This window comes from Thermobia domestica, chromosome 6, assembly GCF_964235325.1.
Source record: "Thermobia domestica chromosome 6, izTheDome1.hap1.1, whole genome shotgun sequence".
Classification (NCBI taxonomy): Eukaryota; Metazoa; Arthropoda; class Insecta; order Zygentoma; family Lepismatidae; genus Thermobia; species Thermobia domestica.
In genome coordinates, this window is record NC_137459.1 from 116,900,510 (window position 1) to 117,044,688 (window position 144,179).

General features: G+C 35.8%; 1 protein-coding gene across 2 annotated transcripts; it reads left to right on the top strand.

Annotated features, from left to right (window-relative positions):
- Positions 1-7,631: 7,631 nt before the first annotated feature.
- On the top strand, positions 7,632-75,660 carry wap (DDB1 and CUL4 associated factor wap). Of its 2 annotated transcripts, XM_081761993.1 has the most exons (10): positions 7,632-7,865; positions 24,567-24,676; positions 37,238-37,367; positions 39,191-39,332; positions 46,916-47,014; positions 52,666-52,788; positions 59,949-60,072; positions 61,303-61,454; positions 63,780-63,897; positions 70,265-75,660. In XM_081761993.1, exons 2-10 carry the CDS (start codon positions 24,673-24,675, stop codon positions 70,438-70,440), a joined length of 1,068 nt encoding a protein of 355 aa, XP_081618119.1. In that variant the 5' UTR covers positions 7,632-7,865; positions 24,567-24,672; the 3' UTR covers positions 70,441-75,660. The 2 variants fall into 2 exon arrangements, with proteins under 2 accessions (XP_081618119.1, XP_081618120.1); XM_081761994.1 differs by lacking the exon at positions 24,567-24,676.
- Positions 75,661-144,179: the final 68,519 nt, after the last annotated feature.

Consider the following 144,179-nt stretch of genomic DNA (forward strand, 5'->3'; position numbering starts at 1 on the left):
GTTCACCTCTGGTGCTTGGGGACCCTGGTTCGATCCCAGCTCACACCAAGTGAACTTTGTGGTGGACAAACACCGTGTGCGTGGGTTTCCTCGGGGTTCTTCCGTTCCTCCCACTTTCTTCATTCCACGATTTCACTGATTTCTCATCATCACCCCTCTCCTTTAGCCTAACCGCCATAACCATGGGACGTAAAACTCAAAGATTTCACTTCATTTTTTCCCTCGAAAGCGATATCTTTCAAAATTATTTATTGTTAGATATTGTAAATTTACGGTATCTATTTTAGTGGACGGGAAATTTTGCGTCTAATCGGATAATTTCATGGCTTCTAACAGGAATTCGCAGTTACGAAATTTGCATCACTGTCTTTTGAAAGGATGCCTAGAAAAAATACTACTAGAAAATAACTGAAAACACAAAATGGATTTGATAGCCAAATTCACGTAATCTTGGTGCGTCATCATTTTTCTTTAAATATTTGTATTTAGTATTAGATTAGAGTTTAGTGTCCCTTTCAGCATCAAATCTATATGAGACGTGAACTTACAAATTAACGTGGGTTCAGAACCACAGGAGTTCCCATCTTAAATCGAACCTAGGTCTCCCGCACCAAAGACGCGTACGCTAATCATATGGACAAGGGTGTTCGATATTTAGTAATGTGTACATAAAGTTGTGAAATTGCGCTTGTATAATGGAATGCAATTCCTTCTACTGACATAAACCTTCACAATACTTAGCTGGACAAAGTATCTTTAAAAAGAAAATGTCACTCTTTATGTTTCAGTTCCTGGTTCGACTAAAGGATGGAACAAATTGCAATGAGCGTTTTAGGATCCTACTTTGTGTAGTTGATTCATCATAAACTTGGTATTTGATACGGATATGAACTATTACACTTATTTGGTGTTTATTTCTAAATAATAAGTCCTAATACAATTTCATAAAGTTGTAATTCTTCTTTAGTTTGTATCACTTTACACAATGACAAATCCAAAAGGTGTGTTGTATCGGTGCAGTACCAGTTTTTCACGTTTTTCAAAATGTTCCAAAACCCAAAGAATAATCTTTAATTTCTGATATTTTAGTCGTCACAAATTACAATTTTATAATGTAGTCAGTGTTTATAATTACTGGGCAGTTGGGTGTTTAAACTAATGACATCATAATAAAGTCAAAACCATAATTTTGAGTTGAATTGATTCTGAGTTTAACGTCCCGTTCAGCAGCGAGGCTATGTGTGACGTGGACCTACTGATTAACGTAGAATTCGAACCACATGAACTCCCACCGGGAATCAAGCCCAGGTTTCCCACGCCAAAGGCAAGTATGCTAACCGTTAGCCACGAAGGAGCTCCACCATAATTTTAGTGGGCGATAAGAAATATCTCGCCAGTGCTTTTACAATAAATAAAATTTTATAAGTATTAAAGAATAGTGGTAAGAGATTTTATAATAGCTCTTTTATTTATGAGATATGAGTATTTTGAAAAAAAAAAAACTAAAGAATAGGTTGGCGGAACCACAAAAGACTCGTAAAATAAACTTTCTTATAAATACATACGCACCTTACTCACCTTTTATAATTGCTATGCTTACGTTCTCCATAAAAACAGAAATTCCCTTTTAGTGATACTTTACACAAGATCATGAAGTGGGTTCAAATTTAATTACAGGCAAAATACAATACAATAATCCACAAATATTGCCTCAAGTGAGTTTAAAGATTTCTAAACACTAGTGCGAAAAAGGGCTCTGCCGTTGCGATCGATTTACAGGTCTTGAGACGAAAGTAAGAAGGGACTTACGCACACAGTAAGTAAAAACAATTAATATGCCTGTAACTTTCCCCCAAATGGGTGTATCTTAAAACTAACCTCGCCATTATTTTTCTAATTAAATTCTAGCCCGAAATTATGTATCATATTACCCTATTCCCATTTTGAAAACTTGACCCTAATTCAAAAAGGCGGATTTCAAGATGGCTGCCATCAAGGTCATATCTACCATACGACTTCCCCCCAGGACTTATATGTATCCACATGGTTTTTCTTCACTTTTCTTCATTAACGCTCCGTTTACAAAGGGTAGTAAGGGACTTCTGTAGTAATCTCTAATAACCACATCACAACTCTTAAAAGTAATTAAAAAAAAAAAATAGAAAACGCACCATGGCAAAAATTTGTCATCACAAGTAATGATGCATACATGCCTTCTATCAGCAAAAAAAGTTTCATTGAAATTGGAGCCGGACATTTGAGTGATGTCCCTTGTGGGATGTGATTGAACGTGACGTCAGAACACATCGCCCCCCTTCCCGGAATTTACGGGAATTAGGTGACCTGAGTGAGCACATGTGGTGCCAGCTCTCTCCAGCGACCTATTAAGGATCATTGCGTGTATGCCAAGACGTGTCGCCGTTTTTATCCATGCCAAAAGTCGACATACTGACAATTAGGTAGGTAGTCATGATGGTCTGGCTGATGTGTGCGTATATTTTAACTCGTACATTTTGTCTCGACTCGAATTTCGAGACGTCTCGACTCGAATTCGAGTCGAGTCGAGACAGAGACTGTCGAGTCGAGACACGAGTCGAGACAGAAACATATTTTCGAGTCGAGACACGAGTCGAGACAACATTTTCTCGAGACGAGTCGAGACAGGCTTAAATCTCGACTCGACTCGACTCGAATGCATCCCTAACTCCCGGATAAACTGTCAGGTAAAGATACGTCAAAATAGGCGTGAATGGATAAGTTTCCCACATGGTAACCATAATTAGCTGTACCATGCCGAGATCTCAAACAGAGACGAAATGGTGGACACCTCATATTCGCTATGTGTGGCTGCATAAGGGTCTTCACCACAGCGAAAATTAAACTACCGCTAATTTTATAGTTTTTCTGTAATATGTTCAAAATAAATACAAATATTGGGAAAGCAGAAGCATAGTGCGCTAGATATTATGATTCTGCATGTGATACCGTCATCACAACTCACTTATCTGCTTTCCATTTGCAACTGCCGAAAGATTTAGCATTTTTTGCGGGTTGTGTAAATAGCGGCAATCCCAAAGAAGGTAGGTGAGTTGTGATAACGGTATCACATGCAGAATATTATCTAGTGCACTATGTTTTTGTTTTTCCAATAATGTTATTTGTTTTCAAGATATTATAAAAAAAAAACTTTAAAATTAGCGGTAGTTTCATTTCGCTGTGGTGAAGATCCATAACCACCAGGTACTGATGGTAACCAACAATGTAGTGGTATTAATTATTCCTGCCAGGGATACTATGTTATTTTCATGATATAAGCCGGGGATAAGCTTTTTACCTGAGGGTGATTTCCCCTGCACCCCTCGTTTATTCGAACACTGCTGACAGCAAAACATTGACTATTTTCGGGAACATTGCACGGTCACAAACAGAGGGCCATAGCTACCATACGGCTAAACCACACTACATACGTACTTCGTTGATTTGCCTCGAGAGGACTCCCAAGTTGCCAGCCCAGTTCATTCCGATGCACAAGGAATTAGCACCGAAGAAACACTGAGTGCACAACCAACAAACAATACATCACCATTGAGCAGACCTACCTTGTCTGTCAAAGCCATCCGTGAAGTTGAAGTGGGCAACTACTACGTTGTGTGTTGTGAATCACGTTCATAGTGTAGTGTGTTGTGACAATGGTCCATTACACCAATCAGGAACAGGCCGAGATGATTTTTGTGTACGGAGAAGCACATGGAAATGGTAAACAGGCAGCCCGATTATACAACGATCGATATCCCAATAGACGCCAACCGCATCATACAACATTTGCAACGCTGTTTCGTCGTTGTTGTGAGACCGGAACCTTTCACCCTGCCATGTATGACACGGGAAGACCACGTGAGGAACGCACTGTGCATACCGAAGAACGTATTTTACGACATGTGCTCGATAAGTTCCAGGGAGCTTGCCCGTCAGCATAATGTCAGTCATGAGAGGGTGTTGTCAATCCTTCATGCCAACAATTTTTACCCCTATCATTTTTAACGGGTACAGGGTCTATCGACAGGGGATTTTCCTCCCAGGCTGGACTTTTGTAATCAGGTTCTCCATTTGGTGGCAACAACTGTCGGTTTTCCCTCCTCCATTTTGTTCATAGATCAAGCCTAATTTGGAAGGGATGGTATCCAGAATTTTCATAATAGTCATCTGTAGTCTGTGGATAATCCACATGGAATGGTACAAGCCCGCCACCAGCACCAGTTTCGTATCAACGTTTGGGCAGGGATTCTGGGTTACCATCTCATTGGACCAGTTGTTCTTCCACAACGACTCACTGGGCCTATCTATTTGAACTTCTTGCGCGAGATACTTCCCACACTTCTGGAGGATATACCGTTGGTCTTACGAGTATGTAGTATATGCACGATGGTGCCCCGGCGCATTTCTGACGCCCCGTGGGTGATTATTTGAACACTGTTTTCCCGGGCAAGTGGATCGGCCGTGGCGGTCCTATGTCATGTCCTGCCAGGTCGCCGGATTTAACCCTCTGGATTTCTATTTATGGGGACATCTCAAAACTGTTGTTTATACTACTCCGGTACCTGATATCCAAACGTTGGAACAACGCGTCCGAGCCGTTTGTTACACTTTGCGGGAAGAACCAGACACGTTTCGACGTGTGCGCCGGTCTGTGCGACGACGTCTGAATGTCTATGTTCAGAGTGGTGGACGTCATTTTGAGCATCTTCTTTAGTGTTGCCACAGGTAAGACTGTTGTAAGACTTCTGAAACCTTTAGTGTCATTCTTTGTGATACTTATTCATCTCGGACACCAGTACGAGCTGCAGTGAATCATTCTTGAAAATACAGTCCATATTTGCCTGTACGCATGCCTACTTTTGTCCATGTCTTCCATGCCTCAGTTTCCTACTCGGTAAGGCCTACGGCGATTCACGGTCCTGCAATGTCTGCGTACTCTGCTTGTTGCGGAACCGTGCACCAACACCCATGTCCAGCGGTGTTCCCTTGAATTAGTCCCCGACGCTGCAATGGGGAATCCCCACTTCTCCAGCTCTCACCCCACAGTTCGTACGTAAGCCATACGTACCACGTCATAGTACATACGTCTGTTTCACTTTTCACTGCTCCTACCATGTCTGCTTTGCGGAATCCCCTTCTTCCTGTATGAACTCCCATTGCGCAGTTCCATCTGCTCCATTCAGTTTGCACCATCAGTTCCCTTAAGTATGATTTTCTTTCTCACTATCTCAATTCGTTCGGGAGATATTCTACTTTACCCGCGGTGTGTGGGCGATCTTTTGCTCGGTTCCTGCTGCAACACGCCGCCTCTTTCGACTTCTGTTCATGACTTGTTTCCTTGTTTCCAGTTGTGGAGTCACCTCCCGAAGTGTATTCACCCACAACTTAATTGTTGGTCACCATCAGTACCTGGTGGTTATGCAACCACACATACCTAATATGACGCGTCCATCAATTCGTCTCTGTTTGAGATCTCGGCATGGTTCAACTAATTATGGTTACCAGGTGGGAAACCTATCCATTCACGCCTATTTTGACGTATCTTTACCTGACAGTTTATCCGGGAGTCCCTACGCTCCTTTGGGGAATCCCTTGTGCACTGATTTCACGATTGCGACATACCATATTTAAATAGAGCAGGTTTCGTTCCTTTGAGGTGACCATGCCGCCTTGCCTCTATCATTCGAAATAGAGAAGATATAGCGCTCTAAAGTGTATTTTGCCCCGTTTTCGGCATCATGTAGCTCCGAAACTATGTGTCCTGAGAAAAGTGCAAAAGGACTTTCTTTTTCTTGTTTTGGTGTCGGGAATCACCTCCCGAATTTTGTCGGTGGAGTTTCCTAGCATCCTATAGGCCTATATATATATATATATATATATATATATATATATATATATATATATATATATACAGTGGCGTATTTACGATTTTGTTTCGGGGGCTTTGCCTGAAAATGTGAAAATTCTGCAAGATATTTCACATACTTTACTGTAGTAAGATTTCGGGGGGGGGGGGGTCTTAAGCCCGGAAACCCCGCCTAAATACGCCACTGTATGACCCAAAGTAGGATGTCAGCTCATTGCATTTTATATCATTTCTTATTGTTATCCATCAGGTAGACTTAGTTTCTTTATTTTTTGTTCTTAATACGTTTTTACTTACTTCTTAAGCTCGGGGGCCGCGGTGGCTCAGTGGTAGAGCGTTCACCTCTGGTGCATGGGGCTCCGGGTTTGATCCCAGCTCCCGCCAAGTGAACTTTGTGGTGGACAAACACCGCGTGCGTGGGTTTTCTCGGGGTTCTCCCGTTTCCTCCCACTTTCTTCATTCCACCATTTCATTCATTACTCATCATCACCGTCTCCTTTAGCCTAACCGGCATAACCGTGGGACGTTAAACTTAAAGATTTCATTTTACTTCTTAAGCTTGGAAGAGCCGAAGGAAATAAACCCATAAACTAGAATGGGTTTACATTGATGATGCCCAGTTTGCAGCAATAGTTTCAAACAACGAATTTTTACCGGAAAAGAAACCAAATTGACAACGTTTTCCACTTAACCTCCAAAAATAAAAGTTGGTCGTACGATGAATTCAACAAAACTAGCAGCCATAAATTGTGGTTAAATTAAGAGTGAAAATTCGTTAGTTGAAAACAACAGTTTTCACTGCCATAAAAGCCCCGTGTTCCTAAGTTGTTTTACGACGAAAGGTCAATTCAATCACACAGCGGTGTTGTGAAGACCATTTTGGTTACTTGGAAATACATTGCTTAAGGAGTGTTTGAACCCGAAATCTCACTTCGGTATTCCACTGGATTTAAATATTCATATTTCCAGTTTTTTTTTTCCCTTGAACTATTATGTGTGAAGTACCGGTACTTAAAGAAGTTGGTACTGAAACGAAAACGAAATAAAATCTCCAGTTTTACGTTGTTTCCCAAGCTTATGCCTTTAATCTAAAGGAAACGGATAATTATTGAAAGTGAATGATTACATGAAAGAATTGATGGAACGATCATGCGGGAGGAAGCGAGAGCCCAGAGGAAACTCAAGGAATCGATGTTACCCACTACAAAGTCCCTTGGCCTAGCATCGAACCAGGGACACTTCGCAACAGAGGTATGCGCTTTAAGGAGAGTCACCCTGGCCCCGAACTGTGGGCTGTTGTATGAAGTGATTACATGAAAATAACTTATTAATTAAATGGTCTATATGGAAATAATTTCATTGTTCTTTAGAATACCTTCTCTAGAAACAAAGATAAGATATTTCTAGATTATTTGTATGTTTCTATTCATCATTTATGTTCAATTCTTGCATATCATTGAATCTTTTAAGATCATGCTTTCGTGTTAGGTTTTAGCGCCTATTTTACAGCCTATTTCTTGAATTATAAGTGCCTATTTGCCTGACTATTGGGAGCTCATGTGGTTCGGATTCCACGTTAATCAGTAGTTCCACGCCTCATATAGCCTTGCTGCTGAACGGAACGTTAATTCAACATTTGCCTGACTATTTTCCATGTTTCTATATAGTAACTAACACGAGCAGAGGTTTGTCCTCAAGCCATCTAAATAGCAGGAGTGCCGTCTAGATGGCAGCTCTATGCAGAGGGCAGTTTTATACATGAAAAGTGATGGAGGCGGAACACTACAGGAGCTCGTATCTTATATAAAAAAATAGCGTGTGTCCTGTTTCGAAATATATTGTTTCTGGTAGCTCGTTTGTATCAACATGACAGCATGTAAGCAAAAGAGTATTATGAGATATTTGGTTGAACTTTTTCTATAAAGGTACAAATAGAAAACTCGGATTATCAATCGCTAAGAAGGTAAGCAGTTTAGTTGTTTGTTTATTTGTGTATAGTGCGGTTTCGTATATATGTGTTGTAGATTAATATTGCAACTATGACAAATTACTTTTTGTGTGGCATAAACTGTGTATTTTGTTTGCTTTTCAAACCTACATTGTGACCTTCGTAATCTGGAGAATTTCACGGAACTTAACAAACCATAAACCATGCCGGTTTTATATGGTTATGACGCACTAATGTGACAGTGGTGTTCCTTGAAAAATTTTATTTCATCTGCAAAATTTCTTCGCGCAAGGTACGAATGAAACTTTTAGTATCTTTAACTGCTAAGGTGGACAGTTTATCTTGATACGCCCTTGTAACTTTTAAACTTATAAATACAAAACGCTGAAATTTTGTACCATGTAAATATGGACAGGGGGACATTGTTCAGCATATTCCTCGATACCACCAGATTAATAGTGTTGCAAACTGAAGACGCTACAGTACTACAAACATTGAAAAACAACCAAAAATATAATACTGTCTTTAGGCAGTATTATAGTTAAACAAAAGTTAAAATTGAAGATTCAGTTATACTGTTTGAGTTAAATCATTAAATATACTGTGTATTGTCGCCGTGCTATTGTCATAATGTAAAGCTCAATAAGAGTATGCTTCAGTGTTAATTCCATCTTAATAGATGGCGTGATTACATTACAGCATCAATTTTTAGGTTTATAGAAATTTTTTTCTCGAAAACTGCGCATCGGAATTTACACCTATGTTAGTTTGTTTAGCTCGATAAGGTCTATTAATTGATATATGTCTCATCTTCGGACATTTTTGTTAAACACTAATAATTTTGTACGTAGAACTCCTTGAAGATACGAAAACTCAATGTTTCTCTATTATATAATTGAAGTTTCCGTTCTTATTTTCTAATCTCAGCTTCAATCCTCAGCCCATGGTTTTCTAGCCAACATTTTTAACACTCAGTCTTGGGAAATTGAAGGAAATCAACGTTATCTTCTTACAGCAGATGTTTACCAACAGCTTCTTCTGCTCTTTGTATCTTTTTTGTATAACTGAATATATCTCCTTGACAAGGGTTAGGTGGTAGAGCATTAATATGCTGAACCTCGCCCGCTTGAATAAAGCCTTTTTCATTTCAGTTCAATATTTCATAAATGGCTTCTTATTTAATTTAATTTCATAAATACTAAAATTTAAATAGAGGCTAAAGGAATCGCAACATTTAAAAAATCTTTAAAGAAAACTGTTGCTACTGTGTACCACCAGAAAATAGCACTGAGATAATACAGATGATGATTTACCATTAATGTTGCAATTAAGAATAGGAAAACTGTACCGGTAATTGTGGTAATGTAATACTAATTTTGAAGGTACGTACTACGAAGATGATTGTGGTAAAATGTTGATAGATGCAGATCTACAATTATCGGGCAGAAACTTCGTAGTTTCATTGTTCAAGATACGTAAATTTAAATTAAGAAACTAACACTATGGTCAATGGAACCCGGAGGTTCAATGTTGCGTTCACAAAAACTCTCCATTGACTTCTGTCCTTAGCCAACTGAACCCAGTTTCTACTTTGCATTCCTATTTCTGCGAGATTCATCTTAATATTTTCCTCCCATCTGCTGACATATTTTAAATAAAAAAGGTATACATAAATATTTGTATCTGCGATCACCTTCCCGCCACCTTCGTACTAATTTGTTTCATGTCACTTTAAGAATAATAAATATAAGTGTCTAATATAAATAATAAAAATATAAAAACAGTCGTATAAAGTTCAAACTGTACTAACCAACAGAACACTGTAAACATTTTAATAAACATTTCTTAGTTGAACAAAAAATTGGCTACTTATCAATCAATCCTCCCTTGGAAAGCCTAAACACTTTTTAGACGTTTCGCAACTCTCAGCTGGTTCCCCAGTGGCAAGGTGAAATGAATTCAAACGGAAAGGAGATAAAAGGTGTAAAACAAGGAATACATGCCACTAAATAAATTATAATTTCTTAGTTTAGTTTAGCGTGAGATTAAGTTTACACTTACATGTTAAATGAAAAAAAAAAAAAAAAAAAAATGACGTGAGAATAGAGAATTGTACTACGCATTTATCTTGATATGTCCGTGTAACTTTTAAACTAACATAAAAAAGAATGAAATTTTGTAACATGTAAATATCGAAACGGGGACATTCTTTTTACACTTGGCAGTACCACAAGATCAACAATATTGCCAACTCACATAAGATTATATTTTTAAAATGGCACTACTTCAGGTTATCGCATGTTTCAAATCTATATGTTAAACATGGAAAATTTGCAATACCACATTTATTATTCAGTGTTACAAACTAAGGACACTACAGTATTACAAACATCTTTAAACATCCAAATTTTGGAAGCCTCTGCGAAAGATTGTTCCAAGATAAGATGAAACAAATTAGTCGTGGTGTTATCGTGAGTCAAATGCTCATACGGCTGAGGCACTTCGACTGCGTATGAGGCGAGACCTGGTTAATGATCAGTAAGAGGAGAGTGCGATCGGTACAGATATGGCTGTGCAGCTCATGGATTACTGGGAGATCTACATGTGCGGACTTTCCAAGGCACACGTGAACCTGTTAGCGATACTTAAACATTGCAAGGAGCTTGGTTTGAATCTGAGTAGAGCCACAGTACGACGTGTGATCATAGATGTGTTGCACTACCGCCAGAAGAACGGAGCTGACCCCAGAAACAAGACGCGAAACCGACCAACTGGCACAGTACATGCCATTCGCTGTGAGTTAATAAAGAAGAACCCCTCAGTATAACGGAGTTTGGCCAGGCAACACAACGACTCCATCGGTACTGTCCACAACATCATTCACCGTAATCTGGGATTGAAGGTGCGACATAAACCATTCAGGCATGCTCTGACAGATCGACATATCTAGGAAAGGTTCACCAACGCCAGGAAACTGTATGAACGTCATCTCACAAGTGACATTTGGCAGTGAGTCCGTCACCTTGGATGAAAGGTGGCTATATCTGGACAACACCAAGTTCCGGGCCATTGTCTACCGAACCAAGGTTAGTGGGACCACATCATGGTGGATCCGTCAATGCAAGAAGGACTTTAGACACGGTTTCATGATGGTGGGCAGGTATAGGTAGTATAGTCCGGGTGCACTTCCTTTTGTACGGGTGCCATCCAATGTAAATGTCAGTGTGCCTTTCTTCATCGAGCACTTGATAGATAGCCCTCTATGCGACCGATATCTCTCCACTGTACGATCAGGAGAGCAGGAACGTCTCCATCCGTGTTGATAAGACTTCCAAATACACTATCCTGTCTCCACTGGCCTGTTACACACAGAAAGAGCCCGAGTTGTGTTTGAAGGTGATTCCATTTTCGTGTATTCCTGTAAAGTCCTCGTATGCATCGCCCATGGATTTCTGTGACTTTAGGCTCATGCAACAGGGCCTCGTTGTACGCCGTCCACGTACCATTGAAGACATTTGGAAAATCTCCAACGCAGGCTGTTCCTTTCTATGTCCTCAGACTCAGCCTCCTCTAGTAGAAACTCGAGCCTGTGGATGTCACATCGTGCACGGTCTGTGGTGGAGAAAGGGCATCTGCTAACCAGGTATTTATTTTACATCGTTTCATCTTATCTTGAACAACCTTCTCTACAACGGTAGCAACGCAAGAGAGAAGGGCGTGTCATCGCACGTTAGTAATATCAAAGTGTCAAATACTTTTGTCTTATATGACGTATTTCTAACAAGTAGGGACAAAGTTACAAGGGCGTGAAAATTTATCTCTACAAAAAGTTTTATGTCGAAAAGATACTTAGACAAGTATCACCTTCAACTATATAAGTGTTTTTCAATAAACGGAAAGTTCATAATACTGTTTACAGCAATTTAATATCTCAATCCGTTCAAGGGATACCAAAAATATCGGTAGAGATTAGTATACTGCTCAAAATAGTAGTTGAGGAAATTGTAAAGAATCCTTCTTTCATGTGCTTCTATAGTATTTTAGCAATAGCTTTTGGCAGTTGTGGTTACAACACATTCTTAAAATTTCATGATTTTAAGCATTGTTGCTTAGTTTAACAATGTACATCGTATATCCGGAATGGTTTAAGATATCAAATTGGTGTGAACAGCATAGTGATCTTCACGTTTATTGAAACCTTCTATGTGAATGGACGTGATATTTATCTAAGGACTTTTTCAAAATAATACGTTTTGAAGAGAGTTAAATTTTTAATTCTTTGTAAGTTTGTTTTTGCTTGTTAGAAATACGTAATATAATGGTCATAGTATTTGACATTATGGAACTTCCAATGATACGTTCTTTCCACATCAAAAACCTTCAAAATTTAGATGTTTATGGAAGTTTGTAATACTGTAGCGTTCTTGGTTTGTAACACTGAATAATAAATGTGGTATTGTAAGTCTTCGTTTAATATGTAGATTTAGAGCGGGAGAGCCATTCCAGGTCAAATCAACACAATTTGAGAACAAAATTTACCTTACCATCTCAGATTGTCACGAAATTTTGCACAAAGTTACTATTCTTACAGAAAAATACCAAATTTCAACTTTATATATCGACCGGTATTGAAGATAGGGCTATGTAAAATTTGGAAAAAATGCCCAAAATAGCATGGTCAATGTATTTTGAAATTGGAATTGTAGCTCTCCTATTTGAGCTAGCGAGCTGGTTAAGGTGTCATTTTACAGCATTTTTCATCCCTTTTCTTGTGATGTACAACATCATATAGGCTAATCCAAATTTTTATTTTCAAAATCAAAATCAAAATTTTTCAAAAAAGTACTTACTTTAAAAGTTTGAGATTAATTCCATGAATAGATAGTATTGTTGTAAAGCACCTGGCAAAATATGAATTTGGGATGATAATGGGTTCATTGTTAAAAAAAAAAAAATGAAACTAACACTAGTTTTTATTAATACCCTGTACCTAGTTTAAAAAAAATACACGAATGCATTTATTTTTTTTTAACTTGTGGGAATAAATCTGAACACTAACATGAAGAGTACAGTAATGGGTCTAAAACATATCATACCGACATGTAATCTGCTGGCTATACTTATTACCTCATACTTTAAAAACTAACTTAAAGCAAGCTAAAGTACTGATACTACTTTTGAACTTTAAAATAATATTAATACAAATTCACAATTAAAAATGTTACTGTAAATAAACGTGGTTTGTAAAAAGTATACATATAGCACCGGTACAACAGCAGGGTTGGCTGGTTTAAAACAGGTGTTTTTTTATAGAAAAAACAGTTGGTGTAAAAAAAACAATGCAAAAATGCCACAAATCGTAATCACAAATACCACGTGAATTTCATAGTGACGTTTTCACATACGTCGAATCATCTGCGTTAGTTGAATCTAATTTTTGCCTTGTAATTAAGGAGCCCGATGAACCCACAAAATTTCTCCCAGGTGGAAACCGAGTACTGGTTCAGATGCCGCTTCAAGTAATATGTCCAATCCTTCATAACCTCGCTGTTACATAAGGATGTTAAGCGTAAATAAACCAGACGAATTGAAGCAACTTTAGCGTATAGGCATGAGTTCATTGCCAAACAAAAGGGAGCCTTCCTTAACTACACAAAAGAAAATCTCAAAGAATCAGAATTTGCTGTTATCTGTGATTTTTCTGAAAATTATAGCACAGCGCTACAAGATAAAGCATAGAGCTACCACTGGACATTGGTATTTTTCTTAGTCTATCTAGAGGGCATCTATGTACAAATTTCATTCAAATCTGAGATGGTGAGGTTAAATCACTGTGTTCAATTGATATGGAATGACCCGGGAGGAGGTGTATAGAGAATTTCTCTTCAAAACTTGTTTGCTAACTGTCTAACAATACATTTAAGCTTGGGTACGCGTTCGTGGTATGGGGAGGTTTCTCCCAATATGGCAGACCACCAAAAGTACAACGTTGGTGGGAAATAACCTATACCTCCGAAACTATTGCTTTTAGCACAAAATTTAAAAGAATCAAAATTGATCAGCACATTGTATTTTATTAGATACGCCATTTTTTGTATCAATTACCTAACGTTTTATATTGACAATGAATATAATTTTTCTGACACCACTAATTAAGCGTGGTAAAAACACTTTAAATACGTGAGATTAATTATTTGATTTGTTTTATATTTTAGACTTTTAGAAAACTGCATCTGTGAATAAGTAAAGATCATGAAAGGAGTGCAACGTACTCCAGCATCAAAGCGGCAGAAGAAAACCAGTAGTTTTGAAATATGTGTTATATGTAAAGAGGAAAATAGCGAGGAGAAACACATGAAACTGTAAATGGTAGAGAGAAATTAATTGAAGCTTCTAACTACTGTAACGATACCGAATTGAGAAAAAAAACATTAGAAGATGGAGAAGTGTATTATTATCTAGGCTGCTACAAAAAATATTGTCTATTGCGCAAAGGATGAACACAAACAAAAACTCTGAAAATTCCACTTCCATGAATGACAGCAAAGATACTGAGTAAATGCACAAACCACATTTCAGTAGGCAGGAACGTGATGAAGATGAAATACGTATCATATGTACAAACAAAAAAATATAAAGGTTATTTTAAACTATATCGGATCTGTGAGAAGAAAAGAGCAGAAAATTTTTGTTAGATACACAATACTTTCAAGATTAAGTTTTTTCAAGGACAAGTATACTGGATTATGTTAATACTGTATACGCATCCCATGTTATGTACAACTCTTCCTGTATGAGCAGTTACTTATTAAAATACACAAGAAGTGCTGAGCAATTTGAAACTCTATCTAACAGCAACTTAGTTACAGAATGGATTCAAAAATTTTTGATAATCTAGACTTCTCCCAAAACGGATATGAACTATCTGGAATTACTTCTATAAATTCAGAATGTCAGCTGGAATAGACAAATAGCCGAATGAATACACTTCTCGTTAGGCATTTTGGTGAAGATGTAATATTTCCATATTTCTACTAGCAGTTTAAATGATGCTTCAGATCAATTAACAAATGAACTCAAACACTGTGACTTTGCTCTCGATAATAAATTCTGTGGTGTGGGAGACAACCTTTCACTCTTTGAAAATAACAGGTCTACGCTTTGGGGTAACTCGTTTAAATACAAGATGGGATTATCACCAAACCAAGCTGACAATACAGTGAGAGAAAGTGTGATACACTGTTCTGGATACTGTACTTCACATTCCACAACGACCAAATGAAAATCTCGTTTGACTTCTCTACTGCACAAGCAATTCATGAAACATGCAAATCTAAAACTTTAATAACATAATCAAACCACGTTGGTTTATGCAGTACTATGACATTGTTCAAAGAATGAATCATTGTTCAGAGCCTTGTCTTTCGTGAAATCAATTATGCAAGACTTAGTCTACTATGAAGATCGTTTGAAACTTCATGATATAGTAATCTTTAAAAAGAGGCGAATTTGTTATTCAGCCTGGAGAAAGGAAGGGCAGTGTAGGTATGTATCTGGGCTTGGAGATGTGCTACAAAAACCAGCTAAAAGGCAGGGGGCTATTTTAGGATTGACCCGAAGGAAAGAGGCTGTAGCATTACAAGGCATAATGAAGCAGGTTATACCATCGAATGAAAACTTTAGACTTCACAAAGCTTCCACTTGCATCATCTAGTACAGCACTACATATCAAGAGGACATATTTACAAGCTAACCGGTGATACAGTCTGTTAGAAAATCTATGTAATCTTAGTGAATATGGGTAAGTAGAACTTGAAACAGGGTGTATTTCTCAAATTATCGCGGAATAATTTTCTTCTGACTTCTCTTACATTAGTACTTGTCAGACTTGTGCACGGCTAATACTTGTATATGTAGGAAGAATGTAATAGTCTGCTCCAGATTCTGTGCTTGAGAACTTTCAAAGTGGTACAATGATTGGAATTAGCCTCTATTATATTATACCTAGGTATATAGAGATTAGTCCTCACAAATCATCATTTACTGCTTTTACTGTTCGATAATTATAATCACTCCTACGTTTAAGATTGTGTAAGTTATCAAAACGTAAGTATTTTATTTTAGTAATGTTGCTAAGAATGCAGTATTTTCATTAATAAAGCTTTGTCATAACCTTTAAAACTATGTTTTTCTTTTAAAACTGTTTGAACATTATGCAAAATATGTACTGATCAATTTTAATTCTTTGAAAGTTTCAGCTAAAAGCAATAGCCGGAGATATAGACTAATTTTCACCAACGTTAAACATTGGCTAGCGGCCATATTGGGAAAAACCTCCCCATACCAGAAACGCGTACCCAAGTTAAAAACTATCCTTAGACATGTAGGAAACAAGTTCTGAAGAGAAATTCTCTATACACCTCCGTGCAACAGTCGTCAGTAATATGGCTCCTACACTAATTTGAAATGTGTAATAACCTGACGTGGAGCCATTTAAACAATACAACTTTCGTTGCTTTTTATCTATCAGTTTAAAAGTTACGCGAGCGTATGAAGGTAAATGACCCGCCTGTATATAAAATTAAGAACTAAGCTTACTCGAAAAATAGCTTCAAAAAAGCACCTAACCAAATCTTAAAGAGATCAGAGACAAGCTAACATAAGGTTAGCAGACTTCTTCCTAATGTAAGTTACAGTGTCAGCGAATACTCACTTGAAATCAATCTTGCTCCTATACTGCCAAATCGGTTACAAAACAGGAGCTTCGAAACGATTAGAAGTTTATTCATTTATTTATTTTTTATCACATAAGACTTAATTGGAAATGTGATTCCCGGCGGGAGCTCATGTGGTTCGGATTCCACGTTAATCAGTAGGTCCACGTCTCATATAGCCTCGCTGCTGAACGGGACGTAAAACTCAAAATCACCTCACCTTAATTGGAAATGTGTCGTGTTGAACGAAGTTCCAAAGAATTTCAACGGCAACCTTTCTTTTTCTTCAATGGATAAAAGCTTATTGCTAAAGCCTTACATCCCAAATTTGTGTATTAACATATATTTCTAAAATATGGGCATTATGCTACATTAAATTATTTCACCTTACAAAACATTTTATGATTAAGTGAATGGATTCGCTATGAGTAACCCACTTTCACAATTCGTAGCCAATATAGTAATGGATCATTTCGAAAACGTAAGATCAATATAAATAGGTCAGGTACTATCGTGTTATAGATTATTCTTTTTACACTTACACCTCTGGTGCATGGGGTTCCTGGTTCGATCCCAGCTCGCGCCAAGTGATCTTTGTGGTGGACAAACACCCTGTGCGTGGGTTTCCTCTGGGTTCTCCCGTTTCCTTCCACTTTCTTCATTCCACTATTTCATTAATTTCTCATCATCACGTCTCCTTTAGCTTAGCCGGCATAACCGTAGTACGTAAAACTCGAAGATTCCATTTCATTTAATTTCTTTTTACACTTACAAGAATAACGAGCATTTAGCTCTCAAGTTAAGTAATATACATCCGAACATCAAAGTTGCCTCGTTCCTGGAGAACATTCGCATAAATTTTCTGCATCTCTAAGCACAGTAAGAATTCTCCACAAAATCATAAAGAAAATGAAACGCCTGTGATTACTTTTATTCACCAGAAATTCTCATTCTAATAAGATATATTCGAATGTTAGAGTATTGTTTCTCTAGAGGGCCTACAGGGTAGCTTTTCAACAACATGACCGTGAAGCCCAATCAAAATGATTTTCGACCTAGAAATAAATAACCTGTTACAATGCTGATAACTTGAAGAAATGGAAAAAAATTAAAAAAATCAGTGGTTTTAAGAATAAAAGTAACATCGCTAATAGCAACAACGGAACTAAAAAAAGGCTAAAATAAAAATAAAATCTGGCCGAATCACACTTTTTATTACTAATTTGTTTCACAGTTTTAGCAGTGTATTATTTATTGCCTTCATCAGACACATTATGAAATTACAATCTGGAGGCTCATCGTATGTATTTCAGAAAATAATATGGAACCACCCAGTAAGATTTTTCCTTTCATTTCTACAATTCTAAAATTTTAATTGGGTACAGATCTCTCTAATTAATATTACCAATCAAATACGGAAGAAAAATCGAAAACGCTCTCACGGACAAAGTAGTTTTTTTTTTAGCATAAACCGATTCGTACCCAATTCTTAATCCATTTCCTTGACTGAAATGTACTAACTCTGTTTCCCAATCTGTGGTACGTGGTCCTACGAGATACACGTGACATTTTATTTTCATTAAAACTTTATCTTACCGTGTTGCTCAGATCTGGGACATGTGTTATGTATCATAAGCATTTTCGGGTAAAACTTTTTATTTGATTTTGCTTCGTGTATCCCGCAGTGACCAAGCTCTTACAGAGGACTCCTCCTCGAAACATATTTGAGCCCTCTACCCAATGATGATATTGAATTTTCGTAACTCGAACTTTCGAGGTATATTTGTTATTTTGTTTTTTGTGTAAGACAAGGTAGGAGCAACAATCAAGAACTTCAAATGTTGGTGCAACCGTGAGAAAGGAAAATATGAACTCTCTCAAACAGGGTGATTTCGTTGGTTTTAATGAATAACCACTTTCTAGTGATGTCACTGAAAGTATATGGTAATTGGCGTTTCATCTACATCTGCATTACGATTTGTCCTGGGAATAACAGTCATTCGATGAAAACTTCCTTTGTAGACTCGAAATATGAACTTCCTTCTGTCGAAGAGGAATAACTTCCCGAGTTGTGGTTCGACGTTCAGAATACTGTTTTCCTTCGTTACCATTACTGGAGTTACGTTTTCAGTCCAAGGTTACTTATCCTAAAATGTCCAAAAGGGCTGTAAGACATCTATTTCTATTTGCTACTAGATATCTTTGCGAAATATTTCTTATCTTTTCCCTACAGGGGGTGCGCAATATCAGAATGATAGGGAAACGCTATATTAACTTATTACTTTCTTCACTCGCTCTAGATAAAATCGAAAAGAAAAGAATCAATGACATTGTAACTTATTTTTCGGAAGGCAGACAGCATTTCTTCATTATTGCTTGTCCAGAATTTTGGTATACTTGATATGAATTGCATTTCCTATTTGTTAATAAAAATAAGTTTCTTGGTGCTATTGGTCGCAGAAATATTTCTCTCTACAAAAGACCGAGAAAGTTTCGTATCACGTATCACGAAAATGTGGTACAATTGAAACTTTTTTCTTTCTTGGAGGGAAATTGATATTTTATTCCATCAGGTAGCTGGTAACTTTTGTATTGAGATGGGAGAACGTCATATCGTACCAAAACAGAGGATTCATATATTCAGGCTTTCTTTATGAAGGGAATGACCATTTTCAAGGTATTATCCGAAGTTTAGGGGTTCGAAACGAAACTGTTTTGCGACATAACTTTGTTAGATATTTCGTTCGAACGTGGATTATATGATGATTTTTTTGCTAATATTTCTACACTCCTAACTACGCCTCTGCGTTTCCAATTAAGTTTTCTTCCTAGAACTCGTTCAGGCTTACAACGAACGTATATCCCGTCAGCAGTGAGCAACCTTCTTTTTAGTTTATGATAGCGGTCTTTACATTTTTTGAGAGCCTTCCACGTGGCTTGAGGGGCGCGGTGGCTCAGTGGTAGAGCGTTCACCTCCGGTTCTTGGGATCCCTGGTTCGATACCAGCTCGCGCCGTATGGACTTTGTGGTAGACAAACACCGTGCTCGTGGGTTTTCTCGGGGTTCTCCCGTTTCCTCCTACGTTCTTCATTCCACCATTTCATTCATTTCTCATAATTACCGTTTCCTTTATCCTTGCCGGCATTACCGTGGGACGTAAAACTCAAAGATTTCATTTCATTTCCTTCCACGTGGCTTGTCTCTCTTAGCCAAAAGAGCATGAGACGTTAAACTGAAAGATTTCATTTCATTTTCCTTCTACCTGGTGTAGTCCTTAACTTGTCAAATTCTTTCTATGTTGCACAGTTGATGGAGCTAATTTTCAGGATTTATGCTGCATCTTAGACTGAGGGTGTGGGTTTCTTCTGGAAAATGTTCTCAGTATTGCTGAGGCTGTTTGTCATCTGCTCATAACTTGTTCGTCCATTTATATTTATGTAATTTAATTTTATTTATGCAGTTCTGTTTCATTCATACATTTTGATAATGTGAAAATGATCTACTTAGCTTTTCCCTCTTTTTTTAAAAAAATGTCACATATTTTTGAGTGCAACCTGATAGAAGGAGTACAGAGTATATGTTGTGAAGGCCTACTTTTTCTGGTTCCTATTTTGTCCCTCTTTGTTCTAACTCCTTTCTCAGTTAACAGTTGCACAGTAGCGTTGTTTAGAAGACTCAGTTACAATGTACCTTATCTCAGGTTTGTTACGACTTTGGGAGTCCAGTTGGCCATGGCACATCTTTAAATGCTTCATATTCTAATGTGTCCTCTTTAGTTTCCAGATTGGTGTATCGTAGTCCGTTCTAGCTCTTCGAAAACATTTCTGCCTTCTTAAATGCATCCTGTTTGTAAGGCGTACAGATGTACAAATTCATGAATTTAACAATCACTTTCCGTAAGTATTCTGCATTTAGTTCGGTCCTCTGTACACTATAGGGGCTAAATTCGTATCTTTTTTTTCCGTAACAATCAACATGTTACACAAATATTAATGGTCAAATATAATTATGCTTATAAACAGCAAAACGCGTTCACATTTAGTACCATCCCTACCCATTTTGAATAATTAAATTGAAACAGTACAATATTTTAGTTGCAATTATATCGTCACAATAATTTCAAAACATCAAATTGTTTGCACACTGTTGACATCTGCTGGCGTCAAACAAGCAATCAGCGATACCTATGAGCGTGACGCACTGACATGTCTTTTATAAATAGGTTTGTCAAGGTTCTGTAATAGATTGATGGCGTACGTCCGTAGCGTTGTTCACTGTGATAGAATTTTTATTGAAGACGAACAGAAGATACTGAGTAATCAGTGATGTTCTCCTTCATTGTCTACCATCGTTGGGTTAGTTTCTCGATTCTGTATCTCAAAAAATAATCTGATTCAAAATTAAAGAAGCCAGTTAATCCAGGTTCGAAGAATAATTTTGTTATTAATTTTGTTATTCCTTAACTGTTATTCGATAGAGAATTGAAGAGTGGAAATCCGAGGGCGCAAGATCGGAAAAGAAAGACAGATGTGGCATTACTTCCCAGTAGCCACATAGTAGCTTCTTGATAGTAGGTTTTGTCATGATGATGCAGTATGGGCATGCATTACTTGCAGCGTTTCAGCATTACTTTATGCAGATTTCATAGTCATTTCTCGAATTATAAGCCGCAATGCGTCGTTTGAATTGTCGGCGAAAAATGTAAGTTCCGATGGTATCCTGGGAAGCAGTGAACAGTACCCGGTACTTTCTTTGTCTCAGCAGACCCATAACATTATTTCTAAGAATGGACCCTACCCTTTATAAGAAAAGTTTTTGTGTTTATTTGTTAGGACCCTGTTTTTTTTCTCACTCTTTCCTGTAACAATAATGGACAGCAATATACTAACTCATAAGCTCATCAACTACGAGGAAGCAGTGAAGCATACATTGCCATACGCTGGTTTGTGTTGTTCCTATTTACACCCGATTTTTGAACCTTGACTATGGGATGCTAATGTCACCTCATTTTTGAATGGTTACATTGATCACATTTATCCATTCGTAGGTTGACTGAAGTGGATCAATGTGGGTTAAAACTAGGGATGGCCAAAATTTTTCGGAATCGGAAATTTCACATTCCGGATTTCGGAAAATATCCGGAATTTTCCGAATTCCGGCTTTTTTTTAGGAAATTGGATTTTTTCCGATCCGGAAAGTAAAAATTCCGGAATTGGACATCCCTAGTTAAGACATTTAAACGGTTATCATGAAAGCTTAATGGTCTTTCTGAGATCATGCAAGTCAGAGTTGCACTCTTTGGAATGACAAAACCATGGTTGTGGCCTGCTTTTCCTCTATGCTCACTTTGTTAAATAGTAAAATATGTTGTAAGTGTTCGGGCCACGGTGGCTCAGTGCTAGACCGTTCACCTCTGGTGAATGGGGTCATCCTTCGTTCGATCCCAGCTTGCGTCAAGTGAGCTTTGTCATGGACAAACACCGCGTGCGTGGGGTTTCTCGGGGTTCTTCCCCCGTGCTCGTGGGTTTTCTCGGGGCACTCCCGTTTCCTCCCACTTTCTTCATTCCACCATTTCACTCATCTCTCATCATCACCGTCTCCTTTAGCCTAACCGGCATAACCGTGGGACGTAAAACTCAAAGATTTCATTTCATTTCATTTCGGGGTTCTCCCGTTTCCTTTCACTTTCTTCATTTCACTCATTTCTCATCATCACTGTCTCCTTTAGCCTAGCCGGCGTAAGCGTGGGACGTAAAACTTAAAAATTTCATTTCATTTTTTCAAGTTGTAAGTATTCGATTTTTCACCACTGAACACTACCAATTACCATTTGTTGTTCGTTTGCTTACAACTAGCACAGACTTCCGTCAAAAGTACAAAATGCAAACCGTGTTCACAGTCACATCACTACTCCAAATTAGTGCTGTTAAAATTCGAATATTCGTTATTCGAATGTTCGAACAATATTCGTTATTCGACTTACTGTTTGGATAATTATTCAGATGGGCCGCGGTGGCTCAGTGGTAGAACGTTCACCTCTGATGCATGAGGTCCTTGGTTCGATCCCCAGCACACGCGAAGTGAGCTTTGTGGTGGAAAAACACTGCGTGCGTGGAGTTTCACGTGGTTCTCCCGTTTCCTCCTTGTTTCTTTCATTCCACCATTTCATTCATTTCTCATCATCACTGTCTCCTTTAGCTTAGCCGGCATAATCGTGTAACGTAAAGCTCGATTTCATTTCATTTTAATTATTCAGATAACAAATAGTTAGTCGAATAATTGTTCGAATATTGAAAACAGACATTCGGATATTCGATAAATAAAAATTGTTCGGATGACGAATATTAGAGTAATTTTAACAGCAGTACTACAGATTACAAACATTAAATAATAAACAACCCCTTAACACTATAGTGTTGCCATACCAAGAACAAAGGGTTCGAAATTGTATATATGACTCCATCTGCACATCATTTTAAGTGAAAATAGGAAGAGAAGCTGGTGGGGACATTGGCTAAGAAGAAACTGTATCATGAGGGACGTGCTGGAGGGTATGGTGGCAGGAAAGAGAGGGAGGGGGCGAAGGAAGCTACAATTGTTGGATGGTATGAAAACAGAAAAATCGTACAGGAACACAAAGAAGTTAGGTGAAATTGTGGAGCATAGAAGTTTCTCAGCTGTGGCAAGTGACCTGCCAGTAATGGCAGAATACGTATGATGATTATTATTTCTTCCACATTTACACTTTTATTATTTCCGCTTCAGTGTCTCCTAGTTTCAGTTTTGCTTTGTCCTTCCATTTCGTTTTACAAGGACCATACGTTTGTTCTTCCATGACATGTTTCAGTTCTTTTATTTTGTGTATAAAAATATAAGATGTTCAGTGTACCTAATCTTAGTTTCATTTCCATGTGTAGTACTTTTCTGAATTCTATAACCTAAGTTCATGTAGGTTTGAAAGCAGTTTTACGATTTCTTTACCAGCTTGTTAAACAGGAAAACCTGTGCACTGTTAGTTCCTGTATGGGAATTGTCTGTGTGACACTACGAGGAAGTGGTAGTTTTCTTTGTAGGTTGTGCCATAATCCCATAACGTCGTACTATCCATCTTGTTTAATCCATTACAAGCTTTATAGTTCTGACAATTTTGTAGCGAAATCTGATTTCCCTTGTATATTGGCAGGATACGCTATCGATTCTTCCGATTGAAAGACTATTATATAATATGTCAACTATCAGTAAATGCAGACTGTGGTGTTTAAAATTAGACATATCGGCTATTTTGAAAGGTATTGAGAAGAAGATAAATTGTGTTTATTATTAGTTGTTCGGCTTATATAGAATACAGATAACTAGCAAATAAGAATGCTGACAGTGCAGTTTAGCATTAGGTACTATAATAATTTGTTTTGCATGTGTTAAATGAGTATTAAAGTCATCAGATTTGAAGGCTTGAGTATTAAGACATTCAATTATTTCATATTACTGAGACGGTCATGTTACGTACTATTTTGGGAACAATGAATTTTGAGAATTTGAATTACTATTTTGGGAACAATGAATTTTGAGAATTTGAATATTTGTTGTTTGAGAATTAATCAAAACTTCTGTTCGATTCCTATTCTGAACTCCTCAGGTAAACTTATTGTGACAGAAGTGTCATTAGTGTTATGATAAGCTTTATATGTATTCATATTTATATTAATATATGTTCGTTGAAGAGACGTTAAAACATTCATGTGGGCAACTTTGAAATTAATGAAATTTGTTTAAATTACACAATTTATATCAATCCATCATGCTTCAGACTAGACTAAATTTGGTGCAAAAGGTAAGTTCTGAGAAGTCTCCTGAAGTTTGTTCAGGTAAAGCTACCTACATACACGTACACGTTAAATCTGTTCAATAGCTCACTGAACATGTTATCTAGTTAGTTTTAACTATGTTTTCAGTAATTTGTATACTTATGTTTTTGTTACTTGTACTTTATCATTTTTCGTAGGGGTCGCCTCATGACAGGTTATTCCGAGCAGTGTCAACCGTAAACGTTCCAAGCACACACAAAAAAAATATTAACCTTTGTTAACACGTAGCTGTGATCAGCTAGAATGGGTTAGTATTAATTCAGGTTTAATGTCGGAATGTAAGTAACCAGAAACAAAGCCATGCAAGTCTTGCTGCAATCTTTTTCTGCTACCAAAATCAAATTATGCTGGGGATAAGTTTCGCTCACACTTTTCTTTTTATCCTCTAGAAGGACATGCTTATATTGGATGCAAGTAGTAACTTTCGGAAATAAAGACATGCTGGTTGTGGTGGTGGGTTATACTAAAGGTGGTGGCTTATTTTCAATAGAATTTGATCTTTCTTATATTCTTAACTGGTAAGATCACAGTGGCGGGTGATATTCTCTATGAGGAGATGAATCTTGAGTTTAAACATTGTTTGAACTAACAAATGGCTTTGTTTGTATTAAGCTGATAGTGATGTCACATGTTTCAACCAAGATTTGTGCATTTTTATGGTCGATTGGAAAAATGATTGTGGAAATTTTCAGTCTTCTGACAAGTCCACCGGGATACTTCTTCAGATTTTCTTACAAGTTAGGGTTGACATAGCTACAAAATAATTTCTATATGTTTTTCCTGCTACTAAGTATTGAATCATTCAAAGTTGATCGAAACCACATTAACAAAACAAGAAACAAGACGGACATCTGTAACTGCTTGTATTTTAATCTTTTGTTATTATTTCATATGAAACAATAACCGTGCCATTCTTCCTATAACCCAGTCCAGTCTAATTCCATAATTTCAGAAGTTTAATTCCATTTGTGACATTATGTATAAAGCCAGCAAGTTCCAAAAGAAATTCATATCGCCTGGAGGTCGTTCAATGAATTTAGTACAACGGTAACAAAGAATGTAATTTATAAACATAATTTACCCCCTTCTGTAATAACGTGGCTGTGAAAGATGAGATGTGTAATAGAGTCAGGATCCGAAACACTACTCGAGTTTGTAGCTGAATTGGAATCCTATCAGGGATAACAGAGAATGTTAGGTATGATTCGAACATAATTAAACTACAATAGTGGAAGTGCATTTAAGAACACTCTATGGATCTCCCGATTCACCATAGATTGAGAAGGTTCCAGCTTAGTGACCACCGTAAAGAGCAGGCTGATCGTAATGTCCATAAAGGGCATGTTTCTAGTCGTTGAAAGATCTTTTAACAATATGGTGAGTTCAGTTAGGTGTGCGAATCCATTGATCGTGGATTCTGTGTGTGCTGTACCAGAACGACACTAGCGAACGTCTGTTGTGCAGTTAAGCGACTTTGAGGGTGGGTACTGCAAGAGGTTGTTGGTCATTTCACAGAATTGCCACTGGCGTGTTTTATGATGTTTCATTTTTTTTTTTCTGTGGTGTACCTTATGAAAGGTAGTTTGTGCAGCAGGTGTAACCCCCATTGCCCCGTGACGCACCACAGAGCACTTGGACAGAAAGATCATTTGGGCACTCTAACTGACGGGATGGTAACTGCCAGTGGAATCACAACCACAATGGGCCCCCATGTGATGCACGAACACGAAACGTCAATTGCTGAAAAAGGTTTATGTTTACTCACACGATTACCCCTGACACCTTATCGCCGAGAACGTCTTATTATTGGGAGAGACCAGCGCAAAGGCAAAAAGGGGAAAGGGGAACGGTTATATTCAGTGATGATAGTTGTTTCTGTCTTGGGCACAATAACGGCCATGTAAGTGTCTGTAAACGTGTTAATGAGCGAGAAAATCCAAATTATGCTCGCACTCGCTATACAGTATCCACTCCTGGCATTTTGATACGGGAACAATAAGTTGTATATCCCGATCACTTCTGTTTTTCATTTATGTCAGTATGAGTACACTTATGACATCATCGATGCTATCCTTCGACTGTATGTAGATACTTTGTGTAACTTCAGCAGAATAACGCAGACTATCTTTCAGCAGAAATTCGCGCGTCATACCGTCAGGCAACCCAGAGTGCACAGCTTGATGTACGTTCTATCTTCACCCGGTAAATGCCCCGTGTAGCGTAGTCGCTAACGCTCTCGCCTTTGGTGCGAGCGGTCCCGGGTTCGTTTCCCGGAGGGGACACTCGGTCGAAAAAGTGTAATATCTATTTCAGGTCAACCATCCTCAGTGAGGTTTCCCTCCTTCACACCAGAGAAATGCCGGGATTTTACCTAACACAATGGTTTCAGGCCTCTTCCTTCCTTCCCCATTCCTTTTCTACTCCCTGATTTTCGGGACAGTGTGTTCGCCGAGGGATGTCATCCCTCACACGTGTCTGGCTAACATGGTCATAGATGCCGAAAGCCCAGAAATCTATTTCCTAAACCTGGTAGCTGCCGTGACAGCTAGCCAGACTGGCAACGCCTACTGCCAAGCTGTGCTATTATCTATAGCGAGCGTAAAATATCGTATCCAAGATAGCCACTGAACATCTATATGATAGGCTACCACCCCGACAGGCTAATGTGGCCCATCTAGATGGTACACTTGCTATTAGGTGAGAACCATGATTTTTGAGAACCCTGATAATACATTCGGAAATTCCCCTGGGCGCCGTGTTAGGATCACTACCTCCTGCCATCACATTATTGTTGGACAGAACCATGAATTCATACTGGATGTTAAATACATTTCGACTAGTGTATTTAGTAATAAGAAAAGACATAAGTGAATCATGAATTGTGTTGAAGGTAGCCGTTAGAAAAACAAATTAGACATAACGCGCTTTGCAAATGGTTTTAATCATGCTTCGGATGCGGAAACTAGTAAATTGTAATATTCATAGAGAAAATAGGCAGAGAAAATTATTATTGTAGAAGTCTTTTAATATTGGATGTTAGTAATGCTATATCGGTATTAGTTATCAAAACTGAATTATATTTTATGGTCGTGTGTGTGTACATTTTACTTGTAGGTTTATAGTATGCATTAATTTGACATATAGTGATCTTAAAATTATACACTTGTGGACTAAGTTGATGACACTGATCATTTGGTATTGGCGCGAAGTTAGCAGCACACTTTCTCTTGGTATTTATTAAATACACAGTACCGTTACGTTTTTGTTATAAAGGGTTTATGCATGAGATAAACAGGATGAGGCTGATGTTTTGTACCATTCTTGTAACTCAGCTCATATTGAACAAAGCGTCTTAAAACAAAGCACAACATATAAAATTACTAGTGCTAAATTTAATTGTTGTATTTTGAAATTCCTAAACCAAACTTAAGTGGTCTGTCTAGATCGAATTCCTTAGATTGGAAGTGACAGTTTTTGATCCAGATTTGAAAGATATATAAAGCAAAATAAGCTTTCATTCTAAAGTTTTTTTTTTTTTTTCTGAAGTACAATCTTTGCCCCAAGATAAGATCGAAAATGTGATGGAAAATTAGAGTGACGGAAAAGCTGAACTCTCCCAGGCTCCCTCTCAGGTGGTGGATAGGGGAACGCCTGTAGATATAACACGTACGGAGAAATTCGGGGTGGACCCAAGTCAGTACTGGTGCAGTGTAATTAGTAGAGGGATCTACGAAGGCTAAGGAAAACTTTCTGATCCTCCAGGTTGGTGTTAGATGCAGGACTAACAACTCTGTCCTGTAAAAGTTCAAATTGTTAGATTAAATTGTTCTTATGGATAGAAGATGGCAGGAGGAATAAAATGGACATAACACTGGCAACGTGGAATGTAAATACTGTATTAATATCTATATTTAAAAAAAAAAAAAAAAAAAAAAAAAAATTAGCAAGATAAGTAATAGGCACGAAATAGACATCACTGCAAGACAAGAAAATAAGATGTCTTAGGATAAGAAAATATACACGTTTTTCTACAATGGCAAGCGGACAATGCGGAAAAGGCTTTGCACGCGGACAATGCATAGTACAGAAGGAAATTAGAAATAAATATACAATTTAAACCAGTAGATGAACGAATATGCGCCCTATGAGTTAACTGGAAAGTTATAAATATACGAGTAACCACAATCAATCCATTCTTCTACAGAAAAGAACAAAGAAATATTTTATGATATGCTAGGAAAAACATGTGGAAATGTGGCCAGACATGACTGAATAATCAATAATACGAAAATAGGATATAAAGAAGCAACCAAGGTATTGGGAAATGGATTCTCCAATAAGAAAATCAAGATGTACTACTACTTAAAAAAAAAAAGAAAGAAAAAAAAAATAGAATGACGGTAAAAAAAAAAAAGCACCTGGTTCCTGCACAAGCGAATACATTTAGGAACATGGAACTCCATAAACAATAATCTAGTATATCAAACAGATCATATCATTGCAAATCAAATACACTCAACATCCATAATATATGTAAGAGCATACGGAGTTTATAAGTACGACTCTGACCACTTCTTAGTTAAAATAAAAAGAGATAGTACGTAATAAGCCTTGTACTTCAATAAATAAATAAATAAGAAGAGTGGAACACGAAAACGTACGAAATAAAGAAAATTTACGTAAACGAGAGATAAAATAATACAAAAAATGGCTTACAACAGAAGAAAGATAGGAAAGGATAGATTTACCATTAAAAACAAGTAGCGAGTATTACCAGCGACAACAAATAAAGGCCAAGAAAGTAGAAACTGGGTTAATGAATGTAAGAACATCGAACCAACTAACTATGGCCTATGGAACCCGGAGGTTCAATGCTGCGTTCACAAAAGCTCTACATTGACTTCTGCCCTTAGCCACTTGAATCTAGTTTCTACTTTGTATTGCTGTTTCTGCGAGATCTATCTTAATATTGTCCTCCCATCTGCGCCTTGGTCTTCCTAATGGTCGTTTTCCGATTGGATTTCCAGTTGGAACGTGGACAGCGTTCCTACTTCCTTCCATTCTGGCTACATGACCTGCCCACCTGAGCTTCCTAGATTTGATGACCCTAACAATGTTTGGTGAACGGTGTGAATTATGCATTTCCTCGTTATGAAGTTTCCACCATTCCCGTTCTTCTTGGGCCCGAATATTAGTCTCAGGATTTTATTCACAAATACTTTCAGTCTGCATTCTTCCCTCAGAGTAGGCGATCCTGTTTCGCAGCTCTTCGATATTTTGACGCATCCACAATTTGCAGTATTACGATCCCGGCAAACTTCCATATATTTAGTTTTCTGTGCATTTTCTTCCAAACCACGTCCCTGCAAGCGTTTAATAAGACCTTTGCATTTCTTTGTTTTATTCTCCTATCATCCCTTATCAGATTTACATCAGCAGCACACGCCATAACCTGGTAAATACCATTCAGCTCAAGACTCTGGTTGCTGACTGTGATTTTTCTTATAGCGTACTCTAGAACAAAGTTGAATAATAATGTCGCCAACGCATCTCCTTGTTTCAGGCCATTCTTGACGTGAAAGCTTGTGGACAAGAATTTTCCTACTCGGACTTTACTTTGGAATTCATTTAAACACATCTTAATTTATCTAACTAGCTTTTTCGGTATTCCAAATTCTGTAAGAATGTTGTACAATGTTTCCCGCCGTAGGCCTTTCTAAAATCAGTAAATAGTTGATGTACCGGAATATTGTATTTCCATTTCTTTTCGTTTATTTGTGTAATGGTAAATATCTGGTCGATTGTTGGTCGATTTCATCTAAATCTGCACTGATAATCTCCAAGTAATAATTTCATCGAAGTATGGGGTCAGTCTTGCTAATAGAATGTGTGTTAGGATTTTATAGGATGTTGACAGAAGAGAAATGCTTCGGTAATTTTTACAATCAGTTTTGTCACTTTTTTCTTTCTTTGTGTGTGTGAATTGAAACAATGATTGGTTCTTTCCACTCTTGTGGCAATTCCTCCTTGTTCCAGATAAGGAGAATGAGTTTGTGCATTTTGTTCCATGCTTTTTCATCTCCAGCTAAAATTAACTCAGCCGGAATTTCGTCTACATCCGGAGATCTGTGTTCCTTTAATTTCTTTATAGCGATTTCTACTTCTGTTCGGTTAGGCTCTGGAATATACGGTTCTGCTGTGTATGTACACTCATGTCCAAAATGATTGTCGCATATATATAACTTCTTCTTGTAAGAATATAATTTGATAATGATTTTGCAGGGTACTTTTGATTTTGCAGGGTAATTTTGCAGGGATATTTGTGGGAAATTTTATATGAAAATAATTATAAATACGAAAATTAGAATGAGTAAAACAAAATGTTGCTAAATGGACAAGGAAGTTTTGTTTTTGTTTTATTGTTCTTATTTACTGCTCTTTTGACATGAAATTTGCCACATACATGTCTTTGCTGATTATACACATACTAACATTATAAGAAATACCGGGGAATTCGTTATCAAATTATATTCTTACAATAACATATTTATAGATATGCGACAATAATTTTGGACATGACTGTAAATTTCACTTCCTCCACGAACATTAGTTTTTGTTTGCGTCTTAAGTAAATCGTCAAAAAAATATTTCCGTCTACTCGAAATGCTGTCTTTATCAGTGAGAATTGTTTCGTCTGCTTCCTTTAATATATAAGCGCAAAGTTTAATAACCTTCCTTAAATTCGTTGATTCCCTTATACATGTACCGAATGTTTTCTTTTTGAAGTTCATTAATTTTAGCTTTCAAAAAATCGTGTTTCTTTGCTCTAAAAGTTTTAGAGTTTTCCCACCTAATGTCAACGAAATTTCGTGTAGTTATATCGTTGGTATTTTGTGTCCATCGCAGTTTTGCCTCTTTTTCTTCTCTGCTAGTTCAGTGCATTTCTGATCGAGCCATAATTTGTCCCTATGTATTTCCGCATGCCCCATTTTTTTTTCTGCTGAAATAATCCAAGTATCCTGAAACTAATACACTCCAAACCTTCTATAATCGAAAACCTATTCGACAGTGTAATTAAGTATCACCGAAAATCTATTCGACTGTTCAATTTGGTATTACCTTCTCACCTGGCTCTCCTCTCATTTCATTAATTTTTTTAGATGTTTGAATATTTTCTTCATTCAACGATAATCTCACTTATTATCGCTGCTACCAGGAAGTGATCATTGTCACAGTCAGCTCCTGTGAATGATCGAACATCAATTATGCTAGACTGTCTTCTTCTGTCTATTAAAATGTGATCAGTTTGTGTTTTTTTTCCATCTGGTGAAGTTCAAGTATATTGATGGACGTCGCGATGTGAAAATTTTGTACTCTTCGCGATATAAGAACATCGTAATAATAAAAAAAGAACTTGGCCAAATAAAATGCTGGGGAGTAAAACCAGGAAGTAATTATCAAAAATAGAGAGAACCAAGGAAGAAGCCAACCAAACATACAGGTGAAAGAAATGGGAAAACAAACTGAAGAAATAGAAGCACTACATACAAAGATTGGCAGAATATCTTCAAACACAATGTGGCGTAGATGATAGACAGCATAACCATAGAGAGGGAAGAAATGAACAAGAAAATCATGGCAGTGAAAACGAAGACAAGCCAAAAAAGATACAGGTGTTCTAGTTCCTGAGACCTTTATCAACTGGTAAAATGTTTAGTTTCTGCAACAAACTAGAAAACTAATTTTTAAAATGGAATATAATTTTTGCTTCAGGAAAATAAAAAGCTTAAATTTTTAGCTCTTCCCACTCTTAGAAAAACTTGTCTCAAATTTTTCTCTCACACTTTCGACTTCATTTAAAGTTCAAGGGAATCTTTTTCGTAAAAGTGATTGAAACAAAACATTCTTGTTTTCTTGAATATATTCAAAATCTGAATCAGTAATTAATACATTCCATTTTAAAAATTCAACTTTCAGACTGAATAGGTTTCTTCTGTTCAGTTTCTAAATTTTAAAAGTCTCTCAGTTAAGGTAATATTCAGGACCTTCCAGTTTAGAGGGGTGAGGCATGACGTCCTATATATTAAGATTTTTCCCATTATATCTTCAACGCCTTTTTTCAGGGAACGGAGGCATTTTAGAAAGAAACGGGGAAAATAATGAACGAAAGTTTTATTTCCTTCCTCTCATTTCGAAATCTGGATTAAACTTTTCCACTTTCCACCTGAAAAAAAAAAAAAAAAATCGACTTCTGGTCTAAACAGATCACTTCCGGACAGCTTTGGAAGCTTAAACTACTGTAATAAAGTTTGGTACATACAATTTAATGCTGTGCTTTTATTTAAGACTCTTAATACAAAGCTAAAAATACGAATTAAGCTACGTGTGCAATACGAGAGCTGAGTGAATGATTTGATACGAATTAATGGCATATCCCTATATAGCAACGAAAGAGTAGTAGTAATTGCTACTGAGAGAATTGACAGTTTGACTCAAGTACAAATTTCTTTTAAGTACCAATAACTGGATCGTCTTGTGGAAAATCGCATAATCGTCTATTTTATGATTTTTATTGTGCATTTATTTATTTATTTTTTATGATAAGACAACACTTATTTTAATATACAGTCATTATGTTTCTTATTGATGGTCAAGTTATAATCAACGGAAAAAGCAGACTGAAATACCATTATTATCTTTAAATTTGATATTTTAATATTTTATGCGATTTAATATTTTGAGCGTTATTTACCTAGCAATTCACACAGTTTTAATTAGTAAAGGAATTAAAAAAGTACGTGATTTATTAGCAAATTGGTATTTTTTTTTCCTTGTTATTACATAAGGATCGAAAAATAATGGACTGAATATACAGTATAGTGGTTTCGTTTTTCTTTTGAAGTGATTAATTGGTTCAAGATTCAACAAAAATGTTATGGCATGGTTTTATTGACGAATAATGGCTCTTCACAAATGTAATACAGGTGGTGACAAATCTTTGATAGCTATTTATACTCTTCGAAGTGGAAGCGTTTATTTGAGGAAACAAAACAAATTCTACGCGATATTATTTTTGTTGCATAGGATTAAGATTTCTTCTTTCTGTAGTATGTCATTAGTGCACTTTTTGTATAATTGACTCATATTTCTCCTGTGTTCGTTAGCCCATATTCTGCATTTTAGATAATTTATACTTCATCGGTTTCTTTTAATGCGCGTTGACAGCTTTTTCCAAAATGTCTGTTTAGTAATTATAAATCCATTCCTTTTGCATCTTTAAAAAGCATTTCGAAGTTAGATGTGATTAACATTGGCTTTCCTGTCGCTAATTGATAACTCAGAGAAAAGTAACTTTGTCTTATTCGGCTACGGAGAAGAGGTGTATTGTAGAAGCCGAATTGAGCTTTTACTTAATTTCATTGAATGGGAATTCTTGAAATTATTCTCTCCCTCCAGTTAATCAAACCGCATTCCATAGTGAAATAATAATAATAATATTAAAAACTAATGTCTCAAAGTAAATTTGTTTATTTATTTTCATTTTACAGCTATATTTTCTTGTAAAACACGTGAGGTAATGTTGCTTCACGTAATAACAACACTAAGGTGTTTAGGACGAAGTGATTAAATTACCGGAGCTAGAGATTCTACAGTGAGACATCCTTACAGATCCGAGTTTGAACATTGCGCCGAAACAGTTTCGCTAAAATGGACATCAAGCTATTTAATTCTGTACCACTAATGTCAGTTGTCTCGCGTGTTCTTGCTTGTAATGTTAATAATAATCCATTATATCTCTCTCTGTGTTTTTCTTTCTTATTCTTTTGTTTGTAATAACGTTTAAACGTTATTGTAGGCTGTTCTTACTTTCGGTTTTGTGTATTGTATTTCTGCGAAATTATGGTGGCTCTTAAAATTATTCTCTGATTTTTCGTGTAGCGGTAACGTCTTCTTTCTTATAATAAGAGCATCATTTGTATTCATTCGTATTAAGGAATTTTCTTTCATAAGTCTTCTAAACAAAAATATAATTTTCCACTTGGGAAATGTTTTCCTCTAGTTTTTAGTTTCTGTTAAGGTCGTTTGTTACACATTATGAAAACTTCACGTTTCCAAAGTTGGTGTTGTTCTTCGCATGATACGTTGAAGATCATCTTTAAATTGTAAAGACATACAGTGCGTTACAGCTATTGCACTCTATTGGTTCCACTATTGCATAAAAATTCAGACATTTTCTTGCTTTTGCTATAGCAACGCTATCTTCTCTGTTTGCTCTGTATTTAAACAATATTTGTTTGAAATATTGGTTAGTACGAAAAATGACAAGCTTTTATTTTTTTTTATTTTTATTTAATTATTTTATTTCGGCAAAATAAATTTGAAATGATGTTCTCTGTTGGCTGAGAAACGTGAGATTTACAAATAATCAAAACTAGAACAGCAGCTCATCTGGTCGATTCGACTATATTTTTCAAAATTACCTGACAACTATATTTCAAGTTTACGCATCTCTACTTACATAAGGTTTTGAAAATCAAAGACTAATTTATTATTATTATTATTATTCGAGCTTTTATTCGGAACCTGCTTTTCGAAACGTACATCCAGAGTAGAGATACGTGTAAATATACAAATGGTTATCGAAATAATTGAAACAGCTGATTGGGAATTCGGCTGCAACATTGGGAATGCGTATTCAGCTCCTGGTCGTTGTTAGTGATGTGTTAGGTGATCCTCTGTAGTACGTCGGGCTGGAAAGAATGGAGGCGGGTTAAAGCGGGAGGATGGCGCTGATGCAAAATCGGGGTGAGAATTTGCTGAGTTTCAAAGACGCCAAATTCAAGGTGTGCGATTAATTGGTACAAATATAAAACGTAGCCAATGTGTTATATATGTTGCGAGTAAAAGTGCACAAGGTGGTGACGGCCCACATAACTAATGTAAAATCAACACTGGCGATGGGTATTAGTGAACTCAAGAGAAGAATCAATAAGAGGATCCCCAAGCATTGAAGATGGTTGTCACCAAGACCATACAACAAATGCGTCAAAAATGACCACGAAACTCAAAAAATTTAAAAAAAAAAATGGATTCTTTAAGTTTTACGTCCCACGTTTATGCCAGCTAGGCTAAAGGAGACGGTGATGATGAGAAATGAATGAAATGATGGAATTAAAAAGTGGTAGGAAACAGGTGAACCCCAAGAAAACCCACGCGCACGGTGTTTGTCCACCACAAAGCTCACTTGGCGCGAGCTGGGATTGAACCAAAGACTCCAGGCACCAAAGATAAACACTCTACCACTGAGCCACCGCCCTCCCTCCACCCACGAAACTCAAATAAGCACTGCAGCAGCCTATTGCGACAATTACAGTTTGAGGCGAGTTGCATCATGGTCAGGTTGCAATTTACAAACCGCTGATCACCGTCAACAACGCTTTATCGCGAAGAAAATGAAGCGGAGAACATGCAAAGTGACCCAATGATGATTGGAATTCCGTAATATGTTCTGATGAGTCCTCTCACCTTAATTCTAATAAAAGGTCGGAATGTTCAGGATCTTAAAATGATTTCATTTATAAGAAGTATTTCGTACTTGATTTATGTAAATATCACCCAGCAATGAAAATTTTCCTTTACGCTTCCATATTTTAGAGAATTATTTTTTGTAAGAACAAACAGCTGTGAAATAATAGTAACTATATTTGAACTGAGCAAAGAGAAATTTGTACGCGTTGACTTTGCGTTTGCACAGTGTTAGTAACCTAAAACTTCTCCGTTTGATGAACGTTGAAATTTGAATAGACACCTACTGGCAACCACCCAGCACATAAGTGTATTGCTGAATTGTATAACAGGGTAGTGAAAATAAAATAGTATTATTAACGTTTGTTGTGTTAAAACACTATTCACTGTGTACGTTCACCATTCAGCTCAGTATTGTATTATAAATACCATTACATAGTAATTTTGTTAATTTCTTGATATTTTAGAAGAAGAAAGCAAAAATACGTTTAAAAATTCAGTATTTTTTAGTAATAAATTCATCAGATTTATATAATGTATTTTGAATTTCTGTCGAGGACACCGAATCTGGTTTAGACATAAGCGATTTTCCAATTGATTTCTTCGTGTAAACTTGCTCTTTCTTCATTTGGTGGAACTTTCCATGATGGCATTCATTCCACGACCAGAGTTGTTCTGTAGATTAACGGTGGCCCCACTTGATACTAATCTGGTAAATTGCATTTTCTTCAGGTGTTTCCATTATTTTGATAACCATTTCTGTGTGTATATATACTAAGGGCGGCCAGTTGGTTTTCAATAAGGTTGTTCGTATCCTACTTCAGGCATTAAGTTCTAAGTTGCAACACTGTAAAGAATACTAGTGCACTTAGCACCTCAAAATTTTTGTGTTGTGTGGAAGAATGAAACATGTTGCTGTTTTTATTGTTAACCAGGTACACATTGCATGTAAATATTGCACTTAAAGCAAATTTACAAATAATATTGTTGGTTACCTCCATCATAATTGAGTTATAATTTGTGTCATTACTAAGTAAGAAAGTTACTCTCACACCACTTGATTCAATAACTGTTCAGGTTGCTTATTTGGGAAACGAAGAGTTTTGTCATTTAAAAATCCAGTAACTTCGGATATCTTTAGTTGTTTTGTTTGTTGGTGCATACATAGTCTTTTTGATAAATGGTATCTTACACTCTAGCAAGAATCCCAATGGAAAAGCCAAACAAATACCCTTTTAAGGAAAGTTTATTACATTAATGAATATATTTTATTATTTTTCAGAACCATTACCAAGGGCTCTGGCAATGGCTGTTCACGGAGCAGCGCCAAAGCGAAAGGAAATATACAAGTATGAGGCACCATGGCCTCTGTACAGTATGAATTGGTCTGTTCGACCAGATAAGAGATTCAGGTATGCGAGTTCTGTTCCTGGTTTTATTTTGCTACGTGTAATATCAATATGCAATATTGTAAATAATCTGTTACTCCTTATTTAACAGTTACGTCATTAAAAATGATAGTGAATAAAGAGTAAATAGATTTTGTCGTCCTCACAAATTTTGAATATCAACAAGAGTTTAGAGAGAAACATGTTAGGCTTAAGGAAAACTGTTCCAGTTACTGAGATGGACAGAAACTCGAGTTACTCGTGTTCATTGAGAAGCAGGTTTACAGTATGATTGATTTCGAAAAATTTTCCCGTAATTGCTATCATAATGGCTTCATAGTTTGGTAGTGTCAGTATACTCTGGATACATGCATACGGTATTTAGTTTTACTACTCGCGACTAAGAAAACTGATTGTGTAACTTTTAAATAATAAAGTCGGAGTTGAAAGTGTCCATCAAAGATCAGCTTACGAATATCGAAGTCTGCGTTTGTTGAGAAATTGCGTCGAAGGCATTGACGTTGCTTTAAAGAATACGTAATGATCCAGAAAAAAAGAAAAAAAAGTTTATGCGTGGCACAAGGTTTCAATGGATGTCCTATTGTCATGTTGAACACGACAAGGATCCTGAAAAGTATTTCGAAGAACAAATTCCTAATGATATTTTGGAAGATTCCTGCCACGTACTCATCAGCAACATGTGTTGATGTGGGCTGTATTGTACAGTTGTGTACTCCACTGCCGCCATACTCTAGGTGCTGCAATATGTCACCTAACTCAGTGTGATGGCCGCTTTTCTAACGTTCCACAATTATGCACTGAGACTATGAGAAACTATGTTGAGATGGATGATAATGGTGGGAGGAAGACTCCATAAAAACCTACGCACACGACGTTTGTCTACCACAAATCTCATTTGACTGGAGCTGGGATCGAGCGAGTGACCTCACGCACCGGAGGTAGCAGTTTATCAATGACCTGCCGTGGCCACAAAAGAAATTACATAATCAGGAATATATTATGACCGCTCGTATGGTAGCGAATGGAGCTTTCATTGTATGTTCTGTAATGTTTTAGGGAGTACCTTAATTTTTACAGCTGTGTGTGTAGGTGAGCAGGTCGTGGATTTTCATACATTGGCTTGTTTTATTCTGTGAAAGTTAAACGACACATCTTAGTATTGAAGAAAAGGAAAAGAAGGTTCCTAATAAAGACAAGTGACAATTTAACAAGATAAGCGGTCAATATTACTCTCTGTATTAGGTCAAAATGATCTTGGAAAGTCGCGTGACTATTTTCTAAGAAACTTTCATACTCACAATGAAGTACACATTATCATCCAAAGGTTTTTTCGGGAAGTTTCGGACAACGTCGAAGGATCCGTTATAGGTTGCACCAGCGGAGGATTGGCATCATTTAGATGTTGTTTTGTGGCGATGAGAAAAAGAGATTGAGCCTTTGAACTTCTGAAACTATATATCATGAAAACAGCTCTACTCGTTAGTCTTTAGGGAAAGTTCAGAAGGTAGGTAGGTAATTGCATTCTCAGCTATATGTATTATTGATTTAATCTCTTGATAGCAATTACACATTACTACGACAGCACTTTCATCTCAAAATGGTTAGGTTCTCGTGTGTATTGCGAGAGACGGAGGGAGTAGTAGTGGTTTGGATTCCTTGTTAAATTGTAGGTCCACGTATCACATAGGTTGCTGATAAGAGACTGTGAAATCCTAATTCACAAATTTAAAGTAATACACTCTTGTTTTAATTACTTTCAAGAAACTTTCTAGATGTTACATAAATGTTAAAACTTGTGTAAAGGAACTTTGTCTTTTTACTCTTAGGTTGGCCTTGGGGAGTTTTGTTGAGGAATACAATAATAAAGTACAGATTGTCTCTCTAGATGAAGACACTTCTGAATTCAGTCCGAAGAGTACATTTGACCATCCATACCCCACTACTAAAATTATGTGGATTCCGGATAACGTAAGTACAGCTTGTTAGAGACGGTTGTGTACAAGACCGTATGTATGGATCTTATTTGAATGTTATGAACAGTTTCATTTATACGTGTAACATGTAATTTTACTGTCGATTTTTAACGAAGGTAGATTTAAGAGTTCAAAATGTGGTTATAATTAAGAGTCATTAGCAAAATCCGAAAGCCTTTGTTGTGACGTAATGAAGTCATCTCCAATGAACATTAAGTGTAAGGTAAGCATGAACAGGAACGGTAAGATTCGTAGATGTTACAGAGGTGGAAATGCATTTTGTATATATATATGTGTGTGTGTGTGAGTTTATATACGTTTTAAGTATCTACTGTGTTGAAATCCTATAATAATAAGATGCGAAAGAGAAGACTGTATAATAGGGCAGAAAATGTATTTATTAGTTCTGAGCATATTTTATTTCTTTATTTACTGTGTAACTACGATGGAATCTCTCTTATCGACGTTGCCAAGTCTCGAGAGCATCAATTTAACTCAAACATATCTTTTACTTCATATAACATATTTGATATACCACAATTGACCAGTAATTGTACACTTCTCCAAATCTTAATTGCGTATGTGAATTTTTCTAGGTTCCTTAAAAACTGCACTTTGGTAACACCGCTTTGAGAGCCAAATGAAACCATAGAGTTATTCATTGCTATATGACAGAACTTTCCGAACACAGCTCCCAGTTTGCTGTTTGAAATATTCACCTCGTTCGTTACTTAATGTTCGTTACTTAATGCGATGTTATTTTCAGAAAAAAAAAATAGTTCTTAGCAAAGGCAGGAAACTTATTTGTAGTTTTAAAACAGTTACTCTTCAACCATGAAAATTAAAAACAATGCAGGCTACAGAAACATTCGTTCGCTCTAGACACAAATGAAGAGTTGTTTTATAGTTGTCTCCGTAGTCATACGCGTTTAGTTGTGTTAGTTTTTGTTGGATTTTAGTGCTTTGTACCTCGTTCGAATCCAACTAAATTATTTTTACTAAGTTCTCCACTCTTTCCCTACAGTTTATTTCTTCCCACTGGAAGAATAAGATGAAATAAATATAATACCGGCAATTTGAACATTATACAATTTGTCACTCTTTGTTTCCCTTGCAAAAAGCGGAATTTTCGAAACTTTCTGAAAGACGACCAAATTTTAGACTACGAAATCAATCGATTGCTCACATTAGTCACTTTTGAATAAAGAAAGAGAAATCTAAATGTTATAGATCAGCGTTTCCTAACCGGTGTGCCGTGAATGGGCTGCTGGTGTGCCGCGAGGAATCGAAACAAAATTATTAATTTTATAGCAGTCAAGTTGCAAAACGTAGGGAAAAATGTATATTTGTATTTCACATTACTATGAATCTACAATTTTAAGTTTCATACCAGGTTGAAAAATAAATAGTTATCATTGTTATGACCATTATTGCTTCTTTATTATTGCAGACTATTTCGTAACTTGAAAATTTAAAATAATATTCAATCCTTTCGACAAATTACCTACATTTGTGTTTTAAAAGTAAAAGAGATTTGTTTGTTCGTTCGTTATTTAATGATCTTCCTTCTTAGTAAAAAGTTGGATACAGTTTTTAAAAAGAAAGCGTATTTTTAAAAACCTGAGTCCAATATTTCATTGCAATTGTTCTCTATTTTTAAATTAGAATGAAAAATAAGCATAATGATTTACAATAATCACAGAAAAAAATACCACTGTGTTTCATATTTACAAATAATAATATCTATAAGTGTGCCGCGAGAAACCAAGTAACACCCGTAATGTGCCGCAAGTTGGAAAAAGGTTGGGAAACGCTGCTATAGATAATACCCCAACCCTCTTAGGAGCGGTATTTTCGAAAACGCAGAATCATGTGTTCTCTTTATTTTTAATGAAGAATCCATATACCGAATTTCACACCAATTTAAGCGAATCCTCGCATTGGAGAGTTTCTGAACTAAGAAAAGAAAATTTGGATATTCGATTTTCAGTTTAGCGTCCCTGTCAGCAGTAGCGTCTATATGAGACGTGGACCTACAGCTGAACGTTTAATCCGAACCACTTGAGCTCCCGCCGGGAATTGAACCCGGGTCTCCCAAACCAAAGGCGCGTACACTAACGCACTTAGTCACGAGAAAGCTCAAAATTTGGATACTTATAGAAGTATCCTCTCTTCCTACCTCAGGAGTTGAACTTTCGGAAACACGTTACCCTTATTTTAAATTAGAAATTTATATTCTGAATTTCACACCTCCAACTTAACCAAATCCTCACATTCGGCATTTTCTGAATAAAGAAAGAAAAGTTTTGGTTTTGTAAATAACTGAGTGTCGTCTCACTGTGTGGAATTGTGGTAGACGTGCTATGGTAATGCCACAGCTACTTTATCTACAGCTAGGTATGTAATGAATCCATATTTTAAAAAGTCGCTTCTCGCTATCTGTGACAGGGATGATCGGTTTTCAAACCAGGAAGCATAGATTTGCATCGCTTTCGCCTTGAATAGAGTGATAAAAGTCGAGATAGTACTTACTGTTGAAACGGTAAATCCGTACGGAAAGAGTCATTTCTCGCTATATCTTCATTTCTGCTCTTCAGTAATCAATGTTGAATCGGTTTGTGAATAAAAGATCAATGGAGGAGATGGAACATACTGTTGCGAGATAAATTTTATTAAATCATTACCCACCATTCTTCGATTTTGGGGACGATAGAATAAGTAAATTACATTCGAATTTAAATTACAAATAAAAACAAACTTTCATTATGTGTAATAAAGCTACAGTAGATACTATTTAGTGAGAGAAAGCAAGCAGAAACATAAATTTTAATTTTTGTGTCAAGTCAAGGATCTTTCTGAGCGTCAAAAAATTGCGACAGTGGTAAGTAAAACAGATTAATTCAAGACCCAATAAAATTAGGAAGACCGAAGTCGATATATAAACACGTGATTAAAAAATAAACAGACGTATGTCTCAGCTTTCTGAAAACTTCACTTTTAAAGGGGAAGGGAAAAATTTATATATTTTTTTCCTGTACAGTAAAATTAACATTGCCGGCCGTATCATTACAGGAAAACGAATGAACAGTTCGAATTAAATTTTTGATCATAGTTAGCACTTTTCTCTAGCCGTGTTTTTATTACGTCATTTTCACATACGTTTTCTGAAAATGAAAATGCGTTCAGGCAGGATATTCACGTAATGCTTGCATGAACATAAATGAAGTATGTTCATATATATGTCCAAGTCCTATGCAACAAACACTTAAGTTAGTAGGGAAAACGGGAGTAAGGAAGATGATACGAAAAATTTTCGTAGGTCTGCATTTTGTCCATTTACAAACATATGGGTCTTTTCCGTAAGGCTGTGCCAATGGGTAAAAATATGGAACCCAAAGAAAGGAGAGGGAATTTGAAATGAAGGTCATAAATAGAATATCTCAAGAGCCCCTGATGTTACGGAAATGAAACTTGGTATATAAACTCCTTATTAAATAAAGGTTGGCACATGCAACAATGTTTCCGAAAATTCCGTTTGTTAGATGCAAGGGGACGATTAGGGGAGGGGAGTAAGAGTGTAGCAACATCATGTTTAGCATGGTGATGTTTAGGACTTGTCGGAAACAAACGGGGTCAATTAACCTTCTTTGTAAGTCATCTAGTGGGATTCGAACTAGGTTGAAAAGCATTAAAATGCTACAAGAAGAAACATTTTAAGTGCGTGGCTATGGGGTCAACTATAGACTACTATTTAGATTTGGTGAAAGCAAACGAACATTTTCCAGTCTGTATTTTTTTTTTCTTTTCAATTTCCATGTTTGATAACTGTTCTAAAACTACTGACAAGTTTTCTACCTTTGTTAATGCACTGTTTTGTTCTTAAGGTAACATTACATTTAGTAATGGTTACAAAGTAGATGAATATTTCAAACAGCAAACTGAGCTGTATTACGAATGTTTCTTTGCCCCTTCTACTCAATGTGCGTGTTGGTGAAGTGCAGATTTTAAGGGATTTAGAAAAATTCATATGCGCAATTAAGATTTGGAGGAGCGTACAAATACTTACAAAATCCGCTAATATAAATAATTCGTTGTAACATTTGCATTTATTATTTTCTTATTTCGCACCTTCGACGAATTCTCCAAACAAACTAACATGTGATAACGTGTCTTTGAATAGGCTTGAATGATTTCTTCATGAAGTTAAATGTTTCGATTTTGTGTATATTACCCCATCCCGCTTCCCCGACGAATGCTTCACATTTTATCGTTCATAGTAGTTAGCTCTCATTCTCCCTTTGCACACCTTTGTTGCATCCTTGATATTGAATTCGTGGAAGTAAAGGACGCAATCGTACTCTCTGAAGCAAGAAGTTCCCACATCCCAAGGTTCAGCAACAAGTAATGGGCAATGAAGAAGAAAAAATGATAGTGTTACGTGAGGTGTGCTGGTGGAGTTTCAAACTGACTAGATCCTGTAGACCAGGAGAAACACACATTCCTGGAGTAGTCAGTGAGCTTGTAGGCGAGCGGTGCTTTGATATAGTTGTTTGTATAAAAGCGATTTTCCCTATGAATTAGAGTCGAAGACAGACGACGGTTATTATTATTATTATTATTATTATTATTATTATTATTATTATTATTATTATTATTATTATTATTAGTTGTATAGGGCTAAAGGATATTCATTCTCATGTGAGCAAATGCTATGCTAGTATGTTACCAAAATGTTTACTTGTAAAACGAACTTCAGTGCTATTTTTTTTTCTAGAAAGAGATTATAAATTGCAGTTATTTAAAAACTCTATATTTGTATATCGTATCGTTACATGTATGGTATTGGCTTCGCTAAATACTAATAAAATTGTGAATGGAATCCATATTTCTCAATAGAAAATGGAAATGAATGCGTAAAAAGATAACTAGGAATTGAAGATCACAGAGTAGCCAGGGATCCATCCAAGATAACCAAGATAATCGGAAACTGTGTGATTAGCCTACAAACGAGAAATAGTTGCTGATAGCAAAAATGTAGGAAAAGACACTATAGAATACAAAGGTACACAATGATTAGACCTTGTAACATGGGGAAATAATCGTGGTCCAAAAATATTCCTCGTGTGCAGATTAACTGATAAACAGCGGTCAGACTCCACATTGAATTAACTCTTAGGTGCCTTACTAAATAGAGATGCTTTGAGTTTGTAGACACAGTGGGCCAGGATATCATATGTCTGTTGACTTTTTGAAATAACCAGTAACACCGAAGAACTGATCGTACATTTCTTTCTTTAATTTTTTCCGAGGCAAGTAAGGTATTGTTTTTTCAGATCGTACTTATTATCCAAGTGCTAAAATGGGTAATACGCTTTTAGAAAATGAATTTTATTTAAACACTGTGTTCAAACAACGAAAACAAACGTTATAAAACATTTTTGTTCAGTTCATTTTCAAGATGGCTTTTCACGTGGAAATTAAAAAACTAGGGTATGTACTTCACGTGGCCATGCGTAGCTTTATTGCTGACTATTTTGGAACACAGAAGCATATATTGCTACTTGGAATTATGTATTAGTAAATAAATATTAACTAAAATTGATTGGTTTCTTATTTCTTTGGAAATTTGATATTTTTATACACAGGCCTGCTGTTCGGATTAATTTGTTCTGTGCTTGTCAGAATAGACTCATTATAGGTATTCGTTAAAAAGTCTTTATTGAAAGACTGATGAATTCCAATATAACAAAGTGCAAAGGCCACGGTACAGAGCAACTGCAGCGCAGAAGCATGAAATTTAAGGCAGTAGTACATAATGTATGTGCTAACAAAGTACCCGTGTCATGTGAAGTCTAATGGCGCTGTAAGTGAAACAATTGTAGAAATACTACATTGTAGCACTTTTTAATTCACATTTCAGTTGTTTCAGCATAGTTTAACAGTGCCATGAACACGGATTTGCTGTTGGACGCTTCACTGTGAATGCCATAGTGCGATATTATGCAGTATGACTACTCCCATACTGTGTATCACCGACTAAGCCACATCGAAATGGATATCACCGATGCCGACACTCGGATTTTGTGCGGAATTAAGACGTAAATGGGTTCGGAGAACCTACCGACACAGCATGCTATGGTCATCTTGTTCCATGTATTCTAACGAACTACATAGTTTGTCATTCACAAAAAGTTGCGTTGCAAGTGGTCCATAAGGCAAATGTTCACGCGCTGAAAGCCAGTCATGTTATACAACAGAAAACTAACTGCAGAATCCTATACGAGCGCCAACTTTCGGAAAATCGGTGAAAATTAAGTCACTTTATACGAAGCGTGAATACATCTGATCGATTATGAAAAGGGTCAGGCAGCTACGGTTATATATGTTGATGCAAAGGAACGAAGCAATTTCGCTTGTGATCGCACTGGAAGTTAACCATATGGTTTCATGGTTGTGGCTGGATTTTGTTAAAGGAGAAAAATTAAAGCAACGTAGCGTTGCCAGCAGTGTAAGAATCAGTGTTGTGTATTATCAAGAATATGTTTTACGAATATTTACAATGAAATTCCTACTCTGTATGGAGCGTCGCCAACCATATAGAACAGCGTTAGGGCGAACGTCCAATCGCACAGCCAATTCATCGCTGTGTTCAACAGACAGTTTGTAGATTCGGGACTCGTTCTAGCAGGAGTGGAATAAAAATACTCCTTGATCACCTGCGAAGAAGTCTCCTCCAGTGGAAAGTGCAGTGTCAGGCAATTGTCAAAAATGCAGGTGGTCGCATATAACACGACCAGTAGTGGAAGGGCGGACTGTCGTAGGTGAGTTAACACTTCAGAGTCGTCTGTGTGAAAGCTTATCAATGTCTCTATTCTGAACGTATAATTTTTTAAGGGTTGGCTATATCCGAACGATTTTTGTGTAGATAACGATTCGTAATATACATACATCCGTGTAGCAGACACCATTTCTAATTGATACGAGTAGTTGATTATGAACCAATACTACAAATATTAACCTGGTTTCAGGCTTCTTATGATTAGAGTAATGAAAGAACAGTAGATATAATAATAAGACAGTAATGCACACAACTTGCGTTCAGAATTTTCCCCGGGATATTTCCGTCATAAACTTTTCGCAAGTTTGCTTGCAGTTACACAAAATTAAATGTTGTGTGTCTTTAATGTAAAGTTTCTTCGTTTGGACATGAGCTGACAGATAATACCAATCATACAAAACAGGATATGAAAGTCAGAAGTATTCGTAAATGTTATTAATATTGGAAAATCTTGATAAAGCAAAAATACTTGCAATTAGACACTTAAACGCAATCTGTTTGAAAGGTATATCGCAGTTTTTTTTTTTTTTTTTTTTTTTTTAAACTACACTATGCAGTTCTACACAAAGCTTCGCAGTTGTCAGTTAATAATTGAAAACAACTGAAGCCTGAAACTTAAATAATTTTATGTATTATAATGTATCTAATGTATCTAGAATTATGTATTATTGTTAGTAGTAGTAGCACAAAGTAAAATTGTTTTAACGTTTTTTAAATTGCTTCTCTTACAATTCCTGCAGAAAGGAGTATATCCGGACCTTTTAGCTACAAGTGGTGACTACTTGCGTGTATGGAGAGCAGGAGAACCAGAAACTAGGCTAGAGTGTGTTCTTAACAATGTAAGTACTTATGAGAATAGAAGTCTTATAGTTAAATAAAATTACATTTTTAAGGTTTTTTTCCTGTGAGGGGCCACGGTAGAGCGTTCACTTCTGGCGCATGGAGTCCCGGGTTCAAACCCTGCTCTCGCCAAGTGAACTTTGTGGTGAACAAACACCGTGTGTGGGGGTTTCCTCGGGGTTCTCCCGTTTCCTCCCACTTTCTTTATTCCGCCATTTCATTCATTTCTCATTATTACCGTCTCCTTTTAGCCTAACCGGCATAATCGTGGGACGTAGAACTCAAAAATTTCACTTTTTGTTTTATCTGACTTTTTTACGATGGGGAGGGAGGGGGCGATGACTCCTTGGCTTCTATATTGAACGTATTAACCATGGCTTCTAGGCACATGTTCATATGAGTAACACAGTTTAAACGATTTGATAGTTTTCAAGCCATCCTGATGTATGCTGGTCCAAAACTAGGGACCATGTGAGTGGCTTGTCCTTTGTATTAGGGGGTTCGGAGTTATAGTATTTCCTAATTGTGAAGTACGTAAGAAATTCAGGTACTCGTTTCAATTATTTTTCTTTTCTTTTTTCCTGAAAATTGGTGTATCACATTGTATATTACTTGTACTTTAATCTGCGCTCTGAAAAAAATGATCTCATCTAAAGACAATTAACTATAATAACTATGTTATGTTAGTAAAACGCTTTAGAAATAAAACATCGGCTTTATTTTCTTTTTCTCAAATGAGTTAAATTATTGTAATTGATATAATAAGTGAAAAAAAATCTATAAAAGAAAAAAGGGTGATATTGACCTTTTAAAACAAGACTGCATAGTCCATCAGGTTGAGTATGTGTTTCGCGTATTTACAATTTTTGTCACATTTTGCAAAACTTATTTTGAGGAGATATTTTTATGTCCTTCCGCTTATTTATTCCAAGAATATCCACACTTCCGAAGTTTTCAAGCTTTCACTATGTCATCATCATCATCATAGGTATTCTGCCTTTATTGGCAGGTCACTTGCCGCAGCTGAGAAGCTTCCATGCTCCACGGTCCTCCGCTAAACTTTTCGTCTTCGCGTATGATCTTTCTGTTTTAATATCATCCATTAATTGTAGTCTCCTTCGCCCCCTCCCTCTCTTTCCCGCCACCATACCCTCTAGGACGTCCCTCATGATACAATCTCTTCTTAGGCAATGTCCCAACCAGTTTCTCTTCCTCTTCCTAATAATATCTAAAAGTGTTCTTTTCTCACCCACCATTTCTAACACTCTCTCATTCGTTTTCCGCTCGACCCAACTAACTCTTTCCATTCTTCTCCACACCCACATTTCGAAGGCTTCCAGTCGATTTTCGTCACCCTTACGCAATGTCCACGTTTCCGCCCCATACAGCACAACACTCCACACGAAGCATTTTATGAGTCTTTTTCTCAACTCTTTGTTCAAGGTCCCACAAAACAGACTTTTCTTTCTTTTAAAGGCTTCTTTCGCCATTCCTATCCTTGCTTTTATTTCACGTTCGCATTTCATGTCATTACTAAGAACACTACCCAGGTATCGAAAACTATTCACTTGTTCTATTTTCTCCCCTCCTACTTTTATATTTGACACAGACCCCTTTGTTCCAATCACCATGGCTTTTGTCTTTCTAACATTTATTTTCATCCCATATTCTTCAAAGCCCCTTCTCATTTTTTCTAACATTTTATTGATTTTCTTTTCAGATTCTGCAACAAGGGCCATATCGTCTGCAAATCTTATGCATCTAATCATTCTACCTCCTACCGAAATGCCATCATCATCTTCTATGTAATCGGTATATATATATATATATATATATATATATATATATATATATATATATATATATATATATATATATATATATATATATATATATATATATATATATATACAGTGGCGGATCCAGGATATGATCAAGGGAGGGGCTAAACCATAATTTGCCGTTTTATCCAGTGTAAAGCTGAATTGAAGCTCATTTTATCCAGTGTAAACGTGAGCGTCAAGGGGGGGCTATAGCCCCGTAGCCCCCCCCTTAGATCTGCCCTTGTATATATATATTCTCGGGTGGGTGTGCAAAAGATGTCACAAAATGTTACTTTTGAGAAAACTCAATTTGAAAGTTTGAAAATTCGACAACAATCAGAAACTACAATATATGATTTTTTCTATCCTTTATGTCAATTAATATTCCTTGATGCACATTATACTCAGTTTTTATTGCTTAACACCTTATACTAAAAAAAGTTCTAGATTTGTTTTTAGGACTATGTTTCAGAACTTGTGGACTTATCTGACTTTGTACTTAATACAACTTACAGCATTTGTGGACTTATCTGTTTTTGCACTGATTGTATATACTTATGCTATACTGTGCATAATGCTATAACATTATTTTAATGGAAAATATTACCAAATTGTAAATAATTAAAGGAAGTAAATAAAAGAAATAATATAAGATATTATGTTGGCGGTTATGGTTAATGTCAGAAATCATCTTCGTAAGTTTAGCAAATATAGAATTAATCTTAGTAAAACACACTCAAGTAAGCGTGTAATGTTTGACTGTAGAAGACAGAGCTAATCTGTCGAAACTGTAACAGAAGTGTAATATATTTTTACCAAAATTAATCTCTGTGTGTTTTGCTCAGATTAATTCTATAATCATTAATTTCTGATCCTGACATACTTTGGAATCTGGCTGTATAAGAGACTTCTGACTATCATCCCGAAACTTTTCCTCTCTTATTACCCTGCTTTCTACGTCCTTTTAGTATTATTATTATTATTAGTAATAATAATAATAATAATAATAATAATAGTTGTTGTAGTTGTTGTAGTTGTTGTTCATCCTCATTCTCTATGTTTGTGTATGTCAGCGTTTCCCAACCGGTATGCCGTGAATGTGCCACAAGGAATAGAAACAAAATTATTAATGTTATAGCAATCAAATTGCAAGACGTAGGAAAAAATGTATATTTGTGTTTCACATTACTGTAAAAATCTACTATGAATCTACAATTTTAAGTTTTATACCGGGTTACTATTCTGTATATTTCGAATGTTGAAAAAAGTGTTTGTTATTGTTATGACCATTATTGCTTCTTTATTGTTGCAGACTATTTCGTAATTTGAAAATTTAAAATGTCATTCAATCTTTTCAACAAATTACCTACATTTGTGTTTTAAAAGTAAAAGAGATTTGTTTGTTCGTTCGTTATTTAGTGATCTTCCTTCTTAGTAGAAGGTTGGATCCAGTTTTCAAAAAGGAAGCGTATTTTTAAAAACCTGAGTCCAATATTTCATTGCAGTTGTTTTCTATTTTTAAATTAGAATGGAAAATAAGCATAACGATTTACCACGGGGGAAAACCAGTGATCGAGCTTTCTTCTCTGTAAGAAGGAGATCAATAATCACAGAAAAATACCACTGTGTTTTATATTTACAAATAATAATATCAATAAGTGTGCCGCGAGAATTCAAGTAACACCCGTAGTGTGTCACAAGTTGAAAAAGGTTGGGAAACGCTGGTGTATGTGTTCATAGCAACATAACCAACAAGATTTTCCACTCTTTTGTAAACTCTATTGGTTGAGTGAATTCCTGATTATTTCATTTCTTTTGGGGACCGCAGTGACTTGGTAGTACAGCCAGAGCCGTTTTTAACCTCCCCGGCGCCCTATGCACTTCAAATTGTTACGCCCTCCACTATTTCCAGAGCAACCCCCTCCTTCAGTTATTACTAGGGCCCGGAAGTTGAGGAAAAATCCTCTTTTTACGAGTGCCCGAAGACGAGGCTTAACATAATATATCGTCACATGAGAACCAGAGGAACGTAACTCTAAAAACGCGGTTTTTGTTTTCTTCATGTTTGGACATAATTTTGAAAGTCCCACTTGGTGTAAATGGAATGCAACGCCATCTGTTATCCTTGTCGATCATCTGTTGTAGTGTAGCTCAATTACTATCTTATTAAAAACCCATCTTTCTAAGAAAATAATATTTTTGTACTCTCGCCTATAAACCTACGAAATTGGAGTTACCTTCCTCTGGTTCTCATGCGACGGTATGTTCATTTTGGGTCATTGTAGTCCAGAAAATGGTCGATTTTATTTGTCCTTTTTCGGCGTTTTTTGTTTGTTTATTGGTCCTTTTTAAAACTTTGTATAGGTTTTAACGTCTTTTTTTTCCACTTCATCTTTCGGCAATAAATTTACTGACCATTAACTCGAATCACCACCACCCGGTAAACATCTTTTCTTTAGTAAAGAAAATTCAAAAGATAAGACATTCTTCAACGACTGGACTGATAAGTCCAGATCTGCAACAATCACAAGTCAGATAAGGAGACAGAACAATATCGTCCAGCAAGGGGAGTGAGGGTGGGGAAGTTTTCTTATTTTAGTTTGTACTTCAGTTTGTGGAAGGATAGACCATTAACCTACAAGAAGCTTGTATTTCTTGAGTATTATATCCATTAAATATGTAATTATAATTAAATTGGGTCTTATTTTTACGTCCTTTTTTCCAGATCCTGTGTATATATATATATATATATATATATATATATATATATATATATATATTTAGGTCTTTTTATAGGTCCTTTTTAGGCAGTGTTTAGGTCTTCAACTTCCGAGCCCTAGTTATTACCTTGCCAGTTATTACCTTCAGGAGATTGAAATTTATTGGGTGTGCTTTTAATAGTAATACATTGAACTCATCAAAAGTATATTATAATTGTTGTTTTCTTTCTTTTTATTATTGTTTCATCATGTTGATGTTCAGTTTATCATATTGAGTGACAAGCTAGTAGTTTTAAATGGACGGAGGTTGCATTTATAGATTTCTCTTAAATTATTATAATTAAAAAGTGCACAAGGAATCCACAGTCTCGGCGTTTGTCTGTTAGTAGCAGAAAACACGCATTTTTCCTAACATTAGTACAATTAATAGTTTGTTTTCACCCCCAAGTTATCCTCAGACAACTGTCCTTAAGTATTCTTATTTGTCAAGTAATATAAATCTCTATTTTCAGTTAACAAAAGTAAAATTATATGTATCACATTTACATTAGCCGAGATCTAGTTTGCTGAGGTAGTTCAACCGGAACGGAAATGGCGTTTTCTACACCAGCGTATTTTTTTTTTCTTTTTTTACCCTCCAATTGTTGCGCCCTAGGCACGTGCCTAACGTGCCTAAGCGGAAAAGCGTCCCTGAGTACAGCGCTCACCTATGGTGCGTGGGGGGGGTCTCTGTTTGATTCTCACTTTCTCCAAGTGGTCTTGGAGATGAACAAACACCATATGCGTGTTTTTTCTCGTTGTTCTCCTTTTCCTTTCCATCATTTTCATTCATTCTCCTCATCATCGTCTCTCTTTGCTTAGCTGCATAATCGCAGGAGGTAAACTATCAGGAATTTTATTCATTTCATGTTTTACTTTTATTCTTTCTTTCCTTATCCTTGCAAGTATGTTACGAATCTCGCCTACGTTGCTTGGATTATGCATAAATTACTCTTTTCATTGTTCTTTCCGCAGTGTAGCCTGTTATAAGCATTAAGTATGTGTTGTCCGGTGCCAATTTTCTTTTGTATGCTAATAATTTAACTATTTTTCTCTGCATACTTACAGAACAAAAATTCTGATTTTTGTGCACCACTTACGTCGTTTGATTGGAATGAAGTGGATCCAAATCTTATCGGCACATCAAGCATAGATACTACATGTACAATATGGGGCTTAGAAACAGGCCAGGTAAGTGCCTAATTACAAACTTCTTACAATTCTTCCTCAAGTTTCATTATTACTTATTTATTTATTTACCTTTTTAGTTGAATGTTGGAAATAACAATGTGTTTAATCTTGGAAATGATAACGAGGTAAATGAGAAAATTGAGATTAATATAAATTTCTGCATATTTAATGGCAATGGTGTACGAAATATGATATCTTCTCATTTTACATATCGTAAGAGTATCATAAGCTTTACAGTGTATTTTCATACTTTCCAAATTATCGAAAGCATTGTGTTAACATTTTACAACGTAATTCTTTCTATATTTCGTGCCGTAATCCGGAATGACCAGTGTCTTAAGATGATTTCACTTTCGAGAAGTATATCGCAATTCATCTATGTAGACTTTTATATATATATATATATATATATATATATATTAAAAGAACAACGTGATTTTAGAATTCCTTTAAGTTGTCAGTTTGACAACGCATTCGAAGCAACAGAAGGGGAAGTAATAGGAAAAAATAACAAGATTTCCTAACACAGCTCACAGTTCGCTGTTCGGAATACTCAAATTAAATGAAATTTTCCAGTTTAACGTCTCACGTTTATGCCCTTTAGGCTAAGGGAGACGGATGATTAAGGCAACTGAAAGATTATGGAAGAACTGGTGGAATGAGAAAGCGGGAGGAAACGGGATTACCCTGATTAAACCCACGGGCACAATGTTCTCTACTACAAACTTACTTGGCCTGGGATCGAACCAGCGAACATATGCACCAGAGGTAAGCGTTCTAGCAGAGAGCCACCGGCCTACTCCCTAGAAATACGTAACTCCTCTTTATATATATATATATATATATATATATATATATATATATATATATATATATATATATATACTTAATATAATGATACTTTTTAGAACAAGAATACCTTGGCAAGTACCCGAAGTTTGTTGTAGTTAAAGAAAACACCACTCTCTTTTCAACCAAAAAAAGTCATAGAAAAAACAAGGAGCGTTGTTAAGGAATTCGTTTTCTATCAATACAGCTTTGCCGTTGTTTTGGTTGCCATACGTATTAAGTTATTTCTTTCTGTTAGGATTCACTACTTTTGAATCTGTCTTACCTTTTTAACGTAACACATATCTTTTTCACACACTTTTTCATATACTTATTTTTTTAACGTAACCATTGTTAAATTTATGGCTACATTTCGCGATATTAATAGTATACAGTTCTAAAAATGCCTTACAAAATGATGGTTCATCACTTTTAAATATTTTTATTTCCAAATATGAATCATAAAGAGTAAATTGTTACTTTCCTTAAACAGACTATCTCTTCCTATGGCGTCGGACTCATATCACGCGGGGTCTGGGGCAAACCCTCCACTTGTTTTACCCACGGAACGGTCTTGCCTATTCAAATAACAGTCTTTCAGAATCTGTAAAACACTATCCACAGATGCAACTAATTGGCACCATCTCATCCAAATGATTATCCGTCAAAACTGCAAACATTTTCGTTTGTTGGCTACCTAGAAATTAAGTAGGTTTGTTGTTAGCATATTAGATCTTTCTGCGTGGTCCCTATTCACTGTATGAAGCATACCAGCGTCTTGGGCAAATGCACTAAGATTTTGCCACGGCGCGAAAGTCAAAGCATAGGTATATTTCTAGTGTAAGATGTGGGTTGGTTTGGTTTAAAATTTAAGAATAAGTGAACACTAGTTAGAATTCACAGATATTTGTGTCAGGGTTGAAAATATTTTTTATGTAAATCGATTTTTTTTATTTAAATCACTAGTACTTGATTAAAAAAACAGTAAAATTTAAATGTTCATTTTTGTTATTTTGTTGTAGATAAGTTACGGAGGTTTCCCAGTTTCTTTTAGTTAGACTAAAAAGCAAAATTGGGGGTTTCCCGATATTTATGGTCTGTTTTCAGAAAGGTGTTTCTCATACGTGACAATTAGTCAGGAGTAGTACATCACTGTTCCCTTAACTTGTAACAGTGGGTGGTCACCTTGATCTCGGGAGTTCAAATTTGAATGATTGAACGAAAGAAAGACAACGTTAATATTTTTTTTATCCGAATTCCAACTGCAAACGAGAAAGGATTTCATGCAAACTGCAAGGTATGTATGTGAAGAATCGATCAAAAGTAGACAAAATGATACAACAGAAAGCGAAAAGTGTAAATATTAAAAGGAATGTAGGACATGTGGTCCATACTCTCAAGCCGATCTCTGTTGCATTGGACAGAATTCAAAGAAATGAAACAAGAATATCTGACGCTGTAGGAATATGGAAGTGTCTTCATGAAGAGTTAAAAGACGCACTGCAAGACGAGGAAATAGAAAATAAATATGAAAACAGGTATACGGAAGCATTAACGCCTCCCTATTTCTTGGCTTACCTTCTCGATCCGAAACAGCGAAAATTCAAATTAACTGCCGAAGGGAACGATTTAGCTTTGAAATTTGCAGAAGCTGATGGTGGTACTTCTCTACTGTTCATGGTACTTAAATTTCAAGCGAAGTCTCCTCCTTTCTCTATCGTGATTTTCACCGACTAAGTTCTACAATGTGTAATAGCCATTGAATGGTGGAAATCAAAAGCAATTATGCTTGACATGGAAGTATGAAGCCAATTATGAAGGTGTTAACAGTTTCTGTTTCATCTGCAGGAGATGAAACAGGATGTCCACTAAAATTTCAAAATGAAATTTCGTGACTTTTTCGTGGCCTTTTCTTTACCAAACCATAAAATTTTGTAACATTCTCAACAGCGAATTAGGCCAGATTTTCGTGCAATCGATAGAAGCGTGCTTCGCTTGGGATTTGGTAGCGTCTAAGGCCGACCATAGACATTTTTGGTGGTGAATTTTGACGTTTTATGCAACAAAATTTTTCAGTCTGTACTTATATTTGTACAGGTACAAAAAATCGTGACCCAAGAGCTAAATTTCTTGACTTTCGTGACCGTTTTCTGATTTCGTGATCGACAGACACAGTGAAAGAATTTTTTCTTCTTTTGATTTTGTACAATCTAAAATACGAAATCGTTTAGGCACTGATAAAGCCTCTAAGGTAGTTTTTCTTTTTAAACAACTTAATCAGAAAAGAACTTAAATATGCTCGTGTAGAAAAATTTGCATTGTACTGCAGTGTGTATATAGCCTATTTTATATTTTTGTTTATAAAATGAATAATTTTTTACACTCTTCTATTTTTACTATATCGTAATAAATATCAGTAACTTTTTATATAATGTTAATCAGTGTCGTTTTATATAATGCCATGTGTTCATATTTCTTGTATGCCCTTGCATTTACCTGTGAAAGAGAAATAATCACTAGATGTATTGTATAGGCAAATATTTAATTTTATTTTGTTACACACCACTATCTTTTGCTTAAAAACTGTAAATATATTCAAGGTAAACTTGTATATTAACATTATATATATATATATATATATATATATATATATATATATATATATATATATATATATATATATATATATACGTATATATATAATATAGATATATGTGTGTGTGTGTTTTATGTTATACGTACATAAATAATTTCAAGTTATCTACACTGAGTATAACCAACATAATACAACGCTATGTAAGATGGTTTAGTAGTTAGTAGAAAGTAGTTTTCACAGGACGTAGACACTGACATAAACGAACAACTTGTAGTTTCTAATCAAAAATGCCATTTCTTAAAAATATATTTTTCAATGTTCTTATTAATAATTTTGCAGTTATGGTTAAAAAAGAAAGTACGTGCTATATATATATACCTAGGTATTAGCAAACATGGTATGTAAAATTCTGAACTGAAAATTGTGAATATTGAATTCTAAATTATTCATTGTCATTGACGATGAATTCTACATTGTCAAAATTCTTGGCTCAGGAATTTTAATCTTAAAAAAAAAAAAAAAAAAAAAAAAAAAATGTTTAAACTTGCATCCTACCTGATCTTAAAATATATGAGCTACGAACTAATAAACGGAACAGCAATGACAAGGTTGGCTAAATGTTAATTTTAGATTCCTTATATAGTATCGTCTGACAGCTATCTACTAATAAGGGAACAAACACGATTATTGATTATATATATAATTCGTCACATTATTTAATGATCAATAATATGCCATTCCAAGAAATACGGAAATCTGATCTTAGTAAGTCAGTATGTATCGTACTTGAATCGTAAACTAACTTTCATCACTACACATAAGCCAAGTATCTATTAAGAACATTCCTTCTGATTATCCTATTAACTGGTATCACTGCCGCTACACAGTACGGATTAAGATACGAATTTTAGATTTAAATTGGATTAGAGTTTCAGAATGCTCAAAAGTACTGCGTTTTGTTTCAGTTTAAAGAAAAATAAATTTGATTTAAATCACTGATTTAAAAAAAAATCATGTGATTTAAATCGATTTGATTTAAATCAAACAACCTTGATTTTTGTGAAAAATACTTATGAGTTTGTAATTATATCAGATAATTAATTCGCGGTGTTTACTGAAATTTGTTTAGGAGCATGAGGGAGTAGTGTGACACAAAGTTCAAGAACTACTGATTTATGCTGAACTATGGCACTAGCAATGACTGTGGAATTAAAACGTGGAAAAAGAACGAGAGAAAGATGAAATACTCATTGGAAATTCAACTGTTTGGCGTAACTTCCGGCCACTTAAAAACGAGGAAGCATCAGTGTTCTAATTGAATATTTTTCCCAGAGGAAATGAAGTCATCCATATACGTACCGAGCCATCTGCTACCACTTCCTGTTGTAGTAGAAAGATTAGAGTGAAGATGAATTTATTCCTGGGACACATTGATTGCAGAAAACCACGTCTTGTTATCTACTACCGATTTTACCCTATATCGATCACCGTTAAAACCGGAAGTGGCCGATTTTCGTCCACAGAAAACTACCTCTCGCTCTGTTACTTTTCTTTTTTCTATTGCGACAAACAAACCTAAAAGTGATTTATATCCGAAACCTTTAGTTTGAATAGGAAATCGAGAGAGAAGATGGTACCTATCCTTAGAACGTTAAATCTATTCAGAAAAGTGCTTCTCGCTGTCTCCTTATCATTTTTGATTTGTATAGATCAGTATTAAAACCGAAAGTTGTAGTAGATTTCTACCGCTTCCGGTTTTAGTAGTAAGTAAAGGAATATAGATGAAATGTATTCTTAGAAAGCTCCATTGATTGCAGAAAACCACTTCTCGGTAGTTGTTACCGTTTTTGCCCTATAGTGTTCAAAGTAAAACCTGTAATGGTTTATTTCTATCACTTGTAGTTCGAGTATTGCCTCTATAAGCGAAATTAATTCTTAACTTTTGGCCCTCTGCATCCTTACTGCATTTGGTGATGATACATCAATTAGTCCTTTAGTTTTTCTTGTCTTCGAACGGAGTGACTTACGGACAGGGTAAATATATAACAGAGTCTTGGTGGACCAGTCTCCGTAAGAAGATTTGTTGCTAATTACGTATTTTGTCTACAAAGTAAAAGTTGTTTTCTTTTTCTGTCCTCGAACATGGGAAAAAAATCTAGAGGAGAAAAGTTGTCTGCCAGGGATGAAAATTTTCTTCTTCAGAGGGGCATAAATTTTTCTCAAGCGCGAAATTCATTACATCCCCGCCGTCAATTCATACACTGCGAAGAATAAACGCTTTAATCCATTTTAGTAACAATTTAGTAGCGTCTATGTACCCTTAAAAAAAGAAAAAGCTCTGATTATACGTTTAGGAAATCATCGGATAAAAATGATCAGTTGGCGACTTTCTAAACCGTGACCTCTAAAGAAAGAAAGAAGTAAATGAATCATAAAATCAGAAACTATAAACCAAAAACAGCGAATATTTAAATAAATAAGTAAAAGTAGCCAATGGGATTCGAACCAAGTTCAAACATTTTGAATCTCATCTCCAAGAAAAAACTTGACACGCACGGTTACTGGAACAACCGTAGAACTACCTTTCAATTGTATTGATAGTTAAGGAATTTGTTTAAAACTTCTTTGCTTTTGACGTTTTATTTTAATTTATTTTTTTAAAACATGCGAGTTTTATTGAACTACAACAAAGTTTTTTACACTTGCCAAAGTACTATTTTGCTCTGAAACTATTATAACACTAATGTAATAAAAGATAAACTGAATGTTTTTCAAATATCAAACAACGAATTTGTTGGGAGTGCTTCATTAGTCCGAGTCTTTCCCCTTCTAGTACGTTATTGCCAGACTGACAATTTTAAGGAACTTGCACATGCACTTAAAAATCTACATGCACAATTATGTTTTGAAAAAGTGTACACATTACTCAACAGTGAAAAATTTCCTTCACACTTCCATATTTTAGAACATGACTTTTTGTAAGAACGAACAAACTACTGTGAAATAATAGTAACTATATTTGAACTGAGCGAACAAAAATTTGTACTTGTTCACTTTGCATTAGCTTTTCCGTTTATAACTCGAAAACCAAAATTACTGACAAGTACAGTGATAGCAACCTAAAACTTTTCCGTTTGATTGACGTTGAAATTTAAAGATACACATACAGGCCATCATACAATGCTTTAAGTGTACTTTTGAATTGCATAACAGGGTAGTGGAAATAAACAGTACTAACGTTTGTTGTGTTCACTGTACCATTGTATTCAGATCTTACTCGTAGTGTACATTCGCTATTTTACTGCATGAAGCGGGTATATCCAGCATCATTAGTTCCACAAATATGTTATCATAAGTCTACGCTCAGCTCAGTTTTGGATTGTGAATACCATTACCTAATAATTTGGTTAATTTCTTGATACTTTAAAGGAAAATAAATAAAAATATGCTTAAAAATTCAGTCACTATTTTTCAGTAATAAACTCATCAGATATATATATATATAGTGTAGTTTGAATTTCTTGGTAAAGACACCGACTCTAGTTTAGACATAAGCGATTTTCTAATTGATTTCTTTGTGTAAAATTGCTGTTTCTTCATTCAGTGGAATTTTCCATGATTGCATCTACTATCCGTATTATTTATTTATGAATTTAGTTAAAAAAAAAAAAGTACCTTTCGTTTAGCATAAAATGTATGACATGAAAAACTAGTAAAAGTGCTTTCTTTTGACCAGGTTCTTGGTAGGGTAAATGTAGTTACAGGACATGTAAAAACCCAACTGATAGCCCACGATAAAGAAGTATATGATATTGCCTTCAGCAGAGCTGGTGGTGGTCGTGATATGTTTGCGTCAGTAGGTGAGTATTTCTCATATTTTCTAATAAGACGTATCCGTATGACTCTACTATATCTGTAGTCGTTTGTCATATTTTTAAATATCTTTAAATGTATGTTCAAAACAATGAGCATACTGAACCGTTTATAGTGCTTACATGTACTTTTCATCCATACACTCAGGCAAACGTTCTGCTAATGCTCACAATTCCTTCCTAGAGGGCAAAGTGTCTCAGAGGTAGAGCGCTTTCCTATGGTGCGTGGGATCCCTGGTTCAGTCCCCGGCCAAATGAGTTTGTGGTAGACGACATCGTGCTCGTGGGTTTTCTCGGAGTACTCCCGTTTCCTCCCACTTTCACATTCCACCAATTATTCCATCATTCATTTGCTTTAATCATTGTCTTCCTTAGCCTAAAGGGCATAATTGTGGGACGTTAAACTCAAAGATTTCAGAATTCCTTCTCATCCTCTTTCTTACGAAACACTATTTAATGAAAGTCTTCAGATGCTGTATATTTCTGACCAATTCCTTGTCTAAATGTGCAACATCATAATTGATTTGAAGACATTTCTTGACAATGGCGAAGACTCAGAAACTCCAGTTTCGCTATTGTACCTGAAATTTACGTGCATAGATATTATTTCGTGAGTTTTGTAATATTTAGAAAAATACATAATGAAAAAAAAAATCTAGAAGGGTACTAGTGAGCATTCTTTAAAAAAAATTTAAAAAGTTTTTCTAGTTCTTCTATGGACATTTACTAAACAATTAATACGTAATTATGGCCCGAGGTTAGCCTATAGAAAACTTATTGTGTAACTAGAATCTCATTAATAAAGTATCCATGACATGGTAGAGCTTGGAGCTCAGTTCGATTCTTTTTCCCAGTTTTCTACCATATGTGCTGATAATGTCTGAAAAAAAGTCTAAACAACAATACAAGCAAATTTGATTTACTGTTATACACGAAATTATTTATGCACAGTTGATATTTTGACATTGTTACTGACAGGCAGGTTCGAGAGAACATTCCATTTATTCCAATCTTGCTGTGTTTTTGGATTGTTATTAAACGTCTAAACAAATAGTTTGTTTTCGTGCTAGTAACTTTGACCACAAAATTTTAGAAATAATTTACAAAACATTTTATTGAGAAGTTGCGAAATGCATACCCAACATAATGTAAATTGAAAAACATGTATGAGAAACCTAAAAATACATGTGTATTTGACTAGATGTTTTTCTTTTGCAGGCGCCGATGGGTCTGTAAGAATGTTTGACTTGAGGCACCTAGAGCATTCTACTATTATATACGAAGATCCTCAGCACACTCCTTTGCTTCGACTAGCTTGGAACAAGCAAGATCCGAACTACTTGGCAACAGTTGCTATGGATGCATGCGAGGTATTATTGGAATGTATACTTTTCAGAAGTCTTGAGTTTCATTGACATGGTAGAACACCATGAAAATACCAACGCTCAGGCCTATAAAGTATGTATACAGGCTGCGGAAAAATAACCACCAAACTACGGGAGGTAACTCCTTATGTCAAATGAAAGAAAAAAAAACTCCTTTCAGAGTTTTAAACTGCTGGAGATACGAAAAATAACTTCTTACAACACCCTAGCTTGGAAACTATGGAGCCTATCGTAAGCAGGTCAAGGAATTACAACGGAAGTAGTATCCGTTCTATTTCAAAATCCTTCGGTACTAGCGCAGCGAATAGCGTAGTGGAATTCAGATTTAAGTACTGATTCAGCATTGTTCCGCAGGTACCAGAAGATTGCAAAACATGAATATCTTACTATAATAGCGATATTTTGTGGATAATGCTAATTCGTAATAGTTAACAATTGCAGCTTCACTAGGACAGTGTAATATTTAACAACCTTTACCGCCAACCAATATGAAGCGTCCTACCATTGAATGCTCACTATTAAATGGATATAAGGTTATAATTACACATACACACATATATATATTCCACAAGTAATTATTCCATGTCAAGCTGAATAAAATTTAATAACTAAGCAACATGAACAGAGTGTATAAACTACAGACAGTTGTTTATTAAACACAGCCCGCTTTTAAGCTATTAACTAATTATAGTCTGGAATCAAAAGTGATTATTTCAATTCACGAAACGTTATATATGTATTTATCTACAACTAAATAAAATTACTAGTTTCTGTGTATTTTTAATAAATATTTTCTACGGCGCAAATAAAAAAATAGATGTACCAATACAAAATAATCACTTTTCATCTTTTGGACAAGATAAGCTCTTAATTCTTCAAAAATGATATTTTATAATCGACGTTATATTCATCAGTGCAGGTTTACTTTATGGGGAGGGGAGGCTTAATCATTATGGTTAGTTTAGATATTGCTCATCCTCCTTCCTATGTAATTCCTTGACCCGCTTGTGATAGACGCCATAGTTTTAAGCTAGAGAGTTTCGAAGAGTGGTTTCTCTCATTTTCGGCGTTTTATTACTCTGAAGGGGGGCATTTTTCAACACATGTTTATTAGAACTTCATTTGATATAAGTAGTCACCTCCCGAACTTTGGAGATAATGTTTTTCCGTTGCATCTACAGGGTACTTTTAACTTGAGTCTGTAAAATAGTGGAGAAATAAGCATCGGACGAAGAAAAATGTTCGAAATAAAAAGTTATTTTGTAGAAAGGAGAAAGTTCACTTGTGATAAAATTATTCACCCCTCGCCCCTGTTAGGATATGGGGTTGTAACTTTGAAAATTTAAATGGGGACGCTCAATTTTTGTTGCAGATTCGTATTCTAGAAAAGTTTATTCGAAACATCGTTTTCGATTCGTGATAGATGGCGCTGTAACTTGTGAAAACTAGTTTCACTAATGTTTCTTCAATTGAGAGCCCCCACGTTTCATTCCAAAATAAACCTGCAATAAACAGTGCCAATCTTTTGTCTTAAGCTTTTTCTCGACTCGTGGAAGGTGACGTGAAAGATGGCTCTGTATTCGGCAAGAAGTCAGGTAATTCAAACGTGGCAGTATAACTAGATGCAGTCTGCGATGGTAATCATAGTTTGATACCAACCATTTTATCGGCTGCATCGCGCTTTATTCATGAAACTAGTTCAAAGACAACAAATTTACGCAGTTCAAAACAAACGAAGCAACTCAACGGAAATAGTAAAACTAAATTCAGTTGAATGTGTTGTTAGTAGTATCCAAAATGTGAAATAAAATGCACATAAAAGTAACACAAAATAAACGAATGATGCGAGTAATAAACAAGCGTCTTGATTAATAATTAGATTAACATTTTCTCAATTAAACAAGTGAGTATCGAATCTAAAAAGGTACCGGGTAGACTCTAAGATGCCGTAGGCTTGGACCTTGCAAAGAGGTAGCCGATAAAATACTTGGTAGCCACCTTCGGTTAACACCACACGCTGTACCTAATTACTGAAAAGCACTTAAATATTGGTACGATCGCCAGGGAAACCTTATAGCCACCCAATAAACATAATATAGAATGTAATCGAAAACTGTGTTCCGATTTTCTTTCAAGCGTGCATATTTCTTATGGCGGCGGTTCATAATGTGTAAGATGAGCAAAGATACAGTCAGTGTTTGTAAACGGGGACCAAGATGGATAGCATGCATCTTGTTTTGTATTATGAACACAGATTATGAACAACATTATCTTTTTAGAGTACACTTTATCTTGTTTTATATTTTACAGGTAATCATTCTTGACGTTCGAGTACCATGCACTCCAGTTGCAAGACTAAATAATCACAGAGCATGTGTTAATGGGATTGCTTGGGCACCACACTCATCGTGCCACATCTGTACTGCAGGTATGAAAAGGCGAAGAATACACCTTTACTACAAATACATGAATTTGTTTGATACTGCAAAGAATATGTCGTGTGTTAAATTTTGCCTCTTGTGTTCTGGTGTGAGTTACGATAAATTCATGACTTAATGAAATTTACTTTGGTACCACCAGGATTGAATTTGTAAAATTTCTGTCCTAACCCTTTTACGTTCTTAGGTTTTTTGGGTATTTTTTAGACTTTCAGTCAAGCAGCTACTGCATCGTCACTATTTATCCTAGTATCATGGTTCATACCTCATTCTTTTTAGAATAGAGCAAGCTTTCAAATGGTTCCACTTACATGCCCATACCATATATCAGGAGAGGGAAAAAGTGAGGTGAAAGGGAAAATTTCGGGGAATTTTTTTGTCACACTTTAGGCCCCTTTGGAATGACACTTTGTAAACGTAGAGATCTCAAAAAAACCTGATAAATACGACTCGGTAGACTGAATGTGTGTACCAAATATCAAGCTTCTATCTTGAATAGTAAGGGCGGGAGAAATTTTATCAAGAATCCCCACAATGCCCCAGATTACCGCACAAGACCTTGATCTCAGTAAAAAATTTCCTGAGACATCCCTATTTACCCGAGGATCATAATCCGCCAATCATTCTCTTCAGAATAGAACTTCCTTTCAGACGATACCATTCACATGTCTTCATCATGTATCTGAGGCGAGAAAATTCCGAAGAAAAGAATTTTTGGGTTAAAATATCCCTTTTTTCAACTTTTTGCCCCTCTGGACCCCCCTGTTTTAACGCAGAGATTTGAAAAGAAAATGATAAATACTACTCGGTGGACTGAATGTTTGTGCAAAGTTTCAATCTTCTAGGTACAAAAGTAAGCCCGAAAAAAAAAAAAAAACTACTACATATTCCTGTAAAAAAAAAAGGATATTGCGTAAAAATTTCCTGAGACATCCCTATTTACCCTAGGATCATAATACGTCAATCGTTCTCTTCAGAATAGAACTCCCTTTCAGACGGTATCATTTACATGTCTCTATCATGTATCTGAGGCGGGAAAATCCCGAAGAAATGGATTTTTTTTGTTACAATATCCCTTTTTTCAACTTTTTGCCCCTCTGGACCTCCCTGTTTTAACGCATAGATCTGAAAAAAAAAATCTGATAAGTACTACTCGGTGGACTGAACGTTTGTGCAAAATTTCAATCTTCTATGTACAAAAGTAAGCCCGAAAAAAAAACTACTACATATTCCTGTGTAAAAAAGGATATTGCGTAAAAATTTCCTGAGACATCCCTATTTACCCTAGGATCATAATACGTCAATCCCCTATTTACCCTAGGATCATAATACGTCAATCGTTCTCTTCAGAATAGAACTCCCTTTCAGACGGTATCATTTACATGTATCTGAGGCGGGAAAATCCCGAAGAAATGGATTTTTTTGTTACAATATCCCTTTTTTCAACTTTTTGCCCCTCTGGACCTCCCTGTTTTAACGCATAGATCTGAAAAAAAAAAATCTGATAAGTACTACTCGGTGGACTGAATGTTTGTGCAAAATTTCAATCTTCTAGGTGCAAAAGTAAGCCCGCCAAAAAAAAAAAAAATAAATAAAAAATAAATAAATAAAATAAAATAAAATAAAAAAATAAATGCCCACAATACACCGAATTCCCGTATAAAGAAGGATTTTTGAAAAAATTCCTGAGACATCCCTAATTACCGTAGGATCATAGTTCAACCACCATTCTCTTCAAAATAGAACTGCCTTTCAAATGGTACTATTCACATGCCTCCATTGTGTATCTGAGGCGTAAAAATAGCGAAAAAGGAATTTTTTTGGTAACAGAATATCTTTACCTTTTCCCCCCTCTGGGCCCTTCGTGTGCTAACGCAGAGATCTGAAAAAATTCTGATAAATACTACTCAGTGGACTGAATGTTTGTACAAAATTTCAATCTTCTAGGTGCAAAAGTGCTTTCTAAAAGTACTGGAGAGGTTTGAGAAAAACCTTCGGATCTCATCCTGAACGAAGGGAAAATTTCAACCTACACCTCCTCGCGGGAGAAAGCGGGCAACGTCTTTGGCGGCTAACGTAGGTGGGGACCGATTGAGTCCCGGGATAAGGAGTCAGCTTCTACCAAGTGCCAACGGCCTTCTCGGAGGGCGGATGAGCGGGTGGAGGTCAGGGCACCTTGTTGTCCTTAGGAGGGGAAACTGTCCTAAAAGGCGGATGAATTACTAGATGGTCAACGACATGGAGATGTGGAAAGGAAATGGAAATACTACCACATTATCCTTTTTCCAGAAGGGACGAAGGAGGAGAATAAATAAATATGATGGTTCTTCCTGAGGTAAAAAATTCCGGAGTTAAAATAGTCCCCCGTTCGGATCTCCGGAAATAATCGTCAGAGGAGAAAATAATAACTCATTTCAGCATGGGAACCTGGAACGTACGAACTCTACGACGTGAGGGAAAACTTGAAAATTTAATAGTATAAATTTACAAATGTAAAGTGGACATAGTGGGCTTGAGTGAATTGAGATGGCCAGGAAAAGATGAGATAGTATCGGGAAATTACAGAATATATTATTATTTGGATGGCGATAAGGCCGAGAATGAAGAACGAAGTAGCAAGAAGTGTAACCAAAGTGGAATACTGCAGTGACCACTTGATATTTGTAAAAGTGCATGCAAAACCAGTGGATATTGTGATAATACAAGTGTATATGTCAACAACCGACCATGATGATAATGAAGTAGAAGTAATGTATGATCAGATCAGTGACATATTGCATCAGGAAGGAAGAGGTAAGGTCAATGCCGTAGTAATGGGAGACTTCAACAGCGTAGTAGGAGAAAGAGCTGAGAATAAGATAGTGGGACCGTTTGGACTAGGTAGAAGAAACGAACGAGGTCAAATGCTTATCGATTTCTGTAGGCAACATGATCTGGTGGTCATGAACACGTGGTTTAAGAAAAGAGAAACCAAGCTGTACACGTAGAAAAGTCCAGGAGATAAGAAACGCTACCAAATCGATTACATTCTTGTGAAGCAACGTTTCAGGAATAGTGTGCGAGACGTGAAGACACTGCCAGGAGGGATCACAATCTCCTGGTGGCGGAAGTGCAAACCTGGTTAAAGTTGATCAAGAAAAATGGGAAGATAAATCGAAAATGGAACTTAGAGCGACTAAGAAATATGTGAAAGATGATGATGTGAAAGAAGAAATTGAAGAAACAGTCTGTGCAATGGGCGATGTGGTTGACAATACAGAGAATAGTTGGGGAAAAGTTAAACAGATTCTACTTGACACACTCCACAATAACATTGGTAGGATGGAAAGAGCACCGAGAATACCATGGATAACTGAAGCAATGCTTAAGAAGATGGAGGAACGCAGAAGGGCAAAAAAACACGGACATCAATGAATACAGAAGGCTGAATAATGAATTGAAAAGAGAAACGGGCAAAGCCAAAGAAATATACATGGAACAGATATGTGAAGAAATAATGGAACTTCAACGGCGCGGCAGATATGATGTGATGTACCAGAAAGCACAGGAATTAGGATGGAGAGCTAACAAAAGTATACGAACGTTCGGCATCGAATATCAACAAGGTAATGTAACCACTGACCGTCAAAGAATCCTTAGAATTTGGGAGGAATACATAAAAGATCTGTATGATCAGAAGAACCGCCCCAAAAATATTGCGATCAAAGCAGAGGAAGAGGTGGATGATGATGAAAAAAGGACCCAGTACATTGAAAAGTGAAGTAGTCCAAGCAATCAAGACATGCGAAGGCGAAAGGTCACTGGAGACGACGACATACCAGTAGATTTGCTCAAGGAATTAGGAGACAATGCAATGAAAGTACTGACATCACTTAACAAGATCTACCTGAGTGGAGAATGGCCAAAGGATTTTCTTGATGTTACAATGATTGCATTGCCAACGAAAAATCAAGCAAAGAAGTGCAGCGATCACAGAAAAATTAGCCTGATTCCCCATACTGCAAAGATCATTGCACGCATATTGAACAGGGGATTGGAAAGCAAGATAGATGAGAAGTTAGAAGAAGATCAATTTGGATTCCGGAAAGGAAAAGGTGCCAGAGATGCTATTGAATTGATGAGAATTATATCAGAAAGAATTCTTGTTGTAAAGGAGTAGTTGTGTTTGTGCTTCATCGACTGGCGAAAAGCTTTCGACCGAGTCAATTGGACGAAACTTCTGAAAATACTTAAAGAAATCGGAGTCAACTGGAGAGATCGACGACTCATTCAAAACTTGTACATAGGACAACGAGTGAAGATGCGCTTGAATGAAGGAGAAACCAATAGTGTGGAGATAGGACGAGGAGTCAGACAAGAATGTAGTTTGTCGCCCTAATTATTCAACATTTACAGTGAATGTTTAATGAAGGAAGCATTAATGGGAACTGGAGACTTCAGGATTGGAGGACAGATCATTAACAAGATCAGGTATGTAGATCATACGGTTATAATAGCTAAAACTGAAGGAGGACTACAGGAGATGATTGACAAAATAGTTGCCAATAGAAAACTGTATGGCATGGAAATTAACATCGAAAAGTCGAAAGTCATGAGAATATTCCGTGGAAACACGCTCTTACGGATCAGAGTAGAACAAAGAGAACTTGAAGAGGTCGATAATTCAGGTATCTGGGAAGTATTTTGACGAGAGACGCTTACTGCACCAAAGAGATCAGGTCAAGAATTGCTATAGCTAAAGAAGCATTCAACAAGAAAAGATCACTCTTAACTAGCAGGCTCAATATTGGACTTAAGAAAAAGTTGGTCAAATGCTATATATGGAGCATTGGACTGTATGGTTCAGAGACTTGAACATTACTGAAGTTAGAGAAGAAATATTTGGGGAGCTTTGAAATGTGGTGTTGGAAGAAGATGGAGAAGATAAAATGGACAGAGAGAGCAACAAACGAAGATGTTTTAAAACGGATAGGAGAGAAGAGGACACTTCTAACCACCATTCTTCGTAGAAAGGTCAATTGGATTGGACACATCTTGAGAAGAAATTTCCTTCTTCACACCGCCATAGAAAGAAAGATGGAAGGGAAGCGAGGAATAGGATGAAGAAGAACACAGCTGATCGATGATTTGAAAGATAGGAGAAAATATTGGGAGTTAAAAGAGGAAGCTGAAGATCGACAAAAGTGGAAGAAACATTTCCAGGCCAAAATCTAAAATTGAAAAAAAATCCTCATTAGTCCCAGGACCTGCCGAAAGGCAGAATACCTAATAATAATAATAATAGTTGCAAAAGTAAGCCTGCCACCAAATAATGAAAATCGGCCTAACAAACGAAAAAATATGTTTTATGACGTCATCACCTCCTATGTCGCGACGCAGGAAGGCGTGAAGCCATATGTAACGTGTTCTACAATGCCGCTAGACTTGAAAAAACAAACAAACAAACAAAAAAAAAAAAAAAAAAAGACCGGACTAAAAAGCTTAAAAGGGAGAGTTATAACGCAAAGTACCATAAAACACCCGTATGGTACAAATTGTACCATAAGACTTTAAAAGGGTTAATTCATTCAGAATATTGTCAAGATGAAGGAGTAAAAAGAGAGGTTTTTTCTTGGCGAGAAATTTTCGGTATATTTTTGTTAATTTCCCTACTTAGTCATCAATATTAAAAATAAATAAATATTTACAATCAAATGTATTTTCTTTCAATATTTTTACAAGCATGTCAAAAATGGAATTGCAAGTCAATCTTACTGTCCTTTGAGTAAAATAATTAATATAGAATTGCTGCAGCGTAGTAAATGTAAATTTTTAACTTATTTGAACTTCATATATATATTATGTGCTGAATTGTATTTTAAAAACTCAAAACTTCAAGCTCGAATGTGATTTAGTCCTATTAAATTTCAGATTTGATTATTGTAGAACTGCATATATAATAAATTGTGAACAAGGTTAGACTCACTTTTGAAAGATAGTTTGTTCGTTGTAGAGTTTCTTCGTGCCTAAGCGGTTAGTGTACGCGCCTTTGGCGTGGGAGACCCGAGTTTGATTTCCGGTGGGAGCTCATGTAGTTCGGATTCCACGTTAATCAGTAGGTCCCGTCTCATATAGCCTTGCTGCTGAGAAGGACGTTAAACTCACAGTGAACTCAATTTGTTCGTTGTAGTGATACTTCGCAACCAAATACCTTCCGCTTGGGTAGAATATGTTGATGTTAAACCGCTTAAGGAGTAGTACAAACTTGAGATAGTAGTGGTTCAGGTTTTGTGTATGTACTTCATGCTTTTGGCGTACCAAGTTTCATTATGTGTGTGTTGCTTGCATAATGATATAAGTAACTTCTTTAATCTGTAGGTGATGATCATCAAGCTTTAATATGGGATATTCAGCAAATGCCTCGAGCAATTGAAGATCCAATCTTAGCTTACACGGCAGCGGAAGGTGAAATTAATCAGATCCAATGGGGAGCAACCCAGCCGGATTGGATAGCTATATGCTACAACAAAGCGTTGGAAATACTACGTGTATAAATAAGACTGTGACTGTGTATATAACTGTGTTGGATGTTCAGTGGCTGCAGATATAAGCATGTGTGAATGTGTGGAAACGAGGAATTCATGCTCTGACTTTTGTATATAGTGAACATTCTTGGTAAGATCGATATGTAAACAGACTACAATATGTAAAACAAGAAAAAAATCGAAACATTTTGTCCGAATTAGTACAGAGTTTTAAGATATTATTAAAATACTTGGTACAATGTAATTGTGATGATAAAATAATTTTGTAAATGTATGGATATAGAAGTAGTAAGAATGATTTCATGAATTTATAGCGTACATGCCCTGAATCACATAGTCATATTTTTAATAGATATATAGACTGTGAATTTTTATTTATTTTTAATATAAGAAAGTGTTAACTTATTTTATTTTCTGATATTTGTGACCTTCTTCTACATGAATTTAGCAGTAACACAAACGTGTATTCGTCATATAGACCCATATCATGACGTGTATTGTGTCATCCCTTATATTGAGATATGTTCTTTATAATAATTGTTTGTTTTACTTAAGATTTTGGGAAGGGAAAGGTGAGAAGAATAGGTATATTATACAAGTTAGCTACGAGCAAAAGCACGCGTCTGTACTTGTATAAATCATACAATGTTTATTTCGTTAACCGCTGCTAACTACCCACAAAAGCTTATTACTTTCATGATATATGTGCCTTTCCTACTTAACGTAAGGCATTACATTATGATTTCATGACGAAAATAATGCGAATTGAAAAGTCAAGAATATAACATTGGAAATTTATCGTGCTTTAATATTATCAGAATGCTTTGTTACAACACTGAACGCTCCTTAATTCTACAAGGGAATATTGTCTTCCAGTTCTTTATTGTGTATAGATATTAAATCTGTACATCACATTAGCTTATTCTCCAAGCATCAGTTCCTTGTAGTTATATTTTGAAGAAAAAAAAAAAAAAAGAATTATTTTGTTAGGCCACGTCTCAGCAAGATGAGGATCAAAAATTACATAGGAGTTTCCGTGTAAGACATTGTTATTTGCAATAAATACATTTTTCCATCGCCAATTTTGTACTAAATAGAATGGGTTTACTTGTGGAGTGATTCGAGTTTTGTTCTAGTCCGACAGTTTGGCTCAAAAATCTGAGTTTCCCTTGTATCAGTATAGAGATGTCAAATGTATACTAATTCTTTCGTGGGTGGCTCAGGAATTAAAATTGTTGAATTGTTCTAATAAGCGATTGTGGGAGAAATTATATATTCAGTAACACAATTTCGATCTGTTTTCGAAAATATTTTTAAAAGTAATTCATAGTTTCTTCGTCAATGTGGACAATCTTGTGCTGTATTATGAACAATATATAATCTAATGGACAATAAGTGTGCAATATTCATTGACGAAGCGTACGTTTTGTTACTAATTATGATTTTTAATGGAAAAGACAGACTGAGGGCTAGTTCATTGGTCAGTGTTTATCGTGCTACATTAATAAAACTACTAATAATACATTTTAAATATATCTTGACATTGTTTCTTAAGTTATGCTGTAGATTTGTGATGTTATTATTGTAACTGATTGCTGGATATTTTGAAAATTGAGTTGTTTGTCCCTTGTGAGGCATTTATAAGTACTGAACAACGAATTTTTATTAAGAACAGTAAGATTAAATTTTTGTTGGGCAGTATTCTTCCAGTAATAGCACAATGATTTGTTAGTAATAAACTATTCCTTTCTGATTCCAATAGACCAAAATTATATTCATTAGCTACATAAACATTGTTATACGACAAAGAATGTTTTTCTTTTGTTTCCTTGTAACACTCAACTGCCTAATAACTTTATAATGCTTTACTTAAACGAAGAAAGCCAGAGTGGTAAAGTGAAATTTATTTAACACGCGAATTTTGTTACACAGTTGTGAAACTGTGGTAGACTTCCAAATTATGCAAATTCAATGTTGAAACATCCCTGTAATTCCCGGATGCAATAGAGGAGTAGTGTAAGATAAAAATCTTTAAGTAATAAATTTCTACCACTTTCGGTATTAGAGAGAGAAAGACAGAAGGTATCTTTTCTTAAGATGCTGAAGTGTTTCGAAAAATCGGCTTGCCGTTACTTATTACCGTTTTTGTTCTATGGTGATCAACGTTGAAGCCGAAAATGGTTGATATCCGCTATTTTCGGTTTCAATACAGGGTTAACCTATTCTTGAGACGCTGAATCCATTAAAAAAACGCTTCTAGGTATATCTAATCGTTTTTGCTATGCAAATCAATATTGAAATCGGAGGTACTAGTAAATTTCTTTTTTTTTCTTTTTTTTTATAATGTTCCACGGTTAGGTTAAAGCAGACGGATGATAAATAAAGCGAATGATTGTGAAATTAAATTTTGTACTTTCCCATCGGGAATCGAACACTGAACCAGGTGCATCAAAGGCACGCGCGATAGCTACTGGTCTAGCGAGGAAGGCTCAACGACTTAACGATTATGGTAGTGTTATTAGTGATTATGGTATGTTTTCTTGAGACATTGAATCAATACCCCCCCCCCTCAAAAAAAAAAAACTTGCTATCTATTACCGTTTTTATTCGATAGCGATTAACGTTGAAACCGGAAATGGTTGACAGAATTAACGGACAAGATTAAACTTATCCTTCGAGTGCTGAATCGATTGTCAAAAAACACTCTTCGATATCTGTTACTGTTTTTGCTCTGATACCTGTCAATAAACAGACATAGCCGCTCTATAAGACATTAGAAACTTACGAATAACATATGCCCTGATATTGCACATTAATTTTGCATTGTATTACCATTCTTGATTTTGGACAGAAAAATCCTAAATATTTAAATGCTTTCTGTTAATGATGTGTGTATAATTAGAAAACTAAAACCTCTTTTTAGACAATGAAAACGTAACCTGTGTATATATTTGAAGGGAAAGGGGGGGAAAAAGAAGGAATGTCACAAAACTGCATTTTCGAGAAAACGGCGTTTTAACATTGAAAACCACGTACAAAATGAATAGGGTTAGTCAAACCTTATGCCTCTTTTACATGGACATTTCTATATCTACTCATGCATGGCATATACAATCAAATAGTACCAAGAGTCACCAACACATAGGAAAAAGCACTCGATAAAGCACAATCATGGACATTCCTTGTTTTTTCCCCTTATCCTTCATTTACGGAGAGCATTCACTGAAAAAAAAAATTATATTTTGTACTGTTTATACATGATCATTAGTTATTATTTTATGTTCTTGTGTGTGTATATAAATAATCATTTGATGTTTTTGATCGGATACTAGTATGAATTTGAATCTGAATATGATTATGAGCTAACAGTAATTTATATTGTGTGACAATTGATTTTTTTCTTCTTTAATTTGATGTTATCAAATTCTTTTACATTTCAGTTTATATGAGATGATGAGTAACGCCACCCATAATTGAAATAATTGAAATCTCTGGTTGCGGTTTACTCTAGTACGCTGTACATCTTGAAACTATAATTGTATACGATGTAAATAGTAATCTGTAATATATATATAGTAAATAACACTTCTATTACAATATGTTGTCGACAAAATTATATTATCTTATTGATTTGTCATTTCTTTGTGTTATGCATTCAAAGTTTTAATGACAATGATATATGGTTTTGTACTTCACAGAAAGAAAACTATCAAACTCATAAAAATGCAATTAATATGCAAGTAGTTGATTAGCTAGGAATATTGGGTGGATATTAATCTTCCTTTTTTTTTTTAATCTTTCACGCCATCCAGTTTGATAATTTTTTGTCTGCAATCTTACCAAAATGAATATATTTTTCGTGATAATCCTATATGATTATCTGTATAGAATCGTGTAATGTACTTCATGTATTTGAAAGGGCCTATCCGGTTTGCCATAAGCACCACTGTGTCACGTGATCAGGTCAAATGTCACGTTGCGTGCTAAATCGAGTCTGGAGATTCCAAATCAAAATGTGAGATATTTCAAGCACGTAACCTCCGCGTGGGGCGCCCTGAGTAATTCGAAAAAGATGCATATACTTTATCATTATTATTGATTTTACTCAAACAACTTGACTTTTGACAATGTTCTATCTATATTTATCTTACGTGTTGTACATCATGTCTAAGCCCTTCACTATGTCTTTGCAATAAACTTTGCATTAGCCATCTCCTTATTAATTTTTTTGACATGTTGACGACATCATTTTTTTCACTGATTTTCCATTGATAATGTTTCGTGATTTTTTTTTTTTTTTTTTTTTTTTTTTTTTGACTATGTTCCATCCATTCTAGGACAATTTGCTTTTTACGAATATAGAGTCTACGTAGTATCTTCTACATGTAAGCTGAATTTCAGCCATCTTTCCCAAAGTTTGTTCAAATCATTGCAACCGAATAGGGCCTTTTCAGTAGATGCTCGTGTGTGAATTACAGTACAGTTGACTGGGCGTTTTCTTTGCCAAGAATGAATCTTTTGAGTAATTTGTCGATATCATAATTTTATTCATATTTTTTTTTTCAAAATCTGTTAATATATTGTCCTAATTTTATTTCGTGTGAGGTAAAGTATTAATGTATGAAGTTGTGCAATTAACAAGAATGTTGTTCTATAGAACTGTCAGTTGAGAAGCAGTAATTTTTAGAAACATAAATTTGAACATGATAGAGTTCAAACATTCATTCTCTCTCTCTCTCTCTCTCTCTCTGTGTCTCTCTGTCTCTGTCTTACTTTTTCTCTTTCTCTCTCTCTCTATTTCATTCTTTCTTTGCAAATGTCGAAATACAAGATGAATTGTCTTAGCCATTATTTTCTTCAGAATGATGATTTGAAAAATGAAAGATAATAATTATAGTACGCGGGGTATATATCCATGTTGATCATTCAGAGTTTACAAAATATTTTAATTCCATGAAATACATTGAAGAACTTCATGATGTTCAAGTTTTCTGCCTACTCACAATTTCTTTTTAATCTAACTTCAATGAAATTGTTGTTATACACTGTGTATTCAAATTCAGTAAGCTGTGGTATATGTATGACTTGCTCGATTTATGTATGTGTTTACGTATGTGTAAAAATCGTATATATATTTTGTATTTATACCAATAGATTCGTTATTTGTAATCACGAATGCTACAGGGCATTAAGGGAATTCAAAAAGTGGAAATAAAACAATCAATATAACATGGTATTGAGTTTACTGCATTAATTTTCCAATTGTTTACTACTATTCATTCTAATTTGATTTATTACTATCATTGATAGTATGTGGTTGGCGAAACTTTCGTACTACAATTGGAATCGTTAGATACCATGAATTTATTAATAAAGAAAGATGATTAAGTACACAGGGATACAAATGACTGGACATACAACACCTATATTAAGTCTCAAGTATCTTTTTGCTTTCGAGATGCTTCTGGCGAGTCATTCTAGTCTCGAAAGCTAAACTTTCGTCGCTTATATTTAGTTCCTTCAATATATCAGGTAATCTAAAAGGTACTGTGACTTTTGTGCGCGAGATGGCGCTAATTCTCCAAATCTCAGAGTATATGAGTCGCAGCGGGTCAGTCCTAACGTAATTTGACAGGTGACAGGTAAAGCTATAATGTGCAGAAAGTGTTGGAATTCTTGTAATCAAACTTAAGGTATTGCGCCGTCAAGATGAGTGAACTTTCCGCAAAACTGTGCTACATTCTCTAATTTTATTCCGATAAAGCTTCGCAAGCTCATGAAGAAATTTGTGCTTTGTATGGGCAAGATACGTTGTCAAAAGGAACAGACAAAAGATGGTTCAGTCGCTTTTGTTCAGGATGTCCAAGGGGCTCTTTGCAGTGGGCGACCAATTACAGAAAAAAAATAATAGTGTTCTTGAAAGAGTCAAGCAGAACTGGTATGTAAGCAGTCATGACATCGCCAATGACATTCATCACCAAACAGTGTTAAACCATTTGGGGGAAAGTAGCTACAAAAAAACTCGATGTTTTGGTGCCTTAAAAACACTTATTCAGTCGAACTTCTATCTGGGAATCTCTACCGAAACGTAACCAACTTTAGTCATTTCTGAAACGGTTGATCACGAGCAAAGGTGTCCTAGCTCATGAGGTGCAGAAAACCTTAGAAAAATAGGCACTACACGATGCGAAAGAAACGACCTAGAAATTCGATAGTAGCGGAACAGTAGGCCATTTTTCGTCACACCTTGGAGGCCCATTTTGACACACTTCCGGCACAATGCACAAAAAGTGTAAATAGGGGCACGAAACAGGCACTATTCGATGCGAAAGGAACGACCTCGGAATTCAGTAGTGGCGGAGCAGTGGGTCATTTTCGTCCAACCTTCGAGGCCCATTTTGACCTTCTTCCAGTGACGCACAAGACGTCGAAATAGGCGCACAAAAGGGTACAAAACAGGCATTAGGCGATGTGAAGTTAACGACCTCGAAATTCGACAGTGGCGGAATTCTTGGTTATTTTCGTCCCATCTTGAAAGCCCATTTTGACCCACTTCTGGAGACGCACAAAACATGAAAATACAGGCTCAGAACGGCAAGAAACAGGCACAAAACGATGTGAAGGAAACAATCTCGAAATTCGTTGGTGGCGGAATAGCATTAACTTGTTTCGCCATATTTGTAGGCCCATTTTGACTCACTTCCTGTGACGCACAAAACTTGAGAATATGCGCATAAAACACACACAAAAATGTAAAACAAAACACCTTGAAATTCGTTGGTGGCGGAACAAGTTAATGACGCCGTGAGCACCAATATAAGTATATACTGTAGTTCTTACCGTCAAGGCTGAGAACTCCACGGTCCAATTTTTTAGCCAAAGCAGAAGCCCAACCGGGATAGTGATGTCAACCGACTCGGTTCGGTTGAACTGAGCGAACAGCTTGAGCTGGCTTGTTTGGGATGATCCATCGATTGGGCTCGATTGAGCCGGCTCGGTAGGGACACGTCATCGACTCCGCTCAATTGGAGCCGAAGGTTCGAGCCAGCTCAGTTAAAACGTGTCCATCGGCTGCGTTCGAGTCAGCTGAACTGAGCCGATGGCTCGAACCGACTCGGTTGGGGTGAGCAATCGGTTCGGTTCGGCTCGAGCTGGCTCGGATCACTTCTCTTTTCGGCTCGATAGTGAATGAGCTTTGAGCGAGCCGCTTGAGTCCGTTGACAACCCCAAAGCCGGGTCGAGCAGTTTTGAACATGTTTGGCCGGAGTTCTATAACTTTTAACCATTTTTGGGCTCGGGCTCAAATACTTGCTGCTTCTGAACTCAAACCCAGAACCTCGTGACCGATGTCCTTGCCTCCTAAAGATTTCTTGACGACCGAGATCGACAGTCAACTAATTTTTAGTATTCAGATACAAATCGTCTATATTTCATGTTTATACACGGTGTTATAATGATAATTAGTTATAGTAGTAGTAGTAGTAGTAGTAGTAGTAGTAGTATCGGTAATTATATTGTCTATGTAGAATACTTGAGGAGAGTAGTACTTGGAACTACACAAAGGATTTCGCTCGAATTGGCTAATTTTGGCTCGACTCGACTCGAAACTCGATCCGAATTTGAGTCGAGTTGGGGAAAATTCTTCGAGTCGAGCTCAAAGATGTATGCTTCGAGTCAAGTCGAGTTTTAAAGAAAACTCGCTCGAACTCGCTAGTGCCCATCCCTATACGGGAAGTAGTTGACCGGAATAGACCTTTTTCGGGAACGACCGCTTTCGTTCGTCAAGGCGATATATATATATATATATATATATATATATATAATATTGTATGTGTGCAAACGCTTGGAACACCCCGCTCCTGAAACCTGTATTAGGTAGCATGTACCGGAGCTGGCTGACCGGAATTGACCAATTTCAATACCAACTGTTTTTTTTTTTTTCGTCAAAGCAAAGTGATTGAAATATATATCGCATGTATGCAATCGTGTAAAATATCTCACCCCCAGAAACTGTATTAGGTACTATGTACCGGAAGTAGTTGGCCGGACGTGATTAATACAGGTACTGACCGCTTGTATTCGTCAACACGAGTTGATTGATATATACGTTCCATATATGCAAACGCTAGAAATACCAAAATCCAGGAAACTGTATTAGGTGCCATGAACCGGAAGTGGCCCACCAGAAGTAACCAATTTCGATACCGATCGCTTTATTTGTGAAGGTAAATTGATTAATAATTATGTTGCATGTGTGCATTCGTTGAAAATACCTCACCTCCAGAAAATGTGTTAGGTACTGTGTACCGGAAGTGGTTACCTAGAAGTGAGCAGCTCAGGTACCGACCGCTTTTCTTCGTCAACACGGGTTAATTGATATAAACCTATATGTTGCGCGTGTGCGAAAGCTAAAAACACCCCAACCCCTGGAAACTGCATTAGGTACCGTGTACCGGAAGTGGTTGACCGCAAGTGACCAATTCCGGTACGGATCGCTTTCTTTTGTCAAGCCAAGTTGATTGATATATATGTGTAATGATTGGAAATACTCCACCCCCGGAAGCTGTATTATTCCCAGTTACCCCCTAATTTTGAGACTTTTCTAATGATAGGATCTATTTCCTTAATCGCTGATTTTGTCGGCAGTCGCTGTTTTTCTCGGCCGTAGTTTTAGCAGTCAATGTTTTGTCCGTAAATTGTATGCATGACGGGCATATACAGCTCTTTCGAGGAGGATAGAACCATAAGCATAATATATTTTAAAAATACTGAGTTTCACGGCTTTCTTCAAGAGGGGTGAAGGGATGATAGTTATCCAGCATTTCTTATAAGTACCTTATTTGAAATATTTGAAAACAGTAACAAGTGGACAACACAATATACACACATCTTATCATCTTCAGTTTTAATTGCTGATTTCAATTGCAATTAACAATTACAAGTTTCAATTGTCTGGTTACCAATAAACAATTGACGAAAATTTAATTGCAAATTTTATGATTGAATTCAATTGCAATTGAAATTAATTGCCAAGGACAAATTGAAATCAATTGCAATTAATTTTCAGAGCAATTACTTTCAATTGATTGATCAATTGCAATTGATTTTGCCAAACACTGGTTTCCATAAATCCACTATGGAGAACTTTAGCATAATTGCTTGATCCTAGTTACAATGGTGCCATTTGTAACTATTGTTGCCAGCTTTCTTTTTCTAGTCAATCAGACACATGCCACAATTCACGATCTGGCCCAATTACTTTTATCTAAAGTACAAAGAAGCGTATTGCCATAACCAATAATTTTAGCTAATGTATTTGATAGCCTATTGTATCTTTCCTTTCTACTTGGTGGTACTAGAAAGATTACAGTACAATTTACACTATTATACTGTACAATTATATTAACAAGAATTGCTGTTTATGTTTTGTTGAACTGTCACAACCATTTTACAAATCTGAGTAGTTTATCTGTGAATTAAATAAAGTTAACATGGTAAATAAGGTTCCTGAAAAGAATTCTTGAATCAACAAGTGAGATTACTGGCAAAGGACATTATAATCTAAGTGCACAAAACTACAAAACAATAATTGATTTTGTATACTACTTGATACTTAGACTACTAAATAAATACAGTTTCTTCTTGTAGTGCTACAACACAACACAAAATATTTAAAGGTTACCAATGAAATAAATAACATTAAGTTTATGCTTTAAGTTTTATATTTCAATTGAAATCTCTGGTTGCTCCGCCCCCAGACCCTCGAGTCTGCTCGGTCTACGGCCTTGCATTTCTTATCTATCGGCCTGTGCATCAACAGTGAATTTCGTGAACTTGCTCTTCATATTTCCTGAATTTGTCCATCCGGGGCTTCGCCACCACACACTGTCTTTGCTCGGCCTACGGCCTCGTACCTCTTGAACCCACAATTCTATCGTTTCTTTTCCTATTCCAACTATCTATAAGATAAGATTTTGTATCCCAAGAAAAGGCCCATTTAAATAACATGGGAATTTCTTATTCCCCCTTTAGACGCCTAAAAGATTAAAAATATTCACTTTTGGCAATTTTCCTGTCGGTTAGTCCTGGAAGGCGGCAATCATGCCAAATTTCGCCATTCTAATGTTTGTATTATCTGTCAGGAAAGTAAATGTACACCTATTTTTTGAGTCTGGCATTCCTGCGCTCCAGCCGTGGAGAGTATGAGAATTAAATCAATCAAATGTTTACTGAGGGGCAAAAAGAAAAGTTTAATCTAAATAAGACATTGCAGAGGGCACAAGCTGTGAATACGAATAGTGCATAGAGCTCCTCCGTGGCTAAGCGGTTAGCGTACGCGCCTTTGGCGTGGGAGACCCGGGTTCGATTCCCGGCGGGAGCTCATGTGGTTCGGATTCCACGTTAATCAGTAGGTCCACGTCTCATATAGCCTCGCTGCTGAAAGGGACGCTAAACTAAAATCAACTCAACGAATAGTGCATAGTGTAAATAAAGGACGACACCGAAAGAGAAAGCTAGAAACAGCTGTTAAACTTAGAAAAAAGAGTAAAAATTGTCGAAGTGGGAACATAAAACACAAATACAACAAATACAGCAACAACTAAACGTTTACCATGCCATGATCTTGGTGTAGTGGTTAAAGTGCTGGCTTACAAATGCAGAGGTCGTCAGTTCGAATCTCCGGCGAGGACATTTTTAAAAATTTTTGTTAATACATGCAGCTCATGAGAGATGGTAAAAGAGGTCGTATTTAGTTTTTCCTAGCAATTATTATTGGTAATGTTTAGTACTGATAATACTTTTTGTCTTTGCGTATTGCTTTTATTCTTGTCTTCATTTTGAAAGAGAAGAATATCCGAACAAATGCCACCAAAATTCCTCATATTTTGAATGTAAACGCCATTTGCAATTAGTAAAGAATAAAAATTGAACGTTCCGATGTAGCTGCAAAAAGTAAAAAGAAAAACATGGAAGTGGAGTGTTCGAATCCATACTCATGGTTATTAAAAATACAATTTCTACATGCCATACACCTCCCGCCCACGTTTCTACGTTAGCAAGTAAGAGGTTTCTTTTTAGGTTAGGCTGGTCAATACGTTTTGCAAAGGGGCCCGGTTTAGCTCTGACGCACCACAGGTGCGAGAAGGGACCAAAACACTTTTTCTCTCTCCCTCTGTGTGTCTATTTGTCTATCTATCTGTATATATATATAACGCTATTTGTGAATGCCATAACCACCCTAATTTTCAGTGGATTGAGACGAAACTTGGCACAAACATTAATTGTTGAAATATCTTGATGAGTTCGTTAACCAGAATAATCAGAAGAAAATGTTCAAAATAGCGGCCCTTCAAACTCTTAAAAACATCCAAGGGAACCAAATTTCGCCCATAAATTTCGAAACAAATTTTGCCCACGGTCAGGTTTTTTTTTGTATTTGCAGGAGGGGGTTATTTTCGTATTGGAACAAGATGATTGTTAGTGATGATATGAAATTACACATTGAAGTAACTTGTGAAACGTGTTATTTGAAAGAAGAATATAATAAATGTGCTTTCCCCTAACACAGAGAAGTGTAAATCATGTATTTCGAGTTCGGGAGCGTGAATGGCGAGGAGTGTTATTTGATTTGCTTTTTAGTAACACATTGCATTGCAAATAAAGGTAGGCAACATTAGTGGTAAGTAAAATAATAATAATAATAGGTGCTGTTTGTGGCAAGGCAATATCTTCCTCAATTCTTTTTCAAACGTAATGATTGTAACGCCATATCTCCCTTACATTCAAAATATTAGCAATTTATATCGAGAGAACGGGAAACTGTTGAGTGATGGGAGCAACGTTGGACAGTATGCACTCATAGAACTCAGAAAAATAAACGATTTGAATGCAAAATGAACGAAGTCATTGTCGTGGGTAGTCATGGAGCCACGGCAGAGCCCTCTTTAGGCAAAATGTCTAACTTATATCGAGAGAACAGGAGGTGATAGTGAGATGGGACCAACGTTGGACACCATGGACCCATAAGGCTCATCGAAAAAATTAGGGGGCGGGCGCCAGCCAGCCTTACTTATTTCCACATAATAATATAAAATTATATTGTCGAAATACACGAGTTAGCTAGTAATATTTCATATTATTATTATTATCGACAGCGTCTTTTCATTACGTGTGCATGTTTGACATGAAGCCAAAGAGAAGATCCATCATTCGTAGAAAGAATAAGAATAGTCAGTTACTTTAACTGTGAACGACGGCGAAAAATACGAAAAGAGTGTCTACCTGTAGCGAAAAGAAACATTACTTCCTCTCAAATGGATAAAAAATCAAGCCGAGATAGATTCGAACTCGCATGGACGGCGCGAAAAGCCAGTTCATTGTCCACTTTTTTTTTAACTGACTCACCGAACGTGTTCCAGTAACTTACTTATTGCTAATTTTACTTGCTTCATTCGTTTAACTTGCTTTTTCTAATAACTTATAACGACAGGGACACGAACACAGAAACATCGAGGACAGTTAAAAATCATAGATGCTCTCCCGCCGGGAATCGAACCCGGGACACCATACACCAAAGGCGCACGTGCTAGCCACTAGACCAACGGGGAGGGCACTGCTCATTCCCTGTGTCGTTAGAGATTACGACCACTCTTGCCAGCTATCACTTCTGTGGGTTGTATACTATGGTCACATGTTTCTTCTTTGCTGGAAGAGTTAAACCTACATTCTATGTAATACATGAGGTATTTAGACCTACATGCTCTTCATATAATGTAATAAAAGGGTCATGCTGGGAATAAGAAAAAGAACATTCCTTGGACAAAACGGAAACTATTGGCATCAGAAATATTTATCTACGAGGCATGCGCAGTAGTATATTTCAGAATAGTTACTGTTTAGTTCAGTAAACGAAGAAAGGGGTATAAAAAAGCAAATATGTCGCGTCAACGAGATCGACCAGAGTTGACAGAGGCGGAAGCAGATGTGTAGTAATACAACAACTTGGTTAAATTGATAGTTGTTTCTTTATTCTGTAGTAGATCGTATCACAACTTTACGGGAGAGCAGAGAAAGACTTACTAACGCTGTCATAAAGTAAGCTTTAGTAATACGATCATACAGACACAAATGGATGTAACTGTGAGTACTACAACTTGGATTTAACGAAAGCCGTTTAGATATTCAGTGGTTTGCAGGGTTGTATAAGACACAAAAAGATAAGACACAATACAATTCTTCATACCTCTGCTTCCAGTAACTAGATACATGCAATTTCTGGTTAGATACTGAAACTGCTGTCGGATTTTAATACATGACGTATTGCAGGATACAAAATGCTTTACATTACTTGTTTGTTTGTAGACAGCTACTAGCTTAGTGTTCTGAAAGATTGTGTATAATCTAGAGATAGCCAATTCCGGAATTATTACTTTCCGGACTCTCGAAAGTAAAACCGGACAAATTTCGGAATTCGGAAAATTCCGATTTTGGAATAATTCCGGAATTCGGAAAAATCCGGAATTTAGACATTTCTGATTTCGTTAACATTCCGGAATTCGGAACAATCCGATTTTTTTCGAAATCCGGAGTTTTTCTCAATTCCGGAATTTTCTAAATTCCGGATTCTTCCCGAGTTCCGGAATTCTTCTGAATTAGGGAGTTTAACTGAATTCCATAATTTTCCGAAATCCGGAAAGTGAAAGTTCCGCTTCCAAAAAATGAATTTATTTTGGTTAATATGAATCGGGCGGAAATAAGTCTTTGACCAGGTAATGGCGACTGCTTTGAAAGAAATGGGGTGTATGAGAATTCAATCTGTCATATTTGTAGTTTCGTGTGGAGAAAAAACAAACTTGTGAACCAGCGGTTTAAGAAAAACTCAAGTTATTAATGTAAACTTTTCCGACTTCATAAAAGAAATACGAAAAACATTTTGAATCGAAGAAATAAAACATACAAGTTTGCAAGCGGAGACAAAGAAACCTAACGTAACCAGACTAAAAACGAATCGTTTACCGCGTAGCGATCGCGGTTCAGTGGTCAAGGTGCTCGTGCGCATGCACATTGTAATTTTTTTTTTTACTTTAGGATTTTTGATGGCGATTGATAACATACGTTTTATTATATTCAGATATTTGAATACTCGGATGTTTCAATACTTGAACTACCAAATCTTCAGGAATAATAATAGTAATAATAATAAACTAATAATAATTATTATTATCTCGTAGAAGATTAAAAGCTAGGAGCTAATTATCGCTCAGGTCATACCATTACAAGCAGAAACGTGACATTTGGAAAGAATATTTCGGTTTGGTTTAATGTTGCCCACGAGAAGAGGAATTTCTCATCTCGTTTCTAAAACAAATAAAATAACATGAGAATTAACATTTTATATTCGAGACGGGTCAAGGCTAACTCAAAATTTTCGTCTCTCTTTGGAGATGAGAATCGAGACGAGACGAAAAGTATCGTAAACATTTCCCGTCTTGTCTCGATTCTCGAAATAGTGTATTTCCATTCTTTAAGTAACAATTGCTCTGTAGACTGAATCTCATAAGCTATTTCGTTACATTATATTTCAAAGCTCATTGAATTATGCTCTGTGTAGGTGTTTTGTAGCAAAGCTTTTATATTTGCCTCTGCATATCCTAAAAATTAGTTTATTATATGCCTTACTGTTGCGTGATATTCAGTTATATTTATTACAGTTATTTTCCTTAAAACATACAGTGGAATACTTTCTACATGAAACTTCAATGGAACGTTGTAGTGGAACTCACAACAATGGAAATAATTAGGAAATCAAAATTTTGCACGGATAACGCACTAGATGATGTATTAGTGCATATGTCTGCGTGATTTGAGATCCATTGGTGAATTACTGACCGAGATATCGTGCCCAGCGTTTTCAACAATGGAGTGCTCACAACAATGGAAATAATTAGGAAATCAAAATTTTGCACGGATAATGCACTAGATGATGTATTAGTGCGTGCATACGTCTGCGTGATTTCAGATCCATTGGTGATTTACTGACCGAGGTATCGTGCCCAGCGTTTTCAACAATGGAGTGCTCACAATAATGGAAATAATGACTAAATCAAAATTTTGCAAGGATAATGCACTAGATATTGTACTAGTACATATATCTGCGTGATTTGAGATCCATTGGTGAATTACTGACTGAGATGTCGTGTTCCGCGTTTTCAACAATGAATGGTTGTAACAATGGAAATAATGCCTAAATCAAAATTTTGCACGAATAGTGCACTAGATAATGTTGAGGTACGATAATGTTCTAAGTTTGGTTTTATTATTGCTTGAAATAAAGTAGTTATTGTGTTTCAATCCTTTTTTAATTTTCTAATACACTTGTATTAGCCGAGGGTTGCGCCATCTAATGGCTCAGCTTCAAACTACTTAGAGGTATTGAAGAACCTTAAAATGTTGGTAGTTGCAGAGATGTGTCTTGAAGGTACGGAACCCTTTCCCCGAAATCTCTACTTTTAAGTAAGTTTTGCCAAATTTCAACGGCAAGTTTTAAACTTTTATTATTATTATTATTATTATTATTATTATTATTATTATTATTATTATTATTATTATTATTATTATTATTATTATATCAGCACCGTGTATAATCTTTAAAAGATATACGGTTTGTATCTGAATAGTAAAAGCTACTTGACTGTCGATCTCGGTCGTCGAGAAGTCTTCAGGAGGGAAGGACATCGGTCACGTTCTGGGTTTGAGTTCCGAAGGGGCAAGTATTCGGGCTCGAGCCAAAAATTGTTAAAAGTTATAGGCTTCAGCCAAACATGTTCAAAACAGCTGGGACCGGGTTTAGGCTTGTCAACGGCTCGAGCGGCTCGGCTTACAGCTCATTCACTATCGAACCGAACCGAGAACTGAGCCGAGCCAACAGGTCACCCAACCGAGCCGATTTGAGCCATCGGCTTAGTTGAGCTGAATCGAAACGTGCCGATGGACTAGTTTCAACTTAGCTGGCTTGAACCGGTTCACATGAGCCGAGTAGGGGACCCATCCCAACGGAGAAAGCTCGAGTCATCGGCTCAATTGAGCTGAGTCGATGGCTCGTTCCAACTGAGCCGGCTCGGGTCATCGGCTCATCCCAACCGAGCCGACTCGAGCTGTTCGCTCAGTTGATACGAGCAGAGCCGGTTGATATCACTACCCGAGTTGGTCTTCTGCTTGGGCTTAAGAATTCGACCGTGCAGGTCTCAGCCTTGATTTTAAGAACTACAGTATATACTTATATTGGTGATTACGACATTTGAGGCTGTCTCGTAATAATAATAAAAAAAACTCTTGTCTTCTCGTTATCTAGACGAGACTATATACACTAAAATTGCCCCACGAGATGAACTAAAATTACGAGACGAGACGCACCCCTGTCGTGAGCAACACTAAAAGAATTCAACATTACTGCTTACATTTTTCATGGCTTTCGCTTTCCAGTCTAATCAGGCCATTATTTCAAAACGAGCTGAACGAGCGAGCGAGCCATTATCAAACTCGACTCAACTCGAAACTCGACCTCGAAAACAGCTTGACCTTGATCGCTACGCGGTAAACGATTCGTCTTTAGTCTGGTTACGTTAGGTTTCTTTGTCCGCTTGCAAACTTGTATGTTATATTTCTTCGATTCAAAATGTTTTTCGTATTTCTTTTATGATGTCGGCAAAGTTTACATTAATAACTTGAGTTTTTCTTAAACCGTTGGTTCACAAGTTTTCTTTTCCTCCACGCGAAACTACAAATATGACTGATTGAATTCTCATACACCCCATTTCTTTCAAAGCAGTCGCCATTACCTGGTCAAAGACTTATTTCCGCCCGATTCATATTAACCAAAATAAATTCATTTTTTGGAAGCGGAACTTTCACTTTCCGGATTTCGGAAAATTATGGAATTCAGTTAAACTCCCTAATTCAGAAGAATTCCGGAACTCGGGAAGAATCCGGAATTTAGAAAATTCCGGAATTGAGAAAAACTCCGAATTTCGAAAAAATCGGATTGTTCCGAATTCCGGAATGTTAACGAAATCAGAAATTTCTAAATTCCGGATTTTTCCGAATTCCGGAATTATTCCAAAATCGGAATTTTCCGAATTCCGAAATTTGCCCGGTTTTACTTTCGGGAGTCCGGAAAGTAATAATTCCGGAATTGGCTATCTCTAGTTTATACACAATCTTTCAGAACACTAAGCTAGTAGCTGTCTACAAACAAACAAGTAATGCAAAGCATTTTGTATCCTGCAATACGTCATGTATTAAAATCCGACAGCAGTTTCAGTATCTAACCAGAAATTGCATGTACAGTAAAACCTGTCAACTTGGCCACCTCTGTAAGTTGGCCACCTGCCTATCTTGGCCTGGTTCGTCTTGAACCTGCATTTTCCCATAAGACATTCGTTGTTTATTACTCTGTAAGTTGGCCACCTGTCTATCTTGGAAGTTGGCCGCCGTGACGCAATGTTTATCCTATGTTGACAATGATAAATTTACCTGCGTATTTTGGCCACGCGAATAAGTTTTGTTATTTTTCTTAACTCTTTCGTATTCCCGTATGAGAGCCAAATGTTCTGTATTTGTTACTGCAGACAGAGAAGCATAGATTTCCACGATTTGTTCTTGGAGGTCAATGGCCAGAACACTACCCTGACAAAGGGGTGGTGAAGGAAGATGCGAATAAGAAAAAGCACATTCAGAAATTCAGGAAATGGTCGTAGGAATTTGTTTACCCTGTCTGTTTTGGTAAAACCATTAGCTATATCGGCTCCTTTCATCAATGGGAAGCTTTAGTAATTCTGGAAAATTCTCAAGGTTAAAGCTAACCATCTCAATTGTCATTTATTGTCACCTGACTGCTTGTTGAAAGGTACCGGAGGTTTTGAAATATGAATTCCCTTAAGATTTTCTCTAAACATCTTTTGCTCCAAGCTAAACACTTGTGGCTCATTAACAGGAGGTAGTTACTACAAAATTAGAATGTGCATATGTACAAAAAAGAATAAAAGACATACGTCTAGAATGAACCACCATGAATAAATGTGTTATTAATAACTGATTTGCTACTTTTGGAAAGGTATCTACAGAAAATATTTGTCACTGCCGAAAAAAAAAATCATATTAACTGCATATAAATTATTGAATTTATAATTTTGCTTTTCTTGTTTTCAATCTGAATAACTCAGTGTGCTACAATACCAATTTCAATAACCTGCGAATATAAGTTTTGATTTTATGGTTGTGTGATTCTGTTTTCCATCCGAATAATTCAGTGTACCAGACTAGTTATCAGGAAGAAAAAGGTACATATATTAAATATACTGTAGTATTTTTTCTAGTACTGTATATTGTTATGATAACTCTATATACATTATTTAAAAGTAGCTGCCGTGGTATTGCTTATTAAAATTTTACAATCAAGTAATACTAGAAATCCTATTCTGAAATACACCAATCACACTTATTTTCTCTAAGTTGGCCACCTGTCTAAGTTGGCCACTTTTCAATGGAACCGATGGTGGCCAACATACACAGGTTTCACTGTATCTAGTTACTGGAAGCAGAGGTATGAAGAATTGTATTGTGTCTTATCTTTTTGTGTCTTATACAACCCTGCAAACCACTGAATATCTAAACGGCTTTCGTTAAATCCAAGTTGTAGTACTCACAGTTACATCCATTTGTGTCTGTATGATCGTGTTACTAAAGCTTACTATGTAAATGCAAGGACAAATTTTTACTTGATATATGAACATTTTCATATAATGTAACATTGATAAAATGCCATACTTCGTTACTCGTAGGGATGGGCACGAGTGAGTTCGAGCGAGTTTTCTTTGACACTCGATTCGACTAGAAACAGACATCTTTGAGCTCGACCCGAGAACTCGACTCGAAAAATTTCCTCCAACTCAACTCGAATTGGGGTCAAGTTTCGAGTCGACTCGAGCCAAATCCGGTGTGTAGTTTCGAGTACATTCTTCAAGTATATTACATAGACAGTATAATTATTATCAATGACACTACTACTACTACAACTTTTATTATTATTATTATAACAACTCTGTATGTAAACATGAAAGATAGGCGGTTTGTATTTGAATACTGAAAAGCTAGTTGAATGAGAACCTCGGTAGTCATGAAGTTTAGGAGTCAAGGACATTGTTGACTAGCTTCTGAATTTGGGTTGAGGGTCTAGGTTGAGTATTCGGGCTCGAGCCAAACACTGTTAAAATTTATAGGGCACTGGCCAAATATCTTCAAAACTGCTCGGCCCGGTTTTGGAATTGTCAAGGACTCGAGCAGCTCGGCTATCAGCTCATACACTATCGACCCGAACCGAGAAGTGAGCCGAGCCAACAGTTCACCCAACCGACTCGGCTACAGCCCTCGGCTCAGTTGAGGCGAACCGAACAAATGGCTCATCCCTACCAAGCCAGCTCGAGCCGATGGTTCACCCCCAAGTGAGCCGGCTCGAGCCATCTTCTCAGTTGAGCCGAGCCGAGCTGAGCTTGTTATAAAAAATCTCTTGTGGTCTCGCTATCGAGACGAGACGAGATGCGAGCAGTGTCCCTTCTCGTGAGCAACAATAAAAGTATTCCATATTACTGTTTAGCTTACACTTCTCATGGCTTTCGTTTTCAAGTGTAATCAGGCCATGATTTCAAGACGACTTAAAACTAACGAGCCATGTATCAAACTCGACTGGACTCCAAACTCGACGTGAAAAACTGAATCGACTCGGAACTCGACTCGAGGATATTACCCTTGACTTGAGTCGAAACTCGACTTGAATTGGAGTCGAGTCGAGTTTTAGCTTGACTCGTTCTCATCCCTATGCGTTAGAAAAAATGGTTGCTTATTAATATTTCTGCTAAACTAATTATATAATAATAACAATGTTGTTATGTAAAATTACAAATAAAGAATATAGAGAAACATTACACTACTCTATAATCAACTGGACTGTAGGATAAGCAAACTGATTTGAAAGAACTCCAATATTACATACCATCAGCAAACTATTTTCTAGTAATGAAGTAGGCGTGCTCATCAGAACACAGTTTATTCATATTAACTCCTTATTGTAAATCGTTAATTATGCCACCCTAGTTGTTGATAAATATTTTCTGTTGGGACACTTCAGACACTTTACTTTTAAATTCTGTCCACCATCATCCTCAGCTCTTAAGAAAAAAGTATTCTTTCAAATGTTCGAACGGTAAAATATTTTCCTTCTCCATCTTTATAAAAACAACACCAATCAAAGTAAAATAGACTACCGGCATCATTTCACTCCTAGTTCACTCACTGAATATATTCATTTGGAGCTGTCAAAATCTACGACAAAATCTTCCAGGTGCTTGGAATCAGTACACGTGATTTCCCTAAGGCTGTCCTAATCTTCAAAAAACAGCAAGTGGTACTACGAACTTATCTGTTTTTCTGTGTGTCTGTGACTGTCGGTCACTGACATACTTAGTTCATGCTCGATTGTTTCATTCTGAGAAATTCACTTACAGGAAAGAAACATTTGTTTCCGAAAAAAATACATATATTGTAGTTACTCATCCGAAATGTAACTCGAAAAAAGTAGCGCAAACTAGGTACGTTACTTAAAAATTTGTAACGCGTTACCGTTACAGTTACTTTGGAAAAAAATGTAAGGCGTTACTAGGAAACGTTACTTAAAAAGTAACGCGTCACTTGCGTTACGTTACTTCCCAACACTGGAACCAACTATCAATTTAACCAAGTTGTTGTATTACTACACATCTGCTTCCGCCTCTGTCAACTCTGGTCGATCTCGTTGATGCGACATATTTGCTTTTTTATACCCCTTTCTTCGTTTTGCTGAATTAAACAGTAACTATTCTGAAATATACTACTGCGCATGCCTCGTAGATAAATATTTCTGATGCCAATAGTTTCCGTTTTGTCCAAGGAATGTTCTTTTTCTTATTCCCAGCATGACCCTTTTATTACATTATATGAAGAGCATGTAGGTCTAAATACCTCATGTATTACATAGAATGTAGGTTTAACTCTTCCAGCAAAGAAGAAACATGTGACCATAGTATACAACCCACAGAAGTGATAGCTGGCAATAGAGTGGTCGTAATCTCTAACGACACAGGGAATGAGCAGTGCCCTCCCCGTTGGTCTAGTGGCTAGCACGTGCGCCTTTGGTGTATGGTGTCCCGGGTTCGATTCCCGGCGGGAGAGCATCTATGATTTTTAACTGTCCTCGATGTTTCTGTGTTCGTGTCCCTGTCGTTATAAGTTATTAGAAAAAGCAAGTTAAACGAATGAAGCAAGTAAAATTAGCAATAAGTAAGTTACTGGAACACGTTCGGTGAGTCAGTTAAAAAAAAGTGGACAATGAACTGGCTTTTCGCGCCGTCCATGCGAGTTCGAATCTATCTCGGCTTGATTTTTTATCCATTTGAGAGGAAGTAATGTTTCTTTTCGCTACAGGTAGACACTCTTTTCGTATTTTTCGCCGTCGTTCACAGTTAAAGTAACTGACTATTCTTATTCTTTCTACGAATGATGGATCTTCTCTTTGGCTTCATGTCAAACATGCACACGTAATGAAAAGACGCTGTCGATAATAATAATAATAATAATAATAATAATAATAATAATAATAATAATAATAATATGAAATATTACTAGCTAACTCGTGTATTTCGACAGTATAATTTTATATTATTATGTAGAAATAAGTAAGGCTGGCTGGTGCCCGCACCCCTAATTTTTTTCGATGCGCTTTATGGGTCCACGGTGTCCAACGTTGGTCCCATCTCACTATCACCTCCTGTTCTCTCGATATAAGTTATTGACATTTTGCCTAAAGAGGGCTCTGCCGTAGCTCCATGACTACCCACGACAATGACTCTTCGTTCATTTTGCATTCAAATCGTTTATTTTTCTGAGTACTATGAGTGCTTACTGTCCAACGTTGCTCCCATCACTCAACAGTTTCCCGTTCTCTCGATATAAATTGCTAATATTTTGAATGTAAGGGAGATATGGCGTTACAATCATTACGTTTGAAAAAGAATTGAGGAAGATATTGCCTTGCCACAAACAACACCTATTATTATTATTATTATTATTATTATTATTATTATTATTATTATTATTATTATTATTATTATTATTATTATTTTACTTACCACTAATGTTGCCTACCTTTATTTGCAATGCAATGTGTTACTAAAAAGCAAATCAAATAACACTCCTCGCCATTCACGCTCCCGAACTCGAAATACATGATTTACACTTCTCTGTGTTAGGGGAAAGCACATTTATTATATTCTTCTTTCAAATAACACGTTTCACAAGTTACTTCACTTTCAATGTGTAATTTCATATCATCACTAACAATCATCTTGTTGCGATACAAAAATAACCCCCTCCTGCAAAAAAAAAAAAAGCCTGACCGTAGCGAAAGGGCGTGAACCTTCTTTAAGGTTGATTAATCGGGTCCAATATTTCAATAAGTCTCTGCACACAAATATTTCAGTAAAAACGAAAAAGTTATACAAACTTTCTTAATAACTATTTATGGGCGAAATTTGGTTCCCTTGGATGTTTTTAAGAGTTTGAAGGGCCGCTATTTTGAACATTTTCTTCTGATTATTCTGGTTAACGAACTCATCAAGATATTTCAACAATTAATGTTTGTGCCAAGTTTCGTCTCAATCCGCTGAAAATTAGGGTGGTTATGGCATTCACAAATAGCGTTATATATATACAGATAGATATATAAATAGACACACAAAGGGAGAGAGAAAAAGTGTTTTGGTCCTTTCTCGCACCTGTGGTGCGTCAGAGCTAAACCGGGCCCCTTTGCAAAACGTATTGACCAGCCTAACCTAAACAGAAACCTCTTACTTGCTAACGTAGAAACGTGGGCGGGAGGTGTATGGCATGTAGAAATTGTATTTTTAATAACCATGAGTATGGATTCGAACACTCCACTTCCATGTTTTTCTTTTTACTTTTTGCAGCTACATCGGAACGTTCAATTTTTATTCTTTACTAATTGCAAATGGCGTTTACATTCAAAATATGAGGAATTTTGGTGGCATTTGTTTGGATATTCTTCTCTTTCAAAATGAAGACAAGAATAAAAGCAATACGCAAAGACAAAAAGTATTATCAGTACTAAACATTACCAATAATAATTGCTACGAAAAACTAAATACGACCTCTTTTACCATCTCTCATGAGCTGCATGTATTAACAAAAATTTTTAAAAATGTCCTCGCCGGAGTTTCGAACTGACGACCTCTGCATTTGTTAGCCAGCACTTTAAACACTACACCAAGATCATGGCATGGTGAACGTTTAGTTGTTGGCGTATTTGTTGTATTTGTGTTTTATGTTACCACTTCGACAATTTTTACTCTTTTTTTAAGTTTAACAGCTGTTTCTGGCTTTCTCTTTCGGTGTCGTCCTTTATCTACACTATGCACTATTCGTATTCACAGCTTGTGCCCTCTGCAATGTCTTATTCAGATTAAGCTTTTCTTTTTGCCCCTCAGTAAACATTTGATTGATTTAATTCTCATACTCTCCACGGCTGGAGCGCAGGAATGCCAGACTCAAAAAATGGGTGTACATTTACTTTCCTGACAGATAATACATTCTAATAAATAATATGGGAAAGATTTTTTAGTTCGCCATAAATCCACTTTACGGTTGGATTTTTTTTTTCTGATGATTCATTTAGGTAACGCTAACGAAAATGTACAGCGGGGGACACTTCTAAATGGTACAGCCTTATGGAGATTTACGGCTAAGGTGTACCATTTAGAAGTGTCCCCCGCTGTACAAGCATACCGCATTTCAAGATTTTATTACAATTCTAAGTACCTAAAACATGAGATTATAGGTCCAGAAGAGGCCCATTTAAATAGCATGGGGAAATTCTTCATCCCTCCTTTAGACCCCCTAAAAATTAAAAATATTCACTTTTGGCAATTTTTCTGGCGGTTAGTCTCGGAAAGCTATAATCATGCCAAATTTCAGCTTTCCATGTCAACCGGAATTACTCTTTTATTTATGTCAGTTCATGTAGTTTTATATACAGGGTGTAACAAAAAGATTGTGACTGGAATATTTCGAGAAATACACGCCGTATCATGAAATACAAAAACACGTGGCAAATATATTTTAATTCTATTTGAGGGTATAACAATGAATTCACCCGGGTGCCCTCTAAGGGGGGAAGAGCGGGGCAACTTGGGAAGTTTAAATGGGACCCCCCAGTTCTTAGTGCAGATTCAAATGCTACACACAAAAATACGTAACTTTTACTGGAAACATTTTTGTGTATTAACAGATGGCTCTGTAATCGCGAAAAATCTGTTTTATTGAGTAATGCAGCAGAAAGATCGGGACAGGAAAATATCTCGAGAAATACACGTCCGAGCATGAGAAAACAAAATAGGTGTCAAATATTTGTTCGATTTCTATTTAACTGTGTGCGAATCAATGCTTCTTGCCGCTCCCTAAGAGAGGGGGCAGAAGGGGCAACTTAAAACGTTTAAATGGGACCCCCAGGTTTAGTGCAGATTCAGATGCTACATCAGGGGTGTAGCCAGCAGGTTTATGTAGGAGGGGCCCGTCGTTTTTGAGGGGGGCAGCTACAAAGCCAAAAGAAATTACGTTGCAGCTAGTGTTTTTGAGGCCTGAAAAAAACGGCAAATTTTGGTTTTCTTCCGGGAAACCAAAAGGACTGGTTTCTAGCTTATTATTATTATTATTATTTGCTCTTTGTCCATAAATTATATTCCAGGTAGTTTTTATTATGTTTAACAAATAATTACTGTCCCGGACCAAACGTTATACCTTTGTGCATAACTATTTTAGTTTAAACCCTTGTACACAGAACCTATCTGCATAAGGCTAGTTTTCTTTGAAATTTCACCTATTTTCTTTAAGATTTACTAACAAAAATAATTATTTATTATTCGTGACTAAAAAAACATCATTATTTTATTAACATCTATCTCTCATTTCCTGTTCTAGGACCCGTCCACATATTACGTAACGCTATTTTTGACCAATTTTTACCCCCTCTCTCCTGCTTGTCACACTTCGTAACCCAAGGCCGAACCCCTCTTCTTTGTTACGTAATACTTAGTGATCTTTGTTTTTCATAACTTCGATTATTTTAGGTGTTATTACAATAAATAAAACATTTTTAATGGTAGAACTTTTTATTACAAAATGCTTACATTATTGTGAATATATTTGTAGCGTTTTTCGCCAACAAATCAAAGTATTAGAAAATGGTAGACTCGTAATAATCTTTTATCCCCATAAGGTTATTTAATTCACCAATCCTAATTCTTCAAAACTACTGTCGTTTCTCCAAGGAGATTGCACCCATCATTTTAGGTCACTGGTGATTGGCAAGGAGAAAGTACTGCGGAAAATGCAGTTAAAACAGGATTTAAAGAAAAACATCGACCTCTTCTTCCGAGATCCAGGATGCTTCGTGCATTTGAAGTTCGCCAGTGTTAACAATGCAGAGTTCTGTTCCTCGTCGACCACATATTCGAAGTGGCTACACACGTGAAGGAGCAGGGACATCTCATTTGTAAACAAGCTTTCGAACATCTTCTTTGGACTTCGGACTTCAGTTTACCACTTTACAAATTCTTTTTTTTTTTTTTTTAATCAGTGCGAGAGTACGAATAAACTCGATTTCTTCAGAAATATTCAAATCCAAATTAATAATAAAAAAGTAGTACGACATTAATATCCGACGAATTAGGTGTTTAATATCTCTAGGTCTGCAAATTGTGCATTGTTCCGTCCCGGAAAATATTTCACGAAAAAAAGTTGTTTCTGTTTCACATGCGAAACTTCTTCGAAGAAAAGAATGGGTAATGATTCGAGTCAGAAGTTTTAAATAATATTCGCAGAAATAGCGATACAAGTGGGAACGCGAAGGAATTTTAAAGCGGTGGTTACGATCACTAACAACTAACTCCAGAAAATCGTGTGACGTAAATGCAATGGTGCGATAGCCGCAAAACGGAGTTTTATTGTATTGTAATACACACAGGGTTCTTCACCAGTCATGCTGGTGTCTAGTGCGTCTTCGAATAACTTCTGTATGATTCAATTTATATAGGTTATAGTTCGCAACTTTCCGAAATAATGTAATTATTAATTTATATATCTATATATACAGGGTGAACAGTAACTACGTAGACGAACTTGGATGGGTGATAGTACATCTTTAAAAAAAGCAAAAAAGTCCTAGTGAACATGGGGGAAATTCCGTCCTGTTTAGGAATGACAGTGTGTTGAAAGCGTGGGAACATGAACTTCAGAGGCCAACAGCTTAAAAACAATACATCGCGGAGAGTGCGGTTAAAACAGAGTAAGTAGGACTTTCTAAGTGACGTTTTTAACCGCACTCTCTATGATGTATTGTTTTTAAACAGCTGGCCTCTGATGTTCATGTTCTCACGCTTTCGACACTCTGTCACTCCTAAACGGGACGGAATTTCCCCCATGCTCACTACGACTTTTTTGCTTCTTGTTAGATGTATTATCACCCGCCAAAATTTATCCACGTAGTTACCGTTCACCCTGTATATATATATATATATATAGAATGAAATGACTATATTTGTAACAACTCTTGAGCCACCCGACTGATTTCGATTAAATTTTGAACGTAGCTAAGGTTCGGGCCTGGAATATTTTTTATACCTTCACTTTGAAGGTGCACTTTGAAGAGAAGGGAAAGATATTCAAAAATTATCGAAAATGACCAATATTAATGAGGATTCATAGTTTTCGGAGTGGCTGATATGAACAGTGCCACTTCCGATGCCGTTTAAATCCAAATTCAGTCCCCATTAGTACCCTTAAAGGGGATGGTGACATGTAAAAATAATTGAAAATTACCGATTAATTGAAATCCATACTGAAAAGCGTTGTTTTCACCAAATATTTCATCTGATATAAATTTTAAAAAAAATACCAGTTACAGCATACAAAAAATGTAATGCAGGCCTACTTACACATCAGTTTAGTACCATTGTTTTATGGTAGTATTTACAGTACCTTGTTGAAACGTTTGTCTTCAAAGTGTCAAATATAAATCGCAGTAAATTGTGTAATTTGCTGTAAAATAAATAAATAAATAAATAAATAAAAATAAACTATACTGTTTTCCGATTGGTATAAGGAGGAGATACCATACTATTTTTCGATTGGTATGGTAAAATAGTATTTTTCCATACTATTTTACCGTAAATTATTAATTATATCTATGTTATTTTTAAGTGACTGAAGCGAGGTAATCTTACAATGATGTTTTAAAAGCTGGTCATTTGGGGGGGGGCAGGAAATCATTTGGGGGGCCTGGACCCGATGCCCCCCCCCCCCCCGTGGCTACACCACTGTGCTACATACAAAAATAAGTAACTTTTATCTGCAACATATTTGTTTGCTCGATACATGGCACTGTAATCGCAAAATCTGTTTTACCGAGCAACGCAATAGAAATGTCGGGACAGTGGAATATCTCGAGAAATACGCATCTGAGCATGAAATTAAACAAAAATATATGGATCTAATATTTTTGATCCCTAAAGTGTGTGTGTGCAAATGAAAAAAACCTGGATACACCTTAGTGAGACAGAGGGGGAAATTTGAAATAGGACCCCGCAGTTGTGATTGCGATTCAGATGGAAAGCACACAAATATACAACTTTTATCTGAAAAGTTCTTTTGTGCTCTTGAGAGATGACACTGTAGTGGCAAAACTATGTTTTATCGCTTTAAATCACGAAATGCGCTTCCGATCAAAAGATGCAAAAAGACATGCCGAATTGTTATCGAAAATATTTTATTCTAGTCACCCTAGCACGAAATAATCAGAGAAACAACCAAAGTTTATAAGTTAGACATTCATATTGTGATGTGGAACGGCCTAATGTGTACATCAGATATAGCAACAGGCGACAAATTAGCTACTTGTAGTGCTGCACAGGAACAGCTACGTGAACGTACCTGAGTAGCTGTATATTTCCTCCTGGGTCTATTCTGTCGGTGCATCACCTCGCCTCTTACCGTCGGGGTGCTTGTTGGTGCCTACGATATTCGCCAGTAACCAGTGTGTTATAGTAAGTGTTCAAATTGCGTACCTTGTTCAATTTGACAATGTCCTCTTCGATGGTAGAATCAATCTACAGCAGCCCTAATGACATTGGGTTCAATGAGTGCAATTTCATCAATAATGCTTTACTGATGCTCATCTAAGTTGGTAGGCTTCCTTTCGTACACACGATTCTTCAAATGTCCCCAGAGAAAACAGTCCAGTGGCGATAAGTCAGGAGAACGAGCTGGCCACTCAATTTCCCCTCTTTTGCCAATTCACCTTTGGGGAATTGCTCATTCAGAAATTGCCTAACATTTACACCATAGTGCGGGCCCGCACCATCTTGCTGGAACCACGTTTCGGCTAAGTTATCCGGTACAATGTCTAATTGCTGGAAGTACGTCGTTCCGCAACATATCTTCATACTTCCCAGCATTCACATTCCCGTCAATGAAAAATGGTCCAACTATGGAGGTGTTCATCACTCCCGCCCAGACGTTCAATTTTTGAGGGTATTGGGTATGTGCTTCAACGACCAATGAGGATCGCTGTCAGCCCAAAATCTACAGTTATGTCTGTTAACATGACCGGTTAATTCGAAAGTGGCTTCGTCTGAAAAATACAATTCTAGTGAGAAAGTTAGGATCGTCATCAAAGCGCCTCATCATCTGTTCACAAAATTCCATACGACGGTCGAAATCATCTTCATTTAACTCATGTATCAGATGCATTTTGTACTTGTAGAACTTGATTGCCTTTAAAGTTCTGTGGGCAGCCACGGGACTATCATGCTGTTGAGCACCTTTACGGGTGCTCAGGTGAGGATTTTTAACGAAGGATAATGCAACGTCAAGCTGTTTTTCGGCCATAGTCTATGACTTTAGTCGCCCAGGAATTCGACGATTCTTTACACTTCCCGTTTCCTCGAAGCGTCGCACGGTGCGCTCGACAGTCGTCTTTGAAATGAGATCGTTTGGACCGCGAAATGTTTAATTAAATTGCACCCTAACTTCAGCATACGATCTTTGGCGATCACCCAATCCGCGCATCACCAAAATAATTATTCTATCGTGCTCAGAAAGAATGGCCATGTCGTCAAGTAGTTAATATCTGTCCAGCACTTCGAGATCACTACAATTTGACTTTACCTTCGCCACTAAAGTGCACTTAATTTACAAGACATTCACTCACAATGACACGTTGAATTGGATTCACAATAAGACTTCGTGATAAGGAAGTCTCTGGCAGGATTTGGATTCTCACTCATTCCACACTACTCACTACTGTCTCTCAGCCGTAACAGGCCACTACGGAGTAAATCACTAATTTTGCACTGATGAAAACTGTTGTGTAATGTCTTTCATGTAAAACTAACCGAAGCAGGCATGCCGAGGCTACTCCGCAAGGAACTAAACAGCAACTTCAAACACAATTACCAGCTCTATTTCGATGACTTATTTGACATACACGTCGACGACCAACGTTGCTTCCATATAGAAACAACTCTTTTGGCAATTAGGGTTGTTTCAAGCTTGTTTGATTTGATTTTAATACCTCCGTTTCGCGGAGAACTATTTTAGCCTAATGTTGTCCTCATTCTTGGGGCACAACGTTCAATATGATTGCGTGCGTTTTAAACTCCAACATTTCTGTGCACTTTGAAAAAAATATTTAGTTTTTGCGATTACAGTCATGGGCGCCCGCAGGCATTTTCCGAGGAGACGGAAGCACGATGTTTCAGAAGACGGGGCAGGGGGGAGAAACTACCATTAAAAAGGTAATTGTGCAAACTTAGTCCTCACATGTAGGGATAATTTAATAAAATCAGGGGCAATTTAAATTCCAGAGGGAGCATTTGCCCCATAATTCTCTATTTGTCAACGCTCATGATTACATGATTACAGCGTGCAGTAACGGTAACTGCAATAAAACAATTCAAATAAACGTTCGGCAGGTATACAGTATTTGTATCTCTTGCTCGAAAGTACATTTCATGCGTTACTCGATAAAACAGCCTTTTGATATTACATTGTCATCTGTCAGGAACACAAAACTTTTCAGATAAAAGTTACGTCGATTTTGTGTACAGCATCTGAATCTACAGTAACAATTGGAGGTTCCCATGTCTCATTTTCAAGTACCTCTCCACCCACCTCCTCTAGGGGTTGACCAAGTTCATTCATTTGCACACACACTTTAGGGATCAAAAATATTAGACCCATTTATTTGTGTTTAATTTCATGCCCAGATGCGTATTTCTCGAGATATTCCACTGTCCCGACATTTCTGTTGCGTTGCTCGATAGAACAGAGATTTTGCGATTACAGTGAGATTTATCGAGCAAACAAACAAATATGTTGCAGATAAAAGTTACGTATTTTTGTATGTAGCATCCGAATTTGCACTAAAACCTGGGGGTCCCATTTAAACTTTTCAAGTTGACCCCTCTGCCCTCTTTAGGGGACGCCAAGGAGCATTGATTTGCATACAGTGAAATAGAAATCGAACAAATATTTGACACGTATTTTGTTTTTCCATGCTCGGACGTGTATTTCTCGAGATATTTTCCCGTCCCGATCTTCCTGCTGCGTTACTCAATACAACATATTTTTCGTGATTACATTGCCATCTGTCAGGGATACACAAAAATGTTTACAGTAAAAGTCACGTATTTTTGTATGTAGCATGTGAATATGCACTAAAAACTGGGGGCTCCCATTTAAACTTTCCAAGTTGCCCCCTTAGAGGGCACCCGGTTGAATTCATTGTTCCAGACCCTGAAATGGAATTTAAAAATATATTTGCCACGTGTTTCTGTATTTCATTATACCACGTGTATTTCTCGAGATATTCCACCGTCCCGATCTTTTTTTGACACCTTGTATAGTTAGGATTAGGATTTTGCTTAACTATAAAGGAAAAAATTCTGTTCAATTTGTAACATTTTGTAACACAATTTATAAGTGCTTTTACTACTGCACATAGACAAGACGAGGCTAGAAAAAAATGTTTTCTCGTCTCGTTTCATAAATTTTGTACAATTCTAGTCTTATCTCGATTCTCGAAGAATTCTTTCTCGATTCTAGGAAAGATTTTCTCGTGTCGTAAAATTATGTAGAAAATATACGCCCTGATTTTCTAGTTTCATTTAAAAGTAATCAAAATCGTTCCGTGTCAGGAGAATTCAACGAAGGGTGTTGTATAACAACATTTAAACCATATTTTTAATGGAATACAACATTTGTTCGAAAAGTAACGCGATCAATTCTACAAGTATGAAAAATATTTATATAATAATAAGAGTAATAATACATGTACCCCCATGTTCAGAAAAAATGGCGCGTATACTGTAACTTTACAAATTCCCGCAATAACTTTGTTTTCGTGATGTATTATTTTTTCTTTGTGTGTTCATGGGAGAAAGAAGTTAGTAACTAATATTTCTTTAAAATTTTATGCAAAAATAGTGGGAAATAAAGATGATATGAGCAAAAAAATGAAATCAATAGCAACTTTCGACTCCTACCACATTGGCTGAACAAAGAAATGAGAGCACAGGTATTTGGAATCAAGGTAGACGTGAAGTTTGAAACCGACATTTCACAATATTTCTGTTTTAATTTTAATGCACATAGTACTGCAAAGTATTTAAATGCTAATTAAGTCAGGATTTTACTTCCAAATTAAGTTGTAACATAATAATTCTCGTTAGAAAACCCGAATCAATAATGCTAATTTAAGATTAGCCTATATTTTCGATACAATGAAAAAATGTAAACAGTGCAACCTAAGTGTTTGGCCGAGTGAGTAGCGAAGCGAGTTAGTAAATTACGTGTGTTCTGCACGGCAGTTCGAATCCGCCTCATTCCTTATTTTTTTAAAATTACGAATTACATTAGCATACACTACATGGGTGACAATTCCCAAGCCACAAATCTCAAGTTCACACGCGACAAAATAGCATTTCTGCATTATGCACCATCAACTATTTCAATAGGTGTATTGATCTTCAGACAAAACCCTCCTCGAAAGGTTTGCTCTGTACTGTATTTGTGACGATGCTTTCATTATCAAATATATAGTTTTCTTTAACGTAGAATTACATACGCCAAAACATCTTTACTTGAGTTGATTTTGAGTTTAACGTCCCTTTCAGTAGCGAGGCTATATGAGAAGTGGACCTGTTGATTAACGTGGAATCCGAACCACATGAGCTCCCATCGGGAGTCGAATTCGGGTCTTCTATGCCTTTACTTGAATTTGGACACGAACGCTCTCAAACGGATTTAAGAGGATGCCTTGCAACTAGTGGCGAAAATAGTTTTACTGCGCCTTGGATCGATCGATTTACTCATACTAACCTCCTGATGCACGCATTTCAGCTGCTGCGTTATATATAAGCGACGATATATATATATATATATATATATATATATATATATATATATATATATATAACAACCTTGTTAAAAGTAGAATAGCACCACTGAGTTTAACTCCCCTTTCAGCAGGTGAATCCCAGGCACATGAGCTTCCATCGGGATCGAACCCGGGTCTCCTATGCCAAAGGCGCGTATGCTAACCGCTTAGCCACGAAGGGGCTCCATAGTTATATTGAATAGTAACTATGATTTTACATGCGAATTGTGTATAAAATCTTATTTTTTTTCGAAATTCGTATTTTCTTCGATACCCGGAGTTTTTCCGAAATTTCCGATTTCTCCTATTTTACTATCCGGAATCTGGATATTTAAAAAATCCAGATTTAGCCATCCTTAGTACATACTTTGATACATATTTTGCCTAAAAACGGTGATGATTTCAGGGTCAACTCGGGTAGAAATCACTGATGGAGCTACGAAATTCTCCGGAGCATTTCTTCGATTGGACGCAATCTGCGTTACCAGTATTTTCGCAGTAGGGGAGACTGGGGCTGGTTGATGAACTGCATATAACTCCTTCATTAATTGACATAATGAGTTGTTGCTGCTGTCAGAAAAGAGCGACCTATGGATGCAGCGGCCACCTACATATGGAATTTGTAACTTGCGGATTATGGCGTCTATTAGATAAAGAGTGTTTTTGCCAGTCTTAATTTTTTTTAAAGTTTTCCGTTACAACATCATATCGTCACTACTTGGAGTACAGAGGTAAGTAATATAGCATTAGTTAGATCTGAACTTTGTTTTTATGGATATTTAAACAATAAAACGTAAATGCCAAACAATTGCTGAGTAATTACGACTTTGTTGCACAACATGGGCTTGGGGTTAGTTGGCGTATAGCATTTGGGGTTGGTTGGCAAGTGCGCCAAACAACCAACCCCGTGTGCTATTTTATTTCATTTTACTTTTATTGTTACACTAGCAGCGTTCACCCCGCTTCGCTGCGGTCACCCCGGAACGCAATAAACTTTGTTACTTAGATAATTTTTACTTTTTCGCTTTCAAATTGCAGTAAATGTTAACATTATAGCGCCTGTCATTTATGTTAACCCGCCGAGTGACATGGTCATGCGGGTTGCATATAAATACGTTTATTTTTACCTATGATGAACTAACAAAGGATTTGTGGACACCTGAATGGTCAATTATCTCAAGACACTGGTAATTGAAAATTAAAGTGATATGATAAAAACCATCTAGGGTCCAAATCCTAATAACCCCCCAAAAATAAAAGAAATTGGTTCAGCCGTATTAGCGTGATGAGCGGACAAAGGAATTTGTACGTTCTCTTTTATATATATAGATTGTTTTATTGTTATGTTGTTTACAGCTCTACCAATCTTTTACTTCAGTAGTTAGTTTGCCTTTCGTCACGAAAAAAAGATGGCGGACGTTTAATTAAACTGATATCAGGCTGTATTACGGGCTTCTAGCGCTGCGGTGTTGTCAAATTAGGCACTAAAAGGTTTGAAATTCCCTATATTTTGCATATTTATAGCGTAAATCGGGCAACATTGTAAGATATAATTTAATTAAATTTTGATATCAATTTAATTAACATTTAATCAAACTCCTATCAAATTGATTACCCCTTTAATCAAACAGCTATTAATTTATTCAATTACGCGTATGATGATGCACGTACCGTTATTACCTTATAGTACTATTTAATTATATCAAATTTAATTAACCCTTTAATTAAACACCTATCAAATTTGATTACCCCTTTAATCATACACCTATTAATTTATTCAATTAAAAATGATATCTTGGAATTAATGTAATCGCGTCTGATCATACACGTGACATCATTACCTTATAGTGGTGTTTAATTACGAACAGTGGACAAACACCGTGTGCGTGGGTTTTCTCGGGGTTCTCCCGTTTCCTCCCACTTTCTTCATTCCACCATTTCATTCATTGTTCATAATCACCGTCTCCTTTAGCCTAACCGGCATAACCGTGGGACGTAAAACTCAAAGATTTTTAATTACGAACAGGTTTAGCGTATTATTCAATTAATGAATTTTAAAGCTAATTAACTTATTGAATTAATGAACTTATAATACTTAGCTTACCTGAAACCGAAGTGTGAGGAGAACCAGCACCGACAACACCTGAGCCTATCCGAGCAGCGTTTTGATCCCGGAGTTTTTTTTTAAAGGCCGCCGATTACATCGACCTTAGTTCCGATCTTTCAATTGTTTCTAAAGCGAACTTGATTTCCTCCGAACAACTTACAATTATTTATTGTTACAATAATATTTTCATATATTACAATTATTTAGGAATAAATAGTTGATTTAAATATTATTTATGCACGTGGAATAATAAATACTAGAAATTACACAATTACAGTATAAAAGTATTTGATAGGATTTCTTTTACGGTACAATGGTGACGTCTGTTGTAATCTATAAGTTTTTTATGCTTCTTTTTTGTTGAAAGAAACCAAAGGCAAGCCGGCTATGCATCTTCCTTTGCGTGTTGATACCTCCAAAGGTAGATTCCTCTTTGCGTATAAGGAGGTGACGGCATCTGGTAACAGGGGTTTGAACTACAATGGGTCGGAGAGAGAGAGACAGGATATATGACCTACTATTTACCTGGAACATTGGCGGGTTTCGGCGTGATTGATGAATAGAAATTTTTGTTATTTATTTAATGTCTAGCTAATATAAGCAGAACGTTTATTGTCATTGAAAATTTGGAACACAACCTTGAAAGCATGTGATTGATTCTTAGAATGTCATTTACCTGTAGTTGAAATACAGCTTATTGAAATATTTTCTTTGATGCTTACGCCTACTCTGTTGTACATAATCCCTCTGTTATTAGAGAGAACTAAAATAGAGCAATACAAATATTTTTTGAAAAAGGACGGTTGGCGCACTATTTGTGTGGACACTATCTGATTAATACCCGCAAGTGTTGTAATAAAAACATGCTTTGATCCCTTGCGTTATTTTTCTGAACCATTATGTGGCTGTCTCCTATAAAGGTTATTATTCGGAGTGTAGATACAGTGAGCGATATTATCTGAAAGAACAACCTTACGATGTTTATGATTTTTACCTTGATCCTTTATATTGTTTACGATTTACTTATGTGAATGGATTTATGTCTGCAAGACGCCTCTAACTGTGTATGATCTGTCAGGAAAGTAAATGTACACCTATTTTTCGAGTCTGGCATTCCTGCGCTCCATCCGTGGAGAATATGAGAATTAAATCAATCAAATGTTTACTGAGGGGCAAAAAGAAAAGCTTAATCTGAATAAGACATTGCAGAGGGGCACAAGCTGTGAATACGAATAGTGTATTGTGTAAATAAAGGACGACACCGAAAGAGAAAGCCAGAAACAGCTGTTAAACTTCCAAAAAAAGAGTAAAAATTGTCGAAGTGGGAACATAAAACATAAATACAACAAATACGCCGACAACTAAACGGTCACCATGCCATGATCTTAGTGTAGTGATTAAGGTGCTGGCTTACAAATGCAAAGGACGCAAGTTCGAATCCTCGGCAAGGACATTTTTAAAAATTTTTGTTAATAATACATACAAATCATGAGAGATGGTAAAAGAGGTCGTATTTAGTTTTTCGTAGCAATTATTATTGGTAATGTTTAGTACTGATAATACTTTTTGTCTTTGCGAATTGCTTTTGTTCTTGTCTTCATTTCGAAAGAGAAGAATATCCGAACAAATGCCACCAAAATTCCTCATATTTTGAATGTAAACGCCATTTGCAATTAGTAAAGAATAAAAATTGAACGTTCCGAAGTAGCTGCAAAAAGTAAAAGGAAAAACATGGAAGTCGACCATACTCATGGTTACTAAAAATACAATTTCTACATGCCTTACACCTCCCGACCACGTTTCTACGTTAGCAAGTAAGAGGTTTGTGTTTAGGTTAGGCTCGTCAATACGTTTTGCAAAGGGGCCCGGTTTAGCTCTGACGCACCACAGGTGCGAGAAGGGAGAAAAACACTTTTTCTCTCTCCCTCTGTGTGTCTATTTATCTATCTATTTGTATATATATAACGCTATTTGTGAATGCCATAACCACCCTAATTTTCAGCGGATTGAGACGAAACTTGGCAGAAACATTAATTGTTGAAATATCTTGATGAGTTCGTTAACCAGAATAATCAGATGAAAATGTTCCAAATGGTGGCCCTTCAAACTCTTAAAAAGTTCCAAGGGAACCAAATTTCGCCCATAAATAGGTATTCAGAAAGTTTTAATAAATTTTCCTCTTTTACTGAAATATTTGTGTGCAGAAACTTATTGAAATATCGGACCCGATTAATCGCCTAAAGAAGGTTCACGCCCTTTCGCTACGGTCAGGTTTTTTTTTTTTTTTTTTTTTTTGCAGGAGGGGGTTATCTTCCTATTGGAACAAGATGATTGTTACTGATGATATGAAATTACACATTGAAAGTGAAGTAACTTGTGTAACGTGTTATTTGAAAGAATAATATAATAAATGTGCATTCCTCTAACACAGAGAACTCATGTATTTCGAGTTCGGGAGCGTGAATGGCGAAGAGTGTTATTTGATTTGCTTTTTAGTAACACATTGCATTGCAAATAAAGGTAGGCAACATTAGTGGTAAGTAAAACAACAATAATAATAATAATAATAATAATAATAATAATAATAATAATAATAATAATAATAATAATAATAATAATAATAATAATAATAGGTGTTGTTTGTGGCAAGGCCATATCTTCCTCAGTTCTTCTTCAAACGTAATGATTGTAACGCCATATCTCCCTTACAAACAAAATATTAGCAATTTATATCGAGAGAACGGGAAACTGTAGAGCGATGGGACCAACGTTGGACAGTATGCACTCATAGTACTCAGAAAAGTAAGCGATTTCAATGCAAAATGAACGAAGAGTCATTGTCATGGGTACTCATGGGGCCACGGCAGAGCCCTCTTTAGGCAAAATGTCGATAGCTTATATCGAGAAAACAGGAGGTGATACTGGGATGGGACCAACGTTGGACACCGTGGACCCATAAGGCGCATCGAAAAAATTAGGGAGGCGGGCGCCAGCCAGCCTTACTTATTTCCACATAATAATATAAAATTATATTGTCGAAATACACACACGAGTTAGCTACTAATATTTCATATTATTATTATTATTATTATTATTATTATTATTATTATTATTATTATTATTATTATTATTATTATTATTATTATTATTATTATCTACAGCGTCTTTTCATTACGTGAGCATGTTTGACATGAAACCAAAGAGAAAATCCATCCTGTAGCGAAAAGAAACAATACTTTCTCTCAAATGGATAAAATATCAAGCCGAGATTGATTCGAACTCGCATGGACGGCGCGAAAAGCCAGTGCTTTGTCCACTATTTTTTTAACTGACTCACCGAACGCGTTTCAGTAACTTACTTATTGCTAATTTTACATGCTTCACTCGTTTAACTTGCTTTTTCTAATAACTTATAACGACAGGGACACGAACACAGAAACATCGAGAACAGTTAAAAATGATAGATGCTCTCCCGCCGAGAATCGAACCCGAGACTCCATACACCCAAGGCTCACGTGCTAGCCTCTAGACCACCGGCGATAGCAACGCTCACTTCCTGTGTCGTTAGGGATTACGACCACTGTATTGCCAGCTATCACTTCTGTGGGTTGTATACTATGATCACATGTTTCTTCTTTGCTGGAAGAGTAAAACCTACATTATATGTAATACATGAGGTATTTAGACCTACATGCTCTTCATATAATGTAATAAAAGGGTCATGGTGTCGGATTTTAATACATGACGTATTGCAGTATACAACATGCTTTGCATTACTTGTTTCTTTGTAGACAGCTACTAGCTTAGTGTTCTGAAAGGTTGTGTATAAACTAGGGATAGCCCGTTCCGGAATTATTAGTTTTCGGACTCCCGAAAGTAAAGCCGGACAAATTCCGGATTTGGAAAATTCCAATTTTGTAATAATTTCGGAATTCGGAAAAATCCGGAATTTAGAAATTTCTGATTTCGTTAACATTCCGGAATTCGGAAAATCCGGATTTTTTCGAAAGTCGGATTTTTTCTCAATTCCGGAATTTTCTAAATTCCGGATTCTTTCCGAGTTCCGAAATTCTTCTGAATTCCGGAGTATAACTGAATTCCATAATTTTGCGAAATCCGGAAAGTGAAAGTTCCGCTTCCGAAAAATGAATTTATTTTGGTTAATATGAATCGTGGCGGAAATAAGTCTTTGACCAGGTAATGGCGACTGCTTTGAAAGAAATGGGAAGTATGAAAATTCAATCTGTCATATTTGTAGTTTCGTGTGGAGAAAGAACGAACTTGTGAACCAGTGGTTTAAGAAAAACTCAAGTTATTAATATAAACTTTGCCGACTTCATAAAAGAAATACGAAAGACATTTTGAATCGAAAAATATAACATACAAGTTTGCAAGCGGAGACAAAGAAACCTAACGTAACCAGACTAAAGACGGATCGTTTACCGCGTAGCGATCTCGGTTCAGTGGTCAAGGTGCTTCTGCGAATGCACGTTGCAATTTTTTTTCTTACTTTAGAATTTTTGATGGCGATTGATCAGCGATAACATACGTTTTATTATATTCAGATATTTGAATACTCGGATGTTTCAATACTTGAAGTATCAAATCTTCAGGAATAATAATAGTAATAATAATAATTATTATTATCTCGTAGAAGATTAAAAGCTAGAAGCTAAATTATTGCTCAGGTCATACCATTACAAGGAGAAACGTGACATTTGGAAAGAATATTTCGGTTTGGTTTAATGTTGCTCACGAGAGGAGGAGTTTCTCATCTCGTTTCTAAAACAAATAAAATAACATAAGAATTAACATTTTACATTCGAGACGGGTCAGGGCTAAATCAAAATTTTCGTCTGTCTTTGGAGATGAGAATCGAGACGAGACGAAAAGTATCGTAAACATTTCCCGTCTTGTCTCGATTCTCGAAATAGTGTATGTCCATTCTTTAAGTAACAATTGCTCTGTAGACTGAATCTCATAGGCTATTTCGTTACATTGTATTTCAGAGCTCATTGAATTATGCTCTGTGTAGGTATTTTTGTAGCAAAGCTTTAAATTTACCTCTGCATATTCTAAAAATTAGTTTATTATATGCCTTACTGTCGCGTGATATTCAGTTATATTTATTACAGTTATTTTCCTCAAAACATACTTTCTACATGAAACTTCAATAAAAGGTTCTAGTTTAAAATGTTGGTAGTTGCAGAGGTGTGTCTTGAAGGTACGGAACCCTTTCCCCGAAATCTCTACTTTTAAGTAAGTTTTGCCAAATTTCAGGGCAAGTTTAAAACTATTATTATCATTATTATTATTATTATTATTATTATTATTATTATTATTATTATTATTATTATTATTATTATTATTATATCAATTCCATGTATAATCTTTAAAAGATATACGGTTTGTATCTGAATAGTAAAAGCTAATTGACTGTCGATCTCGGTCGTCTGGAAATCTTCAGGAGGCAAGGACATCGGTCACGTTCTGGGTTTGAGTTCCGAAGGGGCAAGTATTCGGGCTCGAGCAAAAAATTGTTAAAAGTTATAGGCTTCATCCAAACATATTCAAAACAGCTGGGACCGGGTTTGGGCTTCTCAACGGCTCGAGCGACTCGGCTTACAGCTCATTCAATATCGAACCGAATCGAGAAGTGAGCCGAGCCAACAGCTCAACACACCGAGCCGATTTGAGCCATCGGCTTAGTTGAGCTGAGTCGAAACGTGCTGATGAACTAGTTTCAACTTAGCTGGCTCGAACCGGTTCACATGAGCCGAGTAGGTGACCCATCCCAACCGAGAAAGCTCGAGCCATCGGCTCAATTGAGCTGAGTCGATGGCTTGTTCCAACTAAGCCGGCTCGGGTCATCGGCTCATCCCAACCGAGCCGACTCGAGCTGTTCGCTCATTTGATACGAGCCGAGCCGGTTGATATCACTACCCGAGTTGGTCTTCTGCTTGGGCTCAAGAATTCGACCGTGCAGGTCTCAGCCTTAATTTTAAGAACTACAGTATAATTTTAAGTACTACAAGAAAAATACCTTTGACTCGACTCGGATTGAACTCGAGTCGAGTCGAATTTTGGCTCGACTCCTGCTCATCCCTATTCGTATTTGTATTTTGTTTCCACTTCAACAATTTCTACTCTTTTTTTTCTTCGTTTACCTATTGTTTCTGGATTTCTCTGTCGGTGTCGTCCTTTATTAACACCATGCACTATTCTTATTCCCAGCTTGTGACCCGCTTCAATGTCTTATTCAGTTTAGGCTTTTCTCCTTATATTGACTTGACATGTGATTGATTTAATTCTCACTTTCCGCGCACGACCGATGAAAATGTTTTATTATTATTATTATTATTATTATTATTATTATTATTATTATTATTATTATTATTATTATTATTATTATTATTATTATTATTATTATTATTATTATACTATTGAACTTGCACGGCGAAATTACTGTATAATACGATATCATCTCTGTAATTTTACTCCATTGTATGTTATTTAATTTATTAATGGGCACTAAATTGTCTCCAGATCAACGAATAAATTAACTACGGCATGCACTTTGGTGGAAATATCATTGCAATAAGATTATTGGTTCGTTCCAAACATGTTCATGTAATGATATTTCCACCAAAGTGCATGCCGTAGTTAATTTATTCGTTGATCTGGAGACAATTTAGTGCCCATTAATAAATTAAATAACATACAATGGAATAAAATTACTGAAATGATATCGTATTATACAGTAATTTCGCCGTGCAAGTTCAATAGTATAATAATAATAATAATAATAATAATAATAATAATAATAATAATAATAATAATAATAATAATAAAACATTTTCAGCGGTCGTGCGCGGAAAGTGAGAATTAAATCAATCACATGTCAAGTCAATATAAGGAGAAAAGCCTAAACTGAATAAGACATTGAAGCGGGTCACAAGCTGGGAATAAGAATAGTGCATGGTGTTAATAAAGGACGACACCGACAGAGAAATCCAGAAACAATAGGTAAACGAAGAAAAAAAGAGTAGAAATTGTTGAAGTGGAAACAAAATACAAATACGAATAGGGATGAGCAGGAGTCGAGCCAAAATTCGACTCGACTCGAGTTCAATCCGAGTCGAGTCAAAGGTATTTTTCTTGTAGTACTTAAAATTATACTGTAGTTCTTAAAATTAAGGCTGAGACCTGCACGGTCGAATTCTTGAGCCCAAGCAGAAGACCAACTCGGGTAGTGATATCAACCGGCTCGGCTCGTATCAACTGAGCGAAGTTGTTGTATTACTATACATCTGCTTCCGCCCCTGTCAAATCTGGTCGATCTCGTTGACGCGACATATTTGCTTTTTTATACCCCTTTCTTCGTTTACTGAACAAAACAGTAACTATTCTGAAATATACTACTGCGCATGCCTCGTAGATAAATATTTCTGATGCCAATAGTCCAAGGAATGTTCTTTTTCTTATTCCCAGCATGACCCTTTTATTACATTATATGAAGAGTATGTAGGTCTAAATACCTCATGTATTACATATAATGTAGGTTTTACTCTTGCAGCAGAGAAGAAACATGTGATCATAGTATACAACCCACAGAAGTGATAGCTGGCAAGACAGTGGTCGTAATCTCTAACGACACAGGGAGAGAGTGGTGCCCTTCCCGCTGGTCTAGTCGCTAGCACGTGCGCCTTTGGTGGATGGACTTCCGGGTTCGATTCCCGGCGGGAGAGCATCTATGATTTTTAACTGTTCTCGATGTTTCTGTGTTCGTGTCTCTGTCGTTATAAGTTATTAGAAAAAGCAAGTTAAACGAGTGAAGCAAGTAAAATTAGCAATAAGTAAGTTACTGAAGCACGTTCAGTGAGTCAGTTAAAAAAAAAAAAGTGGACAAAGCACTGGCTTTTCGCGCCGTCCATGCGAATTAATCTCGGCTTGATTTTTTATCCATTTGAGAGAAAATATTGCTTCTTTACGTTACAGGTAGTCCACTCTTTTCGTATTTTTCGCTGTCATTCACAGTTGAAGTAACTGACTATTATTCTTTCTGCGAATGATGGATCTTCTCTTTGGCTTCATGTCAAACACGCACACGTAATGAAAAGACGCTGTCGATAATAATAATAATAATAATATGAAATATTAGTAGCTAACTCGTGTGTGTATTTCGACAACATAATTTTATATTATTATGTGGAAATAAGTAAGGCTGGCTAGCGCCCGCCTCCCTATTTTTTTCGATGCGCTTTATGGGTCCATGGTGTCCAACGTTGGTCCCATCCCAGTATCACCTCTCGATATAAGTTATTGACACTTTGCCTAAAGAGGGCTCTGCCGTGGCCCCATGACTACCCATGACAATGACTCTTCGTTCCTTTTGCATTGAAATCGCTTACTTTTCTGAGTACTATGAGTGCATACTGTCCAACGTTGCTCCCATCGCTCTACAGTTTCTCGTTCTCTCGATATAAATTGCTAATATTTTGTTTGTAAGGGAGATATGGCGTTACAATCATTACGTTTGAAGAAGAACTGAGGAAGATATGGCCTTGCCACAAACAACACCTATTATTATTATTATTATTATTATTATTATTATTATTATTATTATTATTATTATTATTATTATTATTATTATTATTATTGTTGTTGTTGTTTTACTTACCACTAATGTTGCCTACCTTTATTTGCAATGCAATGTGTTACTAAAAAGCAAATCAAATAACAATCCTCGCCATTCAGGCTCCCGAACTCGAAATACATGAGTTCTCTGTGTTAGAGGAATGCACATTTATTATATTATTCTTTCAAATATCACGTTACACAAGTTACTTCACTTTCAATGTGTAATTTCATATCATAACTAACAATCATCTTGTTCCGATAGGAAAATAACCCCCTCCTGCAAAAAAAAAAAAAAAAAAAAACCTGACTATAGCGAAAGGGCGTGAACCTTCTTTAGGCGATTAATCGGGTCCAATATTTCAATAAGTTTCTGCACACAAATATTTCAGTAAAAGAGGAAAATTTATTAAAACTTTCTGAATACCTATTTATGGGCGAAATTTGGTTCCCTTGGAACTTTTTAAGAGTTTGAAGGGCCACCATTTTGAACATTTTCATCTGATTATTCTGGTTAACGAACTCATCAAGATATTTCAACAATTAATGTTTCTGCCAAGTTTCGTCTCAATCCGCTGAAAATTAGGGTGGTTATGGCATTCACAAATAGCGTTATATATATACGAATAGATAGATAAGTAGACACACAGAGGGAGAGAGAAAAAGTGTTTTTCTCCCTTCTCGCACCTGTGGTGCGTCAGAGCTAAACCGGGCCCCTTTGCAAAACGTATTGACGAGCCTAACCTAAACACAAACCTCTTACTTGCTAACGTAGAAACGTGGTCGGGAGGTGTAAGGCATGTAGAAATTGTATTTTTAATAACCATGAGTATGGTCGACTTCCATGTTTTTCCTTTTACTTTTTGCAGCTACATCGGAACGTTCAATTTTTATTCTTCACTAATTGCAAATGGCGTTTACCTTCAAAATATGAGGAATTTTGGTGGCATTTGTTCGGATATTCTTCTCTTTGGAAATGAAGAAAAGAATAAAAGCAATACGCAAAGACAAAAAGTATTATCAGTACTAAACATTACCAATAATAATTGCTACGAAAAACTAAATACGACCTCTTTTACCATCTCTCATGATTTGTATGTATTATTAACAAAAATTTTTAAAAATGTCCTTGCCGAGGATTCGAACTTGCGTCCTTTGCATTTGTAAGCCAGCACCTTAACTACTACACTAAGATCATGGCATGGTGACCGTTTAGTTGTCGGCGTATTTGTTGTATTTATGTTTTATGTTCCCACTTCGACAATTTTTACTCTTTTTTTGTTAGTTTAACAGCTGTTTCTGGCTTTCTCTTTCGGTGTCGTCCTTTATTTACACAATGCACTATTCGTATTCACAGCTTGTGCCCCTCTGCAATGTCTTATTCAGATTAAGCTTTTCTTTTTGCCCCTCAGTAAACATTTGATTGATTTAATTCTCATACTCTCCACGGATGGAGCGCAGGAATGCCAGACTCGAAAAATAGGTGTACATTTACTTTCCTGACAGATCATACCAATAGACGAATTGAAAGGAACGGCCACTAAACGGATGAAATTTAATTTAAGGGAAGAAAAAAGCTGCTATGTAAACTGGCGTCGTTATTTACTGGGTTATTGCTAAGTAACCAGCAAAAGGTCCCCACAATTTTCTCTTTTATGTGTACCCTCATTCAATATTTCTGAGTAACATGCCGGGTAGAAAAGAAATAAAGTAAATTGACTAGATTCATGCAATTGTGCGATGTGTTTGCTCAACCCAAGAAAACAGGACAGGACAGGAGACTGAACCCTCATTTATTATTGCTGTTGAAACAGCATGAGGAAATCGAATTTTTTCTATCCTTTATTCTTTTCTTTAAAATGAACATGGTGCGGGAGGCTGAAAGGTATCCGTAACTGGTCACAGATAGGAGAAGTGGGGGGAGGGAATGAACTACCACATTGAACGGATTTGGAGGTTTATAACAACACGACCGAGCATAGCCGTTTTATTATTCGCCTAGTACTGCGTTTGGTTTTAGAGAAGTTTTATCGGGTGGCTGTATTAGAATTTGTTTGGAGTGCTAGTTTGGGTGTTTGATTCCAGCGGTTAGCAGTATTGACAACGAAGACTGTTTCAGCGCTTATGCAGAATTAAGGTAAGAAAACTTTAACTAATTTTATACATAGGAAATATACAATTAAATATTGCCGAGATTGATTAATTCATGAAATTGATATTTCGTTTTCAAACTTTGTTTTATTGAAAGAGATTTGTTTCATCATGTTGACTTCAGTTGAGTTTGAGTTTATAGTCCCGTTCAGCAGCGAGGCTTTTTTTTTTAACGAAACGGATAAACTTCGACGGAACCTTGATGACTGTGAACAATGGAAAGAGGGATTTGGATATTGCTTCCTAGGAATAAAAAAATTAAATGCCGAAGGCGCGTACCCTAAAAGCTTAGCAAGAAAGAAGCTCTATTATTATTATTATTATTATTATTATTATTATTATTATTATTATTATTATTATTATTATTATTATTATTATTAATATTATTATTATTATTATTATGAGTTGAAATTTTTCGCATACCTTGAGTTTGATTTCAAACTTTGTTTTCCGTCTTGGAGATTTTTGTATCTTATTATTATGCAGTACAGAATTAGAATCAAAGGTTGTAGGAAAATGTTATTTGTTGAAGTGATTTTCTTGGAGTTTAGCACTGGAGATGCGGATTTTTACTTTTACGTTGATTACTTTATTACGTTGGTGTTTAAGGTTTTCTAACTAGGAATTAATTTGAGATTATATATAAAGAAAATCCTTCGTTCAGCAAAGAGGGTGAAGTGCAAGAACATTAACTATGACTTATTTGGTTGTCCCTCCATCACCCTTTATCAACATTACGTTTTGTTTTCCTTATTTTGTAATATGACCATCAAATTGTGACGTCAGTTCTATTGAATTACATTTTACGATGTTTCCTTATGACCAGCTGTTACCAGACTTTTTATTGCCGAACCATATACCGATACTATTTTTATTATAGCTTTGTATAAAGTATTGACTTTATATGAAACGGAGCATTGCCAGTGTTACAGGAATTGCTGCGTGACAGAATAATTAAGTTTTAAGGGGTTTGAATTCTAAGATTTTGTGAGTAACCAAGGAGTTATTTTAATGGTAGCAGTAAAAAATAAAGAGTGTCCAGCTAGGGACAAGTCATGAGATGAAATTGCGGAACTTTGTACATAATTTGCATTAACATCTAGAATGTTAAGGAATGACTTTTAGCTGTGTTATGTATAATAAATGCCGTCGACGTTCTAGATTGAAGTTTACTAGTTTTAATTTTTCTTAGATGGTTCACGCCGCATAATGAAAGGAGTCTACGCTTATTTACCGTACTGTTATTTATTATATTAGCCTTGTAATTAAAAATACCTAATTGAATTCTATTTCTCAATTTAGATCTTTTCTTGATCATGACTCGCCGAAAAATGTACTCTTTCAATTTTACGGTTATTGAGTAAAATTACGTTTAAAGTCCAAGATAATGCATAGAGTTCATTCAGCACTGTAGCTATATGAGACACAGCTTAGCGTTGTGTGCCCATTGGTGGGTCTCCCGCAACTAAAGCGTGTACGTTAATTGCTTAGCAAGGAACAAGTTTTATTATTCCTTTTAACAGCTAGGCTATAGGAGACATGGACCTATATTTTATTATATTCGTGAACCACATGAAGTAACATGGGGACCCCCACCATGCTAAATCCGTATATGCTACCTCGAGGAAGATTAATACTTTATAGACGTTATCTCTTTTGGACGCATGTAAAATTAAATTTTATGGGGAGGAGCTTAAATGAAAGTAGAAATTGCGTAGAGCGAAATAGCAGTTTTTAATTTATTGGATGTCATAGAAAATTTAGTGTGAAACAAAGCGAATAGATTTATGACTGTTGAAATAGCGTAATACAGGTAGCATTGACACTTAAGGAAATTGGATAGAGTGCATGAACTAAGTTAATTAGTTTTCTTAAATGGGGAACCTCCAGTGTCTGAGACATAAGTTTCAAAGTTATGGCTATTTGAGACATGACCCTCCAACGGTGTGATTATATGAGGCATTTAATATATATGCACCCTTATGTTATTGAATTAGAAGCCCCGCTTTGTTTGGTTTGAGATCCTAAAGGGTGTTAGTAATTTTAAAAACGGACGGCACACATGGATTTTAAAGTTTTGGAGATTGGTAGAACAAATTTAAAGAAATATAGGAATCACCTAATTTCGTTTACTGCACCATGTTGTTTTAACATTCCCCCGGGAAAAACTCGCAGTCAGAATGATCTAAGAAATTATTCTGACTTTTGCAATTACAGTTGCTAAGTTAGGAGGGAGGCAGTGGTGGTTTTGTTCCTTTAAATAGATATAACCCCGAAAATCTATGGATATGCAGCAGACATTGTTATGATGCCATAGCTTACCTTCGAAGTAAGCACTCTACCACTGATCCCCGCAATTAAAGAAATATAGGAAATATTTTGGTATGAGGACAAATTGATCAATACTGAGGCTATATAAAAGGGGGAGTTGTACTGAATGGCTATTTAGACTAATCACATTGCATTTTAGTTTGTAGATTACATTTTTTATTAAGAAATAGTGATGATTACAGGGTCCGTAGACATGATTTTAGATATATATACTTACAACGAATTATAGTATATACATTTTAGATAGTAAGCTTTGTAATGTACTCTTGAATTTTGTTTGTTACCATACTATTTGCCTTTATTGAATTCAACTTGAAACTAGTATTCCCTGAAACTAAATTTGATTTGTACCCGATTGAGTTTCAATATTATTGGAAACGTAATTTTATTTCAGACTTATCAAATTAGCTATTAACTCTGTATTTGTGTAAAATAAGTTGAACGGTATACATGAATTGTCTTTTCGCAGCCTTGTTTACAGTAATATTTGAATATTAGCGTATATATATTACCCGATTTGTTTTTATATCTATTTCCGTTTGATAATACAAATGAGAAATCAATTAGGCGGACAAAAAATTTTAAATGAAATTTGTTAATTATCGATTAGAGTCTTTAGCTTCTTTAAAATATTTGACGCCAGCGAGAAAATGTTATAGCACTCGTCAATACTTTGTAAGGTAGATTAGTGGGATGACTTATTTTATGTTCAGGACAATACTCAGAAATACATATAGAATTGGAATCAAGATTTTAGATTTTTAGGCTTCCTTGGATAATTACTTATTTGAGGAGAGGAAAGCATGCTGAGACTTGTATATTTTGACATTTAAAATGCTTAGCGTACTGCAGGTTTAACTATATAGGGAAGAAATACATATAGTTTAGGGAACGATATAGAATATATTTAATAGAAAAGTGCCTAAAATGTTATGTAGACTAAATAAGCACTTATGTAAGGCAGGGTTGCATACAACTAGGGATAACAGATTGAGTCTTATACTACCGAATCTCAACTTATTCTTTGAAATTTACTATTATAATGAAATGACATATTTTAGTTTAGCGTCCCACAATTATGACTTTCGTAAAATACTCACCAATCTTCTTTCAAATGTACGCCAAAGAGGTGGGGTCCCACCGCAATTTATATAAGATTTAAACTGTTATGAAAATACTTGACCGGACATGGAACTCTCAACGCTTTAGCACCCCTAAGATTGGGACGGAGGGAATTTTGTATGCACTTGTTAAAGAATCAGTATCTTTCAGTTTACGGTGATTATGAGAAATGAATCTTTTATATTGTTTTGCTTTACAAAGAAAAGCTGTTGAAAAAAGTATATAGAAAGTGGAAGGAAACTCCGAGAAAGCCACGATTACGCTGTTTGTTTACCACAATTTATACAAAACACTTGTTTTTGTCATGAGAACGCTAAAGGATTTGTTGAACCAAGAATTCCTAGCACCGGCCCCACAATTTTACTATTGAGTATGTCATGCATTCGAGTTAAATGGACGCAATTTTAACTATAAGTAGGATACGCATTTAGTTAGAAGATTTCAATATAATCCGAGGCGGAAGAACTGCACGCTGTTAATATTCGTAAAAGTATGGGTGGGCCCTATTAATAGTCAATATCAATAATAGAAGCAGAAACACTTGTTTCAGTTCAATGTGAATACTATTGTTCAAGACACTGACACATGTAAAACTAAGAAAAAACTGTTTCATTTAGTTGTCCAACTTATATTTGCAGATTCTATTGAGAACAGCATTAGGGCCAAGTTATTGATATTGTCAGAAAATATAGCTGTTTATATTAGAGTGATACATTGTAAAGACTCATTTTCAAGCTTAGCAATAATAATTATTAAATTTAGGCATCCATTTTTTTCTTATAAATAGTCACTAATTTAGTTCAATGTAGAATGCTTATCCAATGGAACCCTACATTAGATAAATGCTTATCCAATGAGAGTCTATGTATATGGAAACTTATTGTATATGTAACAGAAAGTATCTAATTAAAAGTAAATCTGTATTAGCTGAGTCCGCTACATATGTATTTACCTTGTGTTCTTAAGTAACTAAGTTCTGAATTACAGATACTTTATATATGCAAAACACATGATCGTTGAAGCAGCATGAACTCCTATTATTGCTACTATTGCTACTCCTGCTACTACTACTACTATTAGTACTACCGCTACCGCTACTACTACTGCCGTCTACTAGTATTACCACTGCCACCATCACTACTGCTACTAGTACTCTATCAGTACTACCACTGCTACTACTACTACTACTACTACTACCACCTCTACTACTACTATTACAGACTACTAGTATTACTACTGCCACCGCCACTACTGCTACTAGTATTCTACCAGTACTACCGTTGCTACCACTACTACTACTACTACTACTACTACCGATATTAGCATTACCAGTGTCACCGCCACTACTGTTACTACTACTCTATCAGTACTACCTCTGCTACTACTACTACTAATAATAATACTACTGCTAGTACTACCACTACTACTACTACTACTAATACTACCGACTACTAGTATTACCACTGGCACCTCTACTACTACTACTACTACTACTACTACTACTATTACTACTACTGCTATTGGTTGCATGTGAACTATCGAGTATCTGCTTCTGCTTGTTGCTTTGCTGTTATTTCTTTTGTTCCGCTAGTAATCTAACCTTCTTTCTTCTACTACCATGTAAACTTTTGCATGTATGCCTCTCTTTCTCTCTCTCTCTCTCTATATATATATGTCTGCCTTTGCCTGTATGCCCTTTTTCTAACCAAAATTTCTTTTCTTTGTGTTTCTCCGTAACTATTTTTACTTATTTGCTCTATGCGGAATGCTATTACATTTCCATTTCGCCTTTCGTTCTATCTGCACCCATTTATTTATTTCTATTTCACTCCTTCGTTGATCGGCTTCTAAATTGCCCATTTTTTTCGTTGGTTTATCTCTATTGAATATTTCTGTTTTTTTCTCTTGCATGTCTGTCTCTTTCTATAGAATAATATGATGAAGTAGGTAAAAACTAAGTAGAGTTCCTTTAACAAGCCATCTCTTACAGAATACTATCTTCTCTTGCTTGAGTCTGACGAGACAAACACCGTGTGCGTGGGTTTTCTCGGGGTTCTCCCGTTTCCTCCCACTTTCTTCATTCCACCATTTCATTCATTACTCATCATCACAGTCTCCTTTAGCCTAACCGGCATAACCGTGGGACGTAAAACTCAAAGATTTCATTTTTGAGTCTGACGATTTTCTATGTAACATGTCCTAACCTAAGCTATTAAAATTTATTGTGTGTTACCGTAACTTTGATGGCCTTCCAATTAAATTTTACATAAATTACGTCCTGATCCGCTCTTTCTTCGGTGTCTTTCCAACTATGCTTTAGCTAACATATTCTTGCTTCTGTTTGATTAACCCACCCACCTTTACTTATTAGGTAATATATCTGTCCTTTATTTTCTCCATGGTATGAATCGCTAAATATTTTCTTTCTGTCTGTCGTACTACGTGATTTCCTCTTTTACTTTGCCGCCACTTCTATTCCTGCTGTTATTGTACTTCTTAATGTGAACTAAATTTAATTTATTGTACTTATGCTTTGCCTCAGTCGTCAACCGCCAATGACCTACAATATTTATTAAACGCCGATACGCTATTATGATCATGATCTGAATAATTTGTTTTGAATTAATTTAAACTTTTAAGATCTTGTCCGTAGGTAAGCTTTAAATGTTTCCTAAACTAAATGACTTAAGCTCATGTCCTGCTTTTACTTGCTAACTAATTAGTTCGCTACTTCTTAATTAATGCTAAACCAGTTTGGTGCTTTTAACTATTGTGTACTCAAGTTTATGTTACTATCCTGAACTAAGCTTAAGCTATTTGAAAAGTTTTTTCTGCCCCCCTTGTTTGTTATTATGTCTGTTGCCAATTCTATTATTAGATAGCTGTTAGAATTTCCAATCCTGCGCCTCTTTGTAGATCTCTTTTCATTTTAACACTGGTGTATGTGTTCCCTATTGTGCTGGCATTATATATTTCTTAAAATGGTTGCTTGCTATTCTATTCTGTTTACTATACTCCTTACATGGTTTTGTAACGTATTATGGCTACTGTTATTTCTTAAGATTTTTGCCTGCTACTCCACTCTAGTATCCTCTGTACGTGGATTCTTATCCTTTTGTCTGTATATCCTATGTCTTTTATGTTTCTGTATGTGCTTGTAACTTATTTGATATTAGTCTGTATATCCTATGCCTTCTATGTTTCTGTATGTGATATTGTTTCTTTCTATGCTCTTATAATCCGTTTCTTATGTTTCATCATCTGTCTTTATGTATGCCATTATTTCTTTCTATGCTCTTATAATCCGTTTCTTATGTTTTGTCATCTGTCTTTATGTATGCCAATGTTTCTTTCTATGCTCTTTTAATCCGTTTCTTATGTTTTGTCATCTGTCTTTATGTATGCCATTGTTTCTTTCTATGCTCTTATAACCCGTTTCTTATGTTTCGGCATCTGTCTTTATGTATACTATTGTTTCTTTCTATGCCCTTATAACCTGCTTCTTATGTTTTGTCATCTGTCTTTATGTATGCTAATGTTTCTATGAATAATTCAAGTTTCTTATGTATGTGTGACTGCTTCTAACTTCTCTCTTAGTATTGTTTTGTATGCTAACCATGTTTTCCTAAACTTCTATGAATGTTTCCTTTAGGTCTCTCAATCGTAGAGAGTGAACTTACAAAATTCCATTGCCATCTAATGTGCCTAGTCACATATACTTTATTCATCTTTGACTGGCTCCTCCCCTACTGTTTTAAACCTAGTGTCCCAACACTCCTATTTGAAAGTATTACAGATATATAATATTATGAAATAACTTCATTCTAACCTCTTCTTATATAGAACCAAATGTAACTATATTCTTATAGTCACTTCCGAAATATATCTTAAGATAACTGCATGTCATGAATTAACTAATATAATCTTATGCCTCTAACTTATATATACGCATTAAACATTATCTATATTTCAAGAATATACATATGACAACATATTGTATACTCTCATAAGTGACCACCAGAAGTATTAGAGGAACAAGATATTTTTCTGCTACCAAAGGTATGTTTCTTATCATCTGAGCTTCCTATGGAAGCGATTTATTTTCAAGTTCTCAATTTTTCAGTATTTTCGAAACAAGTTTCTCTTTATGAGATTTTATTCTTCGGAGTTTTCGTAGAAAACGAATCTGTTAATAATACGAGAGAATAAATAATTAGTGTTTTTTGGAACATCTTTAGTATGCTCACACGAAGCGTTCGAGTAATTTATTACGAGAGGTTAAATAAATAAGGAGTTGTCACAGAAAACGATCCAATCAATAAGAAGTTTTCACAGAAAACAATCCGTCAAAGTTAAGAAAGAACATTTAAAGACCAAGTAGAAATAATCAAATATATAAGAAAGAACATTTAAAGACCAAGTAGAGATAGTCAAACATATAAGAAAGGAACATTTAAAGACCAAGTAGAAATAAAAAGAAAGTTAGCTTAAGTTAGGTTGAATTAGTTTGATTAAACATTCTAATATTCACAGCATAGTTGTTCTACGGAGTGTGTGTGTTATTTGAAATAATACACAAGAGAAATAAGACGAGAAAATAAAAATAAGAATCAGTTCATAAAAACTATTAGGAAAATAAATTACAAGTGTTACTTAGTAATGTTTATTTGTTTCAGGGCAACTAATTGGAGATAACCTTCAATGCAAGCAGCTACTAAGTAGAAGTTGCAACGGAATTCAGAATTCCCAAGTATCAAAGTTCACAGAAGTAAAGTAAGTATCATTGACAACTTACATAATAGTTTGTACTTAAGAAATTTTTTCACATGCATTATTTTGTAACAGTTTGTAGCATGCAGATTACTTTATGAAAGAATTATTTTCCATCAGTTATTTCTTTGAGAGCATGCATTATTTTGTAAGTTTTTAGCATGCAGATTACTTTGAAAGAATTATTTTGCATCACTTATTTTTGAGAACCTACATTTGTTTAGCGCAACATAAACTGTAACATGTTTCCATTTACAACATGCAGTTTTTTGTCATGCAATTTATTTCGTGCTTGTATTTTTCTTGCATACCTCTTTCTTCCAATTTATTTTTTTGTTCACAATATACATGTAAGTTTTTTCAGCATGCAGTTTTTGTTAACACCGCTTAAAATTTATGTACATTCAACATAGTTAAATGCTTGCAAATTAATTTCTACAGTTTAGTAATACACATTTTCAAATTTTTTTATACTGAAATATAATTTCATGTAAAGTAATATTGTTTTTCTTCATTATTACAGCACTCAAGTGTTTCATCATCAACTGATATTTAACTGTGAAAGCGACAAGTGTCTATCCAGCAGTGGTAAGTGTTCATACACATTTTTTGTCAAACTTTAAGACTTGTTAATAAACAGAAATAAAAATATTTGTTACTTACATAGATGAATTAATAAAAAAACAAGATTTTAATCAAATGAAAAAACAAATATAAAGAGTATATAAGATTAATTACACAAAAATAACAAATTATGAAGAATTGAATTTTACAATTAACAGAATTTCATGAACGTGTGCAGAATTTTTTTCAAAACATTCTTTATTGTTTCAAAGTTACACTTTTAATTTCGCAAATTGTATTTTTAAAGTTTTTTGAAATTGCATTTTTAATTTTGAAAATTACATTTTTTATTTTGGGAATTACATTTTTTATTTTATCAACTGACATTTTTAGTTTACATTTCTGCTTTTCTAATTTTGAAATTACATTTTCATTTTATCAACTCGCATTTTTTAATTTTGAAAATTACATTTTCGTTTGACAAGTTGCATTTTATTTACAAATTGCATTTTTAATTTTCGTAACTTTTGTTTACAAATTGCATTTTTTATTTTGAAAATTACGTTTTTTATTTTATCAACTCACATTTTTAGTTTACATTTCTGCAATTTTTAATTTTTAAAATTACATTTTCAAATTATCAACTCGCATTTTTTAATTTTGAAAATTACATTTTCGTTTGACAAGTTGCATTTTGTTTTACAAATTGCATTTTTAATTTTCGTAAGTTGCATAATTGTTTTACAAATTGGATTTTATAATTTTGAAAATTGCATTTTCATTTTATCAAGTCGCATTTTTAATTTTGAAAATTACATTTTCAGTTTTTCAAGTTGTATTTTAATTTTGAAATTACATTTTTTCATTTTAAACTTGTATTTTTAATTTTGAAATTTGCATTTTCACTTTCGTAACTTACATTTTTAATTTTGAAAGTTACATCTTCGTTTTAAACTTGCATTTTTTAGTTTACATTTGTTCATTTTCATTTTTATACTTGCATTTTTTAATTTAAAAATTTGCCTCTTCGTTTTTTAAACTTGTATTTTTTAATTTTGTATAATGTAAATACATTCCTTGTGCGTATAACAATTTCAAAGTATCTCCAGAAGTAAATTAGAAATATGAAAACTTTACTAATACAAGATATTCTTAATTTTATCAGTTAGGATATAAATGGCTATCAAAGTAGAAGATAAAAATATCATTAACAGTTACTTAATGAAAACTAACATTACAAGTGAATATAATTTTTAGTAATAAATAAAACACGCGTTACAAAATACATTAAAACATAATTTAAAAATTGTATCATAAAAACTACATTATCACAAAAATATTTAATGTGTGTGTTACTTTGTTTGCTTATACATTTCATGCTACTTTTACAATTTTAATTGGTACGTTTCCTAAGGAAACTCTGAACAATCTATGATAGTGAATATATTAAAATTCTTGAAAAAAACTCTGACCAACTTCGTTGGGATCTAATAAATATTTCGTTTGCTACACAATCTCTGGTTATTTGTTTTTTGTGCTATTTATTTTATTGGATTATCTGGTTTTGTAACTTTGTCTTGACGGACTGATTTTAATTTTTATCGAATTGTTTGTTCAAGCTCTGCTTTTGTGTCATTTCGTTTTTTAAAAACTCAGCTTTTGAATTCTTTCGTGTTATTTATTTTAAATTGGATCATTTGCTTTGAAAATTCAGAACAGTCCTTGAGTGTTAACGCTTAAAAAATAGTTGTAAAAAGTTTTCGAAAATACTAAAAGTTGTGAGCTAATAAAAATTGCTTCGAGCCACTAAAGTCTATGAACATATTAAGAGCTCTTGTTAGAAATAATTGTGAACTGCTAAATAATTTGTTTAAAGTAACTGTGCTTTTTCCTAACCTTTCTTTTTTTCTTATTTGGTTTCAAGTTCGTTTATTCTCTGCTATTTTTCTATACTATTGCTATTCTATTAATTTCTTTGTTGTTGTGTTATGCTTTTGTTGGTTGCTATTTTTGCCTTACACTTCGATTTGTAACAATTAACTATCCAAATGCTATCCTTTGCTATTCTTTCTTGAATAAAACTGCATTAACTAAGTATCTTTGAAATCAGCTATTTCTATGCTATCGTTTGTTTAATATTGGCTTAATCAAATATACTTTTTCCTAACCTACCTTTAGTACATTTCCTTATTTCGATTAATTATCTATATTCTTTAAATCTCTGCTATTTTCTACATTGTTTGTCTGATAAAACTCTGATGTATTGGGTCATAAGCTGTTCTAAACCTTTTATTTTTTTCTTATTCGATTTTTTTGCTAAATTATTTCTTCTTTGATGTTTTCTTTACTGTTATTTTTATTAAATTGTGTTTCTATTTACTACTACTTTTCTTTTTTATTGCTAAGGTAATTTTGAAATGATTGTGATTTCTATTCTTTGGAATGTTCACATCAGATATGTTCATTTTTCAAATATGAAATAATACTATCAGTGAAAATTAAATATTCGGAAACATTCGGTTAGGTTCGGGAAACTTCGAGAATGTAGTAAGAAATCACCGCAATTTAATATAGTTTAAATAATACATGTTTGTAAAATAGTATTATTAGTAATTACTTTAGAAAATATTTTCGTTGACACATCATTTATTACGACTGGGTACGAGACTTCAAACTAAGTGTATTTGGGTACGAGATTACATTTCCGAAAGTATAAATACGGCGCAACAAGCCGCGGCGGTTCACTATAGAAGAAGAACTGCTGCAGTGAAGACGTTCCTGTTTGTACGTTGTGTGCTGCAATTGAAAAACAGTTTGATAAATATTACAGGATTTTGTCATTTAGTGTTATCGGAAATTGTGAGTGGATTTGCTGGTTCTGTAAACTGAAAAAACTTACGGAGTTACAGTTATCAGGATCTGTCCTTAAACATTTAATCATACCTTCGATAAACAGTGTTAGTATAGGATTGCTATTTTAAAAAGTATCGGCAATCTTCGGCAAACTTCGTGTTGAATTCTTGGAATTGCGTAGAATTCTCGGAATTTATAATAGCTACGTCTATATAAGAGCGGAAAAATTGCGCGGCGTTCAGTATAGCAGAAAAATTTGTACGGTGCAGACGTCCCTCATTGTAGTCTCCGTGTTGTGATCAACAGTTTATAACGGGATATTGCGAATTGTTGTTGGCGGAAAGTACTGACGGATTTGCCGATAAAGTTAAACAGTGTGTTCGGTAAATTGAAAAATTAAGTAGCTGATTTGAAGCACGGAAACTTTTCATTATATCATTAGTGCAAAATTGTGTAAGAATATTTAGAAAGTTCTAACGAAAAACTAAAACTACGTATTTTATTTAAACAGTGCTTGAAGAGTGAAAAATGGAAGCGCGCAATATTATTTCCAACATGTTGGCGGCCCAGGAAGCTCGTGGCTATGATAATGCCCAAGAAGTGTTTTTTACGGGAAGTGTTGACACAATGCCATGCTAAGGGTGTGAGGGTAAACACGCTATCATATGCAAAGTTACTTCATGCGGTATTGTTGCATTTTGGCTATGTACCGACTATTGTATTGAAGAGTTGCAAGTCCGCAAATGGTATTGTTGATCTGTATCGTGTGGGCTTCTTTCGTCAAGATAATATGCTGGAAGCAGCGCGTGGTCTCCAGGGAAGACTACGGGCTTAACTGCTGATGATTCCGACGAGTTATTGGGTGTTCTTCCGAGGGCTAGTACGAGTTCTGCACCAGAACATAGTACATGTTCTACATTGGAACCTACATTGTATGGTGCAGGCAAACGGGATTACATTCGCATTGTTAATAGTAGAACTAAGCACTATCCTTATTTTGGTCTGCGTTGAAAGGAAGTTACCTTTGAGCGTATGCGCACTACTTGAATCGAAGACCCGCAAACATATATTCGCTCATTATTTGAATTTGTACAGGAGCATACGCTAAATGACGTCGATGATGATATGTACATCGGTATTACTATTGAAAGTTCCGCGTCAAAATTAAACTAACCGTGTACATGACATGGCGTCCTAAAAAGGAATTGAACCCCGATATAGTGTTCCATACAGTTGAATATGTTTTAAATAGTAATGAACATTTTCTTTTTGGGAAGAAGGAGGATTTTAAGATCCACATTGCTAATCCACGTAAGGGAAGGGGTAGAACCCGTGGATCGGCCAAATATGAGGATTATGCAAAGCTTTTGGAAAAGTGTACCATCCCTATGGAAAGAAATATCTATTGTCTTCCCAAAGCTATCATCCTCGGAATGGGTAGGGCTGATCAGCGTCGTAATTACGTGTACGAATTAAAGAATCATCCTGACCGATTGTTGAAGCAGGCCAAGGATTTTTGCGATGATGCCAATGTTACTATTGAGCATCAAAATGAATGTACTATTGCTGATGCGAAGAAATTCCAAAACAAACCAACCCACGAATATCAAATTGTCATTTATGAGAAGAACAAACTGACTCGGGAGTATAATATAATATATCGGGGAATTCGTGCAAACAAACAAATCTTAATTTTGTACAGAGAAGGGCATTATGAGCTGATCACCAATATTACTACACAAGATTGGTTATTGTCGCTATTGTCTGCAAGGGTACAATAATATACAATATCACAAGTGTGAATATAAGTGTTCTGCTTGTGAAAAATACCATGATGTTTGTGGTGACGGTATTAAACGCGAGTGTAATGATTGTTTACGACTGTTTCCTTCGCGTGAGTGTTTTGCCAATCATGAAAAGGTAATCGCACGTGGTAAGACAATGTGTGAATTAAAGAAAGTTTGTCCCGATTGTGGTGATATGTTCGATATGCGAAACATGAAGTCTGAACACAAATGTGGTGAACATTTCTGCAAAGAATTCTACATATATATGGATGGTGACCATATTTGTTTTGTTCAGGCTGCCAAAGTTGAGCATGTCGACACCTTTTTGTACATCGTCTTTGACGTAGAGACGATGCTATTACCCAAGAATGAAAATGAAATGAAATGAAATGAAATCTGTGAGTTTTACGTCCCACGGTTATGCCGGTTAGGCTAAAGGAGACGGTGATGATGAGTAATGAATGAAATGGTGGAATGAAGAAAGTGGGAGGAAACGGGAGAACCCCGAGGAAACCCACGCACACGGTTACCCAAGAATGAATGGGGAGAACGGGAACATTGCGCGAATATCGTGAACTGTATTAATATTTGCCATAAATGCAAAGACACAAAGTTGGATGATCAATGCTTTGTGTGTGGAGATAAAAATGGATCCCGTAAGTTTGATTTCCAGGATATTGACGGATTTATCAGTCACGTGCTAATAAGTCGGCCAATGTTCAAGAAGATCATAGTACTTCCTCATAATGGAAGTAACTATGACATGCAGTTCTGTGCAAGAACCTTAATAGAAAAACCTGATCTCGTACCAGATGTAATAATGACGGGCCAAAAAATTGTAGAAATGAGACTTGGAAATAAAATCTATTTCCGTGACACATATTTGTATATGGGAGTCAATTTGTTCCGGCTCCCTGAAACGTTAGGTTTATCTGGCAATTTGCGGAAGGGATATTTCCCATATTTGTTCAATACATCCGAAAATCAAAATTACGTAGGCAAAATTCCGTCTTTAGAGTATTTTGATGCAGACAGTCTCAGCCCAAAAGAACGGGGACAATTAATCGCCTGGCACCAAGAGCGTGCTTTAAGCGGCGAGGAGTATAATCTCCAATACAAGATGATGGAGTACTGTAGGAACGACGTTAAGATTCTCGCAGAGGCTGTGAATAAGTTTTCGAACTTAATCGAGGAGAAAACGAATGGTATCCAGTGTTTTATCTCCTCCCCTACAATTGCAAGTTTGGCAATTCTAACTTATCGGTCCTTATATTTACCAAATGAGGTCATTCCAATTATTCCGCCTTATGGGTTCGATCACCGGGACCGGCAAAGTCTAAAAGCTTTGTATAGGTTACGGTATTTGGAACGTACCAAAGGTAATAGAATTGAACATTCAGGGAATGGATTGGAAAGGCGTATTGGTAAATATAAAGTCGATGGTTATGATAGCAAAACAAATACAGTTTACGAATTTCATGGGTGTTTTTTCCACGGGTGTAAGCGTTTTACAGCGTTGCGCCACGTTAATCTTCATTCTACCTCTAAGGATAGTACGTCCCTACAAGACCGCTACGAAAAGACCATCATAAAAGCTAATTATCTCAACAAACGAGGTGTTAATCTCGTTGAAATGTGGGAATGCGATTGGGATCACATGATGAAGAATTACAAGAGTTTGCAAGAGTTTATTAAAACTCAATGTAACGATCTTGTTGATCATCTTGTACCCTAGGACGGTTTTCATGGTGGTCGGACCGAGTGTTTCAATGCTTTGTACGAATGTACTTCCGATGAGTTCATTGCATATTATGATGTAACATCATTGTATCCTTGGGTAATGGCACGTAAACCGATGCCCGTAGGTAAGCCAAAAATATACAAGGGGCCCGACTTTCCAGATGTGGGAAGTATCAATGGGTTAGTAAAATGCACCATTTTGCCTCCAAAAGATCTATATTTTCCGGTGCTCCCATATACATGCAACGGTCGACTTATGTTTGGCTTATGTCGCACGTGTATGGAAGAAGGTATCGATGATTGCACGCATTGCGACGCCGAGCGTGCCTTAACAGACACATATTGTACCCCAGAACTTCAGAAAGCGTTAAAGGCCGGCTATAAAATTCTGCAAATTATTGAAGTATGGGAATTCGAACTGTTTGGTTCTGAGGATCGTAATTCGCGTAGTTCGTTCCGCGACTACGTAAATTCTTTCCTGCAAATGAAGCAGGAAACTTCAGGATTTCCTGCTTGGTGCAAAACTAAATAAGACGAAAATAAATACATAGCAGATTATTATGAGCATGAAGGCATAGAGTTAATGGAAGATAATATTGGATTGAACCCTGGTCTGAGGTATATTGCTAAAATATTCCTCAACTCGCTGTATGGGAAATGGGGACAAAGAACGTACTTGTCGCAATCGCTAATTGCACAGGGCTGCAAATTGAAAAAAAGTTCGTGTGGTTTTTTAGTTAATAGGTGAACTTAATTCTTTGTTCCTAGCTGATTATGAATAATGAATTCGTTTTTCCCTGTCACGTAAGGTTTTCTTACAAATCAATGTCAAAATTTGGGCCTTCTTCCGTATTCAATACTGCTATATACCTCATTTCTTATCTCCTATCAGACTAAAGAGCTTATTATGGTAAATAACTGGACATGTTTTGTTTAATGTGAATGCAGACAGACAAAGAAAAGAATATAAGATTCTCTACACATACAGATTACTACATACTATATACATATAATATGGAAACATATACATAAATATATACGGTGTAAAATGGAAATCAACACAGTCATATAACATACTTATTTTTTACATCGTTTTAGCACGCTTTCTCCTATAAGCTTTCCTAATTTTCTTGTGATTTTCTTCTGAAGTTTCTGTGTGCAGTGTGCGACAGTAGTCAGCCATCATGCTAACACTCCAAAATGCCTGATACCTTTTCTCCATATCTCTCATGTCTTGGTGGAACCGTTCTCCTTGTTACTCACTTAATTCTCCGAGATTTGGTGGAAAGTAATCAAGATGAGAACTCAACTTGAGATTTATGTTGCAACCCAGTTCTTGAAATTTAACTAACATATTCTCAACAACTTCTCTGTATTCAGCACTTTTTTGGTTCCCCAGGATGTTCACCACCACGCTTTTAAATGCTATCCAAGCATCCCTTTCAGCATTAGTCATTGTTGCCTCGAAGTTTTTATCCTTCATTAACTTCCTCATGTCTGGGGCAACGAAGACACCTTCTTTCACTTTGGCACATGAAAGATAAGGAAATTTGTTGCATATTAACTTGAAATATTCGCCTTCCTTGTCGAGTGCCTTAACAAATTGTTTCATCAATCCTAATTTTATGTGAAGAGGAGGTAGTATAACTTTCTCAGGACTGACTAAATTTTGTTGAATGATGTTTTTTGATCCCGCGTTCATTGTTTTCCGTAATGGATACTGTTTCCTTCCCCAGTAGTCATTTCGTGCCCTACTATCCCACTCGCAGATGTAACATGGTATTTTCGTATACCCACCTTGTTGCCCATACAATGCTCAAAATCTTCAAATCTCCACACACCACACAACCATGTACGTCGTATTTAATTTTATTAAGAATAAATTGCACATTTTCGTACGTTTCTTTCAGTGACAAAGAATGAGCAATAGGAGCTGGGGGGAACTTATTTCCATTATATAACAGAACAAATTTTAAACTTGTTTTATTCGAGTCAATGAATAATCTCTAATCACTAGTAAGGCAAGGGAAATTTAACTTGATCAACAAGCCTGACACATCAAAATAAACACGACAGAACTTTCTTTTGAGAAATACTGCACAAATTCTTTTTCCCGATATCTGTACCAGGAAAATGTTCCACAGGCCAGCAAGTTATTTTTATTAAGTCTGAAACCAAGAAGTTTAGCAGATTCTTTAGACAGATTTATGTCTCTAACTAGATCATTGAGCTGGCGTTGAGTGAGTGGTATAGAGTCACAAGATCCGCTAGGGAGGTTGTAAATTTCATCTTCTATTTCCCTATTTTCCACTGAATCACTGTACGAACTAGGATCATTACGGACTCAAGACTTGATGGAGGTGTCGGAACAGGCAAGTCTAGGCCGTGCAGCACAGGTCTCATTGCAGAAGGAATATTGGGATACACTGTCTTTGTCTTGTTTCGAGTATTGTGTCCTACAATTTCACAGGAACAGAAGTAGCAATCGTCGCTGTGGTTTTTGGGTTCTCTCCACAGCATTGGTACTGCGAATGGCATAGATGACCGCTTTCCAGTGCTCCACTTTCGTAACGATTCCACACAAGATCTACACAGATTGTGTAGTCCACGATTTATCTTGATCTCCAAGTTCCATACGGAACTATCCGAAATATGCCCTTCATACAAAATCTGTAACTTTGTTTCTGTTTGTGTGGAACAAATTCACCACAGATGTAACAAAATAAATCTGGTCTATTCTTACAACCACGAGATGCTATGGCAACACAGTATTCAAGGAACTACAAAAGAGAACTAGCCTAAAATACTATTGAAGCACATCTAAGATTTGCGATAATTAAATATGAAATTTATTTGAAATGAGTTAACAAGGTTTGATATAGAAATATTTTAAATATTAATGCAGACAAAATTTTAGTTAATTTAATTAAACTTCCTTACATTTAAAACACATTCATTTCTATTACCGCCTGGATAATTTCACCACGTACTTGTGACATCTAGCGTCAATCAGTTGAATTACGCTTAAACATGCATACCGCAATCAACATATATAAATCGTGAACTGTAAGAAATTCTTAGGTGATATGAGAAAACTAGTGCCAATTTCGGTTTCAGCATGTTCAAATAAATATAAAACACCCAAAATTATAAAAACCACACAACCTATGCGGCCCTGTGTTGTTGACACACCGGAAAAATTTTTGCATTATCTATGGGCACCGCAATACGAGGTACAAAACGTATTACCCGTTGGAGATAAACATCTTATTCTTACTTTTCATAATACGGGAAATAAGAATAAGCCCTGGAAATTCTCAAACGTTGTTCTTGCGGCGTTCATTACGTCATGGGCGCGGTTAAAACTGTATGACTTAATGACAAGCGTAGGGCGTTATAAGGTGTTGTATTGTGATACTGATAGAATCATGTTTGTACAACGCCGCGATGAGAAATGTCCGCTTACATTACGGCCCTACTTGGGTGAACTAACCGACGAAGTAAAAGATGGGTGGGAAATAGACAAATTTATAGGTCTGGGGCCAAAAAATTATGGGTATAGGTTGAAAGAAATTGGGACGGGAAAATTTGATTATGTGTATAAAATTCGGGGTATCACTTTGGATTATAGAACGCGCGAAGAAATTAATTCTATAACCTGGTTCGTGGAAAAATTTAAAGAAAAACAATAAACATCCCAGGTAGGATTACCCATAAGCAGGGATTGGTCATCGTTTCCCGTCCTGAAACAAAGACTCATCAAATGGTAGCCAACAAAAGACGTCGATTAAATCCTGACAGCACGATTGACTACAGGACATTACCCTTTGGTTACCGCGCATAATGGTTAGCAAATGTGTGAAAGTGTGAGTGCATGAATGTGATGTAAATATTTGTATATATCTTGCTAATATGTAATAAAATAAACATATAAGGATGTACATAATCATAATACGCGAAATAAGAATGATTTTCATTTGTGTAATCACCGGTCAGCAATGTATCAAAAAAGTGTAAGTTATGGTGGTGTTAAGTTGTACAACATGTTGCCTATTGATATAAAGTATGAAGAAAATATGAAAAGGTTCAGACAAAAGTTAAAATTATTTCTATTAGAAAATTCTTGTTATACGATTGAGGAGTACGTAAATATCATGACAAGGTAATATTACTTTAGTTTACTCATGTAAATTGTTTGTACATATGACGCATGTTACACTTACTTGAGGACATTCCTCGTACTTGTAAGTTCATACAAAGAAATAAATACAATACAATACAATACAATATAAAAACTGTAAATAAAATAAATGAGGTAAATGTAAATAATGGTATGAATGAAAGGAAACACGTAACAATTATACACTGTATCATGTTATTCCCGGGTATGTTATGTTATCAAATTCTTTAAATCTTTCACGACCCCTCACACCTTAAGATCTACTTCTTCAGATACAAAATAATATTATTCAAATAATTTATATTTTAAATAGTATTTATATATTATGTATATTTTATTTTAACTTATTTGTATATTTGTATATTATTATAAATAGTTTTCATATATTGTAAATAGTTTTTCATAATATGTATATTGCATATACCATAATTCAAAGCTTAAATTATTTTGTTAATTCAAATTAAGTATAAACAAACCTCTGTAAACAAATATAGATCAATATATATCAAGTAAATATTGTATATATACCCTTTTCCCTATTTTCAAAATATTTTTTTATTTTTTATTATTATTTACAATTTCCATTTTTTTCATATATACAATTTTTTTATCATACTTTTTTTTAAATTTTCAATAATTTTTTTAAAACTTACATCCCAGCATTTTATTTCTACATCCTGTACAATTACAATCAAATAAAGTACTTAATACAAAGTATGTGTATTCTATATAAGATAAAGGAAGAATACATATGCTTCATATACTATTATATAAGTTTATTTACGTACATTAATAACATAAGTATGTGTATTCTGTATAAGATAAACGAAGAATACATATACTTCTTATGCATAAAATAGAGTATCAGTTATCGTATTAAAGGCACGATATTCTGTTTAATTTTTAAATTATAATACTAAAATCATTACATTATTATTTTATTAACCCTTTCCGGATCTTGGCTTTTTGGGCTATTTTTGAGACTTTCAGTCAAGTAGCTACTGCATCGTCACTTTTTATCCTAGGATCATGGTTCATATCTCGTTCTCTTCAGAATAGAGCTGGCTTCCAAATGGTATCACTTGCATGCCCATACCATATACCAGGAGAGGGAAAATTGATGTCGAAGGGAAAATTTTGAGGGGAAATTTTTTTGTCCAACTTTGGGCCCCCCTGTGTGTACGTAGAGACCTCCAAAAAATCTGAAAAATAGTACTTGGTAAACTAAGTGTGTGTACCAAATTTCAAGTTTCTACTTGAATAGTAAGGGCGGGAGAAATTTTATCAGGAATTCCCACCATGCACAAAACTACCGCAAAACACCATGATCTCAGGGAAAAAACTTCCTGAGACATCCCTAATTACCCTAGGGTCATCTTTCGCCCATCATTCTCTTCAGAATAGAACTGCCTTTCAGACGGTATGACTCACGTGTCTCTATCATGTATGTAAGGCGGTAAAATTCCAAAGAAAGGGATTTTTTGGTCTAAAAATCCCTTTTTTCAACTTTTGCCCCTCTGGACTCCCCTGTTTTTACGCAGAAATCGGAAAAAAATTCTGGTAAATACTACTCGGTGGACTGAATGTTTGTGCAAAATTTCAATCTTCTACGTGAAAAAATAGGCCCGCCACTAAAAATTTCCCGACCATGCCCCACTTTTACCCTATACAGAAGTATATTTGGATAAAAATTCACTGAGACGGCCCTAATTACCCTAGAATAATAATTTGACCGCCATTCTCTTCAGAATGGAACTGCCTTTCAGACGGTATAACTCACGTGTCTCCATCATGTATGTCAGGCGGAAAAATCACGAAAAACGGGATTTTTTTGTCTAAAAATCCCTTTTTTCAAATTTTTCCCCTCTGGACCCCCCATGTTTTAATGCAGAGATCTGAAAAATCTGATAAATACTACTAGGTGGCCTGAATGTTTATGCAAAATTTCAATCTTCTAGGTGCAAAAGTAAGCCCGCCAAAGAAAAATAAACCTACCTTGTCCCATTTTCCCTATATAGAAGTATATTTTTAAAAAAATCCCTGAGACGGCCCTAATTACCCTAGAATAATAAGTCGACCGTCATTCCCTTCAGAACGGAACTGCCTTTCAGCCGGTATGACTCACATGTCTTCATCATGTATGTGAGGCGGGAAAATCACGAAAAACCGGATTTTTGGGGTAAAAATATTCCCTTTTTTAACCCTTTGCCCCTCTGGTTCCCCCCTGTTTTAACACTGACATCGGAACAAAAAATCTGGTAAATACTACTCGGTAGACTAAATGTTTGTGCAAAATATCAATCTTCTACGTTCAAAAATAAGCCCGCCAAAAAATAATGAACATAGGCTTAAAAACGGAAAAAATACATTTTAAGATTATGACGTCATCACCTCCTATGTCTGGACGCAGGACGGTTTGAAACCATACGTAATGTCTTCTACAATGTCTCTGGACTTGAAAACTAAACAAAACCGGACGAAAAAGCTCAAATAGGAGAGAAATAAGGCAATGTACCATGAAAAACGCGTATGGTACAAATTGTACCATAAGATCCCCAAGGGGTTAAAAGTAACTGATATTCTATTACATCATAGTTTTTCGTCAAGCACAAAGATTCAACTCAGAATCTTTCCTATATCGTGTATGAAGTATTCGTCAAAGAAAAAATTGAAACCGACCAATCAGGAAAACGAATTTTGGCGCCAAGAATAAATGTGAGTAGGGTAAGTAAGTAAACACCACTATAAGGTAATGATGTCACGTGTATGATCAGACGCGATTAAATTAATTGTACGAAATCATCTGTGATTGAATAAATTAATAGGTGTTTGATTAAAGGGTAATGAAATTTGATAGGAGTTTAATTAAAGGGTTAATTAAATTTGATATAATTAAATAGTACTATAAGGTAATACCGGTACTTGTATCATCATACGCGATTACATTAATTCTACGAAATCACCTTTAATTGAATAAATTAATAGCTGTTTGATTAAAGGAGTAATCAAATTGATAGGAGTTTGATTAAAGGGTTAATTAAATTGATATCAAAATTTAATTAAATTATATCTTACAATGTTGCCCGATTGACGCTATATATATGCAAAATATAGCGTGATATCAGTTTAATTAAACGTCCGCCATCTTTTTTTCGTGATGAAAGGCAAACTACCTACTTACTTCAATGTTATAAAATAGCATGCACGTATTGGATTACTGTCAAAATTTAGAAATCGAGATAAGACTGTAAGCCGGACTCTGAATTTTCTGAATAAGCCTAATTCTCAAGATCGAGAATATTTTATATGTGCTCTTTTTTTTACACAAATAGAGGCCTAGCTATTGCTTTTTCTTTCTTTGTGGAAAGTAGGATATAAACTGCATTTCTCGATAATTCAGCTAAAACATATCTTAGTTTATCTCAGCTACTTTGTGAACAGAGGGAAATAAACTACGTTTCTTGATAGTTCAGTTATTTTAATTACATTTTGAAATAATATGAAGAATTAACCTACACCAAATCATATTAAAACTAATGTGGTTTGATAATCTTGTAGCTTTCAATGTCATGACAACCAAGCTAGAATGAAAGAAAGAAGATTTCATATTTCATAATGCTGATTCTTTTAAATGTTGTGAATAAAAGTCATTTCAAACTTCAAATAGTCTACTTCACTGCAATATATATAATAGAATTTGAAAAAATAACGTTTATTTCTAGTAAATCCAATTTTTGTTTGTGTTTTGCATTGTTTAAAAAGTATGCCAACTAGCCCCACAATATCAACCAACCAGGTCTTTACTAGGGGTCGGTTGGCATACAAAATTTTAAAAGAAAAAAAAATATTTCTTGAAAACTGTAAGCAACAAAACAAAAACAAAAATTGAATTTATTAGAGGAAACATTGGTCTGTCCGTACACATCCATTACATTGCAATACAGTGCACCATCTGCTCATAAAAAAAAAAAATAATAATAATGAAAAGTTCGCCAACCAGCCCCGGACTGCTTTCACCACCCGTTTATTCAAAGTAACCCTCTCTGGACGAAATTTGAAATCATCACCGTCTAAGGAGTGCTTTCTGACTATTTTGACTCTCGTATGCCATTGTTGCCAACAGTTGTCCTTAAAAAGTAGCTAAGTGACGCACAAAATCCAGTTAAAAACGGCTAAACTTCTCTTAAAAACAGATAAAATTATAACAGAATTTAACAATAAATCAAACAAATAATTGAATAACACTAGTGCACTTACCTAAGACATCATCCTCCTCACATTCTGCCACATTCTCTTCAATACTTGATATACCTACTTGGCTGTAACGTAGATGAGCTATAAGCTACTTTCGTACCAATCATTTTTACAACAGAATCTGGAAGTTGGTAAGAGTCAGGGCCGGATTTAGGGGGTGCACCGGAGCACGTGCACCCCCTCCGCTCTGAATATACTCTATCTATACTGAGAAACTGGCAGTGGAAATAACAATACTTTCCTAAAATTTCATGTCATGTTTTCGTTTAGGGCTTAAAAGAAAGCGGTTTTGCTAAACACAATAGTTTAAGTCAGTTCCTCATACACATCACAGATGCCAAAGGCATTTTAAAAAATTAAATTTGATTCAGGTGTACTGATAGTTATTGGTGCAGCCCCTCAGAAAATCCAAAACGAGCTCTCATTATGCTGTTTAAGGTGGATATCTTCATTCGATTTTGCAAATTTGTTTTTAACTATATTTATTTGTATGAATACCTTTCCCACTTTAACATTGAAATATAGTAAACTGAGCACTAAAATTACAAGGGATGCAAGGTCTTTGTAGAGGTTTTCTTCATTTGCTTTACAAAATTTATCGACTTCAAGCCGACTTTTGCTTTCTCACTTCTGATAGGTTATATTTTTCCTACTGGATTTCTAACTGGTTCATCTTATTAATATCAAATTCAAGCTCCAGTACAATGTCAACAATTGGAGAGTTTATAACTTTAAAAAGTCTCCTGTATGAAAAACCTAAGTATCATTTGCAGCATCTTGTAATTTTCTGAAAGACGACACTATAACTTCATCAGCAAACTTTACAGTGAATTTTATTTAATAGTTCATTATATTTTGTTTCACTGTGGAAGCAGTAGCGTCATTTCAGATTTGGCTTGGGGGGGCAAGACCCCTTGATATAAGCAAAATTTCACGTTTTTCACTGACATTCTTCTATTCTATTGATAAAATCTATATAAATCTCAAACTCAGGAGGGCAAATGCACCTCCCTGCCCCCCCCTAAATGACGCCCCTGTGTGGAAATAACTCTAAGTTCTTAATAGTAGACTCAAATTGGAAACCTAGGTAGGGACTTAGATCTAAACGATCTTTCACTGAAGATGAAATAGGATCCAGTTGCTTGACGGCAACAGAATTCTCTTCCTGATTTATTGCGCTAACATTACTAGATCATCCAACAATTTGGTACGATCAATATTTTCTGACTCAAATAATTTATTTACTCGTTCGAGAGTGGCTTTAAGTAAACAAGATGCAACCGATTCTGTGGATCACTATACATAAAAAAACAATATCTCAGCTGTATAACCTTCTGTCTTTCTCGTTAAATCAAAATGTAGTTTAAATTCATTCAACTGATCCAAACTTCGTGTCACTGAACGTCTAAGTTGACCATTGTATTTGGTCTAGGAATTAATTCGTGCGGTTTTACAAAAGATGGCGTAACTAGCTTATTGTCCCATAGTTTCGTTGATCCAAACATGCGTTGAAAACTACTGTCATTGAGCATCTTGTTTAGTATATGTCAGTTGCTTGAAGCGGAAACAACAACATTTTTTCTTCAACTGAAAATGGCGCATTTTGTGCCTGATAAAGTGTTTTTGCGGGGAGTTATTCTTCATTGCTTTAACATGAAGAAAAGTGCTACCGCAAGTCATCATATTTTAGTGGAAGTGTTTGGTGACCATGCTCTAGCTGAGCGAACGTGTCAGAAGTGGTTTGCACGGTTTAAAGGTGGTGATTTCAGCTTGGAAGACCAAAAGCAATTTGGACAGCCAAAAGAATTTGAAGATGAAGAATTGAGAGCATTGCTTGATCAGGATTCGTGTCAAACGCAGGACGAACTTGCAGAAGCATTTGGAGTTGAGCAAACAACAGTTTCCAAACGTCTCAAAGCCATAGGAATGATTCAAAAGATGTCTTATTGGGTTTCACATGAATTGAAAAGAAAGACGTTGAAAGAAGAAAAACCGTTTGCGAATTGCTGCTTCAAAGAGAGAAAAGGAAGGGATTTTTGCATCGAATTGTAACTGGTGATGAGAAGTGGATTCATTACAAGAATCCTAAACGAAAAAAGGCCTGGGTGAAGCAAGGTGAACCAGGTCCTTCACAACCGAAACGAGATATTCATTGTGCAAAGGTTATGCTGTATATATGGTGGGATTTGAAACGTGTGGTGTACTATGAACTTCTGAAACTTGGTGAAACTATTAATGGACACCGCTATCGACAACAATTAATGCGTTTGAAGCAAGCTCTGGCCTGAAAACGACCAGAATGGAATAACAGGTATAATAAACTTATTTATCAAGATGATAACGCTCGACCACATGTCGCAAAACCGGTCAAAACCTATTTGGAAAATGTCGGATGGAAAGTGTTACTCCACCCGCGATATTCACCAGACACTGCTCCGTCTGACTACTACTTGACCGATTGCATGAATAACGATTTGATTGGACAGCGGTTCACTTCTTCAGAAAATATCGAAAAATGGATCTTTGATTAGATTGCGTCAAAAGATGAGGAATTCTTTCGACACGGAATCCGTAAATTGCCTGAAAGATGGGAGAAAGTAGTTGCTAGCGATGGACAATATTTTTGTTAACGTATTCATTTACTTTGTTTTTGAAATAAAGCTTCAATTTTTATTAAAAACCGCACGAATTAATTCCTAGACCAAATATATATTTGTTGATATGCATTTTGTCGTCAAGAATGAGAAAGCCGATTAATGTTTCTCGAATAAGGTAATCTAAATTACGAGGTAAAGTGTCTTCGTAATCATGACAAATTGCTTATCGAAGAGAGTGGTACACATACATAAACAAAACCATATTATCATGCGCCAGATTCTGCTTTAGTTTAACAAACTAATTTTTCGGACTAAGTTTCTTTCGTGTAACAGACAATTTATGAATAGAACAATGCTTTCAGCGTCTCCAAATTCGAGTTCAATAATGCCAAGAAAAGTAGACACAATTCTACACAACTTGCGATTAAAGCGACGTACGCAGATAGCCAAAAGCTTAGTAACCGATGTCTGTAAATTCATCAATAGTTAAACTATACTTTTCTTCACCAATGTCACCAACCAATTCTTCTGTAAAATGAGATGCTAAAAAATTAATAATGACCTGTATACTTCGTTAGCTAATTGACGAAGATTTATTGTTTGAAAATACATTTCTACAAATGTCGAACAGGTGACCACTGATTAAAGAAAAGTACTAGCATACAAGTCATTTTGCATTCAGTGTGATGGCTATCCAATGATACATTCACAGGTTAAAAACTTATTTACCTCAGATGCACACACTCATATGAATCAGATGCTTTTCTTATGTTCCACACTTTCCATATTAACCTTCAAATCAAACTTCATGCTCGTAATTGACATTTGCAATACTCAGTATGTTTTGCCTTGTATTACTCACTAGTAGTGATAGCCATTCTTGTTTCTGTTATCTTCAGCATTGTTGAATATATTTTAGAGAAATTATGATCTCAAAACTAAAATCACACAGTTCTATCAAAATAATTTAACAGAAGATCCATAAATTAAGAAAAGAAACAACGTAAAGCACGCACGAACCAAAATCATACGCGAATCAACTGAATATGCATCTAACTTTAACCATGTGATTTCCCGAATTTTGATTTGTAGCGACCCCGCGCCCGCCGTGTAAACATGAAACAATATAGATATTTTGCAGTGTAGCAATGTAAGTGTACTAGCGGAATCAGGAGGATTAGCAGAAACAATATAATTCATACCTTACATATTTTTGGCTCAAGAAGAGCAGTTACTGTTAGGAATAAATAGCTAGAAATTGGCAATTATAAGTCAATATTTGCCTAAAATATAGCCAATAGCTCAATTACATTTTCAGTAGCTAATAAGTAGCAAAAATAACTAGATTTAGCGATAAAATGACTGAATTGGCTGTTCTCTGCCGTTCCACCAAACGCGACTCTTATGGCAGCCTCTGTTGCCTCTGTTCCTTGCTCATCAATTATTTTTTCATTGTTTTTTTTCTCTATCTTTTGGGCAGTTAACACCACTGCCGTTGAAGCGGGACACAAGGATATCAGACACAAGTTTACTTTATGATGTGCATTGCCACTATTCAAACATCTAACCCATAATAGCTAATGCTCTCCTGTCAGTGACGGTTCACGAGGGAAGCAACATCGTTAAATTTGAAATTATTTCGCTACAAGGCAAGCATTCCGTTCATTCTATAGCGTTTTGAAACAACACAACACAAAACCGCGTTTTAGTTTGCTGAAATGGGCACAACAGTTATAATAGATTTATGCATGATTTGAGTTGCGTTACCCTCTGCAACTTTTATGAAAGCTGGTATAAACTAATGGTGCGCTTCTATTGCTTCCGAATGCTATTGCGAATGCGAATGCGAATTTCCAAGCACGTGTAAATAAAGTGGAGTGCCTCGACTAGTTCAGACCTGCGAATTGCGAAAACCGACGAAAAGATGCGAATGCGAACGATCCCAACCTGGTGGGAATGTTCGTCCAAATTCGTGCGAATGGAGAGTCGTCTGCAGAGGAATTGAGTGCTACGTGAGAGAAGAAAATTGTTTTGCGTGAAAACAGACGATGTTGCGAGG

Bases quoted from the DNA above. Each gene is read 5' to 3' on its own strand.
- wap (XM_081761993.1), top strand. The intron at 47,015-52,665 runs GTAAGTACTTAT...GCATACTTACAG, and splicing joins TAGAGTGTGTTCTTAACAAT to AACAAAAATTCTGATTTTTG. The intron at 60,073-61,302 runs GTGAGTATTTCT...TTTCTTTTGCAG, and splicing joins TGATATGTTTGCGTCAGTAG to GCGCCGATGGGTCTGTAAGA.